At 49.6% G+C, this 121,896-nt stretch overlaps 2 protein-coding genes across 3 annotated transcripts; both read right to left on the bottom strand.

Moving 5' to 3' along the window:
• Positions 1-886: 886 nt before the first annotated feature.
• On the bottom strand, positions 887-76,223 carry CYTH1 (cytohesin 1). Its single transcript, XM_068976261.1, has 13 exons — positions 76,130-76,223; positions 20,667-20,749; positions 19,476-19,540; positions 17,283-17,349; positions 16,890-17,008; positions 16,518-16,598; positions 14,542-14,654; positions 13,630-13,778; positions 13,140-13,251; positions 7,814-7,890; positions 4,398-4,469; positions 3,369-3,523; positions 887-1,516 (listed from the first exon to the last, which is right to left on the bottom strand). Exons 1-13 carry the CDS (start codon positions 76,149-76,151, stop codon positions 1,438-1,440), a joined length of 1,194 nt encoding a protein of 397 aa, XP_068832362.1. The 5' UTR covers positions 76,152-76,223; the 3' UTR covers positions 887-1,437.
• A 10,829-nt stretch (positions 76,224-87,052) lies between these two features.
• USP36 (ubiquitin specific peptidase 36) lies at positions 87,053-119,422 on the bottom strand. Of its 2 annotated transcripts, XM_068979133.1 has the most exons (22): positions 119,381-119,422; positions 116,869-117,032; positions 116,151-116,234; positions 112,788-113,049; positions 112,109-112,330; positions 109,023-109,133; positions 107,888-107,990; positions 105,603-105,670; positions 105,088-105,158; positions 104,360-104,442; positions 102,892-103,003; positions 100,624-100,764; positions 99,726-99,826; positions 98,725-98,863; positions 95,739-96,377; positions 95,046-95,176; positions 92,643-93,233; positions 92,042-92,235; positions 90,387-90,488; positions 89,642-89,757; positions 89,181-89,328; positions 87,053-88,980 (listed from the first exon to the last, which is right to left on the bottom strand). In XM_068979133.1, exons 4-21 carry the CDS (start codon positions 113,038-113,040, stop codon positions 89,197-89,199), a joined length of 3,309 nt encoding a protein of 1,102 aa, XP_068835234.1. In that variant the 5' UTR covers positions 113,041-113,049; positions 116,151-116,234; positions 116,869-117,032; positions 119,381-119,422; the 3' UTR covers positions 87,053-88,980; positions 89,181-89,196. The 2 variants fall into 2 exon arrangements, with proteins under 2 accessions (XP_068835234.1, XP_068835235.1); XM_068979134.1 differs by lacking the exons at positions 116,151-116,234; positions 119,381-119,422 and having other exon boundaries at positions 116,869-117,288.
• Positions 119,423-121,896: the final 2,474 nt, after the last annotated feature.

The raw sequence follows: 121,896 nt of genomic DNA, 5'->3' as shown, positions 1-121,896 counted from the left end.
TTACCAGCCTGGACCCTCTCCTGTCACCTTCACAAGCTCCGGCATTAAAACGCTTGAAGCCACTCCAGGGAGGACCGACACAAAGGTGGGGCCTAGAAAGCCCCCCAACTCCCCTTTACCAAAGCTATTTCCAGAGATGCGAGCCTGCCTGGAAGGAGTTGGAGGAGTCGGGGTCACACAGCCTGGGAGGCGTCTGGCGGCGATGGTCCCGCCGGCCCTGCTCTGCCTGGACTGGGTGCCGGGCCCAGATGAGAGTCCCTGAGAGAACAGCAGGAGAGCGGTGGCCGCGGCTCCTTCCAGCCATGCGTCAGGAGCAGGGGCCGAGCCCTCACCCCCTGGCTCCCCTCGCCCTGACCCTGCCGCGCAGGTGAAGGCCTGCTCCCCTCCGAGGGCCACCACTAAACCCACGGCGTGGTCGAGGTGAGGGCCAGTTCTGAGGCAGAGAAGGCTGAAGCCCTCAGGTGATCGGGTCAGACCTGCTCCTTCCTCTAAAACGAGGACTGGAGCGTAGGGGCAGAAAGAAGGAAAACCAAGTAAGAAACAGGTCATCCCAGAACCTCTGATGGGACTGCCTTCCTCACAGTTTTGGTTATTAGGTATGTAGCTCAAGGAAAGATGCTGACTTTCTATTTTAAAGCCCGACAAGAATGAATCCTGAAAGAGAAAGAAGAGCGCAGGCGGCAGGCAGACTCCCTTCTCCCCGCAGTGCTCCCCAAGCACCAGGAAAGACAAGCACTGACTGGAGTGGCTGGCGCTGCCCTGCAGACCCCGAGGCTGTCCTCGACACGCAGCCCCCTCCACCCTCTCGCCACCCCCTCTCCCACCCAGCCAAGCCCCCATGAGCATGGGGAGGCAGTCTGCCCAGCCCCTGCCCTGGGCTGACACCTGCAGCAGTGGTCCAGAGAACTTCTTCTCCAGGGAGAAGCTTCCCGAAGCACATGGGACAGAACGCATCTGGACAGCTCTACTTTCTCTCTTTCTTTAAAAAACAAAAATATATCTTTATAGTATGTGGCTTCTCTTCCATTCCCCCTTTTTCCTTAACATATAATAAGATACAGATACACGTATTTATGGTGCAGGGTTGAAGGCTTCTTCCCAGGGAATAACCGAGAGGTAAATGGTGGGCTCTGAGCTCTGCTCTCAGACCCGCTGAGCAGAGACCTGCGGGGGGTGGCCTGGCCTACAGGAGCTCTGTTCTTTTTTAGAGAGAAAGGCTCAAAAGCCAAGTGTGAAGGCGTCAGGCCCCCTTCCTCAGGGGTGACCACCTACCCTTCTCCCACTTAAAAAAATTAGCAAAAGCTGAAGCTAGTCTCTAGGAATTCAGGGTGATGCCTGGCCAGACGCTCCCACTCTGTTGGAGGCTCGGCAGCCACCCTGGGCCTCACTGGCTGGGAAGCACTCGCCGGGCATGCGGGCCCCGCTGGCTGTGCAGACTCAGTGTCTTTTCGTGGAGGACACTTTCTTCTTCCGTGCGGCCAGCATCTCGTAGAAAGGGTCCCTGCTGATGGCCGCCCTGCAGCACAGAAAAGGAGAGAAATCAGCGGGGACCGAGGAAGAGGAACAGGAGGTACAACCCCAGGCCAGGGCTTCCTAGTGGCAGCCGTGCCCACACACTCCCCTCAGCCGCCTGACCGTCCCTGTAAAGGCCACGTCGTGGCATCAGCCTTCACTGGACCCACACGTGGCACAGAAGACAAGTCTTGAGGGAGATGAGGTACAGGTAACAAGCTAACTGTGGGGCGCTTGTTGCCTGTTTTAACCAATGAATCAACTTAAGTTCAGGAGTCCTCCACACCTCACAGCTGTGCTCTGACTCAGGGAAACCATCGCGATGCTTCAGTTCTGTGATGACAGTGGCATCTGTCTGGAGCAGTAACTGCCACATACCCTGTGTGTCACCTGGCATGTGGTGCACCTGGCTGGCAGCTGCAGTCTGTACTGAGCAACTTCTGAGTCCCCAAGTGCACCAGCTCAACAGCCAAGACCCGTCACTGGGCAGCAGGGGCCTGAGCAGCAGCCAGTGGCCTGCCCGGCATCCACAGCCCGGTGGGGAGAGAGCCCGGGCAGCCCCCACACTGGCCCCAGAGGCACCTGCACAGGCGGCGACGGCAGGCCACGGCCCCCTGCTGCCCCTTTATACCAGTCATTCTCCACTTTCAAGCGAGCTGTGATCCACAACTTGAAGTTTCATTTGCTTTTCCAGAGAAGTGGTATTCCAAGTGCCGACAGTTTCCGGGCTTGTCCCAAGCCCATGTGACTGAGAGCACACAGGCACGTGACCAGGCACACAATGGCTCCTGCGAGCTGACCCGGCCCTGTTCACAGAGAGGACGTGTGGACGGGAGGCAGGACCTGGACAGGGCCGGGACATGTCCCAAAGGACTCTGCCATGTGGAGAGGTCTGACCATGTGGAGAGGTCGGGAGGGAATCCTGCTTCCGTCTTCGGGGCGTCAGGGCAAGGAGTCCACCTCGGCTTCCCGGGTGGGCCAGCCCCCAGGGACGCCACGGGACACATGACATGCTCAGGTCTGGAGGCCCCGCCCAGCTGCACATGCAGGTGTGCTCCCCGTGGCCATCCTCACTCTGGTCCTGGGGACACCCGGGAGACGGCTGGGTCACGCCTAATGAACGCAGCACCAGTGGCGAGAGTGAGGACGTGCTCCCAGGAGGAAGAGCCATGGAGACAAGCATGGTGATGGGCAGTGGGCATGACGGTGGGGGGGACAGGGTTCGCAGAAGCCCCGGGGGGGCGTGGAGAAGAGGGGCTGCAGCAGGATACCTCCCCTGTGATAAAGTCAGTGACAGGCAGAGCAGGGACCAGGGAGAGCCCTGGATCTGAGAATCTGTTTACACCTGCCTTCTCCCAGACCTTCTCTTCTTCCCAGCTCAATGGGGAGTGTGGGGCTCTGCTTTATGACCGTGGATCATTGCCACATGACTTCGACAAGCGTTTACCATTTATCCTCAATAGGCCTCAGTTTGCCCATCTGTAAATGGGACAACAGTGTCTCGCAGGATTAAGGAATTATAAAAGGGAATGGTTACAATTTCTGCTGAACTGTCACCATGAAGATGCGACCTGCTTCCAAAGACATGAGAAGGCCAGTCTGACCAGTGGCGTCTGTGCATGTAAGCCTGCTCACCAGTCCCCTCCGTGGAGCCAGGAGCTGCTCTTGAGAAACCGACACGTGAGGTACTCTCTTAAAAATGTCCAAGGGTCAAGAATCCAGGGACCCAGTGAAAAGTCACCAAATTACCCACGCCGGATTCAGCACGAGGGGTGCTGAGGTGGGGCGGGCCGCACACAGGCAGCTGGGGCGTGACTATCGGAGACGCAAGGTCCAAGCTGTCATATGTCACCTACTTGATGCACTTGATCCAGTCCTCCTTCTCCTCGGGGGTTGGGGCTGAGATGCGGTACACCGTGTGGTTGCCCTCAACCACACGCCCATCAGCCTCCGTCTTACAGGCCTTAATCACTTGGTCTTTATTGTCGGGGATGTAAAGTTCAAAGCAGTTCTGAGAATTAAGAAAGAGAGAGCAAGTGATAAAGATCTAAGAAAGCTGCTGACCAAGAGAAAAAAAAAAAAGGTTCATTTATTTTCCAATTTTTATTAAAAAAAAAAAGTTAATTTCTTTATTCTGACTTTCATAAAATATAGGAAACATACATTTCCTTTGGAAAAGAGTAGCCTAAAAATGGAATCCTGGAGAACATACATTGTATATAAATAGGTCTTACTAGCAAAGATACCAAGCAGATACACGTTAGCTCTACTCCTAAGGTATAGAAAATATGGAGACAACTGCAGGTAACCGAATGCCTTTTACAGCCAAGTCAGCAATACAACAATCCAAAACAAAGGAAAAATATTTATAAGCCATCTGAAGATCATAAAATAAGTGGCCCAATCATGAGAGCTTGCTCAAGCCTTTTAAGCCAGGACAATCCTACACCTCGTGTGATAGTTAGGAAGTGACACTGAAGCAGATGGACAGAAAGAAGGACACTATTTAGTTTCTTTCACCTTTGCCTCACCTGTAAAGATAATTTTAAAGTTAGGCTAAACTAAATTAGTACTTTTGGAGTTTTTTGAAGTCCTTGGCCCTGGAGTAAGACGGGGGTGAGCACCAACCTTCTGCACATTAAGAGACCACGTCTGACTGACAGGTGGCCTCCGTCTATGCAGCAGGGGCTCAGCCTCCAAGGACTCGGCCCAGCACAGACAGTACTCTACTGCAGCAGTTGCCACTGAGAACAATAAGGGGACCTGCGCAGCCCTAACCGTGTTGCCCAAGGTCAACGGTAAACCTTTGTGACTTCATCTTGTGTTAAACAGCTGCTAGGCCCATCTCTTCTGTCCCCCTGAAGCAGCTCATCAAAAATACTCACTGGTTTTTTGGAGTCTTCCACCTCCCGGATACTCAGATTCTCTAGCGGAATAATTCCCCGGGGCTCCTTGTCCTGCATGAGAGATGGAGAGAGACCTCACTGCTCGGCTTCCGGACCCCTGTCCTGTTGCCTTCACACAGTGGCTCAGCCCGACCTCTGTGCCCCCATGACCTGAAGCCCACAAATCAGCGCTGGAGCCCACACCCTATGTTCTAAGACGAGAACAGGGTCAAGAAACGTGTGGGTGTTGTCAGCACATCACAGACGAACCTCTACAGCAGAGAGGCCTTTGGAAGAGGTGCTTCCGCAGACGCTCTGAAAGCATGAGTGTGACAAGAGCTGTGGGTGGCCTTCCAGTGGGGAACGTGTAAGTCCCTTTCACACAAAACCTTCTTGCTCCTTTGCCTAACTCATCTTTCAAGCCTCAGTTCTAGTGTCAGCAAAGCTAGGAAGCCCCAGTCTTGCCCTGGGTGGCCCCAGTTCTGTGCCCCCAACATCCGGACGACAGCTGCATCACGTGTCACTACCTTATCACCACCTCCGGTCCCGTCTTCCTGCTCCAGGCTGTAGGATCCTCAAAGGGACACTGCCTGCCTGACAACTCCACCTGGACCAAAAAGGCGCCCCTGTCCAGAACAGAGACTCCTGTCCAGAACAGAGCCCCGTGTCCCCTCACCCCCAACTAGCCCTCCTGCAGGGCTTCCCATCTCAGCCAAGGCCACTTCCACACCTGCTGGCACCTGACCAGCAGCCTTCACACCTCCTCTCTCAAATGTCCAGACACCAATGGCCAAAGACTGTGTTCCAAGGTCAACAGTTTAACTGGGCCATGCCACACTTCCTGGAGCAAATGTTCCTAAAATACCATGTGCACCCTTTTGATCTGCAGACTCAGGTTTCTTTCTCCTTTTCAGGGCTATAATCTCATGACCTGTCTTTGCATTTGCAGGTCCTAGTATTCTGGCACTAGGAGCATTCTCACCTCTTAGCTCTCCTTCCCATCCCCCCCCACCCCCAATATTTTATTTATTTGGCTGCACCAGATCTTGGTTGCAGCATGCAGGATCTTTAGTCGTGGCATGTGAACTCTTAGTTGCAGCATGTGGGATCTAGTTCCCTGACCAGGGATTGAACCCAGGCCCCCTGCATTGGGAGCTTGGAGTCTAAACCACTGGATCACCAGGGAAGTCCCACTAACTGCTTTAATGCTTATCTTTCAATCTCTGGGACTACCTCAAGCCTTTCCTCTAGAACAGGAATTACACTTCTGGCTGTGGCTGCTGCTAAGTCGCTTCAGTTGTGTATGACTCTGTGCGACCCCACAGATGGCAGCCCACCAGGCTCCCCTGTCCCTGGGATTCTCCAGGCAAGAACACTGGAGTGGGTTGCCATTTCCTTCTCCAACGCATGAAAGTGAAAAGTGAAAGTGAAGTCGCTTAGTCGTGTCTGACTCTTCGTGACCCCATGGTCTGCAGCCCACCAGAGGGATGGCTCCTCCACCCATGGGATTCTCCAGGCAAGAGTACTGGAGCAGGTTGCCATTGCCTTCTCCAACATTTCTAGCTAATCGTGCCTTAAAGGTTTAACTTATTTGTTAATAAGTTATAATTCCACAATTATATAGCTATATTTTGAATATGCAGTTTTAATTCTTATTTGTTTTTAGTCTGAAACTTCTGGAGGGTTGGATATTTTGTATTCTGGCCACTTCAGACCCTCAGGAGAGGAGTGAGTGGAGGGAATGCCCTCAGACACCCTGAGCCCTGACTCTCCCCTGAGGCTGCTGGTATCCAGCATGTGTTGGAGCTGACGCATACTCCAGACCCTCCACAGACAGTCTTCTCACATGAACACATACTTGGAGCTTTTACTGATATAGTGAGTCCTGTTTTTCCACTTTTCCCTGGTTTCTACCCTCTCTACTCCTCCATCCAAAGGGGTAAAGGGAAAAACTCCTACTGAGTTTGCTTCTCCCAGACTTGGGCACGGGGCGGGGAGGTCTGGGGTTAGTTGTGCCTGCCTGCACAGCAAGGGCCCTTCTGCTGGCTCCAGGACGCGCTGCGGCCCCTTCTGCCAAATAGGAAGCGTGCTGACTGAGTTCTGCCTTTTCCTTATCCGGCTGCTTTGTTCCCACTTATTTCTACTAGATTTTCCCTCTTTATTAGGTAATTCCATGAGGACGTCTCCACCTACCATCTTAAGCCCGAGGCTCCCCCGTCAGCATCTTTGGGAACATTTTCTCTGGTTCCCACTGCCTGATAAAATGCTGATGCACTGCTAGACTGAATTCAGGTAACACCAGCATGGTCGGCATCATTTTAAGAACCACAAGATTCCAGAATCTCACTGCTCTACCACTGACACTACAGGGGACCTAGGGGTGCACTGCTGAGATGCCTGTATTGAGTTCATTTTAACCCAGAGACCAATGAAAAAGATCTAAACAACATTTTAGAGATGTCATCAGTCTAGAAGAAAAAGGCCAATACATGTCCGGGGAACGGGGGCAAAACAGAAGGAAATTTACCAAATTGTTCATAGTGGTACTTTGATGGGGTGAAAAAAATGTTTGTACTGTTTTTGGTATTTGAAATACATTACTTTCATATTTGAAAGGATTTTCGTAACAGAAAAGCAAAGCTGCAGAACTTCTGTGGCAGGAGTTTAGCCCGTCACACGCAAAATCCTGGTCCGTCTTCCTTGGAAACTGCTGAGTGGCTGAGCCACCAGCTGACACTGTCAGGACTCTCACTCCCAGGTGAGAAGCCACATCCACATGCTGTCTACCAGCTAAAGAACCACCGTGTGGGACACAGAGGAACCTGCTTACCCTCAAGCTGCAAAGGGCCAGGTGTGGACCTCCTGGCTCCCACTGAGCATCAAACAAACACTGTCCCATGGGGCCCCGCCTTTATTACACAAGACACTTCTAAAGCCCTCCTTCTCGCAGGAGGATCTCAACTGCCCTGATTTAGGCAACACACCCTCCAGTGCTGCCAGCAGTACATGTTTCCTCTTCCGATGCCCAGGGAACAGGGCAGAAACAAGGGCGCCCTGCCATGGGAAGCCTGTCTGAGAGGGCTCCAATCTGAGCCCACCAACCTGCCAGGCCTCCTGGGGACTCTGTTAGAGGGAGCTTCAGAAAAGGTTTTACTGTACAATCTTTATGCTCATAGGTCTTGTTACAAACAGGACTTGTATGTAACAAGTATTTGTATTGTGTTACAACTTCATTCCCACGCCCATGCCCCAGTTTTGAGATTCCTCTTAGCCCTCCCACTTCACTTAGACTCTTCTCCCGCTCTAAGATGCAGCATCTGACTGTCGCCCCCACCTCCTCCAATCTTATCTGATTAGAGCTGCTTAACCACAAGGCCTGGCCCACCCCTTGTCCCAGCCGACCAGCAGGCGCTCACCGTCGTGTATTCAAAGTAGTAAAGGCAGTTGTCAGTCAGAATGAACCAGCGTCTTTTCCAGGTCTTTACCCTGCCACCTGGAGAGCAAAGAGAGATGCGTATTGGATAGGAGTCCACTGGCCAGGGTGCGGGATGAGGAAGCGAAGGCAGGGCGCCAGGAAGACACTGAGACCATGGCAGATTTACATCAGTAACGAGACACAGAGCCAAAACAGAAGCACCTTTCACAGTGTGAAAGTCTGTGGGAACAAGCAGAGCAAGCAAGTCGGGTGGCCCCCTGCAGATGACATCAGGACAGCAGATGAGCGCACGGGCTGGGGAGGGAGCCGGGACAGTGATGAACCAGAGAAGCATCAGCAGAAGCCTATGGATGCAGTGGAAATGGGCGCACACAGAGGAGGGGAGAGGGTCAGCCCCCTGGCCACACTACACTGCCGGTCCACCAGCCCAGGGTTTTATCAGAAGAGGGCAGGAGAAGAGCTGGGAAGTAACATCTTAATCCCCTCACAATCAAATCCAGTCTTCCTGGAGCAAGGAACGCACAGTCCTGCAGTTTCACCTTTTAGCCCACCTTCTTGATGGTAGTATGTTTCTACTCTAGCTTTTTAGGTTTCTGGGCCAGTGTCCTCAATTCCCCCAGAGTCCTGGGTGGGACAAAGCAGGATTCCTGGAACAGGGAAGAATCCACTGGTAGGCTGAGGTACCTATTCAACTGTGGACTTCTCACCAGAAGCTTGAAACAATAATAACTGGAGGAGGAAGCCATGAGCCAAGTGAGCTCTCAGGGGTGGCGGTGAGCAGGTGGAGGCTCCCTCAGTCCTTTTAAACGTTGCTCAATCAAAGGAAACATCAGAGTCATGATGTTGTCCTGAGACGACATGAAGGAAGGGAAACTTCACCGTGACCTTGGTGAGGGAAGGCACACCCTGTTCTCAGCCTGACTCTGAGCACAGTTGTTCTCCTCAACGCACACCAGGTCCAGGGAAAGTTTTCTGAATACGAACCAAATGAAAAGCCTTCACGTGGTTAAGATATGCAGGCCGTTTCACAAACACCTCGTGCTGCCCTGGACAGGAGGCGTGCTCTCTGCCAATGTGACCTACAGAGAGCACTGCTTCTCCGATCCTCAGAAAACAAGGGCCACAACGTGTGAATCCAATGACTCCAGTCACGCTTCCTCGCTTGCCCCTCACCCCCAACAGATGAGCAGGGGCTTTAGAGGGAGCGTCTCCAGCTTCCAGGATGTGGCTGTGCCCTCACTCCTGGTTTCCTCAAAGGATCTGGTTGCTGGAGCGATGCAGATCCTGTCCCAGAAATCAAGGGTCCAGCACAGGTCCCGGCAGCAACTCGGAGGGCCGCCCGACTTCTGGGCTCCTGGCACGGCTCTGCTCGGGTGCCCAAACTCTGGGAGGTTAAGCCCCGACTTCTGGGCTCCTGGCACGGCTCTGCTCGGGTGCCCAAACTCTGGGATGTTAAGCGACTGATCGTGAACTGCCGAGGTTCTCAATGGCACAGACCTTGGTTAGGAAAGGAACTTGGCCGTAAGCCAGCACGGGCTACGCCCCCCACCCCGAATCCCCTATCCCGTGCTGGTGTCAAGCAAAGACTGACTCTCTCCCCAGTAGCGACTGCCAGCTTCTGTGAGCACGTGCTTCTGGCCCCTGAGGCCCTAGGGCATGAATCAGGAAAACCATGGATGGAAATATGACATGCATGAGGAAATGGGAGAGGCTGGGCAGAACCAAAATAAATCAGGAGAAGGAAGACAAGGATATACTTAGAACTTGAGCTGATTGGCTGTGAAAAGGAAGCCCGCCCCCGTCAGCATCTGAGGAAATGGCTCTTCTGCCTCTTGGACCTGCACCCCACGTGGGGCACCCCCCACAGGACACCTCAGCCCACGCCCACTGCCGTGCGCTCCCTTCACAGGACCACCCCGGGGGCCCTCGGATCTTGGGAGGTTGTGGAAGAGGGGTCAGATGCCAAAAGGAGGTAGACGGGAAGAAATCTAGGACAGAAAGCAAAGCCGGACAAAGCCTCTCCCTGGCGATGAAAGCCTGGCTATTTCCCAACGACCTGCAGCGTTAACGAGCTCCTACCATGGAGCATCGCGCGGTCCCAGGGGCACATATTATGTTGGAAGGAAAACAGACATGAAACAAGCAGACAGACCGCTGCGCGCACCTAAGACAGTCCCTGAGGAACTCACAGGACCACTGCCCAGCCCACGGGCCTCCACCCCGTTGATACAAAGGCCTGACTCTGGCTCCCCGGGAGCTGGGAACCACCTGACAAGGCCCCAAAACGTTTTATACACATCAGTGTTGGGGCCGTTCTTTCCTGTGTGGCTCTGCTCAAGTGCCTCTGGAGCAGACATCCAGGGACTCCTCATCTGGAAAACATGTGCCCCGAAACCAGCAAGGGGAGGGCAGACACCAGCGACATAACTAAGAGGCCAATTTGGGGGTCTGAACAATGACTCATTGAAAGAGAGGCGGGAAAAAAACAAAACATAAAAAACAGAGCCGAGGTTGTAATGCCCTCCCCCCAAACAGGAAATTAAACGGAAGGCCTTCAAGAAGGGGTTTTGGAGTTTTTGTCTTCTTTTTTTTAAAACCTTACTTGGCCTCATTCTGAGTTTAAGAAACATCATTTCCCTTTTTCATGCAAAGGCAAATGTCCTACGTTGTCTAATTTAATTCTTTTCCTAGTTTGCTTCTCCGGTCATGGGAGGTGTGCCAGAAGCACACGGCCGTGGGAGTCACTTCCTTCTCCTCCTCCTTTTCTCCACTTGAGAAATCTCGGAAATTCATAGGTGCCAATTTGAATCAACAATATAGCGTCCACCTGACCAATTAAGTCCAAGAGAGAATCCAGTGGCTGCTTTGCTTGCTTTTATAGACCCGCTCTTACTGTGTTTTCTTACACTACTGCCCTCAGGAAAGGTCAAATTATTCCACATCTGGGCCCAGCTATTGGACACACCGTGCACCACCTCTACCAGGGAAAGATGAAAATCCCTCCACGCCCCCAAGCCTGACCAGTTCCCGAGGGACTGTATGGTTAAGTTAGAAGCAGCATTAACACTACCACCAGCAATTAAGAAACAAAATAACCAAAAATAACAAAAATAAGAAAACGCTGCAGCGATTACAGTGGCCTGGGCAGAGCGAGCGAGCAGGGTTGAGGGGATTACATACCTCCTGGAGTTTGGGGCAAGGAAAAGGAGAGCCAAAATCATGGAAACATACAAATGAGGGAGAAAAGAAAATTAAAACAAAGAAATTAAACCCGACTCCTTAATCTTAAGGTGCACTGTATTAGTCATTCATGTCTGCCGGGGTGGGGGATGGGGACATAAAAACAGCCACGGGGCAAACGCCACTGTCTGGCGTGGGAATAAGGGGCCTGCCTCATCTGCCATGCCCTACCTGGTAAAGGCAAGATCTGAGGCACCACCCAAATCCTGGCCCCAAAGATGCCACCGATCAGTTCTCACCGAGCTGACATTTATTACTATATCCAGAATCCAGAGCAAACACAGTGAAGATCACTTTGGGAAAAATTAAATGTCTGTCTTGGGATGGCTACTCCTTTTTAAAGTGTTGTGTGAAAATGCACACTCACAAGCCTGTGAATACATAAGTACATATGTGTATACACAAGAATACACATTCTTACAGTTATATGCGTACACAGACATACACATACAACTACAGACGGCCGGAAGGCCCGCCTTCCGTGGCACACACACGAAGGGGTGATTCTAAGTGTGCTACGATGAAAACACGACAGGAAGAGTTTAGGAGGGTTTGGTGGAGGTTCAGAAAAAGTAATGCAATGACCTAAAAATGAGTTTCACATTTAGTTAAATTTTTTTCTTCTTTAAAAATATGGGATGTCTCATGAATTTACATGTCATCATGGTGTAAGAACCAAGATAATCTTCGTACTGCTCTAAATTTAGTATCCGGGCTGTCAAAGCTAACACTTAGTATTAGCATTTAAACAAATCTCACTGGAGGGGAAAGCAAACCCAAACTTGGATATACTTCTTAACATTTCCAGCAGGTTTCCTTTTAACTCTGTCCACTTAGCAATCAGGACGCAGAGTAGAGTGGCTGCCTCTGGGGTAAGTAATTTTAGAGCCTTGCCTTCAAAGATCCTACTGGCTTAAATATATATGGTATGCTGACCAATTTGAGAGACATTAAAAACTCTGATCAGTGAGGTAGTGCTTTAAGGAGAATTTATGAATTAAGTCATTATGTATAAACACAAGGACTTAGGATTTTAAAAGGGGATACAAATCCTCCTGAACGAGACAGAAATTGAAGATTCCATTTCAGCACTTCCCAGATGTGTCAGTAACAGCCCAGAGTATAATAAGGACTTCTAATCTCACTGGGACCTACGGCTGGAACGGTGACAGGAGGATCATTCCAATGACACCTTCTGAGAATGCAGGAACCCCTGCATCAAAAGGCCAAGGGGAAGAGAACAGAGGAATGCGCCCTCTCAGCGGCCAAAAATCAGCGCCATTGTGTCTGGGGCTCTCTCTGCATGCTGAAACTGTCAATGGAACAGTCACAGGTGCAGATGAGTGTGCGTAAAAACCTACTGATCCTTTTGGTCACTCCTGTCCCTCTGATGGCAGATCATGACCACACAGCTCAGCAATACCAACTCACTTTTGGCAGATGGAACGGGAGCAATTTTTAGTTTTTCTGAATGAACAAAATCATTAATGTGGCTGATTTGGATTGGAAAGGAGGGGGGAAAAAAAACCAGCGCCCAAGAATGAGTAAGAGTGCCGTGGATTGCGCTGCAGCCAGGGCCCTGGGTTTGCCATGCACGCTGCCTGTGGGGAGCCAGATGCAGAAGGAGGTGATGATGCACTGGGGGTGGGGGAGGCGGGAGCACTGGGCACAAACTTGTGATGGGAAGTAGAGAGACGGGCACAGCTGGCCACCCTCCCACTGGTCAGGGGGGCCGGGGAGGGAAAAGGACGAGGTCCTCAGGGAACCGCCTTGAAAACGAACCCTCCTCAATCCACCCTAGAGAGGAAACGTGGAGCGCAAATACCCGTGGGCAATATTTATGTGGGCAAGTCTGTCCCCAGGAGTCTGTGTGTCCCGGGGGGCGCTGGCCATGCATTCACTGTCTTTTGGGAGGCAATTCTGTTAGAACAGTAGGAACTCATACCAAAGTCTCTTCTTAAAGCCTCCTGTACCAAACCCCCTTTCCCCATAGTGCATGCACGGGTGTGCACACACGTCCTTTCTAAGCGTCTGTAAGGAGCCCTGACCCAGAGGGCATCACTTACCGAGCTTCAATAGCCAGCCTTCTCGGTCTGGGTTGAAAAAAGTGTGGGTGAGGTCATTCCCATCATCTTCGGGGATTTTAAAGGGTTCATTTTTTATGCTCTCATACAGATTCTGGAAGAAAAGATGACGCTGCATGTCTCCGATCCTAGAAAGACCTCTCCCCCCGCCTTTTCCGTCACTCATGCAACAAGCACCACTGCGTGCTGTGCACCAGTGGCACGAGAACCCCTCTGCCTTCAGTGCCCAGAGACAAAAGAGACAGAGGCCTAGCCAGGGAGCAAGAGAGACGCGAGAGCAGCCTGACCTCCACTTGAGCCTTAGGTCTCAGAGTTATAGATCACTCTCCCCAACTGATTCCTCGCTGGGCCTCGCTACTAGTTTCTTAATGCAATTCATGTAGCTGAGTGGATGGTCCGAGCAGACACTGGATTAACCCCACGTCCATCAGCATCGCCTGAGCCCATGGCCTTGAAGGAGAGCTGAGCTCACCCGGAGCAGCTCCTCGGGCAGGTCTCCCCCATCGTTGATGCCTCGATTCATGGCTATGAACCTCTCCACGGTGGGCTTATCTTTGACATTGGGGTTATGCAGGCTGGTGTTCAACATGATAATGGCAAATGAGAGGACGTAACAAGTGTCTAAAAGGGAAAAACAAAATCCAGTCAGAAACATCCCACCATAAAGAACAAGAAGCACCAGGTGAGACTGAGAATGCAAAGCAGTGCTCTCAAAAGAGTAAGCAAAACCCACGCATCTGGGTACACGCTAACTGCAAAGGGCAAGGCATGAGAAAGAGTGTAAAGCATTCACGACTTAAAAGGGTTTTATTTTTTTCAGACTGTAAAAGAAGAACGTGTACAGAAAACACAATATATGAAAAAGAACATATAAACCACCTACAATCCCACTACCTAGGAATAACTTACTTTGCTTTCTTACATAAATGTGACTATGTGTAATGTATCACAAAATGTACCTCAGAGGGTTAACAGAAAACAGCCAAATTCTGTAAAGTGATTATCCTTCAATTAAAAAATAGATAAATTTTTAAAAAATATGAACCTCAGAGATGCATACTGTAACATGTCAGAATTACAACAGATACACAGTTCTGAGGTCTGCTTTTTGGCCAATCTTATTAGCATTTTTCCATGTCAATAAAGCCTCTTCATAAAAACATAATTTTTAATAGTGGTACACTTCATAACTCAGAGGTGCCCTTACTTAGATGCCTACTACCTTACTGGCAGACTTGGAGAGTTTCCAACTTTTTACCATTACAAACACCATTTAAAGTGATGTTCTTAGGCAGGAACCCAACCCCTCTGGTTCTGGGATGGCCCAGTGCCTAGCAGAGCGCCGGGTAGGCGCTGCCAGCCCCGGGAGGGGACGCGCGCGCACCTGTGGACTGGAACACCCCATGGTTGCACTGACAGTAGCGCTGGGCGAACGCCTCCATCATCCGGTCGATCTTCTGGGCCTCTCCCGGCAGCCGGAAGCTCCACAGGAACTGCCTGCGGGTGAAGACAGGGTGTGTTACGGCACTGGGGGGGACACCCTGTGTGTGAGAGCTTTCTGCAGCCAAGGGAGATGTCGGGGGCTTCAGCCTTCTGTCAGATGCAGGCTAACCACTCCACATCTCTGTCTTCTCGATAGGAGGGAATGTATTTATGAAAAGAAAAAAAAAAGAAAAAGATTTTCCTATTCAAAAGAATGGTTCCCCTCTTCAGACTGATAACATAAGAATTCCAATTAAAAGAACTCCAATTTCCAGGAAGAAAAAAAAAAAAAAAGACATAGCAGGAAAAGAGATTTTCTATCAAAGCAGTCATGACTAAGCCCTTTAAGTCAAACAGAAACCCGCGGCCAACAGGTTTGATTCTGGGTTTTTTTTCACCTACCTAAACAACAACACAAAACATATTATTTACTGTTAAACAGCAATGAAAATACCAAATTACAATTTCTCAAAAAGCACAAGGGGACTAGATTTAGCAAAAAAAAAATTAGATGTTGACTTTTTTCCTTCTAAAATGAAGGGCACACTACCTATTTGCTGTTCCAGGGCAAGAAATTTAAAGGATTTTCTTGAATGAAATTGGGAAAGATTCAAAGTGGAAATATTCATCAATTTCCAAATGTTAACTGAAAGATCTGAGAAAGAGTTTTACAAATTTTGCTTTCAATTTAATCCCCTTTAACCAGGTCAGGAAGCAACAGTTAGAACTGGACATGGAACAACAGACTGGTTCCAAATAGGAAAAGGAGTACATCAAGGCTGTATATTGTCACCCTGCTTATTTAACTCACATGAAGAGTATATCATGAGTGAAACGCTGGGCTGGAGGAAGCACAAGCTGGAATCAAGATCGCCGGGAGAAATATCAATAACCTCAGATATGCAGATGACACCACCCTTATGGCAGAAAGTGAAGAAGAACTAAAGAGCCTCTTGATGAAAGTGAAAGAGGAGAGTGAAAAAGTTGGCTTAAAGCTCAACATTCAGAAAACTAAGATCATGGCATCCGGTCCCATCACTTCATGGCAAATAGATGGGGAAACAGTGGAAACAGTGTCAAACTTTATTTTTTGGGGCTCCAAAAGCAGATGGTGATTGTAGCCATGAAATTAAAAGATGCTTACTCCTTGGAAGGAAAGTTATGACCAACCTAGGCAGCACATTAAAAAGCAGAGATATTACTTTGTCAACAAAGGTCTGTCTAGTCAAGGCTATGGTTTTTCCAGTGGTCATGTACGGATGTGAGAGTTGGACTATAAAGAAGGCTGAGCGCCGAAGAATTGATTCTTTTGAAGTGTGGTGTTGGAGAAGACTCTTGAGAGTCCCTTGGATGAAAAGGAGATCCAACCAGTCCATCTTAAGGAGATCAGTCCTGGATGTTCATTGGAAGGACTGATGTTGAAGCTGAAACTCCAATACTTTGGCCACCTGATGCAAAGAGCTGACTCATTTGAAAAGACCCTGATGCTGGGAAAGATTGAAGACAGGAGAGAAGGGGATGACAGAGGATGAGATGGTTGGATGGCATCACCAACTCAATGGACATGAGTTTGGGTAAACTCCAGGAGTTGGTGATGGACAGGGAGGCCTGGCATGCTGCGGTGCATGGGGTCACAAAGCGTCAGACATGACTGAGAGACTGAACTGAACTGAACCATCCAATCATTTCGATCATATATACTCAAATCACCACCCAAGGTACAACTTCACTAAAACACCAGGTGGTGCAGGACCCATGGGGTCACAAAGAGCTGGACACAATCAAGCAACTGGACTGAACTGAACTGAACTGTGCAGGACAGATCTACAACCAAAGACCCGTCTCCCTCAACAAGGTACTGGCTGCAAACATACTCACCGTAAGGCCTGGACGAGGTTGAGATCGGTGAACTCGTGCAGCTCCACAAATGCATGAAGAACTTGGATGTTAAACTCATCTCTAGCAAGAGAAACAGAAGACAGAAGTCAGACAATGATGCTGAGAATCCAAGGTCGTGCAGACCCCCAGTCAGGCTGCCCCCAGGCTGAGCGCTGAGACCCCACTGCAGCCCAGGAGGCAGCCAAATGTTAGATGAAAGATCTGCAGCCTCTGTGTACTGGCTGAACACAGGATACCAGCTGCTGGACACCTCCACCTGTCCCGGGACAAAGCTCGGGGCATCTTGGAGTTTGTTTCTCTAGGTAACTGCCGCCCAACCTTCTCTACTGCAGGGGTCTCCGGAGGTCTTACCTCTCCCCCAGGTAGTCACCAATGGCGGTTTTGTTGAGCCCTTCCCCTTTATACAAGAACTGGGCAATGTCTTCACAGGTGTTCTTCAGCAGATCATTCTCTATTAAGAACTGGATCCCCTGGAAAGACAGCGAAGACACCAATAGTGCTTCAGACACCAGGAACATCCAGAAAGGGGGTGGGGGCCCAGGAAGAATTGGGGACGGCTGCTCTGCACACAGAGGAAGTGTCCAATAAGTACTTCCTATGCTCTGCAGGAGGCAGGGCTCATGGCGTGAGCTGTACTCCATGAAAGGAAGGGAGGCTGTCTCAAATGCCCCAGGCTGCAGCTGACGATGTGGAAACTGCCACTTTACAGACTGCAGGCTCTGGCTGCTGGCTGTCGTCACTTACTTTTTTAGGATCCATGTTGAATTTTTTCCTGCCCATGGCTACCTGTTTGTTCCTCTGCATGTTCTTCCTGTAAAACAACCATCACAGCCACTTCAGTACTCTGGGTAATCGGGAATTTCTGAAAGACTGACATAACTCCCACATGTGTCAGTGGACTGCAGTGATGTCTGAGGTTTATCCAGGAAAGCTCAGGCAGACTTGGGTCTAACTGTGGAAGGTCAACTGAAATCCTGACCCTGGTCCTAGGCTCCTTTGTTTCTTCTACTACAGTGGGTTTCTTTTTTTTTCCATGTCATTCTTGAAATTTTATTGAGGTATAATTTACATACCATATAACATACCCATTTTGAATGCACATCTGAACAATGTTTAATAAGTCTGCTGAGTTGGGCAACCATCGCCATAATCCAGTTTTAGAGCATTGTTACATATTAACTATGTAAGTTAATAGCTCATGAATTCATCTGTTCATCCGTTCATCTGTTGGGGGACATTAATGCTAATTCCAGTTTGGGGCTATTTTAAATAAAAACACTATAGATGCCCTCATGCGTGTGGGTGTGTTCTCCTTTCTCCTGAGTAAATACCTGGGAGCTGAACTGCTGGGCACAGCAGGGGTATACGGTCAACGTTAGGAGGAACTGCCAGTCGGTTTTCCCCAGTGTTTACACTGCTTGTTCTCACCAGCTCTCAGCAACATGAGGCACCACCCGTCTATTTAACTCTGGCCATCCTAGTGGGTGTAAAGTGGCATCTCCTCATGACTCATGATACTGAGCATTTTTCACGTGTCTATTATACATGTAAAAGCATTCATGGGGGTTTTTTGCCTGCTTTTTAGTCAAGTTGTCTTTTTATTAGTGAGTTTTATGTGCTCTTTCTATATAGATTCCAGATACAAGTCTTTTTTCAAATATAGGTAATGCAGGTCTTCTCCCCTTGTGTGTAGCCTGCCTATTCATTTCCTTTTTGAAACATTTATTTGGCTGTGCTGAGTCTTGGTTGCAGCACACAGGATCTTCAGTTGTGGCACGTGGGACCTAGTTCCCTGAGGTGAGGTGAGGCGAAGTCGCTCAGTCATGTCCGACTCTTTCTGACCCCATGGACTGTAGCCTACCAGGCTCCTCCATCCATGGAATTTTCCAGGCAAGAGTACTGGAGTGGGTTGCCATTTCCTTCTCCAGAGGATCTTCCCCACCCAGGGATCGAACCCGGGTCTCCAGTTCCCTGACCAGGGATCAAACCCAGGCCCACTGCATTGGGAGTGCAGAGTCTCAGCCCCTGGACCACCAGGGAAATCCCTATTCATTTCTTTTAAGAGTACCTTTTGTAAGAGCAGAAATGGTAAATTCTGACAAATACCAATTTGTCCATTTCTTTGAAGCAGCAATTTTTTTTTTTTAGTGGCAAGTAAGAAAGCTGTAATTCAAAACTGGCAAAGCAGAGACTGGACAGGATGAGCTGGCTGGTTTCTGCTGGACATGCAGCTTCACTAATCCACATGGCCCTGTGCACACAAGTTTTAAATAACAAAATCCAACGGTCTCCTGAAGCTAGACGGGGAGACTTAGGCTTAGAAAAATATAGACATGCAGTGAATTAGAAACAGCCCATTTACGACATTAAGCAGTTAGAAAATGGTCTGGGAACCTCATTCAAAATTAAACTCTCAAAGCAACTAACACTGCTTTAAGGAATGTCAAAGGAAAAAAAGAACCAGCAGACACGCCTTGGCACTTTGTGCTATAATCTCACTTCTACGTTCTCTTAAGTGTTAGGGAGGCACAAGCAAGCTTGCAGTGATGCCTAGACACAACTGGGCCTCCAGCCTTCTGGAGCTGCATCAGCAGCATCCGTTAAGCTTTTCCTTTACCCAAAGCAAAAAATGGAAACACTAAAATAGGAACCCAGTGGATAAGAGAAGAGAAGAAATAGTTCACACAACAATTTAAAGGCAGTTTAAGATTTTGGGGGACCTGCCAAGTTCTCCAGTTCAGCCTTTCCAAAAACATCAAAAGCCTTCACATTCAGGAGTCCCTGCGCGGAAGGCAGAAAGTATGGCTACATACGTGCTTGCTCAGAAAAGAAGGCAGAAGATGCACTTTCTCCTTAAGCACATGGCACGGGCACAATTCTAGGCTGGCACTTGGCAATGCCACAACCACAAAACCACCCAGAAAAGGACAGACTCACCTCTCTTCTGTGGACCCCAGGTTTTCAATTTCATTAGCTACTTCTGCTATCTCATCCTTCAGCCTCTGCAAAACACACAGTCCAGAATCACCAGGAGGAAGATACAGATCAGAACAAAATCACCAAAATCTCCTGTAACTCGCTCTGACCAAAAAGTAAAACAGAGCAAACAAAATAAAGACAACGCCCCCCAAAACCTAAAAATTTCTGGAAAATTCGTCTGTTCAACAAATGTTTCTTGAGTTCCTACCAGACTGTAATCATTCTAGGGAATACAAAGAAGAGAAAGATAACATCCTGACCTCAAGGAGTTTACAGTCTAGGAAAGAAGTTTATAATCATATACACCATGTGAAATATGTATTTTCCACTGGAAAACAGCTGCCTGGACAGTCTGTCGCAGTGCATCAGCAGCTCACTGAAGCGGGGACAAACCAGGACAAACCAGTCCCCCAGGCACCCAGCTGCCCAGCCAGCAGTGCCTGTACTGGGCCAACACTGCCGCCAAGTGGCCAGCAAAGGGAACGCCACTCCTGGCTATGCCTTCCACCTCCTGCCCCATCGAAGCAGGTCTGCACAGTGGAGAGTTCACTGGCTGGGTGGAGGGGGCTTTGAGTGAAGAACTGCTATGCTTTTCCAGCATCTACCAGTGAGGAAGGACTCAAAGAACTAGGTAACAGCAAAGTACGCTCACACCAACACTGGAGCACACCCAGTCTTTCCTCAACACGCTGCAGCTCGGGGTTACAGGGTGTGCCCCCTCCCTTCACTGCCCTTGGGCTTCCAAATATTTTACAGAGAATTCCAAAAGAAATGGCTTCCCAAGGCCTAAAATAATCCAACTAATGACAACGTATCAAGAGGTGCTTTCACTCCTATCTTGCAGAAGAAGAAACTAAAGTTCAAAGAACCAAAATTCTCTCTCTAGAATTGCCCTGCCAGAAAATGGCCACCAGGATGTGGATGTGGGTCTGCTTAGCCTGAAGTCACAGTCAGAAGACCTGGGGTCACTCTAGCCTGACAGCTGACCAGCTGGGTGCAGCTCACAGAGCACCCCCCCACTTTGAGATTCCATTCTCCCTCATTGAGCAAAGATGGTTGTCAATTCCTGCACCTGGTCCAAACTGTGGTGAGAGCAAGTCAGAAGGCGTCATGAGAAGACCCCTGGTCAAGGTGCTGCCCAGCTCCTACCTGGATGTCGGCCAGCAGCTCCTGCTTTCTCCGCCGAATGTTCTCCAGCTCCTGGCGCTCCTCTGCAGTCAGGTCACTGGGAACTACAAAAAAGGAGGGAAAGGTTACTAAGAACGCTTTTACCTTACCCAAAATAAATACAATTTGGACCACAAAGATACCACAGAAGAGGCAAGAAGCCTGTGTCTGAAATGACCGACTGATAGGGAGACTCTGGCTCCCATTCAGGCTGACCAAAGTTGGAAAGGACCACGGATCACAGAGAAAAGCTCTGATGAAGGAACAGTTCCGGGTCTCTGTTCCCTCACTGAATCCACCCTGACATGCGACAATGTCAGCCATTCCCAACCCACAGGCTCGGGGGCTCAGGCCCCTGGTTAACCAATCTCTCCGGGTCTCTGTTCCCTCACTGATTCCACCCTGACATGCGACGATGTCAGCCATTCCCAACTCACAGGCTCGGGGGCTCAGGCCCCTGGTTAACCAATCTCTCCAGGTCTCTGTTCCCTCACTGAATCCACCCTGACATGTGACGATATCTAGGACCCTAGCAGGGAGGGGAGACAACTGCAAAGCAATGTGAATGACAGTTTTGTGCCACTTCTGGAGCAGGGAGGCTAGTTGTACAGAGAAAAAAATCTAGAAGGATACATCCCCAAATTGAAACAATGCTTAAGTCGGGGATGGGGTTATGGGGACTTTTCTCTCTGCTTTTTTGAACATTTTTGAATAATGTTTTAGAAGAAGCTCTTATCATCAGAATTACTGCGGGCATCCATCTTTCGCACAGGCGCCTAAGTGAGAACTGCTCCATGTGACGTGATGGTCACGGGCCACATGTGGGTAGTAAGCACTCGAAATGTGACTAGCCCAGTTTGAGATGTATGGTGTATGTAAAGACACACCAGACTGTACAAAAAAGTAACATATTTCTTTAATACTATTTTATATTGATGACACGTTGAAATAACTTGGTACACAAAATACAGTATTTTAATTGCGCTCTCAGAGGCTGCTAGAGAGCAACACTGCCCTTGTGGCTCATGTGACATTCCTGCTTGGGTGGCACAGAGGAATAGCTCGGCTTGAGAGTGAAGTCAGGGTGCGCGACTCACCAGCCGTGCTGCTGAAACTGAACCTACTGCGCTCAGTGAGCAGTTCTTCTCCCCGAATGTTTCATACAAATCATGTGAGACAGCAGAGACCACCGCGATTAAGCCTCAGCACAGGTTAATTAGCTGTATTAGAGTCTCAGCTGACTTCTCCCTTTTAATCCAGTTTTCCCCCACCCTTTCATAGAAAAGTGTCTTTCAAACTTCAAGACCCACAATTAAGAAATGCATTTGACTTCACAACCCAATCTGCCCCGAACACAACAGTTAACAAAATAATACTCTCATCATGTGAAATCCACTGACATTTCCTACTGTTTTAACTTTCCTAACAGTAGCTTTAGCCCATGAAATTGATTTCATAGCCTAATAAGTGCACTGCAGTTTGAAACACACTCTCAGTACACTAAAGGCTGGAAGACACAGCCACCTAGAGATCCCAACAGACCACCTAAATGCAGCCCAGGCCTTCCACGTGAGGCTCCAACTGTGTCTCTAGGAAGCCAGGGTGAGCATTCCAATAGCTACGTCAGGAGAAAGTTAACTAACAACAGCTTAGCTCTAGTTTGAGCAAAAACCACTCAGAAACAACACAAATTCTACTGATTCACACCCCATTCTAGAGAAAAGCAAGCCTAAAGGGAGTTTATTCTGCTTTTTCTGGACGTCATAAACCAGAAAAATTTCTAGTCCATGAAGATGAGAAGTTCCCTTTAAGAAACTAATTTTTTGAGCTTCTAAAAGACAAAGATTCATTCCAATATAACATGGTTTTGAGAATCTTAGGTAATAGTTCATCTCTTTAACAGCTATTCCACAGGGGAATGAACAACCAGGCTTTGACTGTGAACCAGAGATGGCCTCATCAGATCACCACTGAGTCTCACCATCAGAGGCAGGACTACAGTCCCCATAACAAGCTGCATTTAAAGCAGAACCATGATAAGAAAAATTTGTATCTCAAGATGGCTGGGTACCCTGAGAAGTCAAATTTTATTGTTCCAAACTGGAAACTCTCAGTGGTGGCTTCCTTTTCAGAATCTACGCACTCGGCTATTCTGGGTTAGCCTTCATACAGGACAGTTGTTCCGGAAGGTCACGAGAGAAAAAATACGAAAGAGCTGGAGCATTTACGATGGAAGAAGGCATCGCTGGGTCTCCTCTCAGCAGAATAACAAGGCAGCTGGAAACAGGAGAAACAGAGGATAGAGGGCATCAGGGTACAAGCCACAGGCCAAGGGGAGGCACGGACGGAGAGGCAGGACCTTGGTGCTGGGAGCAGCTCCCAGGAGAGATGAGCAGCATGCGCTCTGGTCTTGGGCGGCGCTAGCGGAGCACACACAGAGGCTCATCCAGGCTCAACAACAAAAGCTGTACGTAATCAGCTGTCAACTTGTTGAGTGGGGAAAGACTGGACAGAGGCGGGAGGGCTGGAGGAGGGCAGGGAGCACACGAAGGGCAAGCAGGGTCCCTGTGTTTCCTCCTACAAAAGGGGCAGGAGGCACTCACGAAAGACCACAGACAGAAATCAAGGTTGTGAATGTGTGTGTGAAAATCTCAAAGATGAAAATTAAGTGACCAGACATTTGTGATGAACTATCAGACAGGGAGAGAGTGGAGAGAAAGAATGCTGCGAGTGAAGGAAATCAGGAGAGAGTCTTTGACACAACAATCAGCAAGACAAGAATATTAATACAGACCTGGCTGCACCTACCAGAAGATCAAAAGTCAGAGAAAGCTAATTCTGAGTGATTGCTTCTGGGAAGGGTGTGTCTGGGAGTGGAGAGAGATGGGGAACATAAGCTCTTGAATATCTGCTTTAAAAAAATACAGCTAGGTACAACTGGATTTTTAATGAAAAATAAAAATGTTAATCTATGGTTATGAGAAAAGACAGATGGAAGGTGTTCTAGCCCATGTGCAGTTAGAATCAGCAAGACATTCATTCACAGTTACTTTGAAGCAGTCTCCTGACATTAACCCCGTGATTTCTAAATCACTTCTCCATTCTACATCTAGCCCCCTCAAATCACAACACTGCTTCCTTTAGGGGTCAATAACTCACCTAAGAACTTACCCAAAAAAAGCAGATTTAGATCTCATTTTTCTAGTGGAATTTGTTTCTGAGATGAGAAAAAAACCAACATTTTAACAAATCTATTTTCCTTTGATTAAACTTATCAATGCAACACCAAATCTTCAACTCAAGCCTTCATTCTCATATTGCCCATGAGGAAAAAAAAATTCATAGACAAAATGCTTAATTTCATTTAACAGCATGAAGAATCAAAACCACAGCTGGAGAGCTGAAGGAGAGACAGGTCCCGAGGATCCTGGCTGGCATCTCCAGGACCCTGCAAGCCACCACCAGGACAGGAACAGCTGGTACTCAGAACCCACCACATCCACCTCGAGATTCTGAGGGAGTGGCAGGGGCACCTGGCAAAGGCATCTCTCTGCCCAGGCCCGGGCTCTCCTGCGTAGCCACTGGGGTTAAACTGTAAAATATCTGCTGATGGGCCAGATGGCAGAGCAACAAACAACTCCTCCCTCCCCCGACCGCCACGTGCTGCAGCCACACTTCTGTGCCAGGGAGGCAGCTAAGCCCTCTTCTCCTGAATAGAATGGCAGCTAGGGAGGCAGCGGCCTGCACAGAAAGGACACAGAGCAGAGGGCCCGGAGGCCTCGGGAATTCATGCCTGCAAAGGTTAATTTACAAGGTGTCCTGCTTCAGCACGGGGACCATTCCAGCAGCAGCCCCTCACCATTCCCTCGCAAGGCTCCTATTTAATGAAGGGGATTAAAGAGCCTACAACAACAAGGGATCATTGTACTCAGCTGTGAATAGGAAAGCCACACAAGGGGACCCTCTATTTATTTCTTTATTTAAATGTTGCTCTGCAGATTTAACCAGCAGAAACCCAGAGCTGCAATGTGCTCCATCCAGCGCATACAAAGGAGGCTGTCTTAAAGGGACAGTGCCCTCCTTCCGGGCTGGGGGCAAGTAGAAATGCATAGGGCGGCATCACTAGGTCCAGCTTCTCCAGCCCCTGAGGCCACAGGCAGGTGCCCAGAGACCTGCAGTGAAGTCCAACTGAAAAGAGAGACCCACTGACAGCAGTTTCTGCTCAACAAGAATACAGGCCAAAAGGGACCTTGCTTGCTTTCTGTCCCTGGTCCCCAGGAGTGACATACATCAAAGTGTTGGAGATGTGTTTTAGGGCCCAGACACAGCTCCCTGAGAGGCTCCAGCTACACCGGGTCCCACTGCCTAGATTTAAATTTGCCTTACCTTTTCCACCATAATCATCGAGCATCATCCTTCTTATATATAGCCCCTGCCTTCCGGTGATAACAAGGGTCCAAATTTAAACCAGCACAGCAGGGCAACATTTTAAAAGGCAGGTCAAGAGTCAGAAGGCACTCCCTTTCCCTACATGTGGAGAGGGTAGACAGACAGGTCTGGCCCCCATGCAGCCCAGGAGGATGCCACTGTGCAGACAGGCTTCCTGCCCTCCAGAGCCTGCGCCAGGGGGCCCTGCTAAGCAAGGCTGGAGTTTCATGAAACTGAAAACACACAAGGCCTCAGAAACCATCCGCCTGCCTGGAGCCACAGCAGCCAGGTCAAGGATGCCGATTAGCAGATGCAAAAACTATTGTACACAGAATGGATAAGCAACAAGGTCCTACTATAGAGCACAGGGAACTATATTCAATATATTGTGATAAACCATAATGGAAAGAATATGAAAGAGAATGTGTGTGTATATATACACACAAATATATATATATATATGAATCACTCTACTGTACACCAGAAATTAACACAACACTGTAAATCAACTATACTGAATTTTTTTAAAAAAGAAAGAAAGGTAAATTAAGAACTGGACCTTCCTGCACCCTCTCCAGAAACTGTTACCAGCTCCAGAGGGAACACAAGCTATGTATGAACAGCTTTTGGGCTTCAGAGCACAAATCTGGGAAGCTGCCCATGGACTGAGGGCGCTGTGTCTACTGCCTCCAGAGACAAAGATCAAAGAGCCTGCCATGTGGCGAGTGCTGGTCACACACTGGGCCCTTCCTGACTCAGCCTATGCAGACAGATCCTCCGGTCAGATCGCTTGCTCTGCCCTGCCCTGGGGTAAGTCACCTGGTCTCCCAGGAGATCCCAGCACCTTCCAGTGTGAAAAAATTCTAACGACTGGAAAAAACTCAGGCTTTGGGTGACACACAAACAGTCAGCAAACTTTCACAAAACTCTCAATTCTATGCTGACATTAGAAATACACAAGGTCAGATATTCTTGACAGGGATAAGAAAACAACCAAAAGTCATAGGGTCCTTAAGAACAGGCAACATAGAGATGAGTGAAACAAAAAGATATGACTAAGGGGCTTCGCTGACAGCCTCACACTTGAGACAGATCTCAGGGTGTTGTCAGACCAGACACAGAAGGACAAGGAAAAGGGATGTGACTGAAACCGGAAACCTGGGGACACATACATGGTCAACTGGGTGCTGACCTGATCATCTCACGACTTTACAGAAGGTCTTCCAACTTTGGGAAACAATTCCTTTTCCCTCCGTAAGTCAAACTATAGCAACCCTTTGTGAAACTCAATACCATATTATTCTGCCTTGAAAAGGAATGAAATTCTGACACATACTACAGGATGAAGGAACCCAGAAGACATTATGCTCAGTGAAATAAGCCAGCCACAAGAGCACCAATCCTGGACAATTCCACTTACATGAGGTTCCCAGAGAAGCCAAGTTCACAGAGACAGAAAGTGGAATGGTGGGTGTCTGGGGGAGGGGACAATGGGGAGCCAAAATTCAGCAGGGACAGAGTTTCAGTTTCATAAAAGTTCTAGAGATGGATAATGATGATGTCTGTACAACTATGTGAGTGAATGAACTTCATGTTACTGAACTGTACACTTAAAATGGTAAATTTTATGTTACCTATATTTCACCACAATTAAAAATAAATGAAACAAGAGTTTTAATAGCAATATACTGAATTCCTGATTTCTGCTAAGCTTAGTCCCTATTCTCAGAAGCTATGATCTGATCTTTGTATAAAGCACTGTAAAAGAAGGGTCTCACCACCAATTTACAGCCTGTGCTGTGCTTAGTTGCTCAGTCATGTCCGACTCTTTGCTTCCCCATGGACTGTAGCCTGCTAGGCTCCTCTGTCCACGGGGATTCTCCAGGCAAGAATACTGGAGTGGGTTGCCATGCCCTCCTCCAAGGGATCTTCCCAACCCAGGGATCAAACCCAGGTCTCCCACATTGCAAGCTGATTCTTTACTGTCTGAGCCACCAGGCAAGCAATTCACAGCCTAAGTGACTAAAAGAATGTAGACATACCAACAGGACCAAAAGGAATTAAATTGGCATGTGCTAGCATAACTGACATTCAACATCAAAGGTGAAAGGTGCCCAGCAAATTACCAATGTGAATATTTACTCTTATAGCTTAAATTCTTTCCACATAAAAACCACTCAGTCTCCCACCCAGAAGTAAGGATATTAAAGATTTTATTCCTGTAGTCTGGATCTTTAAGGACAACTTTATTCCTGTATCAATCTTATAGACATCTCATCTAACCACTAACCTAAAAAATTCAGGCCTCCTTAACTGAGATGAGACACTGCCCAGGAGTTGAGGTAGGGGGCACCTACCCCTACCCCAAGGAGTTGAGTGGGGCTTCACTGACCAGTGAGTGGTTCTGTGACCTGGTAAAAACCACCATCTCTCCCTACCTTGGTTTCCTTAAGCAGGAATGGGCATGTCAGCATCCTCGCCTTTCCCAGTGAGAGGGTGTCTATTAAACAGCTCCATAAACTTCCTCATGAAAGCAACGTATTTTATCATCTTACCTTTCTTAGGAAGAAATGGACACATTTTATCTAATAAAAAAGAACCTGAAGACAGGTTTTTGTAATCAAAGGGAAATGAGATAAAATTTCAAGGTAATAAAAGAGACAAAGTCATAAAATTTTATCCTAAAAGTTTGGTTTAGAAAATAAAGTTAACATCTGCTTTCAATAAAAGCTGAAAACTAGAAAACAATCATTTAAGAACCTCAAGCTTTTTCTAAAACCTGGCAGTGGTATACGTGGTCCAGCTGGACTTCTGCAGCAGTTTCTTCCCAGTGCTCATATGTCCAATCTCTGTCTCCAAGGCTGTTTCTGAAAGGGTCTCATGGACTGAAAGCAGAGTTGGAGCCAGCTTGACAAGGAGAATCACGTTCCACCTCTGGCTTCTCGAGAAAGGAGCCCTCCACTCTCAGGGCAAGCCTGGGAGCTCCCGTCCCAGCAGACAAACCCCACCGTCACTGTGCCCTTCTCCTTCCTCCCAGGCAGAGCAAGCTCCCCCTCCCCAAGCCCGCTGCCATCTGGGCACCACACAGCCGTGCCACCACACCCCTTCCCCCCAAAAGAGAGGTTCGGTGGGGACCCGAGGCACGTAACTCAGTTCCCTCTCACTTTACTCCCCTTCCTAAAACCTATGTGCGTGCTGGCCCTTTGTAAAACCCTGACTATTTCTGCGGACTGAGACATACCCCCTCAGCCCGGCAGCTGGAACAGACTCATGGCAGCAAAATACACAAGGGGCTCCAGCTGCTCTTCTCTGTGCATTTTTGGGAAGAGGGCTACTCATACCAGGGGAAGGTTCCCAAGTTTTTAACGAGTAAATTAAAACTCTAGGGGTGGGTTGGGAGGGGGACCTCTCAGAATTTGCCCCTCTGCTTTCTGTCCTCCTTTTTTTAACCTCATCCTAGCAAGACCATACAAATTGGTTATTAGCTTATTCCTTAATCTGGGGCCTAGAAGAAACCACACTGAAGGCTGAAACCTCTATCAGAAGAAGCTACTGGAAAAAAAAGAAAAAAAACAACCTAGGAAGAGAGTAGAATGCGAAACCACACGACAGACATGCAGAGAAGCAGCCGCTGCACACATCAGGCTTGCCTGGCTCCAGGGTGGGAGAGGCCGGCAGCGGTGCATAGTAATAGCAGAGGGATTCACGCTGTACGGGAAGCTCCACACGGCGGGCTCACCCGCGCCACCCACCCGGCCTCTTACCCGGGGCGAGTCCCCTCTCCAGTGGCCCCAGGATCCCGGCAGCCCTGGGGCAGCGACGTCAACGCCCTGGCAGGTGGCAGCTGTCCGCTTCAGAGGCCATGGTGGCCCGGCACCAAGACTCCCCAGTCCCAGGCCCCCGGCCGCCCCGCCAGCGCCGGGTGGAGGCAGGGACGGGGCCCGCGCTGCATGTGCGCACGCACTGCCCGGGCAGAGGCGGCAGCCAGGCGGGGACACAAAAGCTGAGCAGAAACCCAGGTGCGGAGGAAGTCGATCTGGTGCAGAAGGCCGGCGTGTTTGGAGACGGCCGCGGAGCTATCACCAGGCGGACACTCCGAGCGTGTGCTCAGTCCTCCAGGCTTATTTCCATGAATGCAATTACAGCGCCCCGCCCACCGCGCCCCCACTCGAGGCCTCCGAGGGGGAGGGGACGCACCACGAGCCTTTGCTCACAGGCTGCAGCGGCTTTTTTCTCCCCCTTGGAAGCAAAAGACTGATGGTGGCTTCCCTGGGAGGATGTTAACCCTTACTTAAGGTGCCTCTCCTCCCTGAGTGGATAAACAGGAGGGTAGGATCCAGAATGCAGACTATTCCGTCACCCTCAGCAGAAGGCCACCTCCCGTCTCCCCCTACCCCCTGACTCCCCCGGCAACAGCGTCAGCAGGCAGGGATGCTGACCCCGCTGCTCGAATGTCCCCCCACGCCCCACCCCTTCTGGTCCTCTGCAGCCCTAAGCCCCTTGTCTCCAGGTGACCTGCTCCAGCCTTTTCCTAAAATGGCCTGCCTCCTACTCAGGCCACAAGCACCAGAGGCTCCAACCCAGTGTGCCAATACACGCTGGGCGAGTGGCAGGCGGGTCTAGGACAATGCTGTAAGACGGCTGGTGACAGGCTCACTACAGCCTGAGGAGTGGCTGTCCACCTCGAGGTGTGAGGATCACCAAGGGCATTGGCAGACACACACATTGGGGACCTCAGGCCCCAGACGTGGAGTCTGGAGGCTCAGGACACGGGGCGACTGCAGGCTGCATCTGCCGACTCCTCTGGGAAGCACTGCCTTTGACTAATAAGGGAAGAGACCTAAGGATTAAAACAAGTGCCAAAAACACGAGGAGAAAAAGAGAAAATAAACCACTACACTAGATGAAGTTCTCTGATCTTGGCACTTCTGACGCTTGGGGGCTCCTTCTGTGTGGGAGGGTGTCCTGTGCCTTAGGGCACATTTAACTGCACCCCCGCAGCAGCATCTCACCCTACCCCCCAGAGAGGACAGCCCCACAGGCTTCCAGACATGCCAAATCCCCTGCAGGGTCAAACCTCCCTGCCTAAGAACCACCACTCCAGACACACAACAGAAAGAGGGAAAAACGGAAAATCCCACACTCTGGCCTGCCTTCGAGTGCTCTGTCCTCAGGAAGCTGCTGATAGAGGGCTCCCTCCTTCCACTACACTAATGTGAGCTCCTCATCACCAGCACAGGGTCACCAGACTTGACCAACACTTGGGCTTTGCAGGCCCAGCCTGTCTTTAAAGAAACAGTCACAATATGAAAATTTTTATTTTTGTGTCATAAGAGTTCTCGTCTAAAAGAATCATACCAAATCTATGAGAAATAAATGCTAAAATTATGAAATCTCTGTTTAAAGCTACAAAGGAAGACAAGTTTTCAACAAACGAACCAGCTGAGTGTCCTTACTAGACACTGGGTCTGGTAAGCAATCACAAACCACCTGGCCCCAGGGAGACAGGTTTCCAACCTATCTCCATTTCCTTCTTGTTGTTCAGAGGCTCATCCTCCACAGCCAAGACCACCTCTTCCAGAAAGAACTCCCTCAGTTCACACAAAAGAACCATCACTAAAGGCCTTCTTCATCTATACGGTCTCCCCTGAACATGTTTGTATCACGAAGTTTAACACCTGGTTGGAAACTGTCCTATTCGCAGGGGGGTTTCTGTCCATGAAATGAAACTCTTGCCTTCCAGTAAAATATCATAAATATTCTCACAGCACTCTACACAGTCCTAAGGGCTACATCCCCCCTTTTGAGGTAACATCAAAATAGGCACACAAACCCTCCAGGGATTTAAAGGTCCCAGTAGGTGGATCCTGACATCACTTCCTGTGCACAACTCGGTCCTAAGGTACAGGCTTGCTGTGGCTTGTCCTGAACCCACCGGCCACGACTGAGCACAGAGGGTCCACTGCTGGGGCTGGACTTCCAACGTGTAAACTGGCAAAGACCTCAACGTGCCTCCAGGCCAGACTCGCTGGCAGCAAAGCCTACACCACAGTCAATTCTCTGCACAAACAGTATGATCCGAGGAAGCAAGGAGAAAAGAAGTGACAGGGAAAAGCTACCGACAGGAAGTCTGCAGTGTGGCTCACCTCATATCTACAGACAGATCTCAAATAAAGAGCCCCATAATCAAGTTTGTGAAATCACAGCGATGATTGGAGAAAAAGACTGGGCACAGGGTAGTAATCTCAGGAAATCTACCAACAGAGAAAATAAACGCTTCAAAAAATGACTTTCTCAGACTCATACTCCAACAATCTTTTGGGGAAAAAATGGTTACCACCCATAAACTAGGTGCTTTATTAGTTACTGCAGAAGATACAGAGACAGTAAGACATGGGTTTAGCCCCCAAAGAGCTTCCATGTTACTGTTCCTTTTAAAGAAAAAGAATCAAGCAGCATAAGTGCCAATGGAACACTGGTGACAGGTGCTGCGGGGTCAGCAACAGCAAAGCCGGCAAAGCCGGCTGTCCCAGAGGCCTCACGGGAGCTGAGGCCGGGCCAGCGGGGAGAGGGCACACGAGGCTGGGGACAAAGGACAAACGGGGATACAGAACAAACTGGAAACTCCTGGAAAAGCTGCACTAGTCAGAAATGGCGTCTTCTGAGTCTGGCCTGAAGACACCTATCTGACTGGTGTCTTGGTGTCCTTTAAGTCTGGCCTGAAGACGACATCTGACTGCTGTTGGACAGGCGGTAAGGTAGAGTCACAAAGGGGGTGGGGGCACCAGGAGAGAGGGACAGGCCGCATTTCTGGGGTGACCAGAGAGAAGTGACAGGGACACAGGGCAGTCATCTAAGGCAGCGAAACTTCAGCTCAGGAAGGGGGCACAGAACTAAGTGTCTTCTGCCCCCTGACAGCTCAGCTTCCACGGCCAGCCACCTGTGCTTAATTCCACAGACAACTCCTGAGAGGCAACGGATCAGTGTCTTTCAAATCATCAGCATCACAAACTTGCTAATCCTATGCATCCCCAAGCCCCACATCCTCTGGGCAAAGGCCCCAGGCAAGCCTGCACCAGGCGGAGCCCTGGGCGTCTAAGCACTCCCACCTCCCCTGCTCCTGCGTCACAGGAAACGCAAGCATGGAGTGAGGTCTCAACCTTTCTACTCCATTCCTTCTGCTTTAAAATGCTGAGTTACTCTTTAGTAAAAGCTAGGAGCATAAACTGGAGAAGGAAACGGCAACCCACTCCAGTATTCTTGCCTGGAGAATCCCAGGGATGGCGGAGACTGGTGGGCTGCCATCTATGGAGTCGCACAGAGTCGGACAGGACTGAAGCAACTTAGCAGTAGCAGTAGCAGCAGCAAGAGCATAAATGCTTCTTCAAAGAAGTCAAGACTGGCTTCTGTTCCCGCTCTGAGAAGGGCCGGAAGCAGTTGAGAGGGTAGCAGTTCCTAACTCTAACCTCAGACTGGAAAAAGCTGGCTCCTGGTGCCAGACATCAACCCTTCTCAGAGCTGCCCGAGGTCCAGAGAAGGCTCTCGAGGTTTGAGAGAAGTCCGAGAGCAGCTGCAGGCACCAACCCAGGCTCCCGCTCTCCAGGTCCCAGCAGCCCTGAGTCCGTTCACAGGCAGCAAAGCTGGGGCAGCAGGCAGCCCGCCTTCCAGACGGGGGCCTGCTCCAGCCCCAGCAAGGGGACTCATCGCTGCCAGGACCACTCTTGGGGTCCGCTCCCTCCTGCCCTTGGCAGAGGGCACAGCAGGGCGGGAAGAGACTGCAGGGCAGGAGGAAGGAGGGGAGGAGGCAGGAGGCAGGCAAGTCTGCCCGTGGAGACGCAGGGTGGCTCCGTGCCCCTCCACCGCCAGCTCTGGGAGGCGAGCTGACCCGGGAGAGGGCACGGGCCTCCTCCGTCTAATACAAACAGATCCTCACTCTAATCTACCCCCAAAGACCAGCAAATTCCCTGCAAGCTACCGTGATTACCATGGCTGAGAAAGCCACCAAGAAAATGAGAACGGCCTGAGCACAAGCAGGAGGACCCCAGTGGGGGAAGGCGGTCTTCAGTTTGTACATCGCTTTCTAAAAATACTATTTACACTATCATCAAGAGTTTTACAGGAAGTGTGATGGATAAAACAATAGGAAGGTTCACGTGGAAAATGCATATGTGAATAGCACAGGCAACTATGAAGAGGAAGAAGGGTAATGTGAGATGCCGCCAGAGATTGAAGTGCGGCGGCGGCAGCGGCGAAGTCGCTTCAGTCGTGTCCAACTTTGTGTGACCCCATAGACGGCAGCCCACCAGGGTCCCCCATCCCTGGGATTCTCCAGGCAAGAACACTGGAGTGGGTTGCCATTTCCTTCTCCAAGAGATTAAAGTGAGGTGTCAATAATTTGAAATTTCAGCAATAGAGAAGGAAAACAGCAGAAAAGAAACTCAAGAAATACTGAAACACTTCAAGTCATGAAGTCTCATAAAGAAAGTATTTTTAAAAGCTACAAAAATATAAAGAAAAATAGTATTATTCAGTCAATGGTGGTAGGGCAATTAGCTACCCATTTGAGGGAAAGCTAAGCTGAATGCTTACCTCATTTACATCAGAATAAATTCTAGCTGAATCAGATTTTAATATAAAAAAAGAAACCACAGAAATTCTAGAATAAAGCATAGATTAACATGGTCATAATCTCAGAATCTGTTCAATTTGCTATAATAAAGTGAAAGGCTTCAGAATGGAAAATAAAGTTCTATGAGCTAAAAGGTAAGCAACCAGGACAGCAGGTGTGCCCCATCTGTGGCAGAGGCTCACGCATTTCCCAAGGAGAGCAGAGCACAGGGCAGTGGGAGGCAGCGACGCACACAGCTGTGAGGACAGGAAAGGCAGACATGAGGTACAGTGGCCAGGCACGAAGGACGGGCACGCCAACTCTGCAGTTAAAGCTTCCCGAGAGCCTGGCAGAAACATGGGTCTACCAAGGGCGCGAGGGCCCAGGCTTCGCTGGGGGAGTGGAGAGGGTGCAAGCTTTGCGCAGTACTTCTCCATTCAGCAAGTGCATTTGAGAACTTACCCAATGGACATGCTCTCAAAAGTGCAAAAGTGAATGCTACTTACACACAATTTGGTCGTTAAAAAGAGTGAGCACAATTTGGTCGTTAAAAAGAGTGAGCTGGTCACAGATGACAACACAGAAAGATCTCCCAGACACAGTGCCACGAGAAGCAACAGGACACCACGCATGTGACACCGATGCTGGGAAATGCACAGATTTGAGCAGGGTGCACTCGAAACTGTCGACAGGGACCCTCTCCAGAGACAAGGAGTGTGGACAGGGAATGAATGGAGGCAGCGATGCCGCACTCTATACCTTTCTGTTTATCTGGATCCAAAACTAAGGCAAAATTTTATGCTGAAATCTCTTCAGAAAGGAATATGGAAATGTCACCAGCCAATTACCCCAAAACATTTGCTCTGCTTACACCCAAGTATTTCTTTTGTGGGAGGAACATACCTGGAGTCCTGTTATATATAATGCATGTGAAATACCTGGGGGGAACTATACCATCATGCTGTGTTATGTTTGTAGGATTCCACTGGATTTCTATGAATCAGAATCCTGAAATCTTAGCAGAAGAGACAAAGGAGAAGAGACTCAAGACGCCAGAAAGAGAGGAGATGCAGAAAGTCACCAACTTGGAAAAGAAACGTGCTTTATTTTTCTAGGTCAGAAGTTAAGCTTTCATGATTTCTCTGTAGGGTAAGGAAGGAAGACCATACAAAAGTCAAGAAATTATCTTGGGAAGAAGGGAAGGAAGTGGCGGGCGAGCCCTGAGCGTGAGCAGAGCTGAGGGCAGCAAGCCTGACTTGTGTGTCCATCCTCCCCGGCGTGTCACAACCAGCACGGGCTCAGGAGGAGGACACGTGGGTCGCGAGAGCAGCGAATCTCAGCAGTGCTGCCCGCCACCGCCCCTGGGAGCCAGGGCCCCATAACCCTGAGGCCCCTCTGCACTAGTGATGGTCCCAGCTGCAGGTGAACCCATCTGGGTCCCCATGAGCAGAAGCTCTTCACAAGGTAACAGGAGAAGACAGAAGCTGTTACAAGAATCCTTCTAAAAAGGAAATCTCAGCTTGGCTTCAGCAAACAGAGAAGCAAAGACAAGAACAATGTAAACTCAGTAAAGGTGCCTTTGGAAGGCTGTCAAAATGCGAGGGAAGCGTGAGAAATGGATACTACATACACGCGCAGAAGATCTAGCCCTCCACTTCTAAGGAACCCAACAGCAAGCTATATGTAGGTCCAGTCAGCCCCTCCCCATCACCACCACCAACACACTCAGCGAATCTTCCAGAGCCACAGAGAGGGCTGGGTGCCAAGGGCCTGACGCCTGTCCGTATCTACCGCACCTCCCTTGCCCTCGGCTCCGCGGCCCACTCTACAGGCTGGAGGATGCTAAAGCCCCAGTCCTGCGTCCTGCCAAGACCACACTCCCTGCCTGTTCTTTCCACAATGCTGGCTCCTCAGACAACTCCACCTGCTGCCCTCCACCCTCACCTGCCTCCTGGATGCTGGGTCCTGACCACCTAGAGCCAGCCCTATGCTTTTATGTTCCACAGCCAAGAGAACTTGGGAGGCTGTGGAAAGCCTCACGTGACAGATAAAGGTTCACTCTTTTCAGAGCAGAACCTGAGCCTCATTTCTTCAACCTCCTTCATCAAGAAGAAAGGGCAGTCCTGACTCTCTGTTCAGCGCTGCAGGCACTCACGCCGGCGTGCTCCACAGACAGCCTATGAAATTAAGACTAGAGCCAAAGAAATCCAGACCAGAGCCTATGAAATCCAGCCCAGAGAGAGGCCCCCTCAAAACTGGTCCTGGCAGATGGTGATGCAGGTCTGCTGAGATGTGTGCTCTGTACAATGCCAAGAGCTTTTGCTTAAAAATAAAGATGTAACCATTTTTGGTTCTGCAAAATACAAACTCACCCGTGAGGAAGGGCGTATCTATGGGATGAGCACTTACAGCACCTCTGCTTTCCGGATTAAAACCCCCCTCAGCCTCAGCAACCTGCCCACTGTGAGGCCGGAGCAACAGCAAGGACCACATCGAGAGGGTGGGATACGGGGTAAGTCACCACCAGACAGAGTATCTCAGATGCAAACTGAAAATCCAGTGTCCTAAGGGAGAGATACTCTACTTAATTACATGCCAGTCAGTATATTTTCCTACAAATAATATAACTTATACACATATAAGATCCACAGCCTAAAATCTTTTTTCATTTCATTATTTGAACTTGACGACAAAGCCCAATTGTGAACTTTGCACACTTCCTGACAATGAACTATGTATGCGGTGTTACCTCCAGTTTAGAGATGAGGTAAGATTCAGGGAGTATAAATAATCCAGGAACAGACCAAGTCCAACTCAAACGCTCTGGCTGAGCCGTCAGCTCTTTCTTTTCTCTCCCTGGAATAATCGCGCCACGTCAGCCCAGCACTCACTGCGCATCTGCAGGTGCCGGCCAGCGCCGGGGCGGGGATTTAAAGAGCTCAGCAGGGGCTCCCAGCAGGGAAGGCGGGCGAGCCCTCGGCAGCGGCACAGGCAGCCACCTCGGCCAGTCTGCTCAGGACTCGGACGAGCCTCGGAGCCTGGACTTGAGGACCAACGCAGATGCAGAGAGAATGTGGATGCACAGATCACGCAAAGGGACGAGGCCGGGGTGGCTGAGTGCCTGGGGACAGTGAGCACAGCTCCGCTCGGGGCCCGGGGCACCTGACAGAGAGCCTGAGCTGTGTCGGCGAGGGTCCCGTGTCCCCTCAGCAGGGAGCTGGGATCCCAGTCCTGCGAGAAGGTTCAAAGGCAAACCAAGGGGGGGTCAAACATTCAAAAGGTGACAGCTAAAAACAGCCTCAGGCGGCTAAGAAAACAGTGTTCAATTCAGTGTAATGGTTAAGTCTCACACACCTGCATACCTGGACACTATCCTCACACATGTCTGCATAACTGGACCCTGGTTAAGTCTCACTTACACGCACCTGCGTAACTAGAATGGAACCTGATGAGCCTAAGTAACAGGGAAGGACAGAGGCAAAGCCACGTCTGTAACTGAAGGACTGCAGACTCTCATGCAGCAGGTAAGATCTGACTTCTTTAGAGACATTTTTTAAACCTTCATTCCCGTGTTGGGTGGCCCTTTGGGTGACAATCTAACCAATGCAGCTGTGTGAGAAGCACACGCTGACCCTTCACCCGCCTTCCGGGATGCTGGGGACCGGCCCGCGAAAGCCCATTTGCTCCCTTCACTTTCACATGTGTCCAATGCCATTTCTGTCATCTCATCTCAGTATCTAGGGGCAACAATCTTAGCAACACTGTGCCCCCCAATGTCTCAGACAACAAGATGAAACATTCCCGGGCGGGGGGCGGCTGAGGGAAATGGAGAACCACCCATTCTGAAGACTACTTTTTCAAACAAAAGTTGCCTGTTAATCCTATCTCTAAAAATTGATTTCTAAATGCCCTAGCCCCACTCCCACCCATGAATCAAGGGCACACACACTGAGCAGTTAATGTTGAATGTTAAAGCCTCTAGGATGGCCAGAAGCTGACGGCATAGAACCCCTTGATCTTCACTTTAAAGTGACTGTTGGCACCACCTCAGGGAGTCTGAAGCCAGGCCACCAGGAAGGAGCAGCGGCAAGTAAGAGGGAAGAACCAGCTCAGTGAGCAGCGGTCACCCTCTGCCCAGGCCGGGCCAGTGCACCCTGACAACCCCAGCATCATCCACCAGAGTCCTCCTCCCCTCTCACAAGGGTCCGCTTTCGAGCTAGAGACCTTGGCTACTGTGGACACACCTCTCCGATACGAAAGCCCCCATGGGGGCAGCTCAGCCCTGACGGAGAACCGCTTCATCATCCCCTCCTCACATGCTGGGTGTTGTCAACACCAAATGCCCCTCTCTCCCATAGGCTTTCACACACAGTACAGCTTTCCGAGCCACCCTGCGGGGTATGGTCCACAATACTGTCTGACACGAAGATGAAACTTCAAATACATTTTACAGTAAACCAGATAAAGAAAAAGATAAAAAGGACCCCTAAAGTTTATTATCACTTTCACAAAATTCATTTTGAAAAATAGCTTAATATTTATTCATATCATCCAATACCAGCTACAAACCAGTATATTGTGCTTTTTGTCTTAAAGGCACTAAAACATGGCTACCTGGGACTCTCCTGGCGGCACAAGTGAGTAAGAATCTGCCTGACAGTGCAGGAAGCCTGCGTTCAATCCCTGGTGTGGGGAGATTCCACATGCTGCTGAGCATCTCAGCCCATGCACAACTATCGAAGCCTGCATGCTCTAGGGCCCTCCAGCCCCAACTAATGAGCCCTTGTATCGCAACTACTGAAGACCGTGCACCCTAGAGCCAGCACGTCACAGCTACCGAGCCTGCGTGCTGCAACAACCGAAGCCTGCACGCTTAGAGCCTGTGCTCCAGAGCAGGAGCAGCCACCTCGAGGAGACGCCTGTGCACTGATGCTAAAGTGCAGCCCCCGCTTGCTGCAACTAGAGAAAGCCCATGTGCAGCAACGAAGGCGTAGGGCAGCCATAAATAAATAAGCAAAACCATCTATGGGGTCACACAGAGTTGGACACGACTGAAGCGACTTACCAGCAGCAGCAGTGTGAACATGTCAAAAACAAATCAAAAACAAAACAAAAAACACATGGCTCTCCGGTGAAAGTATCACAATAAAACATACACAGATCCACACACAGAACTTCAAGACATTTGAGAGCCCTGACCTAGGGTGCTTTAAAGCCAGCTCTTCTGCAAAAGCTTCTGGGATTTAGAATCCACAGAACTTTTCACCCCTTTACTCTTAGCGTCACTGTCATACAGTGCGGGTGTGGAGAAGACAAAGGAAGTTCCCCAGACCCTGCAAGGCTTCAGTCCTTACCTAATACCAAAAGAGGAAGATCAAACAACTACGAAGTCCCTCTGTTACATTTTTATTTAATAAAAAGTTATTATTCATCCTGAACCTCACGGTTATTATTCATCCTCAAGTACTTTCAAACCTGGTCTCTAACATCTTTCCTTTTTTAGTGTCACACTGGTGTACACGCAACTTTTACCGCTTCTAAGACTGTTATTCAGACTCAGGAAGTCAGACACCATCGCCAAGTAGGAGGGCAAACGCCACCAAGACGCACCCAGGGCGGATCCCCAGCAAGAGGCAGAGTGGGGGTGGGGGCTGGGGGACACTTTCAGTTTAAAAACACTCTCTCTCTCTCTCTCTCTCTCACACACACACACACACAAGCAAGAGCCTTTCAGTTGGTACTCCTCAAGGGGCTGTAAAACTGTCGTCACACAACACGTCGTCACATGTTGATCAAAACAGATACCTAAACCTCACCCCACACACCCAGACCAGGACTGGGACTCACCATCCTCTTCTTCGGTTTTAAGGACCATCTTTTCTGTCACAGCAGGACCCTGAAGGCTGCTGGGGTTTGTACTTCAAAAGAGAGCTCAGAGTAACTCCTGGGAGGCTGGGTGGGGCGGGAATACCTGTGGGCCGTCCAACACTGGGACAGCTCAGAGCTGCTTCCTGGACTGCCGGGGACTCCCTGGCTGCGCTCCTGGACCAATCAGCCTCCATCCACAGAAGCGTCACTCCCAGGTCACGGCCACCACCCAGTTCCTGAAGTCAAGCTCAAGGAGCTCCCCAGAGGTTAACCACCTCCTCCCTGGAAGCAGTCTGAGGCTGAAGTCCAGTGAGGAACAGTGGCACTTCTGCTTTCAGACTCATCCAAAGCAATAGACAGAGCTGGTGTTTCTCTCTTCACTTCCCAAGTACTTTCTTAGAACAAAATCACTTAAAAACACCGCGTTGTCTCACAGTGAGATAACAGCGCATTTCCCAAGAGCGTGACTAAGAGATCATAATCATCACAGTATGTGGTGAGGTCACAAGATAAAAATAGGAGGCAGATTTTAGAGGCAAAAAAACCCAAAACAACTAAGGGCATCATTCCCATTTAAGTTCAATTTCATCCCCATCCTGTGTTCTAATATATTGCACCAAACTGTTCTTTTCTGCATATTCTTAATATATTCATGACATGTTTATTGTTAAAATTAGATTTGGGGGGGCCTTAATCCTATCACTCAGGGATAACCACTAATGACATTTCAGTATATATTCTTAACATTCGCCCAGATTTTTGTTTTCTATATTATATTCTCATTCTCTCTTACATATTTAACTCTTTATATATATCAACATCTATATCTCTCATTACAGCTGCCATATTTACTACATATAATAACCACATATACTATATATGAAATCCTTCTCTTAAAATATATTCACTTCAAGAGATAAGTACATAGATAGGCCCTGACTTTCGATGACTGACTTTTTTTGTGGCTGTTCTGTGGGGCATGAGGGACCTTAGTTCCCCAGCCAGGGATCAAGCCTGTGCCCGTGCAGTGGGGGCACGGGCCCCAGACCACTGGACTGCCCGCCAAGTCTCACAACGGTTGACTCACCACTTTTCGATTGTATTATGGCGTGAAAGTGACACACAGCAGTAGAAACTATACTCTGAATGTTGCCCTTTTCTGGGTCAGCGATATGTGGTCCGAACCGCTCCTGTGTTGCTGGGCAGTGGCGGCATGCACAGCCCCCGGTCAGCACACTGTCATGAAGGGGAACAACCGACACTCTCACAGCCACCCTGGACGCAGACAACTGTTGTTTCCTCTCACTGTGTCAGTACAGCGCTCAGTTGGTCCAGCAGACAGTCAACACAGGCTGTGTGTCAGGTGATCTGGCCTGTTCTGAGCACACTAAGGTCGGCTGTGCCAAGCTGTGCTGTTCAGTTTGGGTATATTACATATATGCTGACCTATGACATTTTCAACTTATGATGTGTTTATCAGGATGTAACCTGAAAGAAAGCTTCCGTGAATATTCACATAATGTTCTGGGGAAAGTCTTTTTCTCAGCCTAACACCCGCATCAGTCGCAATCCCAAGGAGACAGACACACACTCAAGAGTGGGAGTGTGGACAGAAGAGAGGGCCGTCTAGAAAAGTGAGGGCAGGGTCTGGGCAAACCACAGGGAGAGAAGCAGCCCCAGGGCCAGTGCAAGGGGGCGGCCCTGACCAGGCCAGGCCTGCCGGACGGTGGAGTGGAGGGGACCCCTGACCCCAGTTGGCTGGTGGGGAATGTCCCCCAGCCAGCCAGCCTCCCGGGCAATCTAAAGGGCCCGAGGGCTGGGGAGAGCGTAGAGTGGAGCTGGGAGAGCACAAACCCTCAGTGACCAAAGAGACCACACAGCCCCCAAGGCCAGGAGCCAGCCCTGACGTCCTCAGCCCCGTAATCACCACGGTGTCAAGACCCTCCTCCTGGGACCCTGTGCCTCTCCGGGCTCGTCTCTCACCACCATGCCTGGTTTGTTCTCTAAGCAAAAGACACACACATCACATAAAGCAAGTAGTGAAGTGAAGTGAAGTAGCTCAGTCGTGTCCAACTCTTTGTGACCCTATGGACTGTAGCTTACCAGGCTCCTCACTCCATGGAATTTTCCAGGCAAGGGTACTGGAGTGGGTTGCCATTTCCTTCTCCAGGGGATCTTCCCAACCCAGGGATCGAACCCTGGTCTCCTGCACTGAAGAAAGACGTTTTACCATCTGAGCCACCAGGGAAGCAAGTAGTATCTACGGTTTCAAACAGAAAACCAGTTTCCTACCCTTCCCCCCCAACACCTAAAATCACGCTCCACAGATGTAGGTCTCTCGGCTACTTTTGCTCATCACCTCCCTTTTGCGAAATAACTAGTTACACCACTTATTCTCGAGTTTTCAACTCTAGACATCAACTGCCTGCCACAGAAGATGAAGTCTCGGCTTCTGCTGCCACACCTCAGCCATGTGCGCGCACACACACCCCTTGCACACACACCCCTTGCACACGCACACCCCCTTGCACACACGCACACACACCCCTTGAGCACACACACCCCTTGAACACACACACACCCCCCCTTGGTATAACTATGCAAACATTTTTGGTAAAACCAGTATTTAGTATTCCCTTAAATACTGCTCAAAACCTAGCTACTTAATGTACTGTGATTAAAATAACCACATGACGGCATTAAGTGTCCTTTTTGTTTCTCTCTGCTCACTGCCAAACTCTCTACCATGCTATGAAGCAGTCAATATGGTCAAACCTGTGCAGCTGTCTGTCTTCTGAGACAGCCTCCGGAAACCTCCACACTTCCGCTCAGCCTAGTCTTGTGGTTCTGAGGCCCAAGTTCTGGAGACCACCCTGTGCACTCCCTCTGCTGCTTCCCACCACTGCTCCTGAGTCTCTGATACAATGTTGTCTTTTTCCTCCTTGGGATTAATCCCTCATTTGGGTGGAGCACATCCTCTCACAGCTAACAGAGAGGGGCTGTGAAGGAGCGGGCTTTCATCACCGGGGCTGTGAGTTTTGCGTGTCTCTTCGCTTACACCTGATGCTTTGCTGGCTGTGGCACTCTGAGTGAAGCTTTATTCCCTCCGCACGGTGGAGGCGCCCCTCTCGCTGTTCCCTCTTCTGGTGCTGCTGGGGGCAGTGGTGCCATTCTGATGCCCAAACTTTTGTTATCTCTTTCCCCTCTCAAGAAGCTTTCAGGAACTTCTCTCTATGCAGAGTGTTAGGGAATTTCATGTTATGTTAGCCATCGGGTAGAACATACGCCTGAAATCTTAGACTCTGATAATTAAATTTCTGTCCTTTTTTCCCCCCAGTTCTTGTTTTTGGACATTTTTATTAGCAACTGGACCTGTCTTGTGGATCCTTTAATTATTCTTACCTATTCACTCCTACTTTTCCTCTTCTTTTTGAGCTGCTTTCTAGGAAATCATCTTTCAGTGGACCAAATGTTTGTGTCCCCTCATGCACAAGGTGATGGTATTTGGAAATGGAGCCTCTGGGAGGTGATCAGGTCATGAGGGTGGAGTGACCTGAATGGGATTAGTGCCCTTATATGAAGAGGCCAGAGAGTTAGCTAGCTCTCTTTCTGCCTTGTGAGGACACAGCAGGAGTATAGCTCTCTATAAACTAGGAAGGAGGCCCTGACCAAGAACCCAATCCAGCCAGCACTGAAATCTTAGACTTTCAGCCTCTACAACTGTGAGAAACAAACATCTGTTCTTTAAGCCACCCATCCTGTGCTACTTTGTTACAACAGCCTGAGCTAAGACAATTCTCTGCTTTATCTTCCAATCTTTCTATTTGAATGTTCTATTTCTGGTATTTGTTGTTTGGTCACAAAGTCATGTTAGACTCTTTGCCACTCTCTGGACTGTAGCCTGCCAAGCTTCACTGTCCATGGGATTCTCCAGGCAAAAATACTGGAGCGGGTTACCATTTCCTTCTCCAGGGGATCTTCTGGACCCAGGGACTGAATCTGCGTCTCCTGCACTGCAGGCAGATTCTTTACCACTGAGCCATCTGGGAAGCCTGTTTCTTTTATTTTTAATCTCACTCTTAATCTCTGAATGTATCTTTTTGATAGCATCCTATTCTTATTTCATTAATATAATTTCTGAGACTCTTAAGTATACAGTTTTAAAGTTTTCTTCTATATCTTCCATGACCTGTTTCCTAATTTCTTTTCTTCTGTTTACTTTCTTCTATTCATGTTCAGGGATTTTCCTTAAATGTCTAGTAAACAGAAGCTATTTCTTCATATTTAAGAGAGAGGCACTGACAATCTGATTAAAAACTCTGTGTAGTAGCTATGGCCTGTTGAGTGGTGAGTGTCTTTGTAAAATAATAAAGCAATTAACACGTACAGACCCCACATGTAGGGCTCTGTAGGTTCTTGTCTTGAGCAGTGATCTAAAGACACGATCTCCAATAAAGCTGGCCAGCAGCAACTGGGCAGGTAAGCAGAGACAGAGAAAGGGAAAGGAGCTCCTAAGTACACAGACTTTCACTCAGTCCCCTTACAGCCTGATCTCCATGTTTCACCAAAGGGAAAGAGAAATCGCCTTGCTGCAGGAGACGGAAAAGAACTGGGTGTCTTAACTGCCTGTCAGGACTTCAGACCCACCCTCCGGTTTCTAGCGTCATTCCATATCTCCAATCTCAGAGGAATTTCTGAGATTTGAAGATATGTCATTTTGTTTCATGATGACCTCTTTCTTTGCAGCTTAGATCTTTCCTGATAAGCTGCCAATAGGAAGGGCTTAGAGAACACAATCATGCAAGCGTCCAAACACCCACATAAGTGTAACTGTAAGGTGATGTGGAAAGTGACAAAGACCTCAGCCTTCTACAGAGAGAAGCCCACAGCTGCCTAGAAACACTGCAAGGCTCTTTTGAAAGTCACTCTGCTTCTTGGGGTTCCCTGGTGGCTCAGACAGTGAAGTGTCTGCCCGCAGTGCAGGAGACCTGGGTTTGATCCCTGCATCGGGAAGATCCCCTGGAGAAGGAAATGACAACCCACTCCAGTATTCTTGCTTAGAAAATCCCACGGATGAAGGAGCCTGGCAGGCTAAACAGTCCATGGGGTCGCAAAGAGTTGGACACAACTGAGCGATTTCACTTTCTTTCTACTTCTTGGGTTACCTGAAAAATATGGATTTGTACTGTTTCTCATACACATGAACAGCACCAAATCAGCAAAGTACAAAAACAAAAAGGCTTGAGAGCAAAGGATTTACTAGGCATGTGTCGCAGAGAGCGCAAATAAAAAGCTCCTGGATGCTCACTGAACTTGCACCTCACCACTGTTACCTGCCCACACTTTGTAAGGCCGAATTTTTAGCAGTTTTATCTTCAACAGTAAAAATCAATTAGATATTTTTCAAAAGCCCTAAACCATGTCCTTCCCTTTGTCTTACTTACACAATCTGAATTTCAATTTTTTCCAAGAAGTCATTAACTTTTGCAAGAAAAAAAAGAGAAAGGTGTAATTCTTCAGAGTCTGATCTTAATTTGCATGTGAAAAAAAATGCCGTAGAACGCCATAAACTCGGCGCGGGGGGGGGGGGGGGGAAACCCATGTGGTTTTGAGTTTCTATCAGTTTCCCTTGAGAAGGGGGTCGACACATCACCAGGTGCTCAGTGAGGACCGCGTGCTGGGGGATCTGCACCTGGATCCAGTCCTCCAGGAGCGGGGGAGGGCAGCCTCGTCCCTGAGAGAAGCTTGGGTAAGTGATTAGCGCCCCCCAGTGGTGATGGAATGACGCCCCACAGGACTCAAACCTGTCGTCACCATCACACTCAGAAACGCGGTCCTGTGTGCTTCAGAAAACATGCGCTTGACCTATTCGTGATGTTAAACAGAAACGTCTTCCTCCATAAAGACAGAGAAGCAGTAGCATGGCTCACAAATGGGAAAGCAGAATACTATATTTGATGCTGAGGAATTCCCTGGCGGTCCAGTGGTTAGGGGTCCGTGGGCTTCTACTGCACAAGGGATGGGTTTGACCTCTGGTTGGGGAACTAAGATCCCACATGCCTCACGGTGCAGCAAAAAAAAAGAAAAAAAAATTAAGCTTGATGTTGAGATAAACATTGAACTACATCTGAAAGCAGTTGTTAGTTTTAAATGTCCTTTAAAATAAAGTCAAAATTACTAGATGTGATAAATTCAAACTGTGCTGCCCTCTGCTGGTTATGATAAGATTGTTAAAAGGTTTACAATTAGCCCTTTTTGCAAATACATTACCTTTTGAATGTATACAGAAGAAAGTCATGTTCTACCTAGTATGTAGGGAGTGCTCTGGTGATATTCCACTGTTCTCATTTCCTGAAAGGTTTTTGTTATATGAAAATTGGCTTGCCACTGTGATTAATTTATGGGAATAGGTGATGGCCAATGGGAATTTACGTTATACAGGCAGACACAGACAATAAACAATATTCACAATAAATAATAAATTAACTAGCATGCTGGAAAGTAGCAGGTGCTATGGGGGAAAGAAGAATCCAGGAGTGTGTGCGTAGAGTGCAGTAATTATTAAAGTACTAAACACGGGGCTTCCCTGGTGGCTCAGTGGTAAAGAATCCACCTGCCAATGCAGGGGACACAGGTTACATCCCTGATTTGGGAAGATCCCACATGCTGCGGCGCAACTAAGCCCATCTGCCACAATTACGAAGCCTGGGCTCTAGAGCCCGGGAACTGCTACTGCTGAGCCCAGGCACTGCAGCTACTGAAGCCCAGGCACCGTAGAAGCTGTGCGTTGCAACACGAGAAGCCCCTGCAAGAAGCCACCCTCGCACTGCAACAAGGAGCAGCACCCCACTCGCCGCAACCAGACAAAAGCCCGCGCAGCAACACAGGCCCAACATAGCCCCCCAAAAAGTACTAAACGTGGTGGTCAGAACAGGCATCACAGAGGTGAAATCTGAACCTCTGTGACTCCGCCAAGCCAAAACAAAAACACTGGACACAGGCTTTTCGGGTCCAAAATTCCGCAGTGTGTGAGGTGCATTCTGCAGTGAACCTCCTGCTTCCTGTTCCCCACCACATGGACTAATGAAATTAACCAGGCACTGTGTGCATGACTAGATGCCCAAGGCTGTTTCCCCATGAACAGACCTGAGCTCGGGGACCCAGAGCCACTGTGGTGGCTGAACCTCCCACTTCCTGTGTCCTTAGGAGAAGTCTCATCCCCTGGTAACCTGAGGGTCTGCCCCCATGTTCTAGCTGGTGCTCACAAAGCTGGTGCTTGTTATTTGAAAAACGTTTAAGTGCTAAGTTGCTGTTGTTCAGTCACTAAGTTGTGTCTGACTCCTTGCAACCCCATGGACTCAGCGTGCCAGGCCTCCTCCCTGTCCCTCAATATTTCCCAGAGTTTGCCCAAGTTCACGTCCACTGAGTCAGTGATGCTATCCAACCATTTCATCCTCTGACCCCCTCTTCACCTTTCGCCTTCAATCTTTCCCAGCATCAAGGTCTCTGCCAGTGAGTCAGCTTGTTCACATTAGGTGGCCAAAGTACTGGAGCTTCAGCTTCACCATCAGTCCTTCCAAGGAGCATTCAAGGCTGAGTACTCCGCACTCCCTCAAAAAAGACTTGGGTCTCTACTGTGTGGTTCAGTTTGAACTGTGCTGAGTGCTACGCTAGCCCTGGGTGGTGGCAGAGGTCACCTGAAACCACCACCTGGGCTGCTCAGGACTAGGATGTGAGGGTCAGGGGCTCCAAGCTCTTGGAGAAAGAACACCAAAAATCAGTCCCTGGGGGCAGCAGGAAGAATGGGGCCATGAGCAGTCCAAAAAAGAGTGACTTTTGAGAAAATCTATAATCTTAGTGGCAATATCTGGCATTTAGGAAATCAGGTGATTCAAATACTGCCTTGGGGTCACAATCTTGAAGAGAAAAGTAGAGGTGACCTTTATGGGTGAGTGGGCACTGTCTGGGACAGAAAGGGCATTTTATTTTTTTTATTATTATTTTTTTAATGTCAATTTTTTTATTATTAATATATGTATTTCTTACATCTGAAGTCAAAATTCTTGGACTTACATATTTTCAGGTTTGAATGTGTTCTGACATAATAATATGCTTTGAAGATTTTTTTTTTTTGAAAGGAAGTAAATTTGCTTTTTTTTTAATATTCATTGCTTTGCTTTTTTTTTTTTTAATTTTAAAATCTTTAATTCTTACATGTGTTCCCAAACATGAACCCCCTCCCACCTCCCTCCCCATAACATCTGTGTGGGTCATCCCCATGCACCAGCCCCAAGCATGCTGTATCCTGCGTCAGACATAGACTGGCGATTCAATTCTTACATGATAGTATACATGATAGAATGCCATTCTCCCAAATCATCCCACCCTCTCCCTCTCCCTCTGAGTCCAAAAGTCCGTTATACACAGCTGTGTCTTTTTTCCTGTCTTGCATACAGGGTCGTCATTGCCATCTTTCTAAATTCCATATATATGTGTTAGTATACTGTATTGGTGTTTTTCTTTCTGGGTTACTTCACTCTGTATAATCAGCTCCAGTTTCATCCATCTCATCAGAACTGATTCAAATGAATTCTTTGTAACGGCTGAGTAATACTCCATTGTGTATATGTACCACAGCTTTCTTATCCATTCATCTGCTGATGGACATCTAGGTTGTTTCCATGTCCTGGCTATTATAAACAGTGCTGCGATGAACATTGGGGTACATGTGTCTCTTTCAATTCTGGTTTCCTCGGTGTGTATGCCTAGCAGTGGGATTGCTGGGTCATAAAAAAATTGCAAATAGAAAGGGCATTTTAGATATAGAACCGGCCAGCACAAGAGGTCCTTCAAGACATGGTCCTGCCTGTCTCCCCCTGTGTCTGGTGTCACCGCAACAGAGCCCCTCCACCCTCAGAGACCTACCTGCATTTCTGTCATTCACATAGTGATTATTCATCCTTCCAAGACTACGGGCCCCAAACTTAACTTCCCTCCACTGAACAAACCCTCAGTCCAATTACCTTACTCTTCTTGAAAATGATTTTATACCCAAAGTCACAGAATGACATTTGTATTGGTGGGGCTGCACATTCTCTTCCCAGCCAGGAAGCCTACCTGCAAAGAAGTCAGCAGGAAAAAGAGGCCTGAGAAATGTAGATTCAAAGCTAAAACAATGCAGAATTCCAAGCATGAACCAGGTTCGTGGTGCTGCTGGACAGCCTGAGGCCTGTCACTCTGACTGAAGGGAAACGTGCTGCTGCACCACAACCAAGCAGGTAACCTTCCAAAGCTGCATCAGCTTCCAAAGAGACGCAGAGATACGTTCCTAGAAATACAGAATTTCTTGGGCATCAAAACAACCTGCAGGAGGCCAGGCAGCACCCCAACTACCACCATTCCCCTTCCACGATGAAGGACGCTGAAGACACGGGAGAGCTGAGGAGCCACGTAACCATGGTGCCAACACCAAGCCCAGGGGGCCCTCCCAGGGCAGAGTGCTCCCTCAGTCCAACGGACACACGCTCGGGGCACAGGGACCAGACACCTTCAGCGAAGAAGTCATCAACTGTGAATTCCCTGAACTCTGAGACTGCCTAAAAGACAGCCCCTCTCCACTGAGGTTAGTTTAAGAAACACAAATATAAACCAGTAAGAAACTTTTCCTGAGGGCTGAGTTTAGGTCTTTGTACTTTTATCAAAGAACCGCTTATAAAACAAAGCATAAATATCAAATAACCATTCTGAGTTTTCCTAACATACAAGAGGATGATCTCACTGAAGACAGAAAATACCATACTTACTGTCTCCCAGTGTTTAAATTATAGAAGGGGGTGGGGAGGAAGATGCAGAACATGTAAAATACAAAAATAAGAGTACTTTTTTTTTTTTTACTGCCTATATCACAAAGTGAAATTTAATATATGTTTTTCTGCAAGTTTTTTTTTTTTTTCCACAGAGATTTTCCTATGTCAGGGCATATAAATCTACCTCAAGCTTTTAAATTGGTACATCCCACAGTAAAATTTGCATTAATGCTATACTTTGATTTTGTACTGGTGAATCTGTTTCCAATACTCTGCCATCACAAGCTATGTGAAATCAACATTGTTTTTTATCTATTTTTCTGAACCTGCAGAAGAGATTCAGAAACTGAATTCCAGAGTCGACAAGTATGGGCAGCTAACTTTTTATTTTGAAACATTTTAGATCTGCAGAAAAACTGCATAAACATGGACTTGCCACGTGTCCTCTATCCAGCTTCCCCTCAGGTTACCATCTCATCAACACAATACTAACAGGCAACCTGGTAACCCTACTGGAACCACCTCGGTTTTCTCAGTAAGGTTCTTTTCTTCCATCCAGGATCCAACCCAGGATGCCCCGCTGCAATTCATCTGGTCATGATGGCCCCCAGCCTCAGGGTTGCAACCTTTTCATTTCACAGAGCAGTGCTTGGTTGCTTTGTAGAATGTTCCCCAATCTGGATTGGCCCGCAGTTTTCTTCTGATGCAACTGAGGTTGTGTATTTTTGGCAAGAATTACACAGAAAATGTGGAGAAGGAAATGGCATTCCAGTATTCTCGCCTGGGAAATCCCACAGACAGAGGAGCCTGGTGGGCTACAGTCCATGGAGTCACAAAAGAGCTGGACACGACTGAGTGACTAAACCACAACACAGAAAATGAGGCTGCGTTCTTGATGCAGGACATCAGGGTCCATGATGTTGATCAGCCTTTCACTAGTGATGCAAACCTTCAACATCTGGTACAGGTGAGTCAACCAGGTTTCTGTTTTTGTGGCTGTCTGTCCCTCTGTGATTCCTAAGAATCTTGTTGGGAGATGCTGTGGGAGGATGTGGGTATCTGTTCCTTGCCATCTTTTATCATCACTTTTATCTCAAAATTATCCCTAATTTTGGGGTCAGCAGCCAGGTGCTTCTTCAAGTTGGCTCCTGTGTCTTCCAACTTGTCCCCATCATTCTCTGAGCACTTCTTCACTTCCTGCCATCACAAGACTTTCCAGGCAGGCTCACTTTGCATTTTTCCCTACCCAGCCCCAGAATCAACCATTTCCCCAAGGATCACAGGTCCCTTTTAATGGAGAATGGTATTTAGAAACCAAGCTCTGGGCATAGGATATACTCTATAAACATTTTAAACTGGGACAGACATTACCAAACTGCCTTCTGAAATCTGGCACAAAACGCCCCCCACCGAACACTACGAGAACGTCTGCTTGTCCACAATCTCACCAACGCTCCTTAACAGTCTGGTAATCTGCTGGTTGTTGTAGTTTACATTTCCCTGTCTATCACGATTATTGGCTGGCTGTGTTTCTTCTGTGAACTGTTTATATCCTTTGTCCCATTTTTCTACTGTTGTTTGTCTTTTTACCGGTTTGCAGGTGCTCTTCATATATTTTGGATAGCAATCTTTGCTTGTAAGTGCTGCAAATATTTTCTCCAACTATACTGCCTGTTTTACTTTTTTATGAAAGCTTTGGTCACACAAAAAAGAATATAAATAATACATTTATATATATTAAGTTTGTTCATACGATGTCATATCTGTTGATTGTTTTTTTATGACAGATTCTAAGTTTCTGTGACCTGCTTAGGAAGCAGTGTTCCTTTCTCAATAAAATTAGAAAAATATTCTAATGAATATATATAATATTCATTACATATATGTGCATTATGTATATATTCATGTATTTGTATTTGTCGTTTTATACTTAAAAAAATAAAACAAAGAACTCCAGATGGGTTACAGGTCAAAGTGTATATGCATAAATAAGCGACACTTTGGCCTAATCCATCTGGAGTTCTTTTAGTTTGATTTTTCAAGTGTAGAATGACAAAGGGAATCTAAGTATTTTCTGGGTAATCAATTGTCATCACCGTTCACTGAAAAGCAGCGATCTAAAATGTCATATGATCCCTAAAAGGGAGTGACCGACAGTGCAGGCACAGGAATCAGCCGCTTGGGTTACAGTCCTGGCCCTGCTGCCCACTAGCTACTTCGTTACTCTCCTTGACTTTTAGTTTTCTCATCCAAGACATGGAAAAATTTTCCCACTTCACTGGGTTACTGTAACAATGCTTAAAATAATGAGGACACCTATTAAACACTTAATACACCTTGTGTTAGTCGCTCAGTCCTGTCTGACTCTTTGAGACCCCATGTACTGTAGCCCGCCAGGCTCCTCTGTCCATGGGATTTTCCAGGCAAGAATACTGGAGTGGGTTGCCATTTCCTTCTCCAGGGGATCTTCCCAACCCAGGAATCGAACCTAGGTCTCCTGAGTTGCAGGCAGATTCTTTACTATAAACTACATTTGGATGCAAACATCAGCGTGTCTAGCCAGTGCTGTCCAAAAAAAATATGAGGCAAACATGTATTTTAAAATTTTCTAGCAGCCACAGTAAACAAGGGCTTCCCTGGTAGCTCAGCTGGTAAAGAATCTGCCGGCAATGTGGGAGACCTGGGTTCGATCCCTGGGTTGAGAAGATCCCCTGGAGAAGGGAACAGCTACTTACTCCAGTATTCTGGCCTAGAGAATTCCACGGACTCTATAGTCCATGGGGTCGCAAAGAGTCAGACACAACTGAGCAACTTTCACTTACACTTACTTACTTACACAGTAAACAACTAAAAAATAAATGGTAAAAAAATAACCTTAATAATAAGTTTTACTTAACCCAACATATCTAAAACATTATCATTTCTACATATAATCAATATAATAAATATTCTGCTTTTTTTTTTTGTACTAAGGTTTCAAAATCCTGGATTTGTTTTACACTTAGAACATACTTCAAGAACTCAATAGTGGTTATCACGTGAGACAAGGCAGGGCTAGACTAGTTCACGACTTAGTTGTATAATATACTGTCACAACAATATCACACATGTACCTACAAGGAAAGTACTAGAACTGAACAGCCGTCCATGACTGAAAAAAATCTTTTGGCAAACTAGAAACAGGACTAATTGTTTTTTCAACATGATAAAAGGTATTTACAACTCACAGCAAATGTTATAGTTTGTGGGGAAATGCTGGAAACTTTTCCCTTAAGATGGGGAAGAAATGAAGGGGGTCCACACTCAGCACCTGCACAGGCACTGTGCTGGAGGGTTTTCTAGCTCAATCTCAGTCAGGAAACCCCAGCAGAAATGGGCCCAAATGCTTTAGCCAATGAAAAGGGGCAAGGAAAAGGGCAGAAAGATTGTAAAGAAGGGGAAAAAAAAAAAAGGAAATGATTATCTCACTAGTGGATTGACTATCCACATAGAAAAGGTTAAAAACAAAACAAAACACCTAAACTGTTAGAATCATTCACAGAGGTTGACAAGACTGCTAGTTACTGCTAGTTAAGTCAGCATATAAAAGCACATATTAAATTGTTTAGTCGCTAAGTCCTGTCCAACTCTTTTGTGACCCCCTGGACTGTAGCCCACCAGGCTCCTCTGTCCGTGGGATTTCCCAGGCAAGAATACTGGAGCGGGTTGCCATTTCCTTCTCCAGAGGATCTTCCTGACCCAGGGATTGAACCCACGTCCCCGGCATTGGCAGGTGGGTCCTTTACCATGAGCCACCAGGAAAGCCCACAAATTCAACACTTGGTGATGAATCAGTTCAACAATGTGTAAGAGTTTAATGGAAAAAATTCTAAAATTGTGTTGAGAAACGTGAAAGAGGACCTAAATCCCTGGAGAGAGAAAGCACACTCAGGATGGATGCAGCACTCTCAGCAGCCACTTTTCCCAGAGGACCTCCAGGATCCACAGACTCATCACTGCGAAGCACAATCCCGGGAGGTTTTTACTTCTGTTTTGGGGCTTACAAGATGGGTGGTTCTGGCATGGGACAGACCATCAGAACAGAATACGAGCCCAGAAACTCTTGTAGATATAAACATTTGACATATGACAGAGCTGGAAAAAAAAAATCACAGACTGAGTTTCCTATAAATGCTGCTGGGAATCCACCATTCCATGAATGCCAGGAAATACAAACGTGAACGGTCACAGCAGCACTTACAGCAATAACCCCCAATGGAAACCACCTAAATATCCAGTGAGAGTGGAGCAGATTTTAATAGTGGTATATCCAAAAGATAAAACGTCATATGTTTGTAAAAGTGAATATAACTACGTGAAACAACATGGATAAATCTTACAGGCAGAATGATAAGCAAAAAAAAAAAAAGTAAAGTGAAAGTCTTCAAAATCAGAAGAAAATTTTACTAGAAGAATTTTATACCAAGTCCAAAAAGTGTTAAGGACAGACCAAGACATTTTCTAACATGTGGACTCAGAACACAGACCACCCACATACCCTTTCGAAGGAAACTTCTAGAGAATGTACTTAAGGCAAATCAAAAACAGGAAAGACACAGACCAAGGAAAAGGTGATTCGACAGAGAGGTAATCCCAACGACTCTGGGGGAAGTGGAGACAAAGGCCAGGCAGCAGACCCAGGAGCAACTGATCTAGATCCGAGCAGAAAAAAGACAGGCACAGGCCAGGGGGGCACAGCTGACTGAGGCCCCTAAGCAGGCAGAACTCCACAGACAAGCTTAGGCGCAGCTGCCGTGCTTTAGAAAACAACTGATAATTTCAAAGACAGCTGGGCAAAGGCAAAAGCTGAGGCAATTAATAGCTCCAGGGAAAACAGAGTGGTACCAGGAAGACAGAATGATTGCAGAATACTACGTGGCTTGGCAATGTCGTGCTCAATAGAAAGTCTGCAGAGCAGGTCTGCAACTGGCCATCAAGAAGCAAGAAGAGAATATTTGTTAAACAGCTTAAAAAATTCAAAGTGGCTGCCCCCTAGGAGGAGGATCTCAAGGTGGTGCAGGGAGCTGCTGCTTTCCATTTTATTGTTCTTAGTTCTGTAACACAGTTTTCTTTTTTTCAAGATGGTAAGTGTTTGTATTCGAAATTTACAAGACCAATTCTTCAAAGTCCAGCGCTGAGTCCCATGACCCTCTCACTGCCACCTGCTACACCACATACACAGGAAACAAGCTGAAGCTGTTGACTCAGATTTATGGTAGGTGTGGCTCAGACGGTAAAGCGTCCGCAATGCAGGAGCCCCGGGTTCGATCCCTGGGTCGGGAAGATCCCCTGGAGAAGGAAATGGCAACCCACTCCAGTACTCTTGCCTGGAAAATCCCATGGTAGGCTACAGTCCATGGGGTCAGAGAGTCAGACACGACTGAGTGACTTCACTTTCACTTTTCACTTCCCCTCTAAACATTTTATGACTCTGTGAACTGAGATTCCCCTTCTCAAAGATGAAAAGCATCTGCTGAACCAGCATCCTACAGTCTCAGGTAATCACAGAGCAATCCTGTCAGGGTTCCATCAGCTCAATGCGATACTCATCACCCACTGGATGATGAATGGATGGGTTCAACGCTGTCCTGGATCAAAAGGAAAACATTCATGGATCAAACAAGCCGAAGGTTTTGTAGGGGACAACGGTGACTAAGCTATCAGGCAAGTTCATTCTTTAACTGTAATAGATGAAAAGCACTAGCCATTGAAGATAAATTCAATTGATATTTCCAGAAATGATCTTTCTGATACTTTTACTACTTAGGGGAATATGAACAAGGTCAGGGAGAATGATCAAATTAATTCATTGGGTATACTGTGCACTTTTTTAAACCAAATTCAGTTAGTAGTTTTTAGAAAAAGTGGCCAGCCTTCAACAAATATGAAAACAAGTGTCACTATGGTGTGAAATTCACGTGAATATGAAAGCAAAGCTCTCTGACAGCTCCAAGAGTAAGGACAGGTGGGGCTGGAGAATGCAAGAGCTTGCCTGTCCGCTCTTTCTTGCCTCTACATCAACTCTGATGCACAAGTGCTGCAAATTCTCTTCCTGTTTCATTCCCTCCCTTTCTGACTTACTAATTATACATCACCCCTTTTCTTCGTAAAACCACAAGACGGACGTTATAAAATCGGTGCACTCCACCCATCCTTTTACTCAGCTGACAGAGTGCAAAGTGAACCCGTGGAAAGGCGCCAGGGCCCTGCTGATGAAGCCACCACGTGAGAGAGGAGCAGGAGGAGGCAGACCACGTTCACCCTGCGTCACAGGGCAGGGCAGAGAAGGCGGAAGGCAGTGCCACACACACAGCCAGTCCGAACTTCTTGGTGCCCGTCACTGATTCTAAAGACAAACTAAGCGGAAACCATGGTTTTGTCTAAAATCTAATCTCCTTGTTTTAGAAGACAGGTGGTTTCAATGAAATACAAAACAAATAAGAAAACTCTAATAATCTATTCTTGAAGGGGCATTTCTTCAAGATTTTCTTCAAGCTCTTAAACCACTGTTCTGATGTCTATTTTACCTATAAAAATAAAAAAGCAAACCTCCTTTCCAGTCTCAAAAATATTCCTACCAGGTTTGGAGGCAGGTCTGTTTGCAGAAGCTACCATCACCCAGAGTGACGTCAGCGGCTCAAACCACAAAATCTCTCTCAGCCTGTTCCCTCTGGGTCCACCTGAGAAGGGACAGCTGATCAAGTGCCCATAAGGGGGAGAGCACGGGACACAGGGTCACAGTGAGGGCGACACAGGGAGCTGGAGTCACATCCCAGGAGCAATGCCGGGGTCTCCACTCATGTGGCAGCAAGCAGGGGTTAGACCATGTTTGGAGGTGGAATGGACAGCACCATTAAGAAACTGAATGTGCAAAGTGAGAGAAAAGGGCGGAATCGGGGTTGATTTCTCAACATGCGGTTTGCACACCATGTGGGTAGACATGCTGCTTCCTAGAATGGGGACATCTGGGGGTTCTTCTGTGCCACACCGAGCACGAGGCCCCCTTTAGACATCTCAGTGGGGAGGGAAGAGAAATGAGGCAGTGAGCCATCTAAGCCTGAAGCTTAGAGGGGAGAAAGAAGGCTAGCAATCCAGTCAGTCCTCCTAATTCAAGCATCCTAGAAAGACTCCTAGAAAAGTCACTGTTAACCCTAAACTGCCAAATACTGAACCCAGGTCCCAGGGGAATACAGGGCTAGGTTCCTGTGAGCCCCTGACCCCAGTTCCTTCATGGCCCAATATGTGAGCATGTTTCAGGACGCCTCACTGACAATGAACTCACACCTGAGGGAGGCTCACTGAACACGCATGTTCTCGGTGGGTTGCATCACAGCTTCTCGCACTTGGAAACACCAGACAGCACTTCAGCACTGTGTGTGGGGCCATTTTAAACAGAGAAATCACCAACAGAAATACCAAAAACATGGCACTAAGCAGCGTGGATCCAGGGCCCCGGCTTACCACCTGAGCACTGAAATGGAAGGCAGAAGGTCCTGGAAGCCTGCGGTCCCAAATGTTCAAAAGATCCGATTAGGGGTTAGAAAGAGAAAGAAACCTGACCTACTTTACAAATTTGCAACCTGCTCCCCGATGCCTGGCATCAAGGGGACGCCTCCTCTTCACAAAGCCTGGTGGTTTGATCTCCAGTTTCCCCTTCCTTTCTCTATTTCCAGCAGTTCAGAACATGGCAGGGAAAGAAGAGACTGTTATTCATTGCTTGCTCTCCCTCCCTGGAAAGGAAAGAGCTTCATCATTCGCATTTCATAGCAACTTCCATAGAAATTACCTTTAAAACGTATCTAACTGGAGGAGAATATCGTCAATTAACTGGCTTGGGATCATCGGGACAAATGATGTTGTCAGTGGTTAAGACAATGGCTGACTGATAACGATGCGAAAGCACGCCAGTGAGTCTGTTAACACTGACCAAGTAGACGGAGGTGATGTCACAGCCACCTTTTCACAAAGTGATGGCCCAGACTGAATCCTATATTGAAAACGTAAAACGTCTAATTAAACACAAAACCAAAGGATATTCTGTAGAGTACAAAACTTCTTGTTTAGTAAAAGACAGTCCGGCCAAAAAAGTCACATATGATCCTGGTCGGGAAACAAGACATCCAAGGGATACATCAAGAGAAAGCGTGCACGCAGGGGTTACCCAGTCTCCCCACAGTTTACTCCTCCTTCCGGAAGCCTCCAGGCATGAACCTGAGGGAGCTGGGTGATGAGTCACCAGGAGCACGAGGACATGGGGGCCGAGCCTCCCATCCCACCCCACAGGCTGACAGACTGTGAACGAAGGCTCAGAGGGCTGCGGGCACCCCTTGTTCCTCACTTGGGGTTTACACAATGACCCGAGGGAATCCTACACATCACAACCATTCAATTAAGCAGTACTAACACTCAGGACAGAAAACGGTACATAATAAGGGACTAACGGACTAAATCGCCGGCTCACCATGTTGCAATTATGAAAGGACCAATTTCCCAGCTCTAAGTTAAATTACTTTTAACTCCCACCATCTAACTCATCTGGGGACATAACTCACTGATTCTTTAGAATAATCTTTAATTAATACCTTAATTCCGAAGTAGAAAACTGGTAGTTCAAACGCCAAAAACCCCTAAACAACGGAACTGTTCTTAAAAGATTTTACAGAATAATTCCTTTAAAAATAAATATTAACTCCCACTCCCCTCTTTTCAAAAGATTTTCACTTTGAGTGGCAGCGGCACAAGGAATTCAGTGGGTGGCAGAGGCCAGACTGGTGACTTGAGAGGGCGCCCATCCTCTGGCTGCACTGGAAGGAATAAAGTGACTATCAAAGGTGTGTCCATGTTGTGTTTGTCTCACAAACATCATGGACAAAAGCCACGAGCCACCAGGAAGCAGCTTACCTAGATACACAGAGCAACTCTGCAAAGCACCCACAAGATACAGAGACCCTTCCTGAGGGCTGCCCCGCCCCCACTCCAACTCTGCTGTGTTCTCAGGTGCATTTGCCCACCCCCAAGAATTTATACTTAGAAATTTTTGTGTGAAGCCTTCTCTTCAATTTTCAGGAAGCACAGAATTGTGTACAAGAACAGGAAAAAAATATTTTCATTTACTGTGTGATTGCTTCAAGTTTTATTGTCACTGTTTTTGCTAGGAAAATCCAGTACTTTTTGATTGATGCAAAATAACATATTAAAACATACTTTAACTGACTTGCATATTATACTTACATTAAATAAAAGCTGTTCTGAGATATTTTAAACTAGTTACATACTATTTGTAAATACCATTCCTTACATATAATACCATTTTACATATAATAAAACATTTTTTAGGAGAAAAGGAAAATCCTACCATACAACCCAGCCATTCCATCCATGGGTATTAGTCCAACAGAAATGAAACACGTCCACACAATGACCTTTCACGACGGCTCACGGCAGCTTTGTTCACAATGGCCTCAAACCACAAACAGTGCACGTGACCAGGCCAGGTGACTGGATAAACACAGACAGGGGAACACCATTCAGCAGCCAAGAGGAAAGAGACATCCCCACAATGACCTCAATCACTTCATGCTGAGGGAGGGCCAGACACAGTAGAGAATACATTGTATGATTCCATTTATACAAAATTCTGGGGTACATAAACTAATCTGTAGGGACAAAAAGATCCAGGGTGCCTAAAGTGGAGGGAGGGATGGGCTGCAAATGAACTTGAAGAACCTTTTCAGAGAAATGTTCTGTATCTTGACTGTGATGGCAGTTTCAACGGTGTATAAATCTGCCAAATATATCTCATCAGACTGTACTTCAAATGCATACAGTTATTGTATGTAAATGACACCTCAATAATTTTTTTTAAAACTACAATAAGGGGGAAACAGAAAAGCTTTTAACAAGAAGATAAATGGAAATGAACGTGTTTATTGTCACTAGGTAAGATGATCCAACATCACCTTTGTTATCTTGGCATCTGCGGCGGCCCCACCAAGCCCCCCAGTGTGCCCACTGGTGACAGCCATCACCTCACTCTCCAGGCCCCCGCTGTGTGCCTGCCGCCCCCTGACTGGTGCACATAGAGCGTGTCACTGGGCCTTTCACGATGACTTGCAAGGCAGGTGAGACTGTGTCTTTACCCCAAGTCTGTGCCCCTGAGAGAAGACAAGATAATTTGCCCAAGCCACAAGGTGGCCTTGGGCCAAAGGGTAAAAACTCAGGCTGACAGATGAAAGATCCATGACAATGCATTTTGCTCTTTTTCTTTTTTTTTAGCCATGCCATGCGGCTTGTGGGATCTTAGTTCCCAGTCAGGGATCAAACCCAGACCCGTGAAGGCACAGAGCCCTAACCACTGGCCCGCCAGAGAATCCCAGTGAGGGCACTTTGGAAAGAGCAGTAAGAGACAAAGTTATCAAGCCAAGTTTAAGCTTCTTTCCACCAGAAAGTCCCTAAACAGGCACTGTTCTCCCTATCCTCACATAAAAGGATTCTAAAACCTGTCTGTTCAGGATTAGATCGTGGTCTGTGTAGACTCACTTTCAAACATCTTTAACCCAATTTGTGGATGCAGATGTCTTATAAAAACAGGCCTTGTCAGTTGCAAGGAGACACAGGAGTGCTAAAAAGTCAGGAACACAAAGTTCAACTGCTGACCTGTGTCCAGTAAACACAGGGTGGGAAGCAGATGAGTTCTCACCCTTCTTAACTCTTAAGAAACCTTTATCTGAACTCCACATACAGTTGGATGAAACATACACTATCCAGAAAAACCAGCTCCTTTTCTTGCTTAAGGGCCAAAGTTCTCCTTCCATCTAGAATGCCAGGTCCTTGAGATTTCATGTCTAAATCCCAGGACTCACAGAGTGCCCAGCTTCTAGTTTGTCCTCAATAAATATCTGTTGACTAAATTAACAAGAAATGACCTGGGAAAGAAGCTGCTATAAATCCCATTCTGATTTATACAAACACTAGGCCAAGGTCTTAGAATAAAGCTACCCTACTAACACTGAGAAGAGAGAGAAAATATTTTAAAATTACATTAAAAAATAATTCAATGTTTAGAAGGATAAATTAACAAATATCATCATATACTAGTGTGAAATGTAAATGTGACAGAACTTTCTGGAAAATCACTTGGCAGTACATATCAAGAGACTAAAAGAGTTTTTAGTCACTGACCTAGTGATTTCACTTACAGAAGTCTAGTCTAAGAAAACAATTAGAAATGTGGGCAAAGCTTTACCAACAATGATGTTACACGGTTAACTTGTTACAGAACAGAGAGGAAACTTCTAAATGACCAACAAGAAAGGACAAGTAATCAAATCATGATGCAATCGTATTATACAGCCTTGGGCAGAGTCACCATGGGGCCTGGGCATCCTTGCACATACTCTGTCACAGCTGGTCGGTCAAGGAGGCCACCGTGTGACCAGGTGGTTCCCAGGGGAGGGCTGGCTTGTCTGCTGCGGAAGGTGCTAAGCCCTGGGCACCTGGTTCCTCAGCTGCAGACTAACCCAATTCAAGCGTGGCCATCATCTGGGCTCACCTTGTCACCCCATGGGCCTTGGTGTCGGGGAAGCAGCACTTCCAGCCTGGGTTCCGGTCTCTCCTGGGCTCCATGTGACAAACTGTCTGAGCCAGTGAGGCCTGCTCCCTGCTCCCAGCCCCCATGGAGCCGCAGGGAGACAGCCAGCTGCCAGCACCCCCTTTGAAGTCTTGCTTCTCCTGCTGTCCCTGTGAGGATGGGGTCCTTCCCCGGCAGATGCTGCCAAAAAACTCGTCCATATATACATTTTAAGGGCACAGAAAAACATTTATCTTTCTTTAAAAAGCTACAAAACATCTCACAGAACGACTGGAACTAATTTTTAAACTTTTTGTTATCATGTTGTAAATAAAATCCACACATATAATCCCTGAGCTTCAGTTGATCTAGTAATTTCAAATTTCTCCTTATCAAATTTTATAGTTCACTTTTTTTCCAGCTGTTTTATGTAAATTACTTTCACATGCATTGTCTTATTTGACCTCACAACAACTCTGCAGGGCAGGTAGAAAAGATACCATTGTCCACATTTTCAGGGGACCTGGTGATGCCAAGTGACTTGCCCAAGATCAAAGGGCCCTTAGAGACCGTACCAGACCCAGAAGCCAGGCTCCACGCCTGGTGCTCTTTCTGCCAAGCCACCTGCTCAGCACTATATAACCCGGCTGCTGAACGCAGTGGACGCCCTCCTCCTTGTCTCTGCTAATCCACCTCCCTTCGAGGTGGGAGCTCTGCTGGGCAGCGGCTCTGTCCTCTCTCTCCCTGATTCCTGCTCTTTTACGTCTCCCTTCTGCTCGCTTTGACTTCATTTCCTCTTTTTCGCTAGTCTCTTAAGGTAGAAGCTGAGGTTTAAGCTTATTTTTTAAATCCTACATTTTCCAAGGACTTAAGGTTGGTGGACATGTAAGAATATACATTAGGGAAAAAAAAAGACTGAAAGGAAACTACACCAAAATGTTTGTGGTGATGGGTCCGCGGGAGTTCTTTACACTCTTCCATCCACTTCTGCATGTGTTTTAAAATTTTCCACCATGTTAACTTTTCAAAGCTCGTCCAAGTGCTACAGTAAGAAAGACGTTACAGTTACAGCCAGCCTATCCACCAATGCCTGAGGAGAGGCTGAGGGCCACTCGGAAGCTGCTCTGGCAGGTGACTGGGCCTCAGCCCTTCCGCAGGCCTCACCTGCCTGGCAATCCGTCCCGAGAGAGAGAGGGGAAGGCTCTTTTCAGGTCACTTCCTCTGCTGTGCAGATCAGGACACCAGGATGGCGCCTGCCCAGCAGCTGCCCAGCAACTGAGCAACACACAGGGAAGGTGTCTTTCTAAAAGGAGCAAAAACTAAAACCACACAGACACTTGAGGAAGTTGAAGCGGGAAGGCAGATGAACTTGGTAGCTATTATAAAGAAGTAAAAATAAAACTCAAGCTTGGTTATTTTTTGCTTCTTTGATCCGCGGAGCCTTTTCTTATGGACCACTGCTTGAAAGCTCAAAACCCTCTAAGCTGAATTCTGAATGGCCTAAAGCAAAACCACATCAATTAGATGGTTATAGTTGGAAAAAAATGCATTTAACACTCAGTCAACCCTTCCTATAATCCTGGACACAAATCCCCACACCATCATTTCAAACAAACACACAAAATGAAGAGAACCATCTGTAACCCAAGACAGGACTAAGCAACGTGACCCCAAAGAGAGCAGCACAAGCTTCCCAAGCACTGGTCCTCTACATGTGGGCTCCTGAATCCAGGTGCTTTGAAAATACACGTGTACATGTGTGCACGTGTCTGTGCTCATTCACTCATCCCTGGATCCTACCCTGGAGGATCCTGGTTCACTAGCCATGGCTAGAGCAGGGCCCCAGAATAAACTGCTTTTTAAAATGACCCATGCGATTCTGCAGATGAGCCAGGTATGGGAAGCACTATTCTAACCCCTGTTTTAGATTCCCAGCTTCAGGCGGGCAGGCAAACAAGCAACGTTTAAGCTTCAGTCTGACTCCTGCAGTAACACAGAGGCACACACCTTCCTCACGTGGTCTCCTACATGTGAGATACCCTGACTTTCGCATCCAAGGGGTTCTGAGGTTCTTATTTTCTCCAAGAGCAATTCAGCTTTACAAGGACTGTTTTTTTTACTTCTGCTGCACAGGCAGGAATCGGGGGATGATGTGCAATATATTTTTGCGTGGAAATCAACTGACCTTGAGGAACACAGAGAACTAAAATCACACAAACTTCCTAGAGCCTCATCAGTTCAGTTCAGTCTCTCAGACGTGTCTGACTCTTTGCAACCCCATGAATCGCCGCACGCCAGGCCTCCCTGTCCATCACCAACTCCCGGAGTTTATCCAAATTCATGTACATCGAGTCAGTGATGCCATCCAGCCATCTTGTCCTCTGTCGTCCCCTTCTCCTCTTCCTGCCCCCAATCCCTCCCAGCATCAGGGTCTTTTCAGTGACTCAACTCTTCGCATGAGGTGGCCAAAGTATTGGAGTTTCAGCTTCAGCATCAGTCATTCTGATCTGGACTGATCTCCTTTAGGATGGACTGGTTGGATCTCCTTGCAGTCCAAGGGACTCTCAAGAGTCTTCTCCAACCTCATAGAACCCTTTAAAAGTCAGAAGTGACTTTTAACTATAGGCTTTTCTCTATCATTCACATTTTTACTAGAAAGGTAAGTTGCCGTCCTGTGCTGAGTCGCTCAGCCGTGTCTGACTCTTTGTGACTTCATGGACTGTAGTCCGTCAAGCTCCTCTGTCCAAGGGGATTCTCCAGGCAAGAACTGGAGTGGACTGCCATACCCTCCTCCAGGGGATCTTCCCAATCCAGGGATCAAACCCAGGTCTCCCACACTGTAGGTAGATTCTTTACCATCTGAGCTACCAGGTAAGCTCAGAAATACTGGAGTGGGTAGCCTATCCCTTCTGCAGGGGAACTTCTGGACCCAGGAATCGAACTGGGATCTCCTGCATCGCAGGTGGATTCTTTACCAGCTGAGCTACCCAGGAAGTCCATAAAGATATGTTACTTCTATAATTTTTTAAAGTAGAAATTGAAATTCCTCTTGTATGTATACATACTTATATGTTTGAGAAAATGAAAGATAAACAACAAGATGCAAAAACGGAAAGAACAGTAGTATTTAGCCAAAAATTCAGTTCCGTAGGAAATTAAACCAAATGAGCCTTTAACATGAATTTGTGAAAGAGTGTCACACCTCGCCTGCTTCCTCTACACAAGATGCCCATCGTGTAACATGAAGAACCAAGGCAGGTGTCTGGAAAAATAATCACCAATGTCATGTCAAGATCTTCTACAACAAGGAACTCCTTTTTCCTAACAAGCTCCATTGTTCAGGGATGTTTTCATTACCTGAAACCAAAAAAAAAAAAAAATTCTCTTTGCTACCAAATTAAGTATCAACACAAAAACATTCAAGAACAGGCAGCAACAACTGAAGACATTCTCTGTTCTAGCAATCTGATGACAAACAGGGCTGCTGAGGAGCAGAAACAGGACACACAGGTCAGAGTTTGCTGCCGCTCTGCACGTGTGCTACCTCTGAAAGAGGAATGCTCTTCCAGGACGAGAAATGCTTACAGCAATTAGAAAAAGTCCACACAACACTGTAGTCCTTTCTATCCATACGGAACATCTCCTCAAGAAGAAAGAGGTCCTGCCTCACAAGAAACAGCCAAGGAACAAAATCGCTAGCGTGATCTGGTCTGCAGAACAGACCCCAAATCTGTGGTTCTGGTAAATTCTATGGTGAAGGGGAATTAACATTGCAGATGGAATTAAGGTTGCTAATCAGCTGACCTAGAGATGGAGAGATTATCCTGGATTATCTGGGCAGGCACAATACGATCACAAGACTGCTCGAAAGTGGAAGTGGGGGGAAAAATGGGAAGTGGGGCAGAGTCAGCATCAGAGGGATAAGATGTGAGAAAGACTTGATCAGTCATTGCTGGTTTTGAGGATGTAATGAGAGGAATAAAAGAGAGCAAAATGAATGAAAAAGATGTAACAGGGCCACGAGCCAAGGGATGCAGATAGCTTCTACAGGGTGGAAAAGGCAAGGACATGGACTCTCCCCTGGAGCCTCCAGAAAAAACAAAGCTGACACCCTGATTTTAGCCCTGAGACTCATTCCAGACTGTGACCCCAGGACAACCAAACAAATTAGCATGGTTTAAGCCACTCAATTCATGATGCTCTGCTACAACAGCCATAAGAAACTAATACCGTGAAGCCACTTCTGTCTACCATGCGGATAGCACGTCCAGGAAAGATCCAAGTCAAGGCAGCATCCTACTAACATGTCCAGTTGTCTTCCTGATTTTTAAAATCACACACAAAAGAACAATTACCAATTTTTAATCCCTGTCACTTAAACCACTAAGCTACTAATCACTGAGTGGGTAAAGAACCTGCCTGCAAAGCAGGAGACACAGGAGATGTGGGTTTGACCCCTGGGTCAGGAAGATCCCCTGGAAAACGAAATGGCAACCCACTCCAGTATTCTTGCCTGGAAAATCCCATGGTCAGAGGAGCATACATTTGTCAAATACCTTAATACTTCCTAACTCACACCAGAAATCATCTTACTATAGGTGATAAGTGGTGCTCTTAAAGAATTTTCTTGCCACACTCATCTTTCAAAAATAGAATAATCATATGCTTTGTCCAAATATCCCTTTAAGATTTGTACTGAAATCTCTGAATGCAGAGAAACCGTACTCATAACCCTCCCAGCAAGCCAGCAGTGAGAAACTTCCTAACTGGTTATCACCACAACCAGCTGCAGCAAGAACCAAGCCCCCAAATAAACCACAAAACACAGAAGAATCAAACGGGACGGCGCACGTGTGAGGTAAGAGAGCTAAATTCTAATTTCAGCAGCTTGCAAGTTGACAGGAACAATCCTGGCCCCCTACATTGGGAATGCAGAGTCTTAGCCACTGTACCACTAGGAAGTCCCCCTGAAACACAGTCTTTGGGCAGGGACCTCCACAGCTGGGCTGAGAGCAATCAAATGACCAAAGGCTGGCTTTAAAAACTTCTTCACAAACGCCATCATACATCGGCATGCTCACTTAGGAATATAGGCTCCAAAGTCTTTCTCAGCCCGCAGAGCTAAGTCTTGCATCAGAACCCTCGGTGATCCTTCCAGGGGACGGTCTAACAGACAGCCCCTGACAGGAGGCACACGGATGAAGTTAGAGTGGTGAGATGGATGCTGGATGAATGGCAACACTGCCCTTCTTGTGAAGAAACACGGTGCCTCCGCAGCGGTCTCCTGTTTCACTGCTGAGTTTCCTCTCTCAGCACCTTCTTCTAGTTCATCGTAAACGGTGAGAGGTGAAGAGCCACACCAGAGGGCCCTGGAAGTGGTGGGCAGGCAAGCTTTGGGACAGATCTGCAGGAGGCAGGACTCCTGTATTAACCTTCACCTGGTTACCTGGCCTTCCCACATAAACTCTGGTTGCCCAACCACAAGACGGATCTGGCTCCAGGGAATCCTCAAGGGCCAGGAGCGCCATTCCTGTCACCACACCAGCCTCCACTCACCAAAGGCCCCAGGAGAGGCCAGCACAACCGAGCAACCAAGCAAGAGGGACTTTACTATACAATCCAACAAACCCTCAAGTCTCAACCCTAACAGGAGCAACAGGCTCTTCCTATATTAATCTGTTTAATAACCTGTAACATAGGTTTTCAGAGAAGGCAATGGCACCCCACTCCAGTACTCTTGCCTGGAAAATCCCATGGATGGAGGAGCCTGGTAGGCTGCAGTCCATGGGGTTGCTAAGAGTAGGGCACAACTGAGCGACTTCACTTTCACTTTTCACTTTCATGCACTGGAGAAGGAAATGGCAACCCACTCCAGTGTTCTTGCCTGGAGAATCCCAGAGACAGAGGAGCCTAGTGGGCTGCTGTCTATGGGGTCGCACAGAGTCTGAACACGACTGAAGTGACTTAGCTGCAGCAGCAACATAGGTTTTAACCAAAAAAGTTAACGAAATGTATCAAGACATGGAATCATGGAATTGGAACTCCTAATTCCACGAGAAAGTTTAGAAAAGGTATGTAAAAGTAAAGACAGGGGTGTGAAATAATAGGAAATAAAAATATGCAGGCTATTTGGAGCAACATGGATGGGCCCAGAGACTAAAATACTAAGTGAAGTCAGTTAGACAAAGACAAGTATCATAATTATCACTTATATGTGGAACTTATAAAGTAATACAAGTAAACTTATGTACAAAACAGAAATTCTCACAGAAAACAAACATATGGTTACCAAAGGGGAAGGGGACGCAGGGATAAATCAGGCATTTGGGATTAATATATACACACTCAGTTCAGTTCAGTCGCTCAGTCGTGTCTGACTCTTTGCAACCCCATGAATCGCAGCACACCAGGCCTCTGTGTCCATCACCAAATCCCGCAGTTCACTCAGACTCACATCCATAGAGTCCGTGATGCCATCCAGCCATCTCATCCTCTGTCGTCCCCTTCTCCTCCTGCCCACAATCCCTCCCAGCATCAGAGTCTTTTCCAGTGAGTCAACTCTGCATGAGGTGGCCAAAGTACTGGAGTTTCAGCTTTAGCATCATTCCTTCCAAAGAAATCCCAGGGCTGATCTACTGTATATAAAACAGACGACCAATAAGGACCTACTGTGCAGCACAGGGAACTAAATTCAATATCTTATAATAATCTATAATGGAAAAGAAGATGAAAACGAACATACATACAAATTTATGCATAACTTACCTGAGGTGCTGGAGAAGACTCTTAAGGGTCCCTTGGACTGTAAGGAGATCAAGCCAGTCAATCCTAAAGGAAATCAACCCTGCATATTCATTGGAAGGACTGATGCGGAAGCTGAAACTCCAATACTCTGGCCACCTGATGCAAAGAGCTGACTCACTGGAAAAGACCTTGATGCTGGGAAAGACCAAGGACAGGAGGAGAAGGGGGCGACATAGGATGAGGTGTTTGGATGGTATCACCAACTCAATCCACATGAGTCTGAGTAAACTCTGGGAGATAGGGAAGGACAGGGAAGCCTGGCATGCTGCAGTCCATGGGGTTGCAAAGAGGTAAACACGTCTTAGCGACTGAACAACAACAATAACCGAAATTACTTTGCTGTATACTGAAACTAACACATTGTAAATCAACTATACTTCAATTAAAAAAAAAAAAAAAAAAGAACGAGCAGGCTGTGCAGCAGAAGTGGTGAGCACAGGGGCTCTGAAGTTTGAGAAACCTGCTTCCAATACCAGTTGTACAGCTCATCAGTCAGGTCACCTATTATAAATAAATCTCTCAACCTCTATCTCCTCACCTGTTAAGTGGGTGCGGCCACTGTACCTCCCACCCAGAATTACTGTGAGGATTAAGGAAGAACATATGAAAAATGTTCAGCAGTGAACTCAGCGCACAGCACACAGTTACCTGCCGGAGGTACAGGGGTAACACCTGGTCTGTGATGCTCCCACCTCATTTGATCCCAAGGTTAGGTGTTTGACTGAAAAGTATCTCTCACTCAAAACACACTGAAGATTGGAGCCCTCAGGCTGGTACAGCATTTATTATGCCTCCATCAGAGCATCTGTCATATATTCATATATTCTGAGTGAAATTTTTCAACTCAGCAACTATCCTGCACTTTGAGTTTGTTGAAAACAGGGCCCATCGTTTAAAATTCTTCATAGCCTTGGCATCAAGCAAATGCATAACACAAAGAAGATAATAAAAAATGGGATGGATAGATGGATGGATGGATGGTTGGAAAACTAGAAGGCAAGAAAGACAAAGGAATCAAACATTTTTTTCAAGCCTCAGTAACTGAAGTGATAAGAAAATGGGGATAAAAATAGAAAAAAAAGAAAAAGAGTCTGGAGGAGAGAGTAAGACAAGAGAGAGGCAGAAGGCTGCATTCCGATGCTGAATTCGAGATGATAGGATACCCACAGGGAAACACTGAGTAGGCGGCCGGAAATGCAAAAATACAGCTAAAAATCAAAACATTCTCAATTTCAATTACTAGGGCTGTTGGAAACAGTATTTCAGGGAAGCAGAGATCATAACAGAAAGTAATTTAAGCTAAAAAGGTTGCAAAAACACATGCAGTCCTGCAGCTGCTGTGTATAAAAGCCTCAACAGACAAAATGAAATATGAGTCCCATCCTACATGGCGTTCAAAGCACACAGTCTATGAATACCTTAATCCAAGGCTGGTTCAGAGCAGTCTTCAAAAAAGTCTGCAAACAGTCTTAAGTCTCCCAAAATTAAAAACAAGTCTCTCCATTCTGCACTGCCTTCTAGCTGGCCCCACCTCTAGTTTCCTATAAAGAGCCATCTATACACATAACACAACTGCACAGGCCTGTCTCCTTTCCGGGCCACTTTCTCTGTCCAGCCCTTCAACGGGGACATGTCCAAGACGATGTTCCTGGACCGCTTCTCAGCATGCCACATGACCCCCTCCCTGCTTCCACTCCCAGAGTGCCGGCTCCGAATCCAGCTGTCTAAAGGGACCAGCGGACGGTCTGTGCAGACCTCAGGACTCCACTCCGTGTGTCCTCACCTGAGCTCGTGTTCAGCTCCACACACTCAGTCTACACATGCTGTACGCAACTGCTCTCCCCAGACTCATTCAGCTTCCTTACCTTCCTTCGACGCTCTGTCTCTCCCAAACTCTGGCAACCACATCCTATTGATTTCAGGTCCACACTCAGTCTTGCGGTTATTAGCCCCTTCCCCCCACCCCTACTGCCTTAACTCAGGCCCCATCCTCTCCCCTACCTGGATACCAGCAACAGCTCCCAGAAGGACTCCAGCTGCACCGCACCACAGGGGATCTCTCTGAAATGCAAAATAATCACCTGGACACAGCCCAGCCTGACCCCCTCTACCAATGATCCCTGTGGCACAGAGAGGAAAGTCCTGGGTTCTACCCAGGAGCCCATCCAAACACACAGAGCCACCAGCAGCTCCCCAAAGGGGCTGGATTCTCCAGCCACGCTGGTTCATTCTTGGTCTGAAATGCATGTCTTTGCCATATTTGCCTAGTTGGCACCAACTCATCTTTCAAAGTCCAGCCCAAATATCAGCTCCTGCACGAACTGTCTTCTGCCCCGTCCAGTTCGACCACAGCTCCAAGCAGAACTTCTCTCCTCTCTGCGCCTACGTTTTCCTGCACATTTGCCACACCCACTCTGACACTCCCCTTCACAGCCTCCTTCTACATCTGTCTCTTCCTGCTGGGCTCCAAGCATCTGTGACAGCAAGGGCTGTACGATGTGGTCGTGAGTGCCTGCTGACTGAGTTAGCCTTTACAAATTGCTCACAGGGCCCAAACCAGCTTCAGGACTACTGGAGGGGGAGGTTTCTCTAATAGCATTAAACCTATTCCATCATTCACACCCAACTTTAATAATTACAATGTAGACTGCAACAATGTCAGATTAAGGCATGTTTTTGAAAGAGCTTTTTTTCTTTTTGGTCTTGCAGCTTGCAGAAGCTTAGTTTCCCAACTAGGGATGGAACCTGGGCCCTGGACAGTGAGAGCTCGGAACCATCAGGGAATTCCCACTGAATCCTTCCTGAAGACTTTAAAATAGAGAGAGAGAGGTGGAAGACACGGAAAGCATCTGGCTAAGGAAGGGAACATCCTGACCCCTGCTAAAGGAGCCAGGCCTCACAGGAAGCAGCTCTCAACCATCTCACCACCACAGCAGCAGAAAGACACAGGCTCGCGCCATCATGGATAATGAAGAGTAGCAAAAATCCCCTACAGCCTTCACCCTATATTACGTGTTTGGTTTTTTGTTTTTTTTTTTGGTCCATGCAAAGAGAGAAGCAAAACAACATCACCAGCACTTTCAGAGGATGTGGGATTCAATTCTTAAAACATTTCTAAATAATTTTCCACCTCCTCCAGGCCTCTTATTGCAACTGAAACTGAGCAACAATAATTAGACAGTTGAGAGGCTGTGTGGCAATGGAGCAGATGGACAGGTTCGGGCAAAGTGCTTTTCTTTCGGAGCCCCTGGCCCACGACTTAGTCTTGGAGGGTGAACAGGAAAAGGGCGGAGAGGAGACTCTACCGGCAACACGGTTCCATCCTCTGCCTCACCATCTCTCATAAACATCTCCACTCTCCTCCCCCACCAGGTGACCCACATGTTTGCTCTCACCCTTGGAATGAGAAGGCGTCCTCCTTCTAGTTCTTTCTGGACAACTACCTAATTCTGAAGGCATGAAATACACAAGAAAAAACTCTGTTTGGCAAAATGGCTTTTGACTAACACAGGACTCTCAGAAAGGGGCAAGTATCTGTCCTAAGATCCCACAGCCTGAACTATTTATCATTGTCACCCAAACCAATAAAAACTACAGAACTCACAATTTTCTCCCCTAAAGGAAACATTCTGTATTTGTTCAGAAGACAATATATGGGTTAAGAGATCCTCAATTTTTAAGAGAAAAACAAAGGAAAGGTAAATGAGCGACTGCTACAAATGATCAAAATCCAACCCAAACCCCAAATTCAAGCATATATTTTCCCCATGCTTAAAACATCAGAGTGAGAAAAACATAAATCTGTTGATTTAATAGAGGCCTTAAAGAAAAGTGAAATTGAGGTCGCTCAGTCGTGTCCGACTCTTAGCGACCCCATGGACTGCAGCCATAGGATTTTCCAGGCAAGAGTACTGGAGTGGGGTGCCACTGCCTTCTCCGAAAGAAGGAGTTAATCTCAGTTAAATCGATGAACCATTATCTTACATGAACAGCCATAATACAGGTCACAATACACAAACAGACAAAAGAAATTTTTTAACCTAGCTAGTAATCAACAGATATGATGAGGAACCATTTTGTAATCATTAAATTAGTTTTCTTTAAAAAAGCTTTCATATGCTAATCCTCACCAGCGGCACACTGGTAGTGATACTGGAACACATACCCCCATATATCGTTAAGAACAGGGTAGCTTGATACAGCCTTTTGAAAAAGCAAATTGACACCACCCATCAAGAATTCCCAAAATGTTTATATCCTCTGACATGTTAATGTCACCCCTGGAAATCTACCTTATAGACCACAAAATGTGTAATTATGGTAACCTTGTGTTCCAGATTTTCTAAGAAAGCCCTGACTTTATGTAATTGTATCCTTTTCAATAAACGCAAATCAAGAAAATTGGTTTGGCATAGGGTCAAGCACATTCATAAAAGTGTTCTAGTTTCTGTTTGGGATTGGGGGGAAGAGAAAAATTCAAGTTCAGCAAATGTTAACTTTTGCCACATAGAAACTGGCTCAATCTATTACTCCTTCCAGAGTCACTGAGCTGCTTCCACTGGGTACCAGGCCCCACGCTTGTTCTTAAGGCACAAAGACCAAACAGCAAATCTCTCCTGGACGCAATAGGCTCCCACGCACAATCCTGCAGCAGCACTCATGCATGCCACTGCCTATGCATACCACTGCCCACACCGCACTTTTATCATCTGAGGATGCCAGGTATGCCTGGTTAAGATCAACATCTCCACTCTGTCAAGAGAGGCTTATTTCTTAAAGGCTTCTTCTCCCTCATGCAGCAGAAAAGGGATAAGCCGAAGCTAATAAAAGCTGAGAGGAGTAAGGTCTGTATTTGAGAAGTAAAGGTCTTGAACAGCACCATGGGTTCAGGGATCTTAAAAACCTATGCTCAGAAATCCGATTATTTCGTCAGAGTCGTGATATAGAATCATCACCACTAACATTTCCGATGTTACTACTGGATGGACCCTGCCCATCTCTACCTCAAGACCTTTCGTAAGAGAGAGGCAGGCAAACCTCTGGAGCAGCAATTCCCAGAGTCAGAGCCGTTCGAGAACTGGATTAAAGCAAAAGACTCTCCAAAAATGCACGTTCACAAACTCTCACATACAATCTCAGAGGGGCCTGAAAGCCCATTAAGAAGCAGACTGCGTGTTAAAAATGTCTGCTTGAATTCAGAAGTCACAAAGAGGAATACAGTCACTGAGTCCTTTCGTGGGCAGGGAACGCTATGAAGGTAAAAATACCTCTTCCTTTTGCAAGTGAGAACTGTGACATCCAGGAAGTACAGTCATCTAATAAGAATGTAAAATGACCCCCCAAAAATCCCAACTATTTCAGGGTTTAGAAAGAAGGTGGGGGGGGCGGGGATAAAGACCAGCCAGCCACAAGCATTAGGAACATCTTTCTTAAAGTGTCAATTAAGCTTTTAGAAAACCACTAATTCCACATTTTTCTTAAAAGAAAAAAAAATGCTTTAAATTGACTTTTGTTTAACCTCCCCCCCACTTCACACAGGTGTTCACAGTATGGCTTATCACACCACATGTGTAGTTTGAACCATGCTGTACGGATCTAGTGCATTACAACTAGACCAAATAAACAACTCAGGATCACAGGGAGTGTACAAGAGGAAGGGCTGCTGAACTCAGTGGTGTGGTTTCTGGGTCAGCACAGAACATCAAAGAGTATGCAGTTAGGAAAAGCCTTCTGGTGAGTTTTCAAAATTCTCTTTCGTTGAACAGAGAAACTCTACGACACATTCTCTTTATTTAGCTTATTATAAATGAGTTATGTTTCAAAGGTTTTATCTAGCAAGGTGATAGCATGGAAATCATAAACCCTGTCCCCAAAGATACAATGTTAAAAAATCATGGTAGTGACCTAGGCTGACTCATGAACCACCAATGGAGGTTCTGAGGGAACCCCTGGACCTGGCATTCTATGCGCTGTTTGAGTCCACAGCACCCACTTTCGTTTCAAAGGTGGAATCTGAATAGTTGTCTTATCTTTTGAGGTAAATTCTCTGTAAAACCTAGGAGAGAAATGGAAAGTTCTGGAGACTGAGGCAAACCTTAAAAAGAACTAGGAACCTTTTTCTTGTTATGATCATCTTGAACCATTAGGTACTTTTTGTGTGGTAAACCCAAAGAGTGGGGGAAATCTTTAAATCAACCTTTCTGCTTCCTTCAATATACGAAGAATATGTTTTTTTAAATTGTATAAATAGAAAGAAAAGAATAACTTCTTCCTCATCTTTATGTGTGGTCAGCAGAATAATGGGCCCCAGAGATAGCCCTGTCCCAATCTCAGAACCTGGAAACACGCCGCCCCTACGTGGCAAAAAGGGGGTTACCATTGGAGAACTAAGGCTGCTGATCCTTATCCTTATTCAGGTGGGTCCAATGGCATCACAGAGCCCTAACTAGAAGAGGCAGAAGTCAGACAGAACTGAGAAGATGCTACCTGCTGACTTTGAAGTGGAAGGCAGCCAGCAGCCAAGGAACGTGGGCAGTCTCTAGAAGCTGAAAGAGGCAAGGAAACAGATGTTCCTGTTAGGACCTCCAGAAAGGAACACAGCCCAGTAAACACCTTGATTTTAGCTTAGTGAGACCAAATTTGGACTTCTGACCTCCACAACTGTAAGATAATAAGTTTATGTTGTTTGTGCCAATCTGTTACAGCCGCCACAGGAAACAAATACACCCTGCTTCCATTCACCCTTTCTGAGCACGAATTCATGCCATGCCTGGTGGCAAAGCAGTCATTGTGTTCAAAGCAACCAGACCAACAGCTTCCTGCCTCAAGCGGTGGGTAAGACCACCAGGAGAGGGCATGAAGAAAGCCTGGATTAAACAGCAAGAGATGCTACAGGAGCACGCAAAGCTGGAGAAGGCTTCTCCTGGGTGGGCAGAAACAGACACCTAAGTGGGGCTGAAAAGTCCTTTGGGATCAATCGTGGGTGTTTTCTTTTTTTTCAATCACAGAGGAAAAGCACACACTGCTTTTACTTGGAAGGTAACCAGGCGACATCTGATGGACACCAATCCCACGTGCTCTGGCCTTTCCCCTGTCTGCCACTGTGGGTCATAAACCCACCTATTGCGGTCAGCGGTTCCTCAATGACTTACTCGTAAACAAACAGAAAAGTAACAAGGTGCTTCACCTTTCACATTTTAACATACCCCACAACAAAGCTTGCTCCCTCAGAGCTTAAGAAACAAACGTCGCCTATGTCACTTAGTCAAGAAAGCGGATTCGCTTCCACTAAGCCACACAAGCATTTCAAACTGCTGTCTGTACTCTGCTTACCAAACCACAAAACTTCACCACTTGTTCTATCTGCCATTCTTTCATCTCTTGGGAATAAAACGTTAAATAAATTAACGAAAGCATTCCACATAGCCTTCTGCCAGCCTGGCAATCTGAAGCCATTTGACAGACGAATGCCCTGCGGATGGCCAACAGTTCCCAGGTGAGGTCAGCAGAAAGAGGCTTTGGAAACGGGTAGTTTTGTCAAGCGTTCGCTGTCGGTGTGGCGTGAGGGCTGTGCCGCGTCTCTGGGCACAGATGAGAAGGCAAAGTTGGGTTTCTCGGCGCCCCTCGGGCTCGCCCCGCAGGCGCTGGGGGAACAGCAGCCCCGTTTCCGCGGAGAGGCGGTCAGCCTCGGACCCTGGGGTGGCCGGCGGCAGGAGATCCCGGCCCCGACGGCACCGTCAGGTGGCAGCCTGTCCACCTGGGGTTCGCTGCCTGTGTTTTCTCATTTTTGTTTCTGAACAAAGACATGGACCAGGGTACATAACTTGCCAGCACCGAAGGGGCCGGAAACTACGGAGAACGGCCGGGGGAACTTGAGCGTTAGCGGGGGAGGCTGGGCCTGCGCGGGACAGCGGCCCGAGACCCCCGCCCGAGACCCGGACCCCGAGACCCTCCTCTCCTCGCGAACCCCGCCCTAGACCCCGGCCTCGAGACAGACCCTCACCCTGGAGGACTTCCGCCCCGGAGACTCAGGCCCCGAGACCCCGGTCCTACGACTGCGGCGCCAGAGACTCGAGCCCGGCGACCCCCAGCGCCGGCCCCCGAGACCCGTGCACCCCGACGTCGGCCCCTCATCACCCCTCAGCCTTTAACACTCGGGGCCCCCGGTGCCCCCTGCCCTGAGGAGGCCCCCGCCCCGCCCGGCTCGCGCCCGGCACCACAGTCCTCGGGAAACGTGAGTCGCCTGAGGCGCGGCCAAGGCGCCGGGCCGGTGAAGGGAGGAAGGGAGGGGGCGTCCGCCGGCCGGACCGAGGGCCGTACTGACCGTAGCTGTCGTCTTCGTCCATGGTGCCGGCGCCAGGCTCCGCGCCTGGGCTCGCCGCTCGCCCCAGGTCCCGCAGCTCCCGGCCCCGTTCGCCCGGCGAGTCTCAGAGCCCCGCCCCCGGCCCCAAGCCCGCCGCCCGCCGCCCGCCCCTCGTCTCCCGCGGGGCGCCCCGCCCGCCGCCTGCGCGCGCGCGCACACACACACACAGAGCCCAGCACGCGGCCGCCTCCCGACCCGCGCCTGCGCACGCGCGCCCGCCCAGACCCCGCCCCCGGGCCTGCGGCCCCGCCCCCGTCGCCCGCGCGCGCACCCCTGGGGCCGCGTCCTCTACCCGGCCCAGGACTGCGTACGCGCGCCCGCCGAGGCCCCGCCCCTCTGGCTGGCCCCGGGCGCCGAGGCCCCGCCTCTGACCACGCCCCAACCCGAGGCCCCGCCTCGGCCGCCTCCGGGGGCCCAGCAGGTTTCGGATTTCCTAAGGGTGGCGCAGGCCTGGGAAACAGACCAGAGCCCAGCCGCCCACAAAGGTACCAAGGTCGTGTCCGGCCACTCAAGGGCAGGGTGGTCCTCGCTGACGTTAGTTTCACAGGTCCGGCTAGTCCTTGGCCGAATACCAGAATATTTTGAGTTCATTATTTCTGCAGTCTGAACCTTAGCACCGTGAATGTCATGAGTTCATTGCCTTTATATACTTCCTTTTCTTTGTCCTCTGAATGTACCCCGATCAAATTTCAAAGAGAGGCACCTCAGCCTCACAGCATGTCAGGATTTTGGTGACCTTGATTCCTGCGACTCTTGGATTCATACGTTTCTAGGCTGTGCCTTACATGTTTTATTTGCCTGCACTGGGCTGACCGACCAATCCCCACCCACTGGTTAGACTGAGCTGCCCTTTGAGGAGCCTGGGCAGTAGTTCTGCACCTGGAGGTGGGGACATCACCAATTTTTAATTTAGAAAAATAAACAAAAATGCTGCTTTTTTAGTTGTTCCTGGATGGATATGCTCTTTCTTGGTTTGGTGCTACACATAAAAATTATAAGTGTGTCATTTGGAAGGATCACACAGGGATGGTCCAGGACCCTCCTGGGGGGCATGACCCTGGACCCCCTAGCACAATGTGCTGTACTGGGGGTGCTGCGGGAGAAGAGCTCAGCCCAAGGTCCTGGCAATGCCCCTGAAATGTCAGGGAATATCTCCATCAGGGGGAGTTGTGACCTTCCTCAGCAGTCTGTTTCCTTACAGACCGTTCCAAAACATGCCTCCCGGTAGACAACAAAGGAAAGTCCCTTTCCTCTCATGGAAAAGGAGTAAATGAATGAGGAAACTCTAGGTTTTCTTTCCACATCTGCTTCCTATTAGCTCTGTGATCTGGGCAAATACCTCAGCCCCCTGGACCTGTCTCACACCCGTGAAATGAAGCATCTGCCTATAAAATCCAGGCTCCTGCCCAGTACTGATCTGTGATCTGTTGCTGTCTTCTGCTTGACTTCAGCACAGCTGACAATGTTTTTGTTTGATGAGATGGATTCCAACATTATCAGTCTAAGGGATCCCAATCTTCACATTCCATCAGGGCGCAGCTCTGGCCCACCCTTCTGGTGGCTAGGAAAACTGTGCATTCACAAACAAAAATATCCCTGTTACTCCCTGAGCTGTCTGACCCAGGCTTTGATGGTGAAGCTTGATGTCTCCTGTATGTCCAAGAAGATGGGCTTTATTTCCTTAGGCAAGTGTTTCTTTCCAATAGCTCCGGAAATCAGACACTTCCCTCACAGAGATTATCTTACCCATAGAAGCTTGATTCTGGTGGACCTAGGAGTTTAATCTTCATTGATTTTACATAACTCTTGCTCGATGACCAAAACTTGGGCAGAAAAGCAACTGAGGCCACAGGTTAATTCTCCCTGTGATCTGAACTCCCAAACCTTTGGATGGGAAGGGCATGAATGCTAATCACTTCGCTTAGCCTGGTTTTTGACTGTAAACAAATTCCCTTAACTTACATTGTTTCATTACAACAGTGTTTTCCAGTGGCAGGTCCTGACTCTGAATGGTTGAAAAACCAATCTCCATTGAAGGAAGAGAAGATAGAATAAAAGAGAATCAGCATCCACCTCATACCATAAGGATAATGTTTGGTTTGGTTGTAAATGAATGCACTGGGTAGGGACGTAAAATGTACTTGACAACATATGCATGCTCAGTCGTGTCCAACTCTTTGTAGCTCCGTGGACTGTAGCCACCAGGCTCCTTTGTCCGTGGAATTTTCCAGGCAAGAATACTGGAGCAGGTTGCCATTTCCTATTCCAGAGGATTTTCCCTGATCCAGCAATGGAACCCATGTCTCTTGCATCTCTCGCATTGATAGACAGATTCTTTACCACTGGCGTCACCTGGGAATCCCTACTTGACCACTGGTGACTGTCAAAGACCCTCTGTTAGCTCATGTTCCTCGCTCAGGGGCTGCGGGTGTCGGGGAGCGGGGCGGGGGTGCGTTGTTGAGCTGTTATCTCCATACTGCGGATTTGGGAACTGAGGCCCACAGAGGTCACAGTATAAAACAGGAGCCAGCAGGTCAGCTTCTCTTACTACTTGTGACCTCAGCTCCTGGGGGCCTCAGAGGGAGACCTCAGAGGGAGAGTCTCAAAGGGAGGACAGAGCAGAGGAGCCGAGAGAGCCCAGCGTCTGGAATCCACTGGTCTGCTGCTTCCCCTGACCCCCTCCCCGCCCACATCAAGAACGTTGAAAATGGGCAGGGGCTCCCTGCAGGCCTGTCACTGTGGTCTGTTCTCTTTAGTGGGTTGATCAGCCTGACAACTTTTTTTTAAGTTGATGCCTCCCTTCCGAAGTCCTTGCCTTACATAATAATCTCAAAAATTAGAATAATGAGGGACTTTGTTGGCAGTCCAGTGGTTAGGACTCCAGACTTCTACTGCAGGGGGTAAGGGTTCGATCCCTGGCTAGGGAACTAAAATCCCATATGCTGTGCTGCACAGCCAAAAAAATAGAATGATGAAGGAAGGCTTTTGAGCAGAGGAAACCCAAAATATATCTATTTTTTATCCCATGCTTAAACTGTGATGCTTTGAACTTTTTTAGAAACAGTGTTCAAAAAGGGACAGGTTACTAGATACCGGTACTTTCATGCAAGGGAGCACCCACAGTCTTCTAAAAGACTGAAGCTGATTTCTGCGTTTACCAAAGTGAGCCCGTTTCCAAGCTGTGTGAAGTGGGAAAAGCTAGGACAGAACATGGGTGCATAATGTATTTCTATTCCTAGCAAAAATGCATCTACATGTGATGTACATTTACACTGTACACTCAGCCATTCCACATATATTCAGGACAGGGAGACAATGCTGTGACAGGCACTGTTCAACAAAGGACACAGCAACAAAGGGAACAGCTGTAAAGCCATGTCTTCTCAGGGCTCCCAAACTAGTGGACAAGCACAGACCATAGCTAAGAGGGCACACGGGGTACTGGGGGCCACTCTGCCTCTCGGAGGAAAGTCAGTTGCCAGGGAAACAGGAGTGGGAGACTCTTCGTTACATACACAATTCTTAGGGGTTGAATTGTGAGCTCACGAAGGTATGTTAAAGTCCTAACCTCCAGCGCCTGTCAACTGTGATCTTATTTGGAAATAAGATCTTTGCAAATGTAACCAGGTTAAGATGAGATCATAAGGGTGGCCCAGATCCAATGACTGGTGTCCCTCTAAGAAGGGGAGATTAGGACACAGACACACACAGAAAAGGCCATGTGAAGATGGAGAGGCCATTTGAGAGGCCAACAACGCCTGGCTCACCAGAAGCTGGAAGAGGCAAAGAAGGGTTCGTTAGAGAAAGTGTGGTCCTGCCAACACTGATTTCAGACTTCCAGCCTCCAGACTGTGGGAGAATGAATTTCTGTTGTTTTAAGCCCCCCAGTCTGTGGGACTTGGTTGCAATGGCCCTGGGAAACACACAGCTTTTAAATGATGTACCATATACATGTATTACCTGTTTTTATTTATTTTTTATATTTTTTATTGAAGCAGAGTTGATTTACGATGTTGTATTAGTTTTGGGTATACAGCAAAGTGATTCCATTTTATATACATATATATATTCCTTTTCATATTTTTTACCATCATGGGTTATTACAGGATATTGAATATAGTTCCCTGTGCTACACAGTAGGGTCTTGTTGTTTATCTATTTTATATATAGTAGCTAGTATCTATTCATTCCAAACTTTTAATTTATTCCTCACCCACTCCCTTTTCCCTTTCTTAACCGTAAGTTTGTTCTGTATGTCTGTGAGTCTGTTTCTGATTTGTAAATGAGTTTATTTTTGTCATATTTTAAATTCCACATGTAAGTGATATCATATGATATTATTACTTTCTTTAAATAAAACTTTTAGAGTGGACTTAAATATAAGGTATGATGGCAAGGGATTTTACTATGACCCTTCTGTTCTTCCTCATGCCCATTTTTTTTTTAATCTGGTTCCTTTTTCTAAAACAAATGATTCTATTTGTTCTCTCTCTCTCTTCTCCCATCAAGGTGAATAAGGCAGAGCTGTCTTGATGGCTCAGTGGTAAAGAATCCACTTTGCAATGCAGGAGACACAGGTTCAATCCCTGATCCGGGAAGATCCTGCATGCCAAAGGGCAACTAAGCCCGTGTGCCACAACTATTGAGCTCTAGAGCTGAGGAACCGCAGCTACTGAAGCCTGCATGCCCTACAGAAGCCTGTGCTCCTCAGCAAGACAAGCCTCCGCACTGAGAAGCCTGTGTACCACAACTAGACAGCAGCCCTCACTCACTGCAACTAAAGGAACGCCCGCACAGCAACAAAAACCCAGCGCAGCCAAAAGTTAAAAAAAAAAAAGGATGAGGTGGCGGGGCCCCCGCCGGTGGTACAAGCTGAAGGTTCTCATGAAAAAAGGGAGGACGGTGTCGCCTCCCTCCATGAACACTGACATCCGTTCCACGTGCCAAAAGAACAACTCCTGCCATCACCACCCACCACCATGGGGTCAAGGAACATGGTCTGCTGAGGCCAACAGACCCACAGACCCAACAGAACCACATCCTAAGCCCTCCCCTCTGTACAGAACCATAATCGGCTGCCTAATGAGCCACAGCTCAGAGCTCTGCCAAGGCCAGGGCCGGGGTTTGACAGACAGCTACCTCCAATAACACCTGCTTCACAGATGATGAATGCACTCAGCTGGGGCTGCCAGCGATCACCCACCAACCACCCTGTGAACCCTTCCTTCTACCGGAGACCAGGGTGGGAAGCCTGACTGAGGCTGGCCAGAGGCCCTGCTAGAAGCCAGCCTCAGACCCCTTCCCACCCAGGTTTAGACAGAGGTGTCCTTTGTAATACAAGGCAGGGCATGGACACCCTGGCCTAGGGAGAACCCTTGCCAGCCTAGCCAGCCTCCCCCAACCCCCTAAGCCTGTACTCAAGAGGGAGGTGGGGCTGGGGAAGGAAGTGTGGTTACAGAGACGAGGAACTAAACCGCTCACATGGGCCGAGGCTGGGGCATTGTCTTGCTTTGAAAACCCCCAGATTTTATTTTGCTAAAGCTTGCAATTTCTTCTGTGTGTGAATGGCACTTGGAAATCTGTTTGTAATGGATCTTGATTGTATCCAGCTGTCACCAACTGTTCCCTTGCCGCCCAAAAGACAGCTGGCCATGTGCCACACAGTCCAGGCTCTCACTTCAAATAGAGGAGCTAATGCTCTGGTTCCCGCCAGACCTGCCAAAATGTTTTCACTTGTAGAAAAAAAAAACAGAAGTGGGGGATGGGGGGCAGGGGCTCAGAGACGGCAGCGTCAGGAGGACTGGGCAAGGCCTCTGGGCCAAGGATATCGACGGAGGCAGGCTGGCTCCATTCTGAGCCGTGAATAGGGGCTTCCCTAGTAGTTGTTGGTAAAGAATCTGCCTGCAATGCAGGAGACCCCGGTTCAATTCCTGAGTCAAGATGATCCGCTGGAGAAGGGATTGGCTACCCACTCCAGTATTCTTGAGCTTCCCTGATGGCTCAGCTGGTAAAAAATCCCCCTGCAATGCAGGAGACCTGGGTTCGACCCCTGGGTTGGGAAGATCCCCTGGAGAAGGGAAAGGCTACCCACTCCAGTATTCTGGCCTGGAGAATTCCATGGACTGTATAGTCTATGGGATTGCAAAGACACAACTGAGCAACTTTTACTTTCAACCAGGGCACAGTCATCAACAACGCTCCTGTCTGACTCACCCCTTCCACCAAGACTTCTTGTAGAGGGGGGCCTGGAAAATGAGACCCAATAGAATCAATGCCCACTGGTCTCTGCCAAGGGAAAGCATCTCACCAAGGCCATGCAAAGCAGAAAACAGAGTTAATACACATAAGAAGGGAGAATAAAGTGCATGTAACATGGATCATTTCTAATACTGTAATAGCAAAAAACCACATAGAGGTGCATGTTAGCAGTCCCCACTGTTAGCACAGGATAAAGACTGACACGTCCTTTCAACAACACAGTGTGACAGGTGCTGGGAAAACCTGAGGACAGGAGTCACTGGATTAGGGCTTCTTGTCTTCAAGGACGGTCCTGGGGGCCAGGAAGGCGGACCAGAAAGCCGATCTCCTTCTCTAGAGGTTGGAGAACTGGTTAGGAGGCGATTCGAATCCAAGAGAAATATAGCCGTGACTCAAGCTGAGAGCCAGGCAGTGGGGACAGGAAAGAGGACTTTTCCAGACAGCCAGGTGGAAAGATCAGAATTCCATCACTGACGCGTGGGAGTCACGTGAAGACGGTGCTGAGCCTAGCAGGCACGTTTCTGGCTTTGGCATCTGGGTGGATGGGGGCCCCCCAGCCTCGGGGGGATCACAGGAGTTGGACACAAGTAGGAGGAGGGCAGACAGCTATGAACTCTGTCTGGGCCACGAATTTGCCAGTAGGATATCCATGAGCATCCTCTGGATACATCGATTAGACAATGGGGTATATTGATTGGAGTGGATTGATCCTGGCTCCATCTAAGTATCCAGGGCTCACCAGATCCAATAGGTTTAACATTTAAGGGACAGAAAAAGAAGAGCTCTTCGGGGAGAGCGGGATGAACAGTGTCAAATCCTGAAAAGAAGTCGTGGGAAACGCTCATCAAATTTGGGAAATGGATCACTTGAATGGAGCGACGCGGGCAGAAGGCAGGCTAAGAGGAGAATGAGGCAGAAGGCAAATCAAAGCTAAGTTGAGGGAGAGGGTGGCTGGGAGGGGACATGGAAACAAGGGGGCTTTTTTAGGATGGTAGACATTTGAACATGTTCATGAGAGAAGAAAGGGGGAAGAGCAAGACATAAGACACAGGTAGGAGGTGAGGTCCCCAAGGGGTGGAAGAGATTGGTCTGGAGAGCACACTGAGGTCCCCACAGAGGGTCCTACTGACCATTCCATGTAAGAACTGTTAGATCAGAACTGTGAGTGTGGTCCCCACCCAGCAGTGGGGTCAGCAACCCTAGGGGCTTCCCTGGTGGCTCAGATGGTAAAGAATCTGCCTGTTGATGCAGGAGACCTGAGTTTGATCCCTGGGTTGGGAAGATCTGGAGAAGGGAATGGCAACCCACTCCAGTATTCTTGCCAGGAAAATCCCATGGACGGAGGAGCCTGATGGACTGGGAGTCAGATACAACTGAGAGACTAACACTTTCACTCTTCAGGAACATGTTAGAATTGCAAATTATCAGACCTCAGCCCAGACCTGCTGAACCAGAATGTCAGGGGCTGAGGCCCAGCAACCTGTGTTCTCACGACCCCCTGGTGATGCTGACCCTCAAACCTGGGACTAGCACAGCAGCTCTCAACACTGGCTGCCCAGTAGGATCACTGAGGAAGGGTTCAAACGCCAATGCCCGAGCCTCACCCTCAAGAGTCTCGTTTCTGGCAAATTCATTGTCAATTAAATTAGTATTAAATAACTCTCCCAGGTGATTTTGCTGCTCCGTGAGTGTTGGAACCACTATGTTAGAAGGGGAATAGATCACAAGGGGAGGGAAAGCAGCTGGTTTCAGTTTTGGGTTCCTCGTGTTTCGCTGTTTTACTTTGGAGTGGGATGAAAGTCATTTGCAAGAGTAAGGGGCACACAGGCAGTTGAGAGGGCACAAACATGCAGTAACTGCAGAAGGGATGGGAGAGTGGGGCCATCTGAACACAGAGCCTAACAGAGTGTGGCCACCAGCTTCTGCAGCCGGATAGTCCTCCCCAGCAGAACCAGTTGGTCCTGAAGGAGTGAGGAAGGAAGGAGCAGGACGCAGCTGGGACTGGACCGAGCAGGGTGTGTGCAGCAGGGGCCCCTCCAGGCCTGTGCGTGCCTGCTAAGTTGCTTCAGTCATGTCCATCTCTTTGCGACCCTGTGGACTATAGCCTGCCAGGCTACTCTGTCCATGGGATTCTCCAGGCAGGAATACTGGAGTGAGTTGCCATGCCCTCCTCCAGGGGATCTTCCCAACCCAGGGATCAAACACATGTGATTGTGGGTTCAAGGGAAGGAGCCGGTGCAGGTGACTAGCCACAAGGTCCTGAAGGCCAAGAAGGAATCACGTTGCTGAGCTCCCACCAGGTGTCACGTGACACATCCTCAGGCTGCCCCCCGCCCCCCACCCGCCGGTGCGGGGAGAGGATTCCCAGAACCTTGTTTCTCCCAGAATCTAGTTTCACCCAGGTCCCGTCTACACCGACGCTGTCCATGCTACCAAGACTGGGCAGGATTCACACCCTGGCCTTCCCCACTCCATCACACTGGGCAGCCTTTCACTGCTCACTCATGACTCCCGAGGTTAGGCCGAGCTTCTAACGGATGCTCACCTAGTTCCCCAGGTGTTCAGATAACTGCGCTTTTTTCTTAATCGGGAGACTCCAAGCTCCATGGTCACGTCCTTCTCATACCTGTGTTCTCCCCATTTCCCGTTCTGATAGCATGTTGACACTGCAGGCTTCTCTGTATCACGGCCCCGGAACCTGTCACCCACCTGCCTCTCTGGTACAATGGTGCCCTACCACTCAACTTCCCAAGCCAGTGGTCTTCCCCCGGCCCTGAACTTTCCACCACATTTGTCACCTCTGCTCTCGATTCCAAGTACCCAGGTGGCCCCTCCTGTCTAGTTACTGCCATGTCATAGTTCTAGACAGGAGCACTTCTTGGCCGGCCGGTTGGACTGATCATCCTCGCCCATCTTCTCCACCCCCACCCCCTGGCCCGCACACACACTGTCGTCTGCCTCGGGTGTGTAAGGAGTGAATCAGACCTTGTATTCTCTTGCTGAAAATACCACACGCACTCACCAGAGCCTGAGAGGCACACTAAGGCTGGAGGGACAAAGTTCCTGCTGAAGTTATCAAATGAGAAATACCCTGGGCTTTCGCTTTGTCACCTGACCATGTCAGTCAAGGGAGCCCGGCTGGCCGGAGCCTGCTCACCAGCCGATGTCTGTTCACAGCGTCCCTTCGTTTGAGGCCACATCTGGTAGAGCTGGGCCGCCTCCTGGTTCCCACTGGAGTCGGCAGCTCTGAGTTTGAGACCACAGGCTGACAGGGGAAACTAGGCTGTGTTTGTCTTCCACACACCCAGAGCCACAATATGGATAGAGCTATGGTTTTGCTTGTATGACCCCTGTGCCCAGATTTGTGGTGGATCAACTCCAGCCGCTGACCAGCCTGCGATGTACAGCCTTTGGACAAAAGCTCAGCTGGTCGGACAGGCCTGTGAGCTGTAATCTGTCACCCCAGACTCTTTGCCCACCTGCCGAGCACCCCCTCTGGTTTGGGTCTAGTTGATGCCTCGCTTCACCTCTTGCTGTCATCCTGAGCCATCTGGCCATACCCCCACGGTGACCAGGGTTGAGTCCTGTGTCTGAGGGCATCCCTGAAGGAAGGGGTGAGGAGCTGTGGGGCTTGGCTACCAAAACCCACCCACCGGAACTGCCCCTGCCCCGGACTGTCACCCACTCACTGGCGCTGCCCTTGCCACCGGTAACCTCCCAATCACAGGGGGCTCTACAGGGTCCCGGGCCTCTCTGGGCCACGCCCCAACTTCTAGGACATGTTTAATCAGCCAGACATGATCTTCCTGCTCTTGTTAGGCTCAGCCTGACCAGACCAGCAAAGTCCACGTGGGCCACTGAATTCCAGTGCATGCAGGAACCAAGCCTTCCTTAAAACGGTCTCCAACACGTGGCTGAGGCAGCAGCTGGGCACATCCACTAAGGCCAAGACTGAACGTGACCTGACTACATCATGGTACCCGGGCCAGGCTGGGAGCGGGGGCTGTGTCCCCAAACTGGAGGCCTGCGCTGCCCTTGACAGCTGTCAGAAAAACTCAGTTTGGTAAAACCTATGATGTCTCCCTCATCTTTACCTGCAGAAATCCAAATATTTGGTTGCAAAAATTTTCAAACAACAGACCTCAGTGGAATGATACTGTTTCCATTTTCAATCTGATGCTCATTGAAAATCAACCACAAAGCTCAGGGAGCCACTTCAAAGGATTCTTGCCTTCTTAAATTCGGCTAAGTGTATGTAGGACATTAAGACATTTAGATAAACCTCTTTATTCCTAATTAAATAGGAATGTGCTCTAAGCTTTCGTGCACAGACTGCCCAAAGTGCCTGGCTCCCACTCATAGACGGGTGACAGAAAGCACCCAAGGCTGACCTCACATATGAACGGGGCCAGCAGGCTGAAGTACGGGGTGGGGGAAAACCTTTTAAAAGCCAAAGGGAAAAGACACAGGCAGGTCTCACAAAAACTCGTTATTTTATTGCACTGAGATCTTGGTAACATCTGTGGCCCTCTCGGTTCCTGGCTATGAGCTGCGGGCTCACCACACACATAGGGCCTTGGTGTAACCAGGGCCCCCAGCAGAGAGGCAGGGAGCGAGAGGACCGGGACCACCAGGAGAGGTGCCCCCTTCACAAACATAAAGTTAAATTAAACCCACGTTCTCAGTCAACAAGTGTCATCCTAAAAGCTTCAGTTCTTTTCCTTGATGTGTACGCACCCAGGATCTGGGCTCACATTCTGGGCCACTCCTTTCCCTCTCAGTTTGGCTGATGCTTCTCCTTGAGAGGGGAGGACTCGCCTACCTAACAGTGATAATCGCTGTGGAGTCAGGCCAGTGCTCATCACTGCCTGGGAGAAAACGGATGATATGTTTTCCTCAGAAAAAGGCGTTTTAATTATATAGTGGAGAAAGGAAGAGACTGATTTGGAGAAGAGGGAGAGAAACAAAAGGAGATAAATTTTGTGCAAGCAGACAACAGATTTTTCTTTTTCCAACAAAACATGACAAGAATATGGTCAGGGAAACAGTTCACACAGGAATGAATGCTGACATCTTGAGATGGGGAGAAGAAAATCCTGCCCATGGAGGCACCTGCCTTCCCTCCTGACATGACAAATGACAAAGTCACAGGGCACTGGGGCGGGCCCCTTAGTTCTGAGCAGGCGTGGCTGACATGCAGGAGTCAGGCCTCCAGAAAAAGGCTCCCTGGCCAGTCCAGGCAGAGCTTGGTTCCCATCTGCTGGGGCCAGAGCAGCCCCAGCTCAGGCCATGGGGTATTATCCTCCCCACCTTTTAAGAGAGAAATACAAAACCAGGAAAAACAAAAACCACAACCCACATGAAAAAATTAATGTATCTCCCCGTATAAAAAATGTTTAACGCTTTTTTGATACCACCTAGGTCCCCCAGGTCCCAGAACAAAGGGCAAAGCTCAGTGAGGAAGAAAGCAGGGGCTGGACGAGTGCACTGGGGGTCAGGCCGAGACCCCTTGGAGCGCAGGACCACGCCAGACATTGAGCCACACCCACAGGAAGTGATCCCAAGAGGAGAGGAAGTGATCCCAAGAGGACATGTGCTAAGGGATAATCTTCAGGCTTAACTTCTGTACCTGTTACCAATGGGACACTAGTCTTTTTTCTGGACAGTATCAGCTCACTGAGGATTTCCCGTATTTATTAAATTACAAGTTCGCAGGCACAGCTTGAGCGGGATAAAAAAAGGGATAGTGATCATCTCCAGTTACACAATCATCTTCAATTCAAAAGCACTCACGAAACTGAGCAAACGAAGCCGGTATCTGCATATTAGGGAGAGGAGACGTATTGCTAATGGAAGCCACAGGCCTGGTCAAAAATAAACGTTTTATATCAAGTAGTAAAATAAAAGGAGGAATCTACCCCAAGAACACCACTTCGGTAAGGACCCCGGGGTTACTGCAGCTGCAAGGGCTGGGGGCAGGAGCGGGGAGGTCCAGCAAAGCCACCTCGGAGCCCCAGCCCACCCCACCTCGGCTGTCCGCTCTCCAGAGGGGGTCTAGAGTTTCTTGAGATGGAGAGATGCACTGCCCCCCGCCCCTGCCACCCAACTCCAAAAGAAGCGAGAGGCTGCAGCGTGGGGCCAGCCTGGGGCGCTAACTTTCCGAGGGTGGGCTGGTAAGGCATACAGAGCCCCCGTGGGAAGAAGTGGGAGCCGCACGGTCTGTGGAGAAGGGCAACCAGCTGCACGCTGTCACCTCCGGAGCTCGAGGTCACCCTGGAAGGCTGAGCCGCGACCTCCCTGGCCTCCCCTGCGGGCAGGCTGGACACTGCTGGCCAGCACCCAGGGGCGCTGGCCCTGCCCCGCTTCCCAGTCACCGTGCCTCCCCTGCTCCACGTGCCACCACGCGGCCTGTCACAGTGCACGTCGTGTTCACCGGGGCAGAAGCCCAGGGCCTCTGCGGGCCGTCCCCCCACCGACAGGCCAGCGAGTCCACAGCAAGCGGCTCTTCAGTCCAGACAGACCATCCGTGGGGAGGGATGCCGTGTCTCTGGAGGCTGTGGGGGCAGAGAATGTGGTTCTTGATGGAGAGAGACGAGACCCTGAGGGTCCCACCGCCATCCCTGAAGTGTGTGTCCCCCACAGGCCTGACACGTGACAGAGAGGGAGCCCAGGTACAGAGCACACACACCACACTCCACACACGCACGTACACGCGCCCCACCCCCGCCGCCAACATGCACACAAACGGACCTACCTTGACGGCAGCACATTCAGCGGCGATAGCTCAGACTGGAAGCCTTAGCTGGATGAGTCACAGACCAAAAATTCCGTCTACTCTGAAGTTTCTGGAAGGCGTTGAAGTTTCTTTTCTTCTCTCTCTTGAATTTTTTCAATTTCTTCTCCTATGTCAAGAATCACAGCGTCACAATTCCCACAAAGGCCTCCCCCAGGTCCTGGTGGCTCCTTCCGAGTGCTTACTGCATGCCAGCTCGAGTCTCAACGTGTGACCTGAACAGATTTGTCCTCCACGTGGCCCTCGGGAGGTGTCCCCACGACCCCAACTTCACTGACGGCGGAGCACGAGCAACTGGGGGACGGAGACCCTGCACCCGGCCACGTGGCTCCCAGGCAGCCAGGCTCCAGCCTCGCCCTCGGCCACTTCAAACCGCCCCGAAAACCCAAGTCCCCCCTGCCAGGCGCCACCACGCATCACACCTTCCCTCGGTCGAACTCTTCGTCCCAGTCGTCAATGACCCTGGCCGTGCGAGCCAGCCTGCTGTCCTGAACGGCGTCCTGACTCACGGCCGACACCTCGCCGTCCCACGTCAAAACTGCAAGGCAGACATGTGCGTCAGGACCTGGGTGGGCTCCCAGCTGCCCTGGCGACTTACTTCAAGAGTGAAGTTTATATACGAGGCTGCTCTGCTCCTAATGATTCACCATTTCTGAGTGTTGCCTTCTGGTGAAAATGGACACACAGAAGGAAGAGGAAGAGGGACAGTGTGGTCTCTGGTTTGCAGGACAGTCAATGATTCTGTCACACGAGCAAACACTGTTAGCTCTACCACCAAGCCTCAAAGTTTAGTTTTTACAAACCCCTGCTCTCATTTGAGAGACAAAGGCCTCGTGTTCTCCAAGTCCAAATTAGAAAAATAATGTTCTAAATGAGAACATACAGCACGCGAGCCGACGAGCCTTTCCGTCCACAGCCACCCCCGCCCCGAGACACGCACTCGCCCTCTCCCCGCTCCCAGACCCCAGGGGGAAGCTGCTCTGGATTCTTCCACAGACTAAACCCAACTGCAGGGTTCTTGACCTGCATGCAATGGCTTCCTTTCCTGTCTTCAGAGCCAAGCGATCTCTGTGCACAAGGCTCAACATAGCAGGCCCGCTTCAGGCCTCTTTATCTGCTATGTAAGCCAATCGCAGAAAAACAGAAGTCAGGTCTCAAAAACAGTACCTTTTCTCCCATAAGCTTTATCAGATGAATATTTGAGCAATTCTTGGACCACATCGGATTCTCTCTCTCTGTCCCAAGATGCAAGTGGAGCCGGTCCCAGCCCTGCATTCAGAGGAACAATTTACATACATTTAAATCACCGAGAAAATGATCACACACCTTTTATTTACAACAGCACTGCAAAACTTACTAATCACAAATTACTGAAAGAATGTGTAAAAGCGAGCTCTTTCTGCCTGCCTGCGGCAAGAGAGTTAATGATTTCTCTTCCTCGCCTGTAGGGAACTGGCAGAAACATGGAGCGGAGGGAACTGGAGGGACGAGGCACCTCTCTCCACCGCCACCACCGCCACCGCAGCTTGGTGGGGCAGCTCCCGTCTGCCAGCCCTGTCCTCAGAGAGCCTGGCCAGCAAGAAAGGACATCTGCACAGACAGTACTGACTGCCCCTCACCATGGCTCTAGAGATGACATCTGAGCTGGCCTTGGCCTCTTCCCTGCCCCTCAACCAACTCCAACCGCCTGAACGGACTCGCCGTCCTGAACACAAGCCTCACCTCGTCTCTCCGGGCCTCCAACTTGGCAGTGACCTTGTGTCCTTCAGGCTCAGTGCTCTGAGCAGGAGAGCGTCCACTGTCCACCCCCAGGCTGTTCCCACCTGCCCCACTGGCTGCTCCTCAGCACAGCTTGGGCCTGGTGGTAACGCAGAGCCATGGCCAACTGTAGCTCTAGCCAATTCTGAGCCACCAACGCCCGTCCCAATTTTGGGACTGTGAGCGGGCACGCGGGGCACTGGGTCTCCCTGCAGCCCCGGCACTCCCGGCTTGGCCAGTGGGCTCACAAAGCCATGTAGTGGTCTGGTGGCAGCCACTCTCTGCCGCCTTTTCTCCAATTATGCTTTGGCCGCCTGCCGCAGCCAGTCCTCACTGCCTAGCAGTTAGTGCTTTGAAATGGAATTATCAAAACTCCATGTTCATTCATGGCTGCATTTCTCGGGAGTCCAATACAAACTCCAGGTCAATCCCCAGAGACCAGTGTGCCCCCAAAGAACTAACACAACAGCTGATGCCCTGAGATCTGGGCCCCTTCCGGAGGAGCTGAGGACCTTCTCCTCCCTCGTGTAACAGACACACTCCACCAGGAGAGCCCAGTGAGTCCCACTAGCCAGAAAGACAGAGAGAAGACAAAACATGAATGAGCTGCTTGGTGGGGTGCTCAACTTGGTCGGGGGGTGGGGGGTGGTCAGCCTAGGCAGACCCACAGCACACGGAGCCCCAAATGCAAGAGGCCGCATGAGCGTCAGACAGGCTCACAACTGAGAGAGGCAGAGGGAAGTGAGCTTCCGAACTCAATGCTCCAGGTTCAAGTGGCAAAGGACACCACCAGGCTGGGCAGCCCAGGAGTCACTCCAGTGGGAAGGTCCAGAAGGGAAAAGCCCTGAATCAGAAGAAACGCTGGGCTCACAGAACATGCTGACGTTTACATGTGTTCCGTTCTCCTGTGGGGTAGATCCGGCTGAACGATCAGCCACGTGAGGAGGCCCAGTGGGCAGACGGCTCACACCAGGACAGAGGGCTCCCCAGTGAACCGCACCTGCCTCTGGACACACACGGCAGGCTGGCTCCTACCCTAAGCGCCCTCCCCACCCCATGCACACCTGTGGGGCCCCTGGGAGCCTGGCCATTCACAGCTGGCAGGGGCCTGCGCCCCGGGACAGCGGGGCCCCTCTGGCCCTCGGGCTCCTTCTCTTCTACTTCTTGTCGTGGCTCTTGCTTCTTTTTTTTCTTTTTCTTTTTCCTCGGTGATGTTGCAACGGTCTCTGCCTGGACAATGTCCGAGGGTGCGCAGCTCCTGGGAAGTCAGAGTAGACAGTCAGCTCCGAGCAAACCGAAGCCCAGACACCTCGAGCACGCTGCTGGTTTGTGCCCAGCCCTGCAGAAGAGCCCCGGGAGACACCACCCAAACCCGACCAGGACAGAGCCACAGCCCAGGAAAGCACATGAGCGCATTTTTAATCCTCACTGAGGCAAGTCCTACAAACTGGACAATAGGACCCCAGTCCAGGCCAGCCCGGGTCACGTGACCTCCCAGCACACATGGTACTGGCCAGATCCAGGACATGCCTCCACTCGCCAAACCCCGGGACAACATGGTCACATCCCAGAGGTCCAGGCGCCTGTATTTCCAGACCGCACCCACCCGGAGCAGACTGTGTGTGAGTGAGTGGAGGTGCAGGGCCCCTGGCTCCTCGCTCTCACCCATGCCAAGGTGGGTCCCCGGGTAGGCAGTCTTCTCCGTCACAGCTCTCTGGTCCCTTTCTCCTCCTCTTCCTGCTGCTCACGTGGGGGCCATTGGTCATGCATCTCATGGGCCAGCTGTTCTCCAGGCGCTGGCCACTCTCCGGCTGCTGTCTGCCCTCTTCCTCCGATCTGTCTGCCAGTGGCTCCGCCTGGCCCTCCTTCCTGCGTCCAGAGCTCCAGGGCAGCCCCGGTGTCCGCTCGTCCTGTGAGGGGGTGGCATCCACGTCCCCCGTGTGCTTCCTCTTCCTCTTCCTCCTCTTCCCGGGTGGGGCTGCCAAGGCCGTGTAGGTCTCCGAGACACAGTCCCCCCCTTTCACGCGAGTCTTCTTCCTCTTTTTACCAAGGCTCTGGGGGGGCTCGCTGGCCTCTGGCAGCTGGTATGGGGGGGCCCGGAAGGCCCCATTGACCTGAGGCAGGGGTGCAGAGGTGGGCGAGCAGCTCTGTGGGTCTGAAGTCCCGAGAAGTTGGGGGCTGCTGGACAGTGATGGGGGACAGGGGCCGAAGAGGGGCTTCAGATGGCTGGAGGGTCTGGGAGCAGGTGAGACAGTCCTGTAGGGAGAGGTGGGCAGTTAGGACAGCCTGAGTTCTCCTGCCCTGCCTCCCTCGGCCCCTTCCCTCTCAAGAAAGGATTTTCAATGATTTCCCCCTGTAAACCTCAGATATGTACGTTTCAGAGAAGTTAGAAAACACAGGCTAACAAGCAAATTTAAACCTCAAGATCAAAGTCCATAAAAATCACTACATATCTCAGTTTCCTGTCACCAGGGAGTCCAAGGTACTTTTACAAACTCCAGTGCTTTAAACTTTCCATACAAATGTGTTCAGAGGAAAGCAAGCAATAAATGTCCAGCCTCCACAAGCATCACGTGTCTGAGCACAGGCAGCCGAGTCTTACAAGAAAGGCAGATATAAGACTATCTATCTTTTGCTATTACCTTCCTAGGATTTTCCTCTGAAACCTGGGGTTTATGAAGATCAGGGAGACAGACTTTCCAGCCAGCTATACACCAAGACAAGCAAGGGGCAGGACTGGAGAGGCAAGACTCTTGGCTCTCCTTCCTGTCAAATGTGTGTATCGCTAACTTGTGTGTCTGTGTGTGTTTAGTGGCTAAGTCACGTCCGACTCTTCTGCGATCCCATGGACTGTAGCCCGCCAGATTCCTCTGTCCATGGGGTTTCCCAGGCCAGCATACTGGAGTGGACTGGCACTTCCTTCTCCAGGGGATCTTCCTGACCCAGGGATCAAACCCAGGTCCCCTATAGGCAGGCCGACTCTTCACCGCTGAGCCATCTGGGAAACCCTTCTGTCAACTATGCACACACCCATGGAAAAGTCAGTTTTCCACCCTGAGCCACAATTTTCTCATCTGTGAATGAATGACAATAATGCCCACCTCCAAAGGTTATTAATTAAACAGAACTGTCTCTTCGCTGTCTAAATCAGAACAAACTCTGATGGTCACACAAATTGCATTACTATGTCACGTTACTCTGCATTTTTTGGAATAAAAAAAAAAGTTGTACATCAAAGAAAGACAAAAAAAAATACCAAATATATGTTGTGAACATTTAAGGACTTTCCAAGTGCAAAACCCCTGTGCCAGCAGTGAGAGTAGGAGGAGGGGGGCTGGGGGAAGGGAACAGCAGGCCCCCGAGTGCAGGGCCTTGAATGAGTGGGGCAGGGAGGGCATGATGGTGCCAGGTAAATGCTGAACCCATCCAAACCACCTCATGGCTTTGCCTCGTCTTCCTTCTTTCCTCTCTCCTTCCACAGCTGTCAAAGGCCTTAAGAGTCTCTCACTCCTCAGACAGCCATTTATCAGTAACTCTGGGCCTTCTGCCCTTGACATCTGAAGGGACTCAAGCGTCCCTGTGCAGAGCGGGCTGGGAGGCGACAGCACAGGCCTCTGGAGGGGCATCTACCCAGGATGCTGAAAAGCCCCAGGGAGCCACGTCTGCTGCAGTGGCCCCTGGAGCCCACTGGGAATGCCCTGAGGGCCAGGGCAACAGACCCCACCTTGCCCCAAGATAAGCCCCAGAGCGCTGCTAGGAGATACAACCTGCTCAGGACTCGGAGCTCACACGGCGTCTGTCCAAACACCCACCACCCCTGCAACCCCGGCCTTCCACTTTGGGGTCCTGTCTCGGTGCTGGGGATCCCTAGGCAGATCAGTTCACAGCACACCCATCACCAAGAGCACGTAGCAGACAGATGGGAGATGAAGACAGAGTCAAAAAAGGCCAGGACCGCAGACACCAAGCTGCCTGTGCCCCGCAGAAGCCCCTCGGGCAGGAGGAGAGAGGGGACACCGGGCAGACCTCTGCGCTGGCCCCACGGGGAGGGGCGGCTGCCCTGCTTACCGCATCGCATGGACAGGCCAGGGGGTGGCGACGACGGGGTGAGTGGGTTTCCGGGGGTAGGTGAGGTCGGAGGATGGAGAGAGGGCAGGTGGACGGAGGTCATTGCCGGTTGCCCTCCGCAGGGTGCTGGCCTGCAGTTATTGACATAAATAAAAACTTGGTGGTCTAAAAAAGGTTGCCGTGAGTGAGGAAGAAAATAAAAATAAAATTTAAAAAAAAGAAAAGAAAAGAAAACAAAAAAGAGCCCAGAAGGGAGGATGAGAGGACAGAAGGAGAACAAAAAAAGGGAGCGTGAGGGGTGGGGGGGCATGATAGAAGAAGAATCAGAAGTGTTTTTGGTTAGAAACAAAAAGGAAAAAAGGAAGGAAGTTTAAACAAAAACTTCAGTACAATTACATCACAGCGAGTCAGGCTGCACACAGAGATGCCGGCCAGCCTGTGTCCCCCGTGCTGAGCTCCCGGCCTGGGCCCATCCCTGAGGCTCCCTTAGGACGTCTGTCCACAGAGATGGAGGCCCATCGGCCCCCAGCCTCATCTGATCACACTGCTGCTGCCCTGGCCTGGGCCAGGACAACCCTCCAATGCTGGGGGATGCCCTCAGCCGTTGTCCCACCGCCCTCCCCAAAGCTAAGAGCAACCCCACTTCCTGGCTCCTGCCAACACCCTTCGGGGTCAAGCTGCCCACACACTCACCTTCTTGGCAGAGAGGGCCAGCTTTTTGGCCGGAGGAGGAGACATGGCGTTGGCCGGCTCAGGGCTGGCGCCGCTCAGGATGGGGCACTTGGCCTTCTCCGGCTCGGCGTCCTGTTGGGCCGGCAGCACCTTGGTGGGGCCGGCAGTGGCGGAGTGGGTTCCCTGAGAATCTCCGAGGCGGGTGGCTCCGCTCCGGGGGGCCTGGGGGGGCCTGCTGGTGGGGTGCTCGGGGCTGGAGCCCCCCCTCTCAGGGGTGGGGCCCTCATCGCCCGCCTGGGGCCCAAGCCCGTTGGGGGTCCCCGCAGCTGGGGCCCGGAGTGAGGTAGAGACAGAGGCCCGACCGTCCCAGGAGCCTGGCCTGCGACCCTCATTCCTGCTGCCTCCTGGTGCGCTGGCGCTGGGCGGAGGGGAGAAGTGCTGTAGGGAGGCCGGTTTCTTGACTTTCTTTCCAGGCTCATCCAGAATGGCTGGCGCATGCGTAGGTGTTTTGCAGACTTTGGGGGAAGGGGACCCCAGGGGGGGCTTGGGAGGAGCATATCCATTCGGAGACTTCAGGCCCGACACAGAGCCGTTCCTGGCAATGGGCACTCCAAGTTCTTCCGGGGTCTGCGGCTTCTTCACTGTCACAGGGTCTGGTCTCTAAGAGAGGAGCAAAGCAGAGGATGTGGTCAAAGCCAGAGGGAGCAGGGCCGGCTCCTACGAGGAGGCAGCAGGAGGGAGCTCTGGAGGAACCACTCCAAATTACTGACATGGGCATATGATACAGACGTCGCTGCTTCTTTTCAGCAATTCCCGAGTTCGGCACAGATGAGTGCATCTCCATAAGCATCCCAACTATGAAAGCAGGATGTTTTCATTAGGATTTGAGAAATACAAAAACAGTATAAAGGGAAAAAATTTACCAAGTGCCATCACCTAAGCCTAACCCTTGACTGATATGCTAGTGCCCTCCCCGTGGGCTTCTCTGCCGACACGGGGCGCCTCAGTTTCAACCATGTGCCCCATCACTTAAATACTCAGGCCCTCAACAATGGTCTTAACATTTGACTAGCAGACAGCTCGGAGAAGGCGATGGCAACCCACTCCAGTACTCTTGCCTGGAGAATCCCATGGATGGAGGAGCCTGGTGGGCTGCAGTCCATGGGGTCGCTAAGAGTCGGACACGACTGAGTGACTTCACTTTCACTTTCCACTTTCACGCACTGGAGAAGGAAATGGCAACCCACTCCAGTGTTCTAGCCTAGAGAATCCCAGGGACAGGGGAGTCTGGTGGGCTGCCGTCTATGGGGTCGCACAGAGTCAGACACGACTGAAGCGACTTAGCAGCAGCAGACAGCTCACTGTGTGAAGAGCTTATAAACTAGACTGGCTCCAGGTAGCCCTGAAACGACCAGCTGGGTGCTAAATGCCCATCCTTCTCTGTAGCACCATTACACCCGGGTCTATACCACCCACACCCTGAAACGCTCCCCAAGGCCTGCACCGGGGCTACTCACCGTGACCGGTCACCTCCCCCTCCCAATAGGTCAAGGTCCTATGGTTAGTAACTACTTGTCGATGAAAAATCAAAAAACTGAATCTTCTCCTGTATTTAGTACTCCATACTCACTTTTTTAGAAATAGAGTGACTAGACTATTAATATTTTCATAAGTTAGGATGCATATTGCCACACTGAATTTACTATCCTCTTACCAGCAATGAGGTTTTCCCAGGAAGTTTGCTAAAGTGATACTACTTTGAATCATTAAGCACCCATATCCTCTGCACAGGCCACAGAGTGACTTGAAGTCACTGGGGTCATTATCTCTTTATTAATTTTCCTCCTAAAGGGAACACACCTTCCCACTGTGCTGCTCAACCTGTTCAACTGTCGAGCGTTTAAGTACCTGGGACCATACAATGTTATTTAAAGTAAAATGACTTCTGGGCAACTGCAATGTATTTGGGAAAGTTGCTTTCGTAATGAAAACACACACTGTCAGTGGAGTAGCCTTGCTAACCCAGCCTAACCCAGGGTTACCCATGCTCACCCTCAGGCACCCCTGCGCCCCTCGCTGTTCCTCTGAGCTGTGACTGAGGCTTTCCTGCTCTGGCCAGAGTGACCATCACCCCTGCAAATGGGTCATAGCTCATCACTGCTGTGTCAATTCTAATGCTTCTATTTCAGCTTCTGTTTTCTTCAACGTTGGTGGGGAAACAGATTTTTGTAAAAGACTAAAAACCCTGCAGGCTGTGGAGGCCGTTGACAGTCTGAGTTTGATTTGATCTTCAGACTGGGATCACAGAAGCAGTCAATAGAAATGGTTGTTCTAGCTTTGAATTACGAATTATGTTGTAATAAAGGAAATTGCTATTTATCTTGGTAATAAAACTGAGTTTAACTTTTTCTTAGTAGGAAATTTCCCATACATACAAAAGAGCCTTCAAGGGATATTCCTTAACTTACCACATTAAGTTTCTGGCTCTCTCTCCCTGCATATGCATATCAACATAGGCATATGTACATATATATTTTTCTAACCATCTGAATGAATTTTAGACAAGACGTCCTTTTACCTCCATATACAGCAAGTATTCCTCAAAAGAAAGGATGTTCTCTTAACACAACCACAGTAAAACTGCGACAGTTATACCCTGGTACAATCTACTCACATTTTCAGTATTAAAGTGTGGGGATGAAGTATTTTTTCCCAGGTGCTCAAGGTGTGCTTGGGGGACCTGTCATTGCACTTGTGTAAGGCATGGGAGCTAAGTCTTGGTCTGCGGAGTCGCGTTTTCTATTCACTGCTCCCTCTTCCTCACCAGCATCAGCCCTGCAACCCGCTTCAGAAAGAACACGGAACACGGCAGGACCGCCGTCTGCGCTCTCCTTCAGCTGGGCTAAGCCCCCTGGTGTGCAGAGGTGAGGGGCGGTGCTCCATGATACCCCAAGAGGCACAGGCGGCAAGAACAGCAGGGTTTACATCGATCCTCTTAAACAAGTACCTTTCCGGTCATTGGAGAGGCCGTGGTCCCGTTGCTGACATTCTTCCGGACATGATCCGGAACCACGCTGGGGCGGCTGGAAAGGGAGGAGGCCATCCTGGAGATGGAGCCCTCGGGACTCTTCTTAGAGCCTGGAATCCTGTCAAAGGGACAGAAGGAGGCAGGGACTGCCTTACTGAAGCTGCAGAGGTTTGACCCAAAGTGAGCGAGAGAAGGAATCAGAATGTCAAAGTCAAGGTTACAATTTCATGGGGGGGGCAAGTAGGGAGTTCCCTGGCAGCCCAGTGGTTAAGATTCCAGGCTTTCACAGCCATGGCCTGGGTTCAATCCCTGGTCTGGGAACTGAGTCCCTCAGGCCAAGTGGCACGGCCCCCCCAAAAAATGGTGGGGACCGAGCAAAGGCAGACCACGAGAACTTACTACATGGCTCTGGATTCCGCTCAATATGAGCAGAGAGCAAATTACACGAGAGCGCCTCCAAAACCAGACTCTCAGTTTATCAACTGAGAGTCCCGAAGCAGCAGAACGTCGCCCTTCGCCTCGTGCTGATCCTCCAGGTGGTGACCATCAGTCCCGGGAAGTGCCTCCTGAGGCCTCCACCCTCTGACAGCCCACTTCCCTGCCCACCACGACCACTCCCCCAGAAGAGGACGGGGTGGGACGAGCCAATAACCAGATGGAACGCAGCTATTCGAGGGCAATAACGTAAAATGCCAGACGGCCTTCCCATTTACGGGCCGAGTCACCTCCATGTGGGGCAGATGGACCGCGCTCAGTCTGACCTTCCCTCGGGCTCTGGCTCTGACTCAGCAGCCAGGCGGACGTGGGCTAAGCGTCCTTCCTGGTGGCTGTGCTCTATTATCCCTAACCGGCCGGAGACAGCTCTTCTGTCCTTCAGATTTCTCAGTTACTTTCACGCAGGAAAAGGCCAGGGAGGCCCGTCAGGGCGAGAGTGGAGGTGCGGGCTCTGGGGGACGGGGGGGTGGTGGGGAGTCAGTCACCGCAGGTAGAAGAGGACGTAGGCCTGCTGGTTCAGAACCACCTTGATGTTGCTGGCGTGGACCGAGGAGTCATTCATTTGGTACCACTGTCCGTTGCTTGCCTGAAGCAGCAGAGGGTGAGGATGAAAACCGAATGGTCAACACTTCTGTGATCCTTACTTTTAACAAGGGAAGGAACAGACCTTTTAACTGCCACATATATCCCAGTTTGAGTTAGCAAATGTTGCTGTTCAGTCGCTTAGTCGTGCCTGACTCTTGGTGACCCCACGGACTGCAGCACGCCAGGCTTCCCTGTCCGTCACTGTTTCCCAGAGTTTGTTTAAACTTATGTCCATAAAGTCGGTGATGCTACCCAACCAACTCATCCTCTGTCGCCCTATTCTCCTCCTGCCCTTAATCTTTCCCAGTATCAAGGTCTTTTCCAAGGATTTCACACGAAAATACCAAATAGCTAACTGAATATGCCCCCCCCTAAGCATGCTGCAGCCCCCCCTCTTCCTTCCTGGCACCCCCAAAGATGCAAGCTTTCCCTCCTGAAGGCTCTTTTGGAAGGTATGCTTGGCACAGCCTCTCCCACCAACATCTGGCCTTCTGAGACTTCTTCAGGGGTCTAAGAACAGGGTACCGAAAGCAGCCCCCCTGCGTCTCACTGCAAGGCCTTCAAAAGTGGGACCAATCCGAGTGGGACAGGTCAGAAGGATGCCTTTGTGCTCCATGAAGCAGCAGCAATAGGACCTGGACATAACCACAAAACAGGGCCAGTTCCCAGAGTATAATGAGGGCCCACCTGGAGTTGTGCAAATAGGCACCGCCAACCTGCCTCTCCTCACCCCCCAGCCAGGAGGCAGCGCACATACCACCCCCGCCGCAGCCAGACGCCGACACCAGAGCCACTGACCTTCACATAGCAGTAATAGTGCCCGGCGTGGCAGCTGTAGCCCGAGTGGACGAGGACAGCGTACAGCCCGTACATGACAGGCTCGCCACTGCTCTGGGACATGTACGGGCGGATGTTCAAGAACTCTGGGTAGCCCACATCCTGTTTGAAGAGCCAAGGAGCAGGAAATTACAATTCATCAGTGACAGTAAGGGTCAACCTCCCAATCAGTGAGTCTTGAACTATGTGGGGTGACAGGCACGCAAGGCTGAGGCAGAAGCCTCCCCTGGTCAGTGATTTAAAAAGAAAACACATCCTTTTTAAGGGAGTTTCTCTGAGAAACTCTTATTGTCCTGTCAAGCGATTTACGGTCCCCTGTCTTGGCCGTACGCCCAGACTGGCTCTCTTGCCACCTGGGTCCCACGTGCAGGAGAAGGGCTGTTCGTTCTCCCTCCCGCCCCCAAGCAGAAGACTTTGAGGGGAGGGCAGGGCACAGGGCAGGGACGCAGGGCTTCAGAAAAACAGGCTGACCCCAAATGGGCAATTGCAACAGCAGGCTAAAATTTTAATGGATCAGAACAAAGGTCATGCCAAAGTTTATTTCAGGAATGAACAATCTTTCATAAGCAAATACTATCAAAAGTGAGCCTTGAACGACAAGGGTATAATGCACTGCAATTACTGCCTGTGCTCATACAGACTTTTTTAAAAAAATGAGGCACAATTTATGTGGAGTGAAACACATAGCTCTTTGAGGAGTTTACAGTTTGCTGAGTTCTGACCTGTCTCCACTGATGGTAACCCATGCTCCATTCTAGAGACAGACACAGATCCAGAAAGTCCTTTCTCTCCAGTGAATGCCCCCATCCTGCCTGTTCCAAGCCCATGGCCAGTGGCTACTGCTGCCTGCTCCTGGGATTCGTACAGTCGGTACCTGTTTGGGTTTGGCTTCTTTAGATCAACAGAATGTCATGCTATTCATCAACATGTCTTTTCTCATCTATTGACCAGCTCAGAAATCTTAAGGGCAAACACACCCAGTAGGCTCAGGAGCCCCAGTCTAGTCTTGCCAGACACAGGGCCAAAATCAAACAGACCAGTGTCTCTCAAACTGTGTTCTAACAGCAAATTGGTTCCAGGTGTTATGGTGAAACGTGACCTCATTTAGCACTGATCATCTCCCCGATTTCCTAGAGCCTCGCATGGCATAGTGCAATGTAAACACGTGAGTGTCAGCAAAATGGAGGAATGAGTGACTCCCTCAACAACTGAGTCTGGGAAATTCTTCATAATAAATTCCCCTGAGAGATTCAAAATGCAACACAGTTTAATAAAGGCTCTGAGAAGGCCTGTGATTAAAAACAACTGTTTTAGGGGCTTCCCTAGTGGGTCAGTGGTGAAGAATCTGCCTGCCAATGCAGGGGACACGGTTAAATCCCTGCTCTGGGAAGTTTCCACATGCCACGGAGCCACTAAGCCCGTGCCCCACCTACTGAGCCTGTGCTCCAGAGCCCAAGAACCCCAACTACTGAGCCCACATGCCACAGCTTGTGAAGCCTAAGAGCAGGCACTGCAATAAGTCCAAGCACCGCAAGTAAAGAGTAGCCCCTACTCCCTGGAACTAGAGAAAAGCCCGAGCAGCAGCAAGACTCAGCATAGCCAAAATACACAAACAAAATAATAAAGGAAAAGAACTATTCTAATGTCGGGGGGCGTTTCCCAAGCTCAGCTGAACACAGAACATCTTTCAGAGCACCGTGCAACAGTCCTGCAGAACAGCAGTTTGGGAAACGCTGACCTAAACAAGCCCCCTACCACCACCAGTGAGGATACTGAAGCTGAGGCCAGCGCCTTCCCCGAAATCACACAGCTGGGCTCTACCAACTGAGAACAGGTTTTCAGACCGTTATGAAACAAGGCACCGTCTACTGCACTCTGCAGAAGCTTTTCCCTCCACGCTCCACAAAGCACAGCACAGAGCTGCACCTGCTCTGGAGCAAACAGGACACAGAGATGGGAGCTAGAGTGCAGCGTTCATCACCTTGATTCTTAAGGTCATCTGGACCCTCCATTGCAGGAACGCCCCAAGCACAAGCAGAGTTTAGGGGGGAAAAAAGAAGTTCTTGAACTTGACTGCCTAACAATCGTTTGGAGATTTTTGCAGAAATGCAGGCTCCTGGGCCCTGACTTCCAGAGAGTTGAATCCACTCTCTCTGAAACAGAGCCTGGAATCTGAATTTTTTAAAAAGTGCCGACCACAAGGTCCAGGGCACTGGCTTGAGGGCTCACCTTGGTGATCTTCCCTCCACTGAAGTTGGCAAAGCGCTTGAGTGAGAGCGTCAGGACGTTGGATGTCCGGTGGATGGTGAACCGCTTGCTGGCTGGAACCTTCCTTTTGCATCTGCGAGGAAGGGGAGAGGAAGAGCTATTGGCCTGTGCTCTGAGGACTCCTGTCCTCACACAGGGTTAGCATCAGAACATCAGGACCTGCTTTTTTTTTTAAAATTTTTGTTTATTTGGCTGCATCGGGTCTTAGAGGCAGCAAGCGGGAGCTTCCGTTGTGCTGCAAGGACACTCTAGCTGTGGCGCAAAGGCTTAGCTGCTCCCAGGCATGTGGGAATCTTAGTGCCCCGAGCAGGGATGGAACCCCCGTCCCTTGCGCTGCAAGGCAGATTCTTAACCACTGGACCAGGGAAATCTCCTGAGACCTGCTCTTTAACAAGGAATCTTCTCGAATGAGAAGAAACAGTTGTGGTTGTCCCAGCTGCCGCTCACATGGCACTTCCTCTGAACCCCTAAAAATCAAGTCACATCGCTTAAGGAAAGGAGACCCAAAGCAGCACAAGGGCTAGCAAAAAGGTGGAGATTCTAACACAAAAATGAAGCACTTTTCCCACCGGGAGACTGAGTCAGATGCGTGGAAAAATAACGGGGCTAACACAGGAAAAAACAAATTCAAGCAGATGTGGCCAAGAGATAAACAGGCAGGCAGGAAATCACCAAAAGCAAAGCCAGAAGAAGAGGAAATGAAGGGGGAGAAGAGAGAGGCCAAAGTGAACAGCGTCTAGAGATGAGGGACGTGAACTGAGAGGGACAATAAGCAGGGTTCTGGCACAGAATCGTAAACCTAAAAAACACAGGGAGAGAAACCTTTAGCAATTATTGCTTTTAGTGACCTGGATATAAGGTAACATACCCACACACTGAGACTATACAACCCTAAAGAGAAGAAGGGTTAGAGTCACGTCTGCTGAAATCAAAAAATGACCTGGATGTAAAGTAACACACCCACAGAGACTGTAACAACCCTAAAGAGAAGAAGGTTAGAGTCACGTCTGCTGAAATGGAAAAATCCCGAGGACCACTCAAGTCCAAACCGGAAGCTGCAGAGCATGGCTCATCGAGGCGGCAGGATGGCCTCCACATGCAATCACCCCACTTCTGGGCCTCAGTTTTTCTTCCTGTGGAATGGGGTAACAACAGGCCCTGCCTCACATGCACGTGCACGTGAGCCCCTCAGAACAGAGACGAGCCCGGGCTAAGTGCCACATGAGTGGCAGCTAGGACAACCACGACCATTTCTTCATCTGTGCTGTTTCGAGGCTTTTAGTTTGAAGACATATTACACCACTCAAGAATGTGGACGGTGGTCGCCTGCGAGGGCGAGGGAGGGGACGGCAGCTGGGTCAGGTTAGGTGACGTGTTTTACCTTGCTCACTGGCTTGATCTTTTTGGCCACAATCAAACCGAAACTTACTTTGCACACATATAGGCATTCTCTCCGCTCAGGACATCTGGTTTCACAAAAAGTTCCAGAGCACGCACGATGTTTGCAGCTTGCTGAGGACAGAAACAGGGAGTACAGTCAACAGCGGAAGAAAAAGGCTGACTCCAGAAATGCCAAATGTAAGGTCTTTTTCAGGCTGAAGCAGCAGATCACGGCACTTCACTTGCCCAAGAACTGGCCTGCTCGCTACCGCCTTCTGGGAGTCAGCGCATCCCATCAGAGAGGCAACGGGGAGCCAGGCTGTGACTCCTTCTCTGTGGACCGGGATCACAGCCCCAGGGGTTCACCACGGCCGAGGCGGGTCTGATCCAAACCTCAAGCTGAGGTTAGCTCGGCTCCAGCAGCCTCAGAGCGGGGACAGAGGAAGGCTGCTCGGAATGGTGCGCCCTCTGTGTGGAAGCTCCCCGCGCCATGCGGGCCTCCCTGCTCAAGCCCTACGCGCAGTGGGGTCGCTATTCACATCTGAGGGCACAAAACTGTCTTTGTTTTTAACCCCCCCCTTTTTTTTTTCAGAAAAAGAAAAAAGGAACACAGAGGAAGATGGCTAAGATGAAACACACAAAAATGGAGGATTCCAAGTATCTCTTTCCTGATCTATTTGGATCACATGCCCTGATCAGTCTTCCTGTTTTGGGTTTTCTGCCCTCTGGCCTCCCCATCCTAACGCAAATCAACATCAACCAGCATGAGGTGTGTACCCGGATTTCCAGCGCCACATCCAAGTAGGGGTCGTAGGTGTCTGAGACGCTCTTGCACATGGAGCACTTCACTGCGAGAGAACGAGGGAACGGTGGGGGGGGTGCAGGGCCCCGGGCCACCACCCCCAGGTCGCCCAGGTTTACACGTATGAGAACTGGAGGCACGCTCCCAGCTCACCAGCTCCCCGAGATGGGAAATGCTCAGGAGGAGAGGAGAGCAAACCCTGAGATGCCTGGCTGGCCTGGCCAGGGACACTCACCCCCACCCCAAGGGCAGCGGCCACATCTGATTAACTACGGAGTCCAAGGAAAAGCAACACCAGCGTGTCTACAGGCTCTAGACTCTCTGCTCCTCCAAACCCCTTCCCAGGAAGGCTGCGGGTGGGGCTGTGGGGCACAGACCCAGGCTGGAGGCCTCGGGGGCCTGGCGGGTCGGCCTAGGGGCCGAAATGAAGCGTTTCGGGTTAATACTCTAATCCCCGGCCAGAAGGGACACAGGACGTTTCTCCACTTACCCCGAGATCGGAGGTAGCCTCCAAAAATCTGATGGACCAGGGTTGTAGCCTGCGTCTGACGATCCAATCTGGAGAAAGGCCACGGCCTTCAGGTGGAGGACAGGGGCCAAGAAACAGGCAGGCACCCCACCAGGCCCCATTTCATCACCCGCTCAGCGGTGGCTCCGCCCAGAGATCTCCCCTAGAGCAGCCACCTCCCGTGGGATGCCCTCCTGCCCTCTCAGCAGGCAGCCTCGCCTCCTACCGGGAGCAAGAGGCCCAATGGACCTGCAGGCCAACCTGCCTCAGTGACCCCTGCTCCCGCTCCAGCTCTGCCCTCAGTCCCGCGTGGGCACCACGCTTTCCGGAGGCTGCACACGTGCTGCTAACCCTGCTCCTCTCTCCGCAGGTGGCCCCTTCCTGCCCCCTGCAGAGTGAGCCAGGGCACCCTGGTCTCAGCCGCCCATCCAGGCCACGTAACTCTTCATGGCTGTGCTGCCTACACATGGGCAGCTGGCTAAGGAGTACAGCTCCGGAACACACGGGGGCCAAAACCGGGTCAGCAGACTTTTGCTATGCAAAACTAGGAAACAAAAAGCAACTGCCACCATCTGTCACCAGCACTCATCAGAGAAGGGACATCATAGATCCAAAAACCGGCAAGGACATAACTTCAGACACACCCAGACCCTCTGGGTGATGCCCCCAGGACAACAGGAGCCGTCAGGACAGGAGGCCGGAGGACCACACAGGGACATACTCTCAGCCCAGCCAGGATGCAGGGACAGTGCAGACATTCAACTACCCAGAGGCAGGACAGCAGAGCCAGATCAAGAAGCCATCGAGACACTGCCACCAAGCGTTCCACCCGAGACCGAGGTCGGGAGGAAACGGGAGGGACGAGGGGGACCGGAGGCCTGTGCGGCACCTCCCATGAGGGGAGGCTCCTGGGAGTCCGGGCAGCCGGATGTGGCTGGGAAGCAGCCCCAGGCGCAGCAAGGCAGACAGGCTCCTTGCAGGGCGGGGGAGGCAGGGCAAGGGGAAAAAAGAGTGTCCTGAACAAGAAACAACAACAAAAAAACCAAGGCCACACCCCTTCTGAGTCTGGATGAGAGCCACCCACCCTCGAGCATGTGCTTCGCTGCGCGGCCAGAAGGGGGCGCCAGAAGAAAGAACCAGGCCAATCGCCAAATCCTCGTTAGTATCTGAAAGCTACCAGTGCTGCCAGTACAAAATAAGAACCAGCCCCTGGGGGCAGCTCGAAGCAGGAACAGTCAGTGCCAAAGCTCCGGGGTGAACTGAAGACCCCAAACGAGTGCATGGGGAGACGGAAGACCACTGTGAACAAGCCTTAAAACTAACATAACATGGCCAAAAGGCCAGAAAGTTCACTGAACTCGGGGAAAAGAAATGAGCTGCCCATGGGGGAAGGACTGAGGGGCACAGGAAAGGGGAACATGGGCTGTTTGTGTGTGTGTGTGAGTGTGAGTGTGGCGGGGACAGCTGAGATGCGAGACCACCAACAGCCCAACACCCAGAAAGGGAACCGTACCATCAAATACATAAACCAGAACACAAGAAAACACTCCCAGGAATTAAAGGGAAAAGAGCTTTTGCTGCTCTACACCAGCAAAAGCAATGCCAGCTTGTTTCTCCGAGGGGAGGGTCACTTCCCAGCCAGGGCAAGGTCACCGATGACAGACCAGGTTCAACCCCATCAGTCTCATCCTCCGAAACAGAGGTTTCCCATCCTCACGGCTGCAACTCAACTTAACCTTCGTGAAGGGCATTCCAGGCATGACTCCTCAGCCATACTTCAGAGTCCAGGACTCAGTTCCATTCCAAGCCCAGGCAGCACTTCCTGCCTGCTTTCTCTCAACTGAACCCACAAACCCAAGAATGATACAAAAACATTCTAGCAGCAGCTGTTTCACAAAAGGGAACGCTGGTCTATGCCCTCAAATTTGGGCGGAGCGAACCTCAAAAATCATCATCTCCTTACCCTCAAGTTTTCCTGCAGACGTTCAAGTTCTTGCCTAAAGACATTACACTTCCCACTGCCCCATCCTTGGGAACGAAATGACAAGGCAGTTTTAAAAGATGGGGAGAGCCCCCGTCAGTGGTAGAAGGTCCTTGGAGAGATCTATTAGAGCATGTCCCTCTGCAAGCTGCTGGGGCAGAGACGCCGCCACCTGACCTGCAGCAGGAGAGGCCCTTTCCGGGAAAGCGGTGGATCCGCTGCTGGACCGCTCAGGGGCCCAGTGTGGACGTCCACAGAGGCAGCTTGTGGGGAGGGGAGCACATACTTGGCACAGCCGCTCAGGCAGGCCTTCTGCATGGCATCGATGGTATACCGCAGAAACTCGTGTGCATCCTCCTGGTTTCCAAAGCGGAAGTGCCGGGCGATCTCTAAGGAGGGAAGGAAGAAGCGTCAGGCCAGCAGAGAGGAGCCCCCGCCTTCTCTTCGAACGTCCCATTCCCACTGGTCTCGTGGCCATCTCTTAGAGGACCCAGGACTAAACCCAAGTGAGGAAACGGAGCCCTGCATGATGCCCTATGTCCCAGGCACCTCCCTGATGGCAGTTATCTTTCCAGTGAGACCCTCTACACGTAACAGAAAGCACGAATGGATGCCCAGCAGTAAGGATATGAGCTCCGCTAACTAACTAAGCTGGCTTTCCAGGAGCCAATACAGGCCATGGCAGATCACCACCACGTCGGCCCAATACAATATACACAGGTTTCAAAAACCAATGGGTGGGCTTTCCTGGTGGTCCAGTGGTTAAAAATCCGCCTGCCAACGTGGGGGACACAGGTTCAATCCCTGGTCCAGAAAGATCCCACGTACCACGGGCAACTAAGCTCAAGCGCCGCAACAACTGAGCCCGAGCTCTAGAGCCTGCGGGCCCCAACTACTGCGGCTCGTGCGCCCTAGAGCCCGTGCTCAGCAATGGGAAGCCACTGCAAGGAGAAGCCCACAGGCCGCAACCAGAGTAGCTCCCACTCGCCACAACTTGAGAAAACCTGCGAGCAGCCTCGGAGACCCAGTGCAGCCCAATATATGCGTAAATACCTGAAATACAGCAACAGCAACGAGACTAAGGGCCCACCTCTGCCAAGCAAAAGAGAAATCTGACTTTCACAGCACATGGGCCCTGGTTCCTCTGGTGCTGAGAAAAGCCTCGCAGCACTTCCTCCCCCACCTCCCCACCCAAAACACACAGCCCTGGCCTGGCTGAGCCTGCAGGATCACGGGGAAGGGGCCGGGGGTGCGGGTCACCGCCGGCTGGCATGGATGCCCCACGTCCATCCGGCCCCAGGGCCAGCTTTAGTCTGCTCCACTCTGTGCCTGAGGCCTCCAGGCTCAACCCCACTCCCGCCTCCCCCAACCCCCAGCACCCCCTGGCAATGCCGCCCTCCCGAGGAGGAAGCCACTCTTACTTCGCAGGTCCCGGATGAAGGACACGGGCTTGATGGCGTTGCCGCTGTTGGCGAAGGCCTGGATGATGTGGTTCTGCATGACGCACAGCATGCAGAAGCTGCCCTGGTGACCTGCGGGCGTGGACACGCGGTCACGGTAGGGCTCTGGGAATTCCCAGGAGAGCTGACGTCACGGCCTCCTGGCTGGCAGAGAGCAGAGGGCCCCAGCCCGCCCAAGCCCTGCAAGGCTGGCGGTACCCGGGAACCCGTCTCTCCTGAGACCCAGCCCAAGGAGCGTGAGCTGCCAAGCTCGGCTTAGAGCGTGTCCTCTGACCTGCAAATCGCATCACATGGTCAATGGCAGAGAACATTTCGGGCTTCCCGACAGACACCCCTTCACTCGCTCTTCAGCATGGGAACCTCTGCTCTGCTGCCCCCAGGAGACATCAGGGCTCAGCCAGCTCCGGGGAGACCCCAGGCCCCGACTCTGCGGCTCTGCTGCCCCAGGGGACACATACATGGAGGCGGGACGAGTCGGTTGCTGGCCAGATGGTGCTCCCGAGACTGGGCCAGCCCCCTGCTGGGGATAAGCTATTTGCTCCCCCAGGCGTTAGGCTAGACAGTGCTACACTTCTGTGTGTGTGTGCATGCTCAGTCGTGTCTGACTCGTTGCGACCCCCTGGACTGTAGCCCGCTCCTCCGTCCACGGGATTTCCCAGGCAAGAGTACTGGGGTGGGTTGCCATTTCTTCCTCCAGAGGCTCTTCCTGGCTCCGGGAGTGACGGTGCGTGTCTTCCGTCTCCTGCACGGGCGGGCAGATTCTAGCTACACTTCTAATTGTGAACTATCTTAAAGACAGAGAGAAGAGCAAAGACGACACCCCACTTCCAGCACTTTGTAAGTCAAGCACAGGCGTGACGGCTGAACTCCCCTCTCAGCCTCTCACACCCCAGCCCCCCACGTCCTTTGTCCTCTGGCAGCAGGGACCCGCACCCTAACTGGTCAGCGCTGTTCCCAGTCATGGGTTCACCCTACTCCACACGTGGCACTCACCAGTATACTGCGGCTGCACGTTTAAGGTCGCTTTCTATGAACTGTACCAAGCTGCCCTTTAGCCCTCCCTCCAGACCACAGTCCATCTACACAGCCCCCTGCTCACTCACGTCAACCCCTCCCTCTTCCTGCAGTCACAACGCTGGGGTGAGTGAATGGTCCCGTACCCACCTCCTGTATGCGTGTGGATTTCTCTAAGGCACACACCTACAAGATACACTTCTGGGGCCAAAGGCAAGCACATCTCTAGTTCTACAAGATACTGTAACCTCAAATATACGGCATGACCCTCCCAGACAGATCCGACCAGAGATCAAACCCGGGCCCTTGGCACTGAAGGTTCAGAATCCTAACCACTGGACTGTCAGGGAATTCCCCCCAATTTCCAATCTGTCTATGATTTCTGCTGCAGGAATATCATTTTCAACCAAGGAGAGCGCACTCCCTCCTGTCTCCTGCGTCACTGCTCTGGCTGGGACCAGCACATCAAACGTCAAACGCAAGTGCACAGAGCGGCCCTCTTTGCTTCTCTCCTTACTTTAAAATGTGCTTCTGGTATTTTCCTAATTGGGATGTTTTGTAGTTTTTGTGAGACACCTTTTATAGCCATTAGTAAAAATCTTTTCTGTTGCTACTGTGCTAAGAGTTTCCTTTCAATCATAATTTTTTGGGAGCAGACATCTATTTTCAAGTGACCTTTCTCTCTTAATCTATTAATAAAGTGATAGCAACTAAGGTAGCAAGATTAACAGTCACGTACATAGAACGTGAGGATTCCCTGGTGGCTCAGATGTTAAAGAATCTGCCTGCAATGCAGAAGACTGGGGTTTGATCCCTGAATTGGAAAGATCCCCTGGAAAAGGAAATGGGCTATCTGCTCTAGTATTCCTGCCTGGAGAATCCCATGGACAGAGCAGCCTGGCAGGCTACAGTCCATGGGGTCGCAAAGAGTCGGACACGGCTGAGAGACTAACACTTTCAGGTAGAACTTACTGTGTGCCAAGGACTATTCTAAGCACTTTATGTAATTCACTTAAGTTTTATAAAAACACTATGAAGGCGATATTATTATTACTTCGCAGATGAGGGACAGGTCAGGTGATTTCCAAGGACGCACAGCCACTGGGTGGCAGAGCCAGGATGGGAACCAGGCAGGCTGGCCTTGGGGGTGCTCCCGTAGCTGCTGTGCTCCGCTCGCCCCACAATTACATGTGGAGCCTGCCTGACATCAGAACATCCCTGCGTTTCTAGCATGAACACAAGCTGCTCACAGTGGATACAAGACTCCTGAATTCGCTGATATTTTACCTAGAATTTTTACATATATATTCACGAACGAGATGGAACTATAATTTTTCTTTCTCGTATTATGCTGGTTTAATTTTGTTACCCAAATCAAGAGAATCTCACTGAATAAGCTAGGAAGTTCTCTCTTTTTCTTTTACTCTGGGAAAGGTTGTGAATCACTGAAATGATCTGTTTCTTAAAAGTTTCAGTAAAACTCACTAGCCAACTGTCTCAGCCTGGTGTTTTCTCCATGGGGAAAAGTTAACCACTGATTTAATTTTGTTAATGGTTGAAAGGCTAGTCAGACTTTCTGTTGTATTCTATTTGGCGAAGTTATCTTTTCTTTCATCTTTAGTTTACCGATATTCAATTTCCACTTTGGAGAACATTTTATGATGCACGTACAATGGTGCTACTATAATGGATGCGATAACTGAATGTACGTATTTTGGAGGTGTTTTCCAAAAGCCCTTTCTGCTGTCTAGGTGATTATTTTCAGATCAGTTTAGAGACTGTTACTCTACCTGGATTCTCTTCCACTGCCCATCCTGCAGCCAGCACACCTCTAATTTAGGATTTATCAGTCACTACGGAGCAGGAACCTGACTCCTAAATCTGACCCAGGCTAAACATGGCAGCGGCACAAGAACACGGGTTTGTCCAAATAAGAGAAAGTCTGGTCCTGAGCACCCACAGCGGCCCTGCGGCAAGGGCACGCTCAGAGCCGCCTGTGTGCAACAGCCTGCCCCAGCGCCGCGCTCACTCACAGCCCCGCGTGTGCTCCTTGGAGAGCAGGTAGTTGGCCAGGGGCGGCGTGTAGGTCAAGCACTGCACGGTGGAGTTGAGGAAGCAGGTGTTGCCGAGGTTGTGCAGGCCGGCGCCCACGCGGTACACGCGCCCCCAGCGCAGGGACAGCCGCTCCACCGGGAAGAGCACCTTCTGGGGTGCGGGCACCCCGTCGCTGCAGCTCTCGCAGGCGTGCTCACTACCTGGAGAGGGAGACAGGATAGAGGAGGGCCTGACATCCGAGCCCCAGCACAGTCCGCAGGCACATGCTCAGGAGGTGGTGTCTGGGGGTACCTGGGTCCCCGCTCCCGAGTCCAGGAGGAAGTCTGTGACCCCACGGCTCTCCCTGACGGCCTTGGCCTGGAGCCCCAGAGCCCCTCTGTGTATGAGCTTTCGAGGACAGTTGGAGTCAGGAGGCCCTGGCGCCGATCCCACCCACGTCACCTCCTAGTCTCCAAGCCCTGTTCCTGAACCTCTCGAGACAGAGCTCGCTCTCTCACCAACCCTGTTCTGTTACTTCTGCGGCTAAAACCTACTGGCCCCACGCCCGATGCTCACAGCTGACCACACTGTGCTCCTGTTCCCACTACCGGTCACTGTTTCGTCCCTCCGCCTGTCAGCACACGGCTGGGCCCTCGGCACCACCCTCTGCGTCTGTACCCTGTTTCCGGGCCGGCGGCTCATCTCCGCTCTGGTGGCACCCGGCTCCCTCTGTCCTGGGGTTCAGCAGCACATATTTGCTCTTCAGTGACTCCAGCTGGTAGGAGAAACTCTTGCTGGCCGGCTCAAACTCCAGCTTCTGCAGAAGGACCTTCTTGGCAGAAGCGGCCAGAAGCTTCCCCAGCTCCCCATCATCAGCCGAATCCCTGCGGCCAGGCTTGAGGGCTTCCTTCAGCTTGTCCACGATGGGCATGGTGCATCCCTGGGGGACGAGGAGGAACACAAAGCAGCGGGTAAGCAGACCCCAGGAGCAGAGCATCCCTTCTCTGACAACCCCTTCTGGGCCTTAGGGATGGGTCCCTCCTCTGACAACCCCCCCTGGGCCTTAGGGATGGGTCCCTCCTCTGACAACCCTCTTCTGGGCCTTAGGGATGGGTCCCTCCTCTGACAACCCTTCCCTGGGCCTTAGGGATGGGTCCCTCCTCTGACAACCCCCCCTGGGCCTTAGGGATGGGTCCCTCCTGACAACCCTCCCCTGGGCCTTAGGGATGGGTCCCTCCTCTGACAACCCTCTTCTGGGCCTTAGGGATGGGTCCCTCCTCTGACAACCCTCCCCTGGGCCTTAGGGATGGGTCCCTCCTCTGACAACCCCCCCTGGGCCTTAGGGATGGGTCCCTCCTCTGACAACCCCCCCTGGGCCTTAGGGATGGGTCCCTCCTCTGACAACCCCCCCTGGGCCTTAGGGATGGGTCCCACCATGAAAGCGGCTCTGGATCAGCTGCCAACCCTACAGAGCAAGCAGAAGACACGCAATCACTCAGACACAGCAGCATCCACCTCTCTCCTCTCGAAACAGACAAAGTGCCTCCGCCAACAGCACTAAATAGACAGACCTCCCCCAGGAGGTCAGAGTACCCTCTTGATGTCATCTCTTCAAGAAGTAGCATGGAGTAGGGACGTCCCTGGTGGGCCAGTGGTGAAGAATCTGCCTGCCAATGCAGGGGACATGGGTTTGATCCCTGGTCCAGGAAGACCTCACATTCCTCGGGGCAACCAAACCCCTGTGCCAAAACTACTGAGCCTGTGTGATGCAATGATTAGCTTGGTGCAAAAGTAATCGCGGTTTTGCATTGTTGCACTTTGCTGTTTGATACTGGAAATACATTCTTACATAAATGTATTATGCTATACATCATTTTAATGCACATTTCTCGCTTTCTGTTTTTTTTGCTACTGAATTAAATTATTTGCCGTTTATTTTGTATTTATTTTAGACTACAGAAATGTTAAGACAAAAAGCAAAATCGAGCAGTTTTTTTATTCACATTCAAAATGGGTCATAAAGCAGCGGAGACAATTTGCAACATCAACAATGCATCTGGCTCAGGAATTGCTAACGGATGTACCGCGCAGCGGTGGTTCAAGAAGTTTTGCAAAGGAGGCGAGAGCCACAATGATAAGGAGCGCAGTGGCCAGCCCTCGGAAGGTGAAAATGACCAATTAAGAGCCATCAACAAGGCCCTCCTCTCACAACTTCACAGAAGCTGTCTAAGAGCTCAACGTTTCAGCGTCTGGAGCAAACCGGAAAGGTGAAAAAGGCCCAGGAGGTGGCTGCCTCATGAGCTGACTGGAAATTAAAAAAAGGTCATTCTGAAGTGTCACTTTCTCTTATTCTACACAACGAACCATTTCTCGATTGGATTGCGAAGTGCGACGAAAAGTGGATTTTCTATGACAACCAGCAACCATCAGCTCGGTGGCTGGACCGAAAAGAAGCTCCAAAGCACTTCCCAAATTCAAACCTGCACCAAAAAGAGGTCACGGTCACTGGTGGTCTGCTGCTGGTCTGATCCACCACAGCTTTCTGAATCCCAGTGAAACCATTACATCTGAGAAGTATGCTCAGCCAATCGATGAGACGCACCCAAAACAGCAAAACCTGCAGCCATCACTGGTGTAACAGAAAGGGCCTAATTCTTCTCCATGACAATGCCCGACCACATGTCGCACAACCAACGCTTCAAAAGTTGAACGAATTGGGCTACAAAGTTTTGCCTCTTCCACCACATTCACCTGACCTCTCGCCAACTGACTGCCACTTCTTCAAGCATCAGGACAACTTTTTGCAGGGAAGACGTTTTTACAACCAGCAGGAGGCAGAAACTGTTTTCCAAGAGTTCGCTGAATCCTGAAGGAAGGATTTTTTATGCTACAGGAATAAACAAACTTATTTCTCATTGGCAAAAATGTGTTGACTGTAAGGGTTCCAACTTTGATTAATGAAGATGTGGTTAAGCCTAGTTATAATGATTTAAAATTCACAGTCCGAAACTGCAATTACTGCCGTACCGAGCTAACACTGAGCCCGTGCACTGCAGCAACCGAAGGCCGTAAGCCTGAGCCTGTGCTCCGCGACAAGAGAAGCACTGCGATGAGAAGCCCGCGCCCGGCACTCGAGAGCAGCCCCGCTTGTGCAATTAGAGAAAATCGGCATGCAGCAATGAAAAGGGACAGAAATACCATCAAGTGACTGGACACCATGCCTAGTGTAATTTCCCTCCAAGGGCGACCACGTGGGCCTAACGTCTGCTCAAAACCAGGGAAATGCTAATTCTTGCAAGACGCTCTGGTCACACACACAAATCCACATAATAAAGGAATTCCCAAGGTGAGTGAGATAAGGATACCCCTGTGTTCAGACCCACAGTCTGCAAAACCAAGAAGGCCATGAGCCTCTAAGGGCCACCAAACGCGAGAAAGGAGGCTGGTCCACACTGGGATGGGCTGGAAGTGTAAAATACGCGGACTTCAAAGGCTCAAGTTTGCAAATGTAAAATGTCTCAGTAATTTTAAGACTGGTTATCTGCCAAAATGTACTTTTTATTCATTTATTTACAGCTGCGCTGCGTCTTCTTTGTCACCCACGGACTTTCTCTAGCTGCGATGCACAGGCTTCACACTGCAGTGGCTTCTCCTGCGGCGGAGCACAGGCTCTAGGCGCTCGGGTTTCAGTAGCTGTGGCTCGTGGGCGCTAGAGCAACAGCTCAGTAGTTGTGGCACACCAGCTTAGTTGCTCTGCAACACTGGGGATCTTCCCAGACCCGAGATCGAACCCATGTCCCCTGCACTGGCGGGCTGATCCCTAACCTCCAGGGAAGCCCTGAAATGATCATATTTTACATATATTGGGTTAAATAAAATTCACTCCACCTGCTTCATTTTCTAATGTGGCCAGTGTAAAACCCGATGATACCTGTGGCTTGCGTTATCGGATAGCGCTTGTGCAGACTATCTTTTTTTAAAAGTGAGAGAGAAGACAAATGATAGTAACAGGACCAGAAAAGTACACACAAGACGCAGAACCTTGAGGCGGTGGAGCAGGCAGGGGCGTGGTGGCAGCTTGGACTCTGGAATGCCGGTGTTATTCCATCTTGGATTAGCTATAAACTACAGGGGAAAAAAAATCACTGTTGACTGCCAGAGCCTATTCTTTATAAAACAGGAATAAGAACAGCATTAAAGGTGCCTGTGAGGTTAATGGGGAGACACACACTGCATAAGAGCTGAGTACTAGCTGAGGAACCGCAGTGTAACAAGCCAGAAACCGCACCACCCCTGACTGCTACACGTGGAACCACCACTTTTCCTTCCCATCCACCACCTCTCAACCATCTGGCCAAAGCTCAAGGACTATCTGAGTTACAATTAGATAAGAGGCTCCTTACACAACTCACTCCCATCAGAAAAAACGATGACTCCCTTGGGTACGTGGTCTCTGGCCGGACCCAGGAGACCCAACTGATCAGGTGGACCCAAAACTCTGCTGGAGTGAAAAGACTCCCTCCAGCACCTCTGATGAAATCACCCAGATTTAAGTTATGGGGCACCTAATTCTGTATACGGATCAAATTTTTTTCTATAAAAATTTCTAGAGAACAGAAATGTAAAAACATTATTAAAAAAAAGCAAGCAAGCACAAGCTCTCTGACATGAAAAAAAATAAAAGCAGCTTTCCTAAGGAGAATTATCTAAGACAGCCCTCCAAACTGAACAATGGCTGCTTGACCACGAGCGGGCTTACCTGGGGCGTCTGAACTCGGGCGTGCTGTTCCTGCGGCGTGGGGTCAGGTGCTTGGCCGGACTGGGCAGGCAGGGTGCTAGGCCCTCAAAATCACGTGCTTCCCAGCTTTGGGCCCGTTAAATCATCAGAGCTACAAGCGTGTTTTCTGGAAGGGGCATCAGAATCTGTGGGATGAAAGCGCACCACGTGAAGCCGCCTCTCTTCCCAATGTCTCACCAGCCCTCCTCCGTGGATGTGGAGCAGGAAGGTCAACCATCTTCCGGTAACAGTCAGCATTGAGGCAGAAGGAATACGGATAGTGCGAGACACAGGAAGAGCGGAGGATAGCTGAGCTAACTAGCTGCCAACGATTTTGATGGATACAATACGAAAACCCTGCCCTCCGCTAGAGACCCTAACCTTCACGCCAGCGACAAGCCCAATGAACAAATATCCCCCCTACACTCACGAGTCAACTCCAATCTCCACTGCATTTGCAAAGAGTAAGAGATAATAGATAATCATCTCCAACTTTGTTTTCATGAGCAAGTAAGATTTAAAAAAAAAAAAACAACTGAAAGTGCAGTGACAGTTGCCAAATTTTCACTCTAGCTAAGTCTGCGGGTTTTCTTCTTTCCCGAATTACCAACCACAATCACTATGATTACAGAAAATTAAGGTACTTGAAATCTTTTTACTGTGAAAACACTCATATACAATGTAGAGAGAACAGCACACGGAACCGCCATGCTCCCCTTATTCAGCTTCAATAATTACTGGGCGGGATCAGGCAATTCCTCTCCTGTCCCCATGTTATTTCACAGCAAGTTTTAGATACTACACCGTGTCTGATGTCCATAAATAAAAGCATATTAACTAAAAAAAAAAAAAGACACAATGAATACGATCTCAGAATGAAGACAATGTGTAAAGATTTTTCTCATGAAAACGCCCTACAATGTCCCTCTTCTTGTCAACATCCTGTATCGCTGAGGACAGTCATGAGCAGAGACATGGGTTTGGGAAACTCTTGAAGCTAGAGGATAAGCAGAACTTGGGAGATTTAACCCAATTTCATTTGAGATAAATAACTCAGAGAATACCTACTCTACACAGCCCACTCCTCAATGTGTAGTCAAGAGACTTTGAACAAATCGAAATTTTCCAGTTTTGACAGAAAGATGAAACCTCTACATCACCAATCCCACCCGAAACACTAAGCAACAACCTACAAATGATTTCTCCCCAAGGTGCAGCCACCTAGAGAAAAATGCTCTTGTAATACACCATCAAAAGGCCTCTGATGCACACACCTGGTAACACACTCTTCAAAACTCTGCAGGATGCTCTTTCCAGCCCACCTTTCCCACTGTCCAGGAACGGCTCTTACTTAGGCTCATACTTACCCGTGCACATTTCTACTTCTACTCAAAGCTTTCTCGATCACCATGCAAACACATTTTCTCTCCCTCCTCCCACTCTACTCAAAGCTTTCTCCATCGCCATGCAAACACATTTTCTCTCCCTCCTCCCTGTAAATGCAATTTTCCAGCATAAACTGCGCTCAAGACTCACAGGGTCAACCACGTGCTGGCGGGGAGGAGTCCCAGAGGCTGGGGCCTCCCTGAGGCACTTTTACAGGGGCCTCTGCAGCAAAGCCAGCTCCCAGCCCCAGCCAAGAAAAAGCAAACTAAGTGTCCGTCTCCCCGGGAACCTGATTCTCCACCTCCCTTATAGACGGTGGACTGAGGCAGGACCAGGATGTTTTTCCTCTCCCATCTTTATTTCTGGAGGCTGCTCTAGCTCCGGGAACCCCAGGGGAGACCCAATACTACCCGACCAAAGAAATGGGTATTTTAAAAACTCACATCTTGAACCCACCCCTTCACCATAACCATGAGGAACGTTATTCTCTCCAGGAGTGAACCTTCCCACATCTCTTACAAATAAGATAAAGGAATAAGACATCAGCCCTGCTGCCAAACCGAATGCCCTCCCCCTGATTCTAACTTAAGCCACTCCAGAGAAAATCTGAACCCTACATAAACGATGCTTCTGTGTATAAAGACCGTGCCCAACACCGTCACAGGCTGCTGCCTCTTGGCCTGCCTGGGCTCCTGACCGGGCAGCTCTCCCCTGCACCGTGGGTCACTCTGGAAGTGCAGGAAAGAGCAGACAGCAGACCTGGGGCAGCCCGGACGGAGGGCACACTTCCTGGGCCTCCCCGTGGACTCCCGAGCCCTCGGGGACGGCGCAGCCCTAGGGCCTCCCCGGAACCCCTCGTGGACGGGCATTTAGAGGCCTCCCCGTGGGCCCCAGAGCCCCTAGCGTACGCGCGGCCCCAGGGCCTCCCAGTGGACCCCGAAGCCCCTCGCGGACGGCGCAGCTCCGAGGACCCGTGGACCTCCCAGCCCCGCGCAAACACCCATGTCTCCCCCCGAGTATCCAAGGGTGCGCCCCGCGTCGGGCGGCAAACTCCCGGGGGAAGTCCCACAGCCAGCCTCCGCGCCGCCCCAACCTGGTCCCAGCTTACCCGGCCTTCAGCTGGCCCGGCTACAGGCCAGCGGCGTTGGCGTCTACTCGGCACGGGCCCCGCACACGCACCATCCGGGTCTCCGGCGCCTCACACACGTGTCACGGGGACTCTTAAAGCAGACGCGCCGTGCGGACTGCGCGGCGGAACCCCGAGAGGCCCCTGGCGGCTTTAAGAGGCGGTGCTATCTTCCGCCCTAGTCCCTGGGTCCGCCCACAGTCGCTTGACGCTCCCAATACGTCACCTCCCCCATCTCGCGGCCCCGCCAGCCTACGCGATGACGTAAGCACGCAGAGTCGGAGGCGCCCCACCCTCTCGGCTTGTGCCTGGCAGGTTCCCGCAGAGCGCGTGAAGTGCCTGCTTCCGGGTCCGGCGCCCGGGGCGTTCCTGGGGCTGTCTCGAGAGCCGCTCATTTTCGCCTGCGGTCTCGGGGGTGGCGTGGGGCGTGCACTTGGTCGCACCCTTCAGGGCATTTAGTGACCGAGACACCGATCGGGCGACAAGAGGGTTGCAGGCCCGGTAAAGCCCGAGAGCGGACCGAGAGCTCTTGGGATGAAGAGGTCGGGAGTGATGGCATTTGACCTTCGCTGTGTCCTGGGCCCTGATCAATTTCCTGACCCCACTCCCTTGCTTCATTTCAGAACCGTCATCCCGTGACAACTGCGTTAAGGTTGTGGTTGAATGTTTGCAAACACGTTTCTCTTTTTCGTATTTTAAAAAATCCTTTTCACCTGCATCCTCTTGGCTGCCACCCATCCTGGTCTCCAGGACAGGTGGAGATAGTGTGATCCTAACCTCCAAATACTTAACGGAAGCAAAGGAATATTGTTACTCCACAGTAAACGACTTTTTCCAAAAGGCAGCCCTGGAGTACGCAACCCAATCTGCCGTGTCTTTGGGAGACAAATGTGAAAGGCAGGATGGACGATACTGGATGAAGCAACTAGAAGCCTTGAGCTAGTTGTCATGCTCCTTCACGCCCAGTCCTTCAGGCGGAGGTGGGTGGGGCTGCGGTGGAAAGAGAATGGGTGTAATTGGGACAAAATTCACCTGTAGTTATCACTTGGGGAGGGGGTGATGTTTTTTTGAAAAAGCAAACAAACGTAAGCTGGCAAGAGCCTGAGGTTGAGCTCTGCGCTGTCTGTGAGAATCCTCAACTACAGATTCAGATTGGAATTTGTCACTGAGTCTATTCTGTGCCCTAAAACAGTGATTCAAAGATTGTTTTCACTAATCCAAGCCTGATACAGTGTATAAATGAGTGATGAGGAGACAGGTGGTCAGAGAGCTAGTAACTAGCCAGAGAATGAGGAGACCTCAGTTTTATCCTAGCTCTGTGCTAATTAGCAGGTTGCTTTGGAGACTAAACTAACCCAGACCTCCATGTGATCATCTATGAAATAAAGATAACCTTCAGGGACATCCCTGGTGGCCCAGTGGTTAAGAATCCGTCTTCCAATTCAGGGAACGTGGGTTCTATCCCTGGTCTGGGAACCAAGATCCCACATGCTGCAGAGCAGCTAGTGTGTCACCTCCACAACTAGACAGGAGACAGAATGCTGCAACTGAGGCCCAACACAGCCATAAATAAATATTTTTTATAAAACATAAAAAAAAAAAAGATAATCTTCAGCAGGTCTTTGATTCTAATAACAATACCAATGACATCTGCTCCTGTTAACTGAGTCCATATTATGTGCCAGATACCGAACTGGCCACTTACCCACACTATCTGATTTAATCCTCATGGCAACCCTACAGAAAGATACCATGCCCATTTTACAGATGAAAATACTGAGCCTGCAGCATCCCAGCAAGCAAGTGGTGGTTTAAACCCAGGTTTCTCAGGCTCCTAGTTCACACCTTTAGCTCAGGCCCTCAGAGGTAACCCCCAAATTTTTCTGAGATGACAAACCTGTTGTCTGAAAGGCCCACATGCTGCTTTAGAATGTGATGTGAGACCTGGAAATTGGGAGGAACCTTTGGCCACACACATTTCCACCCTACTCCCCTTTCAAATACCCTCCTAGAAGCCTTGTGAGTGAAATCTAGAGGTGCGTTCACATGGCCAATATGAAAGTCTTTCCTAAAATGCTCAATCTCAAAGGTCACCAGAGAAATGCAAATTAAAACCAGTGAGCTAGCATTCCACACTCTCTGGAACTGCTGGAAACTAAAAGACTACATGTTGAAGAGAATATGGAGTAGATAGATTGTAAAACTGCAGGGATTGGAAAATGATGCAACCATTTGGGAAAATAATTTGAACGATTCTTTTATGAAACATACTTGCCCTATGAGCACATCTATTGCTGTCGCCACGGCAACTGAACTACTGCCTATAGACTGGTAAATTCCCAAGGTGCAGACCTCCCCCGCCCTTATCCAGTTCCTTCCGGACACCTCTGCTGAAGGGCTCATGACCGTCTTGAAACTCATCATGCCCAGAAACGGATGCTCCCCATGCTCCGCTAAGCTTCCTGGCCTTTCTGCCCTGTTGCCCACTTGGCCTGGTG

Source organism: Capricornis sumatraensis, chromosome 8 (genome assembly GCF_032405125.1).
Source record: "Capricornis sumatraensis isolate serow.1 chromosome 8, serow.2, whole genome shotgun sequence".
In the NCBI taxonomy this organism is placed as follows: Eukaryota; Metazoa; Chordata; class Mammalia; order Artiodactyla; family Bovidae; genus Capricornis; species Capricornis sumatraensis.
This window is presented reverse-complemented; position numbering and strand designations above follow the sequence as displayed.

Coding starts and splice junctions, on each gene's coding strand:
- CYTH1 (XM_068976261.1), bottom strand. CDS start 76,151: ATGGACGAAGACGACAGCTACG. Junction 16,599..16,889: donor GGTGACTACCTGGGGGAGAG/GTAAGACCTCCG, acceptor TTCTCTTGCTAG/AGATGAGTTTAACATCCAAG. Junction 13,779..14,541: donor TGGGGTGTTCCAGTCCACAG/GTGCGCGCGCGT, acceptor TTTCCCTTTTAG/ACACTTGTTACGTCCTCTCA.
- USP36 (XM_068979133.1), bottom strand. CDS start 113,040: ATGCCCATCGTGGACAAGCTGAAGGAAGCCCTCAAGCCTGGCCGCAGG. Junction 109,134..112,108: donor CAAGGAGCACACGCGGGGCT/GTGAGTGAGCGC, acceptor CCACGCCCGCAG/GTCACCAGGGCAGCTTCTGC. Junction 95,177..95,738: donor TGGCCCTCTCTGCCAAGAAG/GTGAGTGTGTGG, acceptor CAATAACTGCAG/GCCAGCACCCTGCGGAGGGC.